The sequence below is a fragment of the Myodes glareolus genome, chromosome 5, assembly GCF_982192425.1.
Source record: "Myodes glareolus chromosome 5, mMyoGla1.1, whole genome shotgun sequence".
Lineage (NCBI taxonomy): Eukaryota > Metazoa > Chordata > Mammalia > Rodentia > Cricetidae > Myodes > Myodes glareolus.
This window is the reverse complement of record NC_142030.1, coordinates 88,184,240-88,324,871: the sequence shown is the minus strand read 5'-3', so window position 1 is coordinate 88,324,871 and position 140,632 is coordinate 88,184,240. Positions and strand designations below refer to the sequence as shown.

The 140,632-nt window shown below is 50.2% G+C and overlaps 4 protein-coding genes across 8 annotated transcripts; 3 read left to right on the top strand and 1 right to left on the bottom strand.

Moving 5' to 3' along the window:
* Window positions 1-1,045: 1,045 nt before the first annotated feature.
* Tnni1 (troponin I1, slow skeletal type) lies at window positions 1,046-7,648 on the top strand. The gene is made up of 6 exons (XM_048430885.3): window positions 1,046-1,331; window positions 2,087-2,218; window positions 4,142-4,231; window positions 5,298-5,474; window positions 6,251-6,360; window positions 7,258-7,648. Exons 1-5 carry the CDS (start codon window positions 1,152-1,154, stop codon window positions 6,356-6,358), a joined length of 687 nt encoding a protein of 228 aa, XP_048286842.1. The 5' UTR covers window positions 1,046-1,151; the 3' UTR covers window positions 6,359-6,360; window positions 7,258-7,648.
* A 7,541-nt stretch (window positions 7,649-15,189) lies between these two features.
* Window positions 15,190-30,028, top strand: Lad1 (ladinin 1). 2 transcript variants are annotated; one of them, XM_048430889.3, is made up of 10 exons: window positions 15,190-15,516; window positions 22,668-22,805; window positions 24,117-24,993; window positions 25,593-25,697; window positions 26,541-26,584; window positions 27,681-27,753; window positions 27,853-27,987; window positions 28,256-28,342; window positions 28,580-28,654; window positions 28,999-30,028. In XM_048430889.3, the coding sequence occupies exons 1-10, from the start codon at window positions 15,479-15,481 to the stop codon at window positions 29,002-29,004; spliced, it is 1,578 nt and encodes a 525-aa protein (XP_048286846.2). In that variant the 5' UTR covers window positions 15,190-15,478; the 3' UTR covers window positions 29,005-30,028. The 2 variants fall into 2 exon arrangements, with proteins under 2 accessions (XP_048286846.2, XP_087762607.1); XM_087906481.1 differs by lacking the exon at window positions 15,190-15,516 and adding an exon at window positions 22,045-22,186.
* A 3,211-nt stretch (window positions 30,029-33,239) lies between these two features.
* Window positions 33,240-50,015, top strand: Tnnt2 (troponin T2, cardiac type). Of its 4 annotated transcripts, XM_085688184.2 has the most exons (17): window positions 33,240-33,328; window positions 37,213-37,220; window positions 37,571-37,610; window positions 38,794-38,804; window positions 38,905-38,916; window positions 41,330-41,359; window positions 43,299-43,385; window positions 43,627-43,662; window positions 44,545-44,578; window positions 45,501-45,564; window positions 45,786-45,902; window positions 46,611-46,688; window positions 47,165-47,275; window positions 48,557-48,666; window positions 49,127-49,217; window positions 49,448-49,488; window positions 49,780-50,015. In XM_085688184.2, the coding sequence occupies exons 1-17, from the start codon at window positions 33,255-33,257 to the stop codon at window positions 49,823-49,825; spliced, it is 990 nt and encodes a 329-aa protein (XP_085544310.1). In that variant the 5' UTR covers window positions 33,240-33,254; the 3' UTR covers window positions 49,826-50,015. The 4 variants fall into 4 exon arrangements, with proteins under 4 accessions (XP_085544310.1, XP_085544311.1, XP_085544309.1 ...); XM_085688185.2 differs by lacking the exons at window positions 33,240-33,328; window positions 37,213-37,220; window positions 41,330-41,359 and having other exon boundaries at window positions 37,558-37,610; window positions 45,504-45,564; XM_085688183.2 differs by lacking the exons at window positions 33,240-33,328; window positions 37,213-37,220; window positions 37,571-37,610; ... (1 more) ...; window positions 38,905-38,916; window positions 41,330-41,359 and having other exon boundaries at window positions 43,299-43,394; window positions 45,504-45,564.
* A 33,557-nt stretch (window positions 50,016-83,572) lies between these two features.
* On the bottom strand, window positions 83,573-129,538 carry Pkp1 (plakophilin 1). The gene is made up of 14 exons (XM_048431114.3): window positions 129,104-129,538; window positions 119,312-119,418; window positions 100,380-100,774; window positions 97,818-97,962; window positions 95,787-95,994; window positions 94,883-95,060; window positions 93,429-93,543; window positions 91,670-91,825; window positions 90,944-91,120; window positions 89,679-89,832; window positions 89,191-89,377; window positions 88,629-88,713; window positions 87,135-87,241; window positions 83,573-86,091 (listed from the first exon to the last, which is right to left on the bottom strand). The coding sequence occupies exons 1-13, from the start codon at window positions 129,303-129,305 to the stop codon at window positions 87,167-87,169; spliced, it is 2,184 nt and encodes a 727-aa protein (XP_048287071.3). The 5' UTR covers window positions 129,306-129,538; the 3' UTR covers window positions 83,573-86,091; window positions 87,135-87,166.
* Window positions 129,539-140,632: the final 11,094 nt, after the last annotated feature.

Genomic DNA, 140,632 nt, shown 5'->3' with positions numbered 1-140,632 from the left:
GGGTGAACCAGGGGCCGTAATGGTTACAGCAACCGGCCACTTTTCTACTTATCTGGAGTGTAGGCTTTCGAAGAGGAAAAGGTAAGCCACTGTGAGCAGATCAGAAGTTCTGTGTTCAATGTGCTAAAGCTCATCCATGGCCTCCCCCAGTCACTCCCACAAAGCCTCATCACTTCTGCCTGACATACGGCAGGGACAAACCTGTGCTCTCTCAGGGTGGATCACACCTGAATAGGCATGCGCTCGCTCCATGGGAGCGGCAAGGAGAAACCCAGGAGTGACACAAGGACTCCCGAGCCTCATGGTCCTGTTAGTTAGCACTGAGGGTCTCTGTCACCTTCACCAAATGGGGGACACTGCCACCGGGCTGAGACTTTAAAAATTCTTTTAGATAGGTTCTTCTGTGTAGCTCCTGTCCTTCCACGACAGCCCACAATACGTGAGCCTCCCAAGAGTGCCGAGATTACACATATGACCCACCATGTCAGGCCTTGGCGGGCACTTCCAAAACGTTCTTAAAACATATCTACCTAGTCATCAAGAATTTGCCCGTGCCTTTTATCCCAGCACCTGTAGGTGGATCTCTGAATCTGAGGCCAGCCTGGTCTACAGATCAAGTTCCAGGACAGCCAGGGCTACACAGAGAAACCCTGTCTTGAAAAAAAAAAACACCAAAAACAAAAAAGCAAAGCAAAACAAAAAGAATCCAAACAAATCCCAAAACAAACAAGAATTTGCTTGCTCATTTTGATTAGAAGACACAGCAGTGTTTTTATATCTTGGAGAACTCTGTGGGTGACGGTGACTTGTAAGCTAGTTTGATGTCCACAAAGACATACTTCCCTTATTTGGGAAACCTGTAGCATATGTCTCTGGCAGGAAAGAACATCAGAGCAGAGCCGCATTATCGCCTGGAGTGCTAAAACATACGCCCGTTTTAGGCTTTCCGCAAGAGTTGCTTATCTGTGCCCTCATTTTATCTTGGCGGCCCTGTGGACTAAGTACAGCTGTCAGCATGCTCCCCTGCAGATGAGGAGGTACCCGCAGGAGGCATAGCTGCAGAATCCTGCCAGCAGCGGGAGGACTGGAAGGCAGGGCTTCAACGTAGTTGACTATATCACTCTCTGAACTTGACTGGTTCAGTCCCAAAGATGAGCTTGAAAAGCCCTAAAGCAAGCAGAGGATTCTGGGTAATGATGAAGAACTGCAGCTGGTGCTGTGTTTGCCTGTACCAGAATTCCAGTTATATCGCCTTTACCTTATCACTGGTCTCTCCTTCTCCTCCTCAGAGGAAATCCAAGATCACTGCCTCCCGAAAACTCATGCTGAAGGTGAGGCTGGTTCCATGGGAGATGGAGGGGCAGCCATACAGAGTCAAAGGGGTGCAAGGGGGGGGGGTGAAGGAAGGGGAAGGAGGGTGACCAAGTAAGGGTAAGGGAAGAAGCCTGTCCATGGGCTGGTGAGATGGCTCAGTGGTTAAGAGCACTGACTGTTCTTCCAGAGGACCCAGGTTCAATTCCCAGCATCCACAAGGCAGCTAAACAGCTGTCTGTAACTCCAATTCCAGAGAATCTGGCATCGTTATACTAATACGCATGAAATAAAGTTAAATAAAAATTTAAAAAAGAAGAAGAAGCCTGTGTATTGCCAGAGCTGACTTGCATCTATGGCCTCTCCTGGGTGCCTAAGAGGCAGCAGAAAAGAGCCTGGGGAGGGGTTCCTTTTTTAAAATTTAAAAAAGAAGAAGCTTGTGTATTGCCAGAGCTGACTGGTGACCAGTGACTTGCATCTATGGCCTCTCCTGGGTGCCTAAGAGGCAGCAGAAAAGAGCCTGGGGAGAGGTTCCTTGGAGGGAGAGGAAGGGACATGGTTCATTTGGTCTGTTTCTCCCTTTGGAGCACTGTGGGACAGAAGGGATAACAAAGACGGAAGAGGGAGACTGGGTATGCCACGTAGCCACTCTGTGCGACTTACACAAGGCCTACTGCACACACTGCCAAGTCTGGAGGCTCTTTCCCCTCACTCGGTGGTGCTGGGTAGGGAATATGAGGAACCAGCCTTGGATCAGTAACTTTGTCCTTTGCAGAGCCTGATGCTGGCCAAGGCCAAGGAGTGCTGGGAGCAGGAACATGAGGAGCGAGAGGCTGAGAAGGTGCGGTACCTTGCGGAGCGCATCCCCACACTGCAGACCAGAGGCCTGTCCCTCAGTGCCCTGCAGGTAAGCCTGGAAGGCTGGAAAGGGACCCTCTGTGGGTCTTGAACTAACACAGCTCTATAACTTACAAGTGCCCTCCAGACTCCAGCGCCCAGTCCCACAACACTTGTTGAGAGGGGAGTCCCAGAGGGGAGAATGGACTTAGTCGGGCAGAACCAGGGACTGGCTTCCCATCAGCTAGTGCAGTGGCATGGCCTGCGAGATGGGCAGGATTTAGAAAGGCCCATTCCTTCAGAGATCTGCCCTCCTTTTAGAGACGAGGCTTTATTGTTTTGGATCAGCAATCGCTTTAATGCCAATGACTGAAGAGAAGAGACTAGATGCCAATATTTCTACATGTCTCTTATGGAAGTGGCTATTTTAATTCTATTATTTTTGTTTAACATACAGTTTTCTACTATTAACTTAGTTTAACATATAGTTTAATACATATGTTTAACATATGGTTTTTCTACTATTAATTTTCTACTATTAACTTATGTTCCTTTTATGATAACACTATTTCTTTTTTAAAAATATTTATTTATTTATTATGTATACAGTATTCTGTCTGTGTGTATGCCTGCAGGCCAGAAGAGGGAACCAGACCCCATTACAGATGGTTGTGAGCCACCATTTTGTTGCCGGGAATTGAACTCAGAACCTTTGGAAGAGCAGGCAATGCTCTTAACCACTTAGCCATCTCTCCAGCCCCCCATAACACTATTTCTTAAGAAAACAACTATGAGTTTTGTATAGAGGCATGTGTTTGTAGTCTCAGTGCTCAGGAGATAGAGGCTGGAGGATTGTGAACTAAAAACTTTTTTTATTAAAACTTTTCTTTTCTTTTTCGAGACAGGGTTTCTCTGTAGCTTTGGAACCTGTCCTGGAACTACCTCTGTAGACCAGGCTGGCCTTGAACTCACAGAGATCCACCTGCCTCTGCCTCCTGAGTGCTGGGATTAAAGGCATGTGCCACCACCACCCGGCTTAAAGTTTTTTTTAAACTTTTCTATGCAATACATTGTGATCATATTTCCCCCAGCTCTTCCAAGATTCTTACCTCCTGGGCCACTCAACTTTATGTTATTTTTCTCTAAAAAAAATAAAACAACAAAAACCAAAAAATGAAAGTCAAAACAAAGAGGAAAGAAGGAAGGAAGGGAGGAATGAGGGAAGGAAGGGAGAGAGAGATAGAGTCAGGAGAGTGGTGGTGCTCATTTTTAATCCCAGCACTCAAAGGCAGGTAGATCTCTGTGAGTTCAAGGTCTACAGAGTGGGCCAGGACAGAGCTGCATAGTGAGATCCTGTCAGAGAGAGAGAGAGAGAGAGAGAGAGAGAGAGAGAGAGAGAGAGAGAGAGAGAGAACATGGAGTCCGTGTTATGCTGGCCACCTTCCCTGGGCCTGGGACTTCATGCACCAGGGACACTCCACTGCAGAAAGCAGATTCCCCTCATCCTCACAGTAGCCATCCATCACAGACAGCTTCTTGGTCAGGGGCAGGGCTCTGTGTCTACTTTCCCTTCTCAGTGCTGGGGTTGAGCATGTGTGGGTCTTGTGTGTCCTCCCACAGTGTCTGTGAATCCATGTATGTGGGGATTGTGAATCCGTGCCTAGGTACCCTCAATGACAATGCTTTCAGGCCAGCTGGACTACGTACTGACATAACCTAAAAAAAAAAAAAAAAAAAAAAAAAGTAAAAAATAAGTTAACATTTACAAAAAGCTGGAAAAAGAAAGCCCACAGCGAGCAGAGGGAGAGCAAAGGCTTCCCCTCTGAGGCGTTGCCATGATGGAGCCTCCAGCAGCCCCTGTTGGGATCACAGTTCTGACAAAGCAATTGGCCACAGGGCCGAGCATGTTCAATGTGGAGACAGAAAAGGGATGCTGGAGCTGGTGCCCCTTTCCCCTCTCCTTCACTCTCATGACTTCGTTCTGTTCCCTCAGGACTTGTGCCGAGAGCTACATGCCAAGGTGGAGGTGGTGGATGAGGAGCGATACGATATCGAGGCCAAATGCCTCCACAACACGAGGGAGGTAAGCCCCAGGGAGGGTGGTAGGAGGCTGGGCCAGTGCTGGGCGGGCTGGACATTGTGTGGCCCAGCCTGTCAGCATGAAGATTGAGCTTTTCACCCTAGCCCCGTAGGCCGGATATGGGCAATGGGCGGGAAGGATGGTCACACGTGAGCAAACTTCCTCCCCCACCTGCCACGTGAGTTCTTCAGAAGTTGCTGCCTTCGTTCTCCCACACAAGTAATCAGATGTCTGTTAATGACATCTTACCTTCCTGAAGGGCTTTCATGTGTGGTGCATCCTTTGATCCTCCCTATATGCCTGTGGGTGACACGGGGACTATTACCTAAGCCTGACTAATGAGGACTCCGAGACTCACAAAGGCTAAGAACTTGCCTGGATCAAGTCACTGAACAAGGGTCCTAGTATGCACGCTGCTCTCTGGTTCTCCCCACTTCCGTACTCAGTGCTCCGTCAGCGTGGGGCGGGGCGTGAGAGCATTAGGGTCAGCCAGCAGAAAAGAATGGGGAAAGGCGGGACTTCCGGTGCAGGTGGGCTGCTTCGGAGCCTTCTCCTAAGGAGAGCAGGCACTTCCCTACCCACTTCCTCTTGCCGGGAGGGTGATGTGTGACGTCATTAAACTCCAGAGAACTCCCTCATAGACCACACCCTGGGATTCCCAGGGTGTAGGATTTAGGACTTTTCTACCTGCTGGGTCAGTCTAGGCTCAGCTGCTCTGCAGGCCCCCTGGGCAGGGATTGAGCAGCCAGGCTAAAGATGGAGGGACAGAGGAAAGCAGTCCACACTCCACACAAGGCTTCCGAATGTGAATGATGGCTTAGTGACTTTTTGTTTATTTGAGGCTTGGTGACAGGGAAGGGGTGAGGTTAACTACTCGGCTTAAATCTGTGCAAGTTCACGGTGACTGTTTGGAAAAGAGTAGGTGGTTCTGAGCACCTCGGAGAGTCTAGCATGGAGCCTGGGAAACTTGGGGCATGGGTCTAGCTGGAAACTTAGCAGTTGGATCCCTGGGAAGAGAGGTCCGGGTCTAGTGTCCCCTCCATAGAGCCTGACTCTTTTCCTCCGACAGATTAAGGACCTGAAGCTGAAGGTCCTGGACCTCCGTGGGAAGTTCAAACGTCCACCCCTGCGCCGGGTCCGTGTCTCAGCCGACGCCATGCTCCGAGCCTTACTGGGCTCGAAACACAAGGTATCCATGGACCTGCGGGCCAACCTCAAGTCTGTGAAGAAAGACGACACAGAGAAGGTACGGCCACTCTCCTCAGACTCTTCCTCCTGCCGCCGACTAGCCTTTACCTGTCGCTTCTCACAGAGGTGCTCTAGTCAGTCTGTGATCTAGAATATTCTAGAACCCCCTATGAGGTCCCGTCAGAAGAGGGGAGACGGGCCGCTTCCTATCTGAGGGGAAGACTGGGCTGACTGAGGAATTCTGTGTCAATTCAGGGACGACTAATGCCCCGTCGCCACGACTTCTCTTTGTGGCTGTGGCAATATGAGTGTGGAGAAATTGGAGAACTGGGTTCGATTACTTGCTTAGCAAACAGCAGCATCAAGTTTGCTGGCCTCACAGTGTATGCCCAGAGCTGACAGGCACTGTGAGAAGTAAGTGTGAGAGAGTGATCTCCCGCCCAGGAAGCCTAATGGATAAACAGGCTAGGCCGCATGCTGACAAAACAGAAACAAGTCAAATGGAGGAGGTGACCCTGAGTTGTGGTGTGTCCCACGGGAGGCTGTTACAGGGCTTGGAGGTGAGGCTGGCCTGTGGTACACTGGAAACCAGCTCTGTGGCCCCATCACAGTCCCCTAGTACCCCCCATCCACACAGCCTCATATTTTCTGTGGAGCCTCAGCATAACCTGTGCCCCTGTCTGGCCCAGGCATCTTTCATCACACGCTGGGCAGGAGCATCGGGGTTTCTTTGAGGAGGTGGATTCTCTTCCATCTAATGTCTGTTGAGCTCAGGGGGCCTTTGTAGCCCCTGCAGCCTGGTGAGTTTCTAACATGGTCGTGGGTTACCCACAGGAGCGGCCAGTGGAGGTAGGAGACTGGAGGAAGAATGTGGAGGCCATGTCTGGCATGGAAGGCCGCAAGAAGATGTTTGATGCTGCCAAGTCCCCGACTTCACAGTAGAGGTGCTTAGGGTGGGGCTCATCCTGGGGTCCCTCAGAGTCTCCAGGGCACTCGGGATACATAAGGGATGGGAGGCTAATGCGGCGTGCAGGAGAACTCTTTGGAGTCAGCTCTCTCGGGCGCAGGCGCCCACTCTAGTGCCGTCAGACTCTGGGCATGGCACGCCTCTGTCAGGGCCTCTCATCTGCAAACTGGGGCTTGTACCAGATTGGTGGTCCTGGGCCTGGCAGCTTCCATGTGTTCCTAGCTGCAAATGGTTGGATTGGGAACTGGCTGGGGGACCCTAGGAGATCCTGAGGCAGTGTCTGAGAGTCTAAGGTTAGATGTTCCCCAAGGTCCTTCCAGCTTTAATTCTTCAAGAGTCTCCCATCTTCCACTGTCCTTGGTGATATATTTTACTTGTATATCCTCAAAAGAAGCACCCTAGTCAGTGCTCCAGGGGGACACCAGTTCAGAGACACTAGTGCCCCCCAAGGTCGGGAGGGATTGACAAAGAGGTGGAATTGGGCATTTAAGCCCTGCTGTGGGAGCATGGAAAGAAGGCGCAGCGGGCAGGTTTACAGCAGCACAGAGCAGACAAGGCTCTCTCCCTAGAACACATCTCAGCTAGGGATAGGGGAGGGTTCACAAAGGAAGGGGAAGGGCTGAGGGTGCAAAGGTCAGCAGCAGTGGGAGGAACCCAGTCATGGAAGATGAGAGGACAGGCTCCAGCCAAGGAGCTCTGGAAGTGTGGAGAGAGAGGGAGCTCAGGTTCTGGGCAGAGCAGCTGAGGAGTCCCAAGGGTGTCGCAAGGGAGAAGCCCCAGGGATGGTGGGGACCATACGCGCTATGTGTCAGTCAGTGCCTAAATGGCACTCATCAATAGGATCTGTTTCAGCATCTCCTCTCTGTCCTTGCAGGTTGGCTTGCTGAATGACTCCGGGGTCATGCTTTGGGCGCCTTCCTCCAGCCCCACTCACCTATCTTTCTGCCAATGCCTGGGGCATCCCTGCTATGTCCTTCCTCCCTCCAGCCTACGTGGTCACCTTTGGAGCTAGGATGAAGTGGCACCCAAAGGAGAAGAGAGACGCAAGTGTCTGAGACCTCAAGTCATCAGCATGGGCTTCCAGTAACCCATGAGGCACACTGGGGTTATCCAACCACGCCGAGGGGCCATAGGCTGGAGAGGGAGGCAGAGAGCACGCCTTCCTTACAGTCCCATCTTGCTACCCCCCATCTCTGTTGCTACCTGCCATGTCTACAGACATCACAACTCCTCATTAAAAATCCAGGTTCCTGCTGGTTTCCATAGCTCTGTGGTTAGTGCTCAGAAGAAAGTGAACACAGGGAGTCTGTGAAAAGGGATTTGAAAAACTTCAGCCTTGAGTCAGGAGCTCAGGATCAGAATAGAAGGCTAAGGATTTGGTGGCCTGGCAATGCGCCCCAAGGAATCTTTGTTCCAAGGCACAGTGACATCACACACTCTAAGCATCCAGAAACCTCAGCTCTCTCAAGCCGGGATCTCTGACAGCAGATGTGTCCTCAGAGCGGCATCCCATTTGGTAGCATACCCCTGCTGATTTCCCTAGCCTCAACAAACATAGACTATCCGGTGCCTTCCATGCACCTAACCGTTGTGGGCCAACAGGTCAAGGTGCTTCCAGCCTCTCTTCTGGTTTGCAGAACCAGAGGCTGAGTTTCCTGCACACTAGCCTCTCAGGAGGGACATACTGCAGTTCCATGTCTGGTCACCAGGAGGCTCCATCCCTCATCTCTGGGTCTGGCTGCTCAGGTCCTTGCTCTCTGCTCCAGATTACTTCCTCTCTACTGGGGGTGCAGACGGCTGGAGGAGGAGCTCTTCTGGAGTCCTCTGCGTGGACCCTCTGTCCCCTCCCAGAGGGCAAGAATGTGTCAGGGACCTCAGTTTCTCCTCACACTCCCAGTCAAACACCCCCAAGACTCTTGATCCAAGGTGGTCCTGCCAGTGGTTTGACTTTTGGCCCAGTTCCTTTTTCTATCTCACTAATGTTTGGGCCCCAAACCTGAGAGGGGCTTAACCCAGGGGAGAGGAGTAGGTGTAATGAGGAACTGTGGACATTCCTGTGCCCTTGAGTTGTTACCCCACCCCCACTCCCCTTAAAGGAGCAAAGAGCAGCATTCTGGGCCAGAGTGGAACTTGGCTTTTAGGGAGGTGTCAATGGCAGTTTCTGATCTAAGCCTACAGGAAAGTAATTGGTCCCCACAAAGGCTGAGCTGTCCCGACAGTCCCTTTCACCTGACCCCAGAGATACCAGGCTCTACCCTCTGATCTGCATGTATTATCTGGTATGAATGCCAATGGCTGGTGCAAAGTACGGTGTTGTTACCTCCTGGGGCACAGTCTGGGGCAGGCATACTCAGCCTGCCTGTGGCAGCGGGGACCAGCAACTTGGGGTGCATTAGGAAAGGCAGCATCTAGCACAGGGTTTTTGCTACAAGCACATCAGTAGGCAGAGAGTCAGGGGTGTGCAAAGAGCACGCTTACTGTGTGCACATACCTGTAGTCATAGTTACACAGTTACACATACACAAACAGAGAGAGAGAGAGTGAGAGAGAGCACATTGGGGAACCTGACAGGGCTGGTTCATGCCACAGAGCACAGGGTGAGGCTTCGTGCCTGGGCAGCCAAGAAACCCACCCTTCCTTGCCTCACGGGCTCCTCCCAGTTGGCCTGGCTCCAAAGCATGTCTCAATGTTTTGTCTCTTCCCAAACCTTTGATAGAACCTGGCCTTAAGTTCCTGAGGCAAATCTCAGTCTGACAGTAGACTATTAACCTAGGGCTTTGACAGACTGGGGTCTCCACCCTGCCCTAGAGAGGTGGGAGACCAGCCCCAATTCTGACTCAAAGCAAACATGGGACACAGAGGGCTGCTAGGAGGTGGGGGTGGGGCTCCCAACACACCTAAGCCTGTGGCCCTCTGGCAAAGGGCAGAGGACCCATGCAGACAACTCCAGAAGGTCAGCAGCCCCGTTCTGCTTCCGGTGCCCTGAGACATTTCCATGAGGATGGACTAGAGCTCAGACTGATACCCACACTTATCTGGGGAGAACTGAGCCTCTGCTTGGCAAGGAGAAGATGGGCTTTAGCAATGGGGGAACTCTGTAAAGGGTCCTTTGTTGAGACCTGATTCTTTATGGATGCCCACAGTCCACATGACCGGATATGGCTATAAGCTTGAGTAAGCCCCGGGGCCTCTCCTTGATTGGCAGCTCCCACACAAGACATGTGACCATGTGCCAGGCACTAACTACTTTAGATACTGTAGTCATTTAACCTTCACATCGGCCCTGCGAGACTGCACTGTCTCCATCCCCATGCCCCAGGGAGGCACGGCGCAGGACGTCTAAGGACTCGCTATAGTCACAAAGCAAGGAGGGAGACGGAACTAAACCGAAGGAGTCTGCCAGCATCCAGACTCTCATTTCCAGGGCACTGTTTGCAGTGATAACAAGGACAAATTTACCATGCCAAATGCTGTATCAGGATTTGTTAGACCTTCTCAGAAAAGCTTGGAGGTAGAGCTCTAGAAACGGAGCCCTGGAGGGCTTAGGACGCTAGGACATAAGGGGCCAGAGTTTGACAGCTGTGACTTCACAGGAGACCCCGTTCCACTTGCCTTGGGGCTTTCTCTTTTCTAGGATCAGTCTTGCTTCAACAGAGTGCAACTAGTTACTGCCCAGGAAGGACTCCACACTAGAATCCGACCTGTATACCATGGTGTTCTCATTCCTACCAGAAGGGAAGCTATTATGTGGGAGGCAGGACAGACGTACATGGGCAAAGGGGAGGTCTTCTTCAAATAGTTTGACCCAGGCTGAGGGTAGAGGCCCAGGACCTTCTCAGGGAATGTCTGGTGTGAACAAACCCACAGCAGCTGTGTGGGCATGCCTCTCTCTGCAGCTGGAGATGGCAGGATGTTCCTCCCTCCTGGTTAGGAACGACCAGGGCAGGACGCCACCTGCTACCACCCTGCCTGTCTTAGAGTTCTCAGGAGGCCAGTTGTGCCTTGTCCCCACTGGTCCCAGGGCCCCAAGCCCGGCGGTGTGTCTGATTCTCACACACAGGGCAGATCTGTACTCAGAACTTCTGGGGCTAAAGTGTCATTCTGAAGGAGGGGCCAGGTTAAACGTTAGCCACAATGGCCCCCCGCGAAGTGAGTCACACCCCCCACAGGGCTCTGGGCTGGGCAGCCATGGGGGCAGTTTTGTTCCAGGTGGGTGACCAAGCTGCTGAAGTCTTGGGACAGGTCTCTGAAACCCGTGCAGATGACAGCTTCCTCTCCTGACTCCCTCAGGGTTCTCTTTCCTCAAAATGTTTGCCAGTCTGTGGGGCCTGCACACAGAGAGGGGCAGGGATTCCTTATTCCCAGGATGTATGCCCAAGCAGACCCCGAGACCGAGGCAGACAGGATGGACTCTGGTGACCCCGTGCCATTGGCACAGAGTGTTACAGTCAATGTGCAGAAGCATTCAGAAGGAAAGCGACTTCTCAAGGTTGCATGGGACTAGCACAGAGCTCCCCTGACTCCCGTCTGCTTGGAAAACTGGGTGAAAGTGTTGGTTTTTCCAACCAGAGGATGAGATTGGGGAGTCTGTCCATCTCAGGACCCCGCTTGACTCCAGTGCCGGCAAGTGGCCTCCCTCACTGCTGGGGCCAGTACAGGATTGGCCAGCCTGGTTCTTTGCTTTGGGTTCAGAAGTATGCCTCCCCTGGGTGACAGGCAGGTGTTTCAGCTTTGAGCCCCTGGGGGTAAGGTTGTGTGAATGTCACGGCTGCTTAGAGAGAAGGTCAACCAGGTTATGTGGTACACCGTGGGGAGCCGGCTGCCACTGGTTAGTGGGGTACACACACACTGTGTGGTCTGGTGCCAATGGTCTCCTGAGGATGTCCTCCCAAATGGATATTTGTGATCCTAGCTCATCGGCTGTGTTCTGCTGAGGAGCCACTACCATAGATGCTTGGGGATCCCAGAGCTAATGCAGAAAAGGGGAAAGGGCTGTGGGTCTTCCAAAGTATGCATATCTCCAAGTTGTTATTTTAGTATTAAGATAGCCCCTGGGTGCTAATTGTTTTCTAATGTCTTCTAAGACAAGGTCTCCTTGTAGACTGGGCTGACCTTGAACTCAGATCCTCCCAAGGCACTCACGGACCACTCTGTCTTCTAATGTTCTTTCTTCTTCTTCTTCTTCTTCTTCTTCTTCTTCTTCTTCTTCTTCTTCTTCTTCTTCTTCTTCTTCTTCTTCTTCTTCTTCTTCTTCTTCTTCTTCTCCTCCTCCTCCTCCTCCTCCTCCTCCTCCTCCTCCTCCTCCTCCTCCTCCTAATGTTCTTAAGTCACAAATTAAGACACTGGCAACACCACTTCAATAACCAAAAGTCAGGGACCACTGGTCTGGGGTCCTTGGGATGTGGTTGTTGTTCATTTTTATCCCGCTTCTCCAACAGTGCCAAAGGCACAGAGGCTGCTCAGTGGAGATGGAAAATGGGGCCAGAACTGAAATGTCACGGTGTAGAGATCAGCTGATCGGGGCTGGGGATCCCCCAGATTTCCATTCTAGCATTCCTGGAAAAGATGCCCTATAAGTCTTGTGTTTGGGGGATTCCAGAGCCTGGATGTCTGTTGTGAAGTATCTCAGAACCTCAAGGAAGTGAAAAAGAGGGGTGACCTCTTGACTTATCTTTGGCTGTGAAATGACAGAAAACCCCTGTCCTCTGTCAGGGGCTTCCCACTCACAGCAGGCTTTGCCTTGATGGGTTTTCCTTGTAGGAAGTGATCATCACATGCTGACATTTTAAACATTGTGTAAATAAAGAATTACAAAGTGAGCACCCCTCTATGCACTACTTACTCATTTTTTATGGTGCTGTGGCTTGAACTCTTGGGCATGCAGGCAAGATCTCAGTCCCTGAACTATGCCCTCATCTCCCAACCATTCAGTTTCAGGTCTAGGATATTGTGAAATACCTTTGAAACCCTTGAGCCCTTCCCTCACCATAACGCCTTCCTCTCCATAAAGGTAAATAAGCATGAAATTGAATTTTGTGTTTACAGGGGTCTTCCTTCTCCAGGATCTTGCTTTCCATAATTTCAGTTATCTGTGGTAACTTTGACCCAAAAATACTGAATGGGAAAAAAATTCCAGAAACAAGTAATTCATCCATTTAAAATCGCACATTATTCTGAGTAGTGTAATGAACTCTTATGCCGTCCTGTCTAGAACCTGAATTCTCTTGTCCTGTGTGTCCTGGTATAGCTTCTGATTGCTAGCCGTGTGGCCACCTCTGTTCCCAGATAAGCTGTGTGATATCATAGGTCTTGCCTTTAAGTCTTCCCTATTTTCTTAATGGCTCCGAAGCACAAAGGTCTTATATCTGGCAATTTTATCACAGTGTGTGATTACAATTGTCCCTACATCCCTCCCCCCGCCACACCCCTGTTTTCTGTATTTCAGAGTAGCCTGGAACTCACTATGTAGCTTAGGCTGGACTCTAGCCTCTACCTCTGCCTCACAAGTGCTGGAATTATAGGATGAACACTCCCTGCCCCCACTTGCTCTATTTCATTAGAGTTTTGTTTTGTTTTGTTTTGCTGTTGTTGTTGTTGGTGGTGGTGGTTTTTGTTTGTTTTTTGTTTGATTGCTTTTTTTTTTTTGCTTGCTTGCTTTTTTTCTGTGCAAGTGATGAATCCAGGGCTTTATAATTGCTAAACATATGTTTTCCCATCGAGCACCACTGCCAGCCCTTTATTCTTAGCCATTCTTTGTAATCTCCTACTGTGTCTATGTTATAGATCAAGCTTTCTCTTAAGCATGTATAGGAAAAAGATCACATACAGGGTTGGCACTCTCTGTGATTTCAGCCATTCCTTAAGTCTTAGATCCTCTGAGGATAGGGGACTGCTATACAATCCTCTGACTGTCTTTGTACATGTGTCTATGAACCCCTAATCTGTACACTGCTGAGGCTCGCGTCTTCCTGTAAGCTTTGGATGAATGCATTCATTTTGCCTTTTCTCTTTCAACACCGGGTCAAAAATTCATCCCTCAGCAGTGTGTTCATTTTCGCTGCCAAGAAAAGATGAGATGATGGAGATACCATCCTTCCTTCATTCCTTTCCATGCTTCTGTGTCCCAGTAGCACGGCTCTGAACAGTCACGGGCCTCTCCTCTGGTGTTCATGTCCAAGAGTCTTTTCTATCTAGGAATGCAGTCGTTGGAGAACAAGAACATAATCACCTTTGCCAGCTGTGCCACTTACACTCCCTTTGCAAGCCTGAGAGCTACAGAGGCACCATACCCTGGCTTTACCTGATCCCAGAGGTTAGGGGTCTAGATGCCTGGAATCCCCTCGATCTCAGCTTCCTCACGACCAAGACTACAAATGTCACCTTCAATGGTAGAGATTTTCTTAAATAAAGTTAATGTACTTCTCCAAACTGCTCTTAAGCACCCAGTGTGCTCAGCAAAGTTAAGGGGACACTGAGGGGAGATTTGTTTTCAAGATGTTTGGGAAGTCAGGAAGACATGGGCATAGATACCAACTCTGTGTTCTTTTCTCTTTACCACTCACTCCCTGTACTTGGGTTATGGGGGACACAATGCCACGCCATCTCCTAAGCTCCTACACCAACATCCAAAGATCTCCTGGGCCGCTCTTCCTAAGACTTTAAATTCAAATGGGTATTGGGGGCAGCAGACCATCTGACAATGCCGAGAGAGCTCCCCAAACCGAGAATTAATTATCAGGTTAAAATATCAAGAAACCCTCTGTGGTCTATAGCCAACTTCCTCCCTAAGCCCTCTGGAATTCCTGGTCCTCTGAATCCCTGGCTCGACTCATCAGCTCTGGCAATCACTTCTGACAGCTTTCCCTGCTAACCCCCACCTCCTGCACAATGTTAACTTTGACTAAATCCCCCTTCGTTTCTTTTGTAGATTACAAAAAATAGCCCCCTGGCTCATGCCTTTAATCCCAGCGCTTCCAGGCTTTAGGAGGCAAAGACAGGTGGATCTCTGGAGGCAATTACGCCATCTCTGACTTCTCATTCTGTGGGTTGGGTAGAACCCATCCTTCTTCCAGCAGGGCCTGCAGTAGCTGTTGGTTCCGTTTCTGATCTCTCAGGGAAAGTAAAATTCCCATCCAGGTACCTGATCCTGGCTTGACCTGATCAGTCAGGAGGTAGATTCCCGCGTGGAAAGCAGCTAGTGCTGCACCCACCCAAATGGGTGCCCACAGGTGGTGTCCGAGTTGCCTTAAGTTGGTGCAATATTAGTTTCAGTTATCTATGGCCCTCATTCTTCCTGGAGGAGCAAAACTGCTTCTATGGTCCAGTTAAGCCCTGCCCCTTAGCCTACGGTGGGGTATCAGAGAGCAGGGTCCGTGCCTTTGGTGCATATATTTTTAAAGCTGTGTGCACTCCCTCCCTGTTGGCGGGTTTGAGCCTCATCCCCTGTTGGGAGAGGCTAGCTTTCTAGGGGATGTTTCTCATGAGTGTCTGCTCATCTCACCAGAGTCAGAGAAAGTTTCTGACTCCTGGGGTGTTCTCTAGGAGTCCCCACTTCCTCACAGCTGCCGGCACTCTACACCCGAGATTACGGTACCTGCTCTAACTTTTCTGTTCAGCTTTCAGCTATTGGGTTTCTGCGGACTAAGTCGATTTCCAGGCAGCGAGCTCAGCCTGACCCCGATCTTTGGGTCCCGCCCCCTGCCCCACTCCCTGGCACTCCGGACCGCGACTCGGAGAGAAGACGCGGTCCGGCGCCAAGCTGGTCCAACTGGTTCTGAACAGGAAGTCTCCCGCCCTCGCCCCCAGCAGCAGTGCAACCCCGCGCTAGCCCCGGCTTCGGTGCAACCCGCAGTTCGGTGGACAGTCCCGCAGAGCGGCCGCGCTGGAGACCCGCCCCGGCGGAGCTCAGCGAGGCTTTGTCTAGGGCGCCCACACCCCTGAGGCAGCTTCTGGGGCCGGCGAATGGGAGCGCGGCGGCGCGGGGCAGAGCCGGGCTGAGATAAGCGGCCATGTGACCCTACCTGGCGCGGGGGAGGGGCCGCAGGTGAGCGGCGAAGCGCGGAGCTCGGCACGCGGCGGCCGCGGGGCTCGGCAGCATGTCGATCAGCAGAAAGAACTGGTCCGCGCTGTCCAGGTGAGAGTGGTCCACCGAGGCTGGGTGGACCGGGGCTGGGGTGTAGTCTCGTTTCTTCGGATCTCCTCTCCGGGACATAGGCCTGCTACCTTGGCGGAGCGGGACCCTGGTCATGTTGCTTTTCGTGGGGATAGACTTGCGACCAAACTCCCGACTCCTTAGGTGACAGGGAGGGTGGTCTCCCTGCTCCGCAGCTTCCTGTCCCCTTAGGTCGTAAAGAATAGGCTAGAAGAAGGCTGGTCCGCAGCCTGGACAGCCCGGGGTGCCACTGTCTGTGAGGGCAAAGGAACATTTTACGGGGCTGGGAAGGTCCAAGAGTTACCCTAAGCCTTATTCTTGAGTGGACCCCCAGTCTCTGCTCCTCTCTAAAGAGTTTTATAGTAGGCCTAGGGAGTGTCCTTTAGCCCCATCTAATGGAGTCAACAGAGCCGGAATCTGTGACTAGGGTCACCGAAAGCAGCCCCCCCCCCCATCCTAAGAGAGGCTCAGATTCTCAGCTCGCATTTGGGGTGACGTCTACGCTGGGAGCAAGATAGTTGCTATCCCTCTCCGTGCTGCACCTAAGTTTGTGATCTGGTCCCAATGGGTCAGAAACTGTATATGCTATGCCTGCCTGCTGGACAGCCTATCAGGGTCAGAGCAGCTTGGGAGGGGTGGGAACCTAAGAGGCAGCCCCTCTCTTTGTGCCTCCTCTTGGAGCTGCCCCCTCCCTCTCCAGAACCGTTGAAATGAGCATCTTTCCTCCCACGTCCTTCCACTGAGTCCCTAACTTGGAATGCATCCTTTGTCCTAAGGGAGCAGAGGCCCACACTGGAGCCCTGCTCTTCCTATTTCTTAGGCTCCAGTCAGGGTAAAGTTGGCCTCTTGTCTTCTCTCAAGTGGACTTTAGGTCTTCAGGCCTACTATGGGGTCAGAGCTATCTTGTAGGTGCAGCCTAGCAACACTCTAGCAGCAAGGGTACCATAACCTTGCTTATCAAGGCATCTCTCACACATTTCCACCACCTAAAGACTGCTGCCCCTTGGGGTCTCCCTAAGGGCTTCAGAGGGTTTCGCTTTTTTCTTTCTTTCTTTCTTTCTTTCTTTCTTTCTTTCTTTCTTTCTTCCTTCCTTCCTTCCTTCCTTCCTTCCTTCCTTTCTTTCCTTTTTTTCCTTTTCTGTCTCAGTCTCTCACAGAATCTCATCCATGTGACCTCCTCAGACCCTTCGGACCCTGCTCTGAGGTATGGGTGCCCTCAGTGTTAGTACAGAGAGGCCCATGGTATATAGAGAAGGGGAAAGGTAAGCCCGAAGGAGGGTGAGATCCACTGCTCTGGAGAGGGAACCCAGGCTACCTCAGAGGTCAGACACACCCCAGGGAAGGTATGTGCCGAGGGTGGAGCTGGTGCGGGGGCAAGGCCATGGACTCTGCCTGTGGGTCAGTGTGCGCGGGGTTGGTGCAGGAGTGTCTTTGTTTCTGGGTGTGGGCTCGTTAGTGCCTATGAATGCATGTTCAGATACAAGAAGTGCAGCTTCTGTGTGGGTGAGCATGTTTATGGCCTGTGTAGAGATGAGATGCCTATGTGGGCAGCTGAGTTTGCTCCCAGTAAGTTCCATCTAAATGGTTGCTGCAGATGTTAGAACTGCATATTAGGTTATAAATACAAAACAGGGCTCACTTCCTAAAAGTGTCCAGACTGCTGAGGGTGTTTGTGATTTTATTCTATTTACTTAATTTTTTTTTGTTTAAAAGCCTCTCTCTCTCTCTCTCTCTCTCTCTCTCTCTCTCTCTCTCTCTCTCTCTGTGTGTGTGTGTGTGTGTGTGTGTGTGTGTGTGTGTGTGTGTATTTGGCTGGGGGACTAGGAGTTTTAATGGAAATGAGGTCTGGCCGTAGCTTGTCCGCTGCTCAATTGGACATAGACTTTTGTGGCTGCAGGGGTGGGGCTGAGTTCCCGTGGGATGTCCAGGCTAAGTGATAGTGAAGCCTTGGGGAACCAGTCCTGCCACCGGAAGACCTAGTCTGGCCTCCCTGCCCAGTCCCAGCCTTCATGGAACCCCGTGGGCAGAGGCCGCTGCTGCCAGCAGGCTCCCTGATGAGACACCTGGAACGGAGGACCGCTCCTGTTCTCTCTGAATGAGCAACAAGCCCCAGCGGGCTGCAGGAAAGGGCTGTGAGTCACCAGCAACCGAGCCTCCCAGGCTGGGGAGGCCTGTGCTGAGGGTGTGACAAGGGTGGCCTTAACTAGAACCAAGGCGAAGATGTGAGCCTGTATTCGCTGTTCTTAGCCATGAGGCTCAGGAGCTGCAGACCTGGGGTAGGGCAGTGGAGAGCTGCTTGCCCTGGTCAGTCTTGTCCTTTCCTCCAGTGCTGACCTGGTGACCAGTGAGGATCTGCCAGCCTGTCTGTGGGGGGTGAGGGGTGGATCCGAGAGCACGGGGACTAAGTGGCCAGTGGTTAATCATTTCCTTGCCTGGCCCTTAAACAGCCCTCTCACCTCCCGTGCTTCTCTGGATTCTCCTGATACCTTTCTTTAGACTGTCTGGGGGCAGAAGGGACCTCAGACCATCCGCAAGAGCTCGTCAGCATGTGGAGGGGGAGCCTGAGGCCCGCCTGGTCAGGAGCTGAAGGTTGGCCCAAAGTCACAGCCATCCTGAGGGCCCGTCCATTGTTCTCCCCTCCCCAGGCCCAGCTCTTTGAGCCTCAGGGTTCACTAAGTGCTTCTGGGGCATCTTCACAAACCCTCTAGCTACTTAAATCAGAGCAGCTGAGCCTTCATCTGCCCTGTAATTGGCTTCTCTGTGACCCCTAGGGAAAGTGGGTTCTCTACTCGAAGTGTAACAGGGCAGTGATGTCTTTAGCCATCCATGAAAAAGGGTGGAGTTGATGAATTGGGAGTAAGGATGGATAGCAGCCTCACCTGGAGGTGCAGAGAGGGACGTATGTTCCCCCCAGGGAAGGCCAGGAGGTGGAGGGGAGTGAACAGCGAGCTGCTTGGCTGGGCTGCAGGGTCAGCTGCCAAGTCTCTGGGCTGTACGGCCAGCAGGTTCCACAGAGGGTCTGGCTCTAGGGCTCCATAGTTGCTGACTTTCCCCAAACTGCAGTTCTTGCAACTGCACCCTGAGCTTGGCTACCCCTGCTCCTGCTCAGGCCTCCTTTTCCTTCTGAATGCTCAGTTGTTAGGCTCCGATTTGGACCAGCACTTGCAGGGCATCTTTTCTGGTCCATGAGGGCATGAAGCTTTGAGACGGCGACTTAACTGGAAGGTCTCGGTTCCTTCTTTTTAGTAACCAAGCCCCGTTCAGAAAGTTATGAACTCTCCAAGCCTCAGGCTTCTCTGAGTCGAGTTGGGTAGCACCACCTTGCTCATAGCCATGTATGGATTAGCATCAGTGGTATTTGTAAAGTGCTAAGACCACCCTCCTTCATTCTTTCACTTATTGATTTGTTTTTCACCATATTTGAATTTCAAGCCCTGTTTTAAGCTCCCAAAATAATTGATTTATTTCTGGGGTTCCAGTAATTGTACCTGCTAAGGAAGCTGACCTTTGGCCTTCCTTCTCTTCCATTTAAGTCTATTTTTTTCCTTTACAGGCCAATAATCTTTGCTTATAGGAGATAACATTCTTCTCCTGGGGTGGGGTGAGGTAATGAAAGGACTCATGTTTTGCTGGGTGTCAGGAGGTTTCTGAGTAGCAGGTGTTGGTGACTACATCACCCTTCTTGCATGTTGGGGGTCTGGGCATAAAGCTTGAACACACTAAAGGACACCTGGCCCCGACTTCTGCAGATAGCTCTGTCCCAAGCTCGTCATGAGTCATGTTTGAGGAGACCTGGTTCAGGCTGATGACACAACCACACAGGGCCCCAGAGGGGGGCAAACAAACCCCCTGCTTCCCTAAGGACAGTGAGCAGTCTATGGGAACGGTGTTGCTCATGGTCAAGGAATCCTGGAGGCTCCAACCCAGCCCTGCTGAGTGTGGGTTGGGGAGTGTTAACTTTCTTCTGGATATGGACCTTCTCTGGAGTGTAGAAGTTGTCCCCAAGCTAGGAATGGGGTAGGTGCATGCAGAGTGAGAGAAGGGACAGTGTCCCTATTTGCAGGGCCAGCCAAATTGGTGGAGGAGAGGTGGAACACCATAAGAGACTCAGAAGAGACCGTAGGTTTGTGTGCAGTGTGGGGGTGAATGAAGAATAAGTCTGTAAACATTCAGCGATGTGAAGGCCCAGGTCACACACCTGCTTAAGACCCATGGTCAAGGCCATAAAGAAAACCCCAGCCTTTTTCCGTTTGCACTGAGGCAGGATACAACTGTGACTCAGATGAGCAGAGGAACTGAGGTTGCCCTCACAATGGTGGCATTTTGATATTCCAGAAGGTTCTCTTCTAAGGTAGCTCCTTTCCTTGAGGCAATGAGCAGACACCCCCTTCCCTATTCAGAGAGATGGGGCAGATTGCCTTCAGGGGTCCCCGACTGCCTCCCTCTGTGCATTCTTCTGCATCAAGGCGGAAGTCGGAGACTTCTCAGGAAGAGAAGAGTCCTGGATTCTGCCAGGGACAGTTGCATTTGTTCCTCTGCACTTGTGGGCACTGGCAGTGTGCTGGTCTGCATGTCAGATGCCCTCTACACTCATGGGCACTGGCAGTGTGCTGGTCTGCATGTCAGATGCCCTCTATACTCATGGGCACTGGCAGTGTGCTAGTCTCCATGTCAGATGCCCTCTGCACTCGTGGGCACTGGCTGTGTGCTGCTCTCCATGTCAGATGCCAGAGGTCTTCCAATCTGCTGTTCCGTCCTTGCTCCTGCCCAGCTCCTCTGCTGGCTGCCCCTAGCCTATCCTCTTCCTCTGAGCCCCAGTTCTCACACTGAGGCTTTGTACTCACAACCCCCCTCTGGGACCCTGTGCCACCAGACATGACCCTGCTGGCTCCTTCTCTTGAACCAGGTCTGTACACCCAAGCATTTCTCTCATTCCAGGCGAGTCTAATTGTTTTGTCCTGGGTTTGCTTCCTTGCTTGTTGTTTGACTCGTCTAACCTCCATGAAGGGAGATGTGTTATTTTCTTGCCTGTTGGACTTTAGCTCCTAGAATCATGCCTAACCTGTCGGCCCTCAAAAAGCACTGGGTTAGTGATTGTTGGCTGTATAGATAGGATGCTCAGCCCGGGAGAGCAATCCTTTTCTAAAGTGAAAAGGGGAAGGTAGTGACTTGCCCAAGAGCACCAGAACTAGACCAGGTCCTGAGGCCGACACATACCAGAGACCCACACATACGTTTCGGATGCGGTGCAGTGTGTACAGAGTGTAAGTTTTGTAGCAGGGCTAGTGAGGAAGTAGACATAATGAGAGGGACAGGGCCCCCCTCCCTGTCTAAGGTTTTGATTTTTGTCTCTTGCTGACACCCAGGAGTTTTGTCTTTTGAGTTTTTTGTTGTTGCTGTTGTTTTTTAACATTACTAACAAACCAGTTTAAAAAGACTTGTACACCCCGTTCTGGGAAATTCATAGGTGAAATAGGTAAACATGGCTAGCATATTATACCTTAAAAGCAACCTCATTGTAACATATGTAGAAGTAAGAATGTTTTTTATCTCTGTTCTTTTCTTCAGCTGCAAGCCAACACACCTGCCTTTCAAAAGCTCTGTCCAAAGGACAGAAGGAAGAGGACTATGCCAAGGCATACTTTCCTTAATACCCAAACTTAGTTACAGAGTAAGGGTGCCATTCATTAGAGCCATTAAGTGTTTCTTTGTCGTTTGTCTGGTGGATGGAGAGAAAGTGGGCAGGGGGTGGACAATAGGTGGGTTTCTGGTAGAGTAGATGGATAAAGATGGTGAGAGGGACAAGTACACGGGTTGGTTGGATTGCCAGATGCCTGGCTGGCTGCATGAATGAATTAGTGGGAGGCTGTTCGGCTGCCTGAAAGTGTCTAGTTAGCCCCACAAATGCGAGGTCACAGGAGTGGGAACCAGACATAGAGTATGTGGTGTTCCCTTGCTGCTCCCGGCAGGTAGAACATGGCTTTAAAAGTTGAGGGAGGGCCCTGAGAAATGGAAGGATGTAGTGGTTTTCTCTTGGTCTCATTTGTGAGTTACCCTTACCCCTACCACCAGAGGCCAAGGGCTTTTGTGCAGAGTGAACAACTTTGAGGCAATTCCTCAGTTATTGTCTGTCAAGAACTCAGAAGAGTAAGGACCTTGACGAGGTCACCTTTTTCCTTCCGACAACCATGCCACCTTCCCTGTTCCCATCATCCACAGACCTTCTACTCCCACAGGAAAATCCAACACGGGAGCATTGGTGTCCCAAGGGGCTATTTGGTAATGCTGGAGGATGTCTTTGGTTGTCCTAAATGGACACTGCTGCTATTGACATCTAGTGGTGTTGCTTGGTACCCTTGCAAGGCAGCTCCTTACAAAGAATTATCTGGCCGAAATGTCAGTAATGCCAACCAGGAGACACTCTGGTCTAACTAGATCCATGCAAGTTGTTTTTTTTTTAAAAAAATATTTATTTATTTACTTATTATGTATACAATATTCTGTCTGCAGACTAGAAGAGGGCACCAGACCTCATTACAGATGGTTGTGAGCCACCATGTGGTTGCCGGGAATTGAGCTCAGGACCTTTGGAAGAGCAGGCAATGCTCTTAACTGCTGAGCCATCTCTCCAGCCCCCCCCCCCCACATTCTTGTAAGTTGTAAAGAAAGGAACTGCTTTGAAAGATTAAATTTTCTAGTAGTCACCTTAAAGAAGTAAAAGGGAAAAAAATTAAATAATGTATCTTATTTGCTTTAATACATCCCATAGTGATCATTTCAATATGGAGTCAACATATACTTTTTATCTTTCTTTCTTCTTTTGATACAGACTCTCACTGTGTAGCTCAGAGTAGCTCAAGCCTTCTAGCTAGCTGGAACTGCAGGCCGTCACAGAGAGTTACACTGTTGCAGTGAGAAATTTTTCCACTTTGTTCTTCATCCTGGGTCTTTGAAATCTGGTGTGCATTTGTACTTACAACATCTCTGCCCCTGCCATCTGCACTGCAGTGCCCCAGGGCCGCTGGCCACAGGGTTGCCTGGAGGCAATTGTCTTCTCCAAGCCTGTGGGAGTCTGGGTAGGGAAGGTGTTTCCTGGTCTCTGGGCTGTGCTGATGCCTGCCTTCTTCCCCTAGCCTAGCCAGGCAACGGACTTTGGAGGATGAAGAGGAACAGGAGCGAGAACGCAGGCGGAGGCACCGCAACCTGAGTTCAACCACAGACGATGAATCTCCAAAAGTCACCCAGAATGGAGCTCAGAGATCTGTGGAGAGGTACGTGGTTGGGTTAGGATCTGAACATCATTTCTCCGTTCTGAGTGGAAGCAGGGGGCCTACCTGCCCCAGAAGACTATGTGAAATCTGTTTGGCCTGCTAGAGATTTTGTCCAGGAATAAGGTTGATGGCAGGAAGATGAAATTTAAGTTCCTTGCCATCCTCAACCCACGCATGGTCCCTACCCTCGTCATCACACTCATGGAGCTGTTTGGTGAGCCTGTTCATGAGCCCTACTCTGTTGGACATTTTATTTGTGTATGTGGTTCCCTCCATCCTCATGATGTCTGAGAGGTCACTGTTCATAACTTGTTTCATAAGAGGAGAGACTCAGGAAACATGCTTAGATAACTTGTCAAGGGCCTGTACCTAGTTGAGTGTGGCCATAGTATTATCCAGCTTTGTCAAATGTCCCTTAAACAGTCTACCTCCCCAGACTCTGACCGTCTCTATTCCAAGGGGGAACAAAAGGGAACCAATCTTGACATCTAGGTTGGGGATTATGAGGGAAAGGAAGAGAAGGACCCAGAACTTCCTGAATGTTGCCTGTGTGCTAGGACTTTGCTCTCATGGGATGGCTCTCGTTTCACCGCCTAACAAGCTCAGTTTACAGGTTTGGAAAGCTCAGACAGTAAGTTAACTTGCCTGAAATCACACGGAAAGCAGGGTGACAGGAGGCGTAGACTCCTTTGGCGAGAGACTAGGACCTCTGAGTTTCGCACAATTATTTTATGTTGCTCTTGTTCCTTTACATCTCCGAGTGGAGGAAGACCAGGCTGTGTTCCGTGAACTGATCCAAACCCAGGGCTGACACCACGTTTCACACATACCCTATGGAGGACAGGATAATAGAATGGGGCCTCAGAAGCCCTGGCTTTCCTTCTAGTTCCCTACCAGTTACTTCCCATGGCCTCCTCTAGGTTCTGATGGACAGGGCCTGAACTCACTCCTTTGAGCCCTCCTGGCCAATACTGCTCCAGGCCTAGAACCTATAATGCAGTTGCTTGATCACTGTTCGTGGTTGTGGATGAACAGGGAACCATTCTCTGTACACTGCACAGGCATCTGTGATTTTCACTAGAGCCCTGGGGTGCTTTGCCAAATGACCCTTTGGAAGGCAGTACACAGAATGCAGAAGAATGGTTATTTTTGAAATAGTGGTGGTGGGACAAGGAGAGCAGGGTCTGACTTATTTGCTTCCTCCTTGGTGGCCCTGGAGGCATCTCACTGAGTCAGCTACACCCAGGGTCACCCTCACTCTGGACGTCATCTGATTCTGTCCACCTTGTCTCCCTGTGTCTGTTGATTCAGGCTGCCCAGTGTGGAGGAAGCAGAGGTCCCCAGGCCATCAACCCCAGCCTCCAGAGACGAAGAGGAAGACATCCAGGCCATCCTGAGGACTCGGAAGGAACGGCGACAAAGGCGGCAGGTGATAGAGGCTGTCCAGGCTCCAGTGCAGGAGAGGCTAGAGGAGGAAAAGGTCAGCCCAGGCCCCGAGCAGACCTCGACACAGCCCCTTGTGCCTAAGAAGAAAGTGGAGCCTCTGCCCCGCCGGAGACTGAGCCGGGAGCAGCGAGGCCCTTGGGCTCAGGAAGAAGAGCCCCTAAAGGGAAGAGAGCTTGGGGGAGGGGCAAAGGAGCTTCCAGAGGAGGCAGAGGTCCAGCAGAAGACCTTGGTCTCTGAGAAAGCGCCTGGCCCAGAGAAGACTCCAGTGCCTGCCAAGAGACTGGCTTCAGAGAAAGCCTGCCCCTCAGAGAAGGGGGCAGCCGCAGAGAAAGCATCCCCGACTGAGAAGAAGCACAGCCCAGAGAAGTTGGTTCCAGAAAGAACAAATGTGTCAGACAAGTCGCCCGTCCCCGAGAAGACACTCCCGTCTCTGAAGACAGCAGCACCAGAGAAAAGGTCTGCTCCAGTTCTAGACAAAGCCGTGGTCTCTGAGAAGATGCAAGAGAGGAGGCTGGTGTCAGAGAAAGCATCCATCTTCGAGAAGTCACTAGTCTCAGAGACAAAGCTGACTCCAAAGAAGGCAACGGCCTCAGAGCAGCCCCCAGCCCCTGGAGGAAGCCAGGGCACCACAAGGGAGGCCAGAGGGAGGGCTGTCCCTGGGAAGAGCCCACCTTCCTCTGCAGAGCAGGGTACAACAGACCCTCCGACTAAAGCTTCTCGCTTCCCACCCATCACACTCCAGGTTGGCATTGCCCCTTTCTCCTTTGCCCTCCTTGGCAGTCCTGAGGCCTGTATCTCCCTTGTTTCCCCCTCTCCTCCCCTGTCGGGCTGGCCTTGGCAGTTTTTTCTCTCCTAGCAAGTCAGAATTCTTAACTACTGTCTGAATAGGGCATTGAGTCAGAGGCAGGTTGTTGGAACCAAAAGGGGCCGTGTGCAGAGTACCGGGGGTCTCCAACCACATTCTCATCCAGGTCCTAGACTTCAGCCCCCAAAGCCATTTATGTCTGTTCAGAGCCAGGGTAACTTTGTTCCCTGTCCACTACAGAGCCCGCCAAGGAAACAGGCACCCATCAAGCACGGGAATCTCGGGCTAGATAGCAAGCTCTTAGACAACCTCGGATCTTTCCAAAACTAAAGTTCTGTCTGGTGGTCGGGCTACATGAGACCGTGCCATCACTGTATAGCAGGGGCGGGGGAGTGAGACATCTCTAGCTTCCGGGATGAGCCAAATCACCTGAGGGCCCCCTGGAAGTTTTGGCTTGGGGGCTTCTTGGGCTTAGGAGCACCTTACCCTTTTACGGAGGAAGGTGAGTTCTCGTCTGACGCCTTTGCTCCACTCAGGTGAAAATTCCCAGCAAGGATGAAGAGGCAGACATACTCTCACCGACTCTGCTCACCTACAGCAGCTCCCTCAAACGCTCCAGCCCCAGGACCATCTCCTTTCGGGTAAGGGCAAGGTGGGTGGAGCCTAGTCATCAGTCCCCTGCAGAGCAGGCGAAGGAAACCAGGACCCATTAAGTTAGGTTACACAGCAGGAAGTCTCTTTAGACAGACAGGAGCTTTGACTTTCCACGGTGCCCAACGCAGAGACACGAGTCATTTTAAATAAAGGAGAGCAGGCTGGAGACCTAGAAAACGTGTGTGTGTGTGTGTGTGTGTGTGTGTGTGTGTGTGTGTGTGTGTGTGTGTGAGAGAGAGAGAGAGAGAGAGAGAGAGATACACACACGAGCAGTTCCACCTAGTGGATAAGATCAGGACTGCAGGAAGATGAACTTGCCAGAGCCAATTGGCCCGTCTTGGCTCTCTTGTTTCTTCCTTAGGAGGAGGAAAGGACAGAGAGCAGCAGGTTTCTCTGCCCCTTCCTTGCTTCCATGTGATGAGATTGGAAAGTCTCATCTGTTTCAGGGCTTAGTCTTGGTCCTTTTGTTTACTGGGTCATCTGCTCATCCATTGGTTGAATGTGCCTTGTGTCTTGATGCATGCCAGGCCCTGGGGAAGAGGCCATATGCCTGAGGTTGACCAGTACCCTCAAGGCTCTTAATTAGTGGAGAGGCAGATAGGAACACAGGTCGTAGCAGGTACCTTGACTGGGGTGGGATGGTAGTGGAAGGGCTTTGAACCCACACAGAAGGGTGAAGTCAGGTACTTCCAGACTAAGACTTTTAATGAAGGCTTGGCACTTTGAGGGGGGGCTTATTCTCAGGAAGAAGATGCATCCTGGGAGCTAGACTCCTCCCTGGGGAGGGGACATGGACTTGCCTAAGACCCTCACTTACCTTCTCATTTCAGATGAGCCCCAGGAAAGACAACTCAGAAACAACCTTAACCCGCAGGTGAGCTGCCTGGAGGCCTGACTCTTGTTTCTGGTTATGTGTTTACCTCTTCTCACCTGCCATCAGTGTACCAGGCTATGCCACAGCATACATTAGGGAAGGTGCAGATTTTGCCTGGGACTCTAGATCTGATGGGGCGACAGGATTGATAGGAGGTCCTGGGGTCGGTTGAGATGACTCTGGGAGGCAGTACTGTGACAGCTCGTGTGCTGTCGGGGAGAACTTGTCCTGTGGTCCCCGGGAGAGTTGCCTGGAGGAGACGCAGCTTTGATGGGTCTCTGAAGAGGAAGGAGGCTTTGGTCTATCTCTTTGGGGTGAGAAAGGGTAAGAGAGCTTTCCAGAAGGGAGACTATAGTTAGGACAAAGAAGGAAAAGACTTGGCTGTGGCAGGCCCAGAGCAGTGGCCGGGAGCCTGCATGCTTAGTAACTATCCTTGTATCACCGAGCCAAGAAGATGGAGGATGGAACATTGCATGGGGGAGGGGGACGGGGACAAAAATAAGATCTAAACGTTAGTGCTGGTGTTAAAAGTTTCTCCCACCTGTGCCGTACTTACCTATCTGTTAAACCTTTAATAAGGGCTTATGTCCCTAGGTCCAGGGCTGGGAGAGGGGACGGAGCAAGAGGAGAACAAAGACAAAACAGTGGCTAACCTCAAGTGACTCACTTGAGACCATTAAACCTATAGCCACCCAGGCAGGCAGATACAGGGTGAGCCGGGTATGGCGGGGAAGCACAGGGACTCTCGTGACCTCCCAGCCTGTGAGAATTGAGGTGAGTGGAAGGGACGGGGTGTGAGAGGAGGAGGCAGGAAGGGAACAGTGGGAAGCTCATCTGATCCTCAAATGCCCCTTGGAGTAGACAGGCTGTTCCTCAGGGGTGTGGAAGTTCCTCGAGTCTGTAAACTTCATCCTGACCAAGTCATTGCAATTCTCTCTGCAACAGAGGTGTCTTCATCAGTCCCTGTCCTCCCTCTTGGCCCGCAGGATGGGATATTAGGGGTTGTTCTTCAAACCCTGGGGAGGCAGGCTTGGCTTCCCTGGGGTGGGGCAGAGTCTAGGCTGGTTCATCTCAAATCTGTCTTTCCATCCTACAGCGCCAGTGTGAGGCTGCCAGCTAGCACGGTGAAGCTGGGAGAGAAACTGGAGAGATACCACACAGCCATACAGGTAGGAGCAGAGGATTCCTCTGGAGCCCGTGCCAGGGTGGAGGGCGCTATTTGTGAACATTACAGCTATGGCTCAGCCTCTCTCATCTCTGATTTACAGAGATCCGAATCTGTCAGGGCTCCAGGCTCCTCCCGTACTGAGGTTCTTGTGACTCCTGCCGGTGTAGCCAGCAAGCGCCACCTCTTTGAGAAGGAGCTGGCAGGCCAGAACCGCACAGAACCAACCATCAGAAAGGTGAGGGCCAGGTCCCAACTGCTGGGGCTCTAGGCTGACATCCTTGGAGCCTGGGCCTCAGCCTCGGCAGTGTTAGAAACTGTATTGTTCTGATTGAGTCTTCTTAACTGGGTGCAGACCTCCCCAGGGTGGGACCTGTCCCAGCTACACATAGCTTGTGCTAAGTGGACGTTGTGGTAGAGAGATTCTCGTCCCCATTCTGGGGCCTCTGAAAGAGCCTTAGTGTTGTTCGGGACTCCAAACCTTAAGGTGGGAGTTTTCTTTCTAGGAGAATCTGCGACTGTCAGGGGTTGTGACATCAAGACTTAATCTGTGGATCAGCAAGACCCAGGATTCTGGAGACCAGGGCGCTCAGGTACCCTTCCCCACATATCAGGTCGGAGGAGGGATAGGTCCGACAGCAATGGGTCATTTCAGAAGTGGAGCTGGTGGCAAGGGGTATAGGGTAGAAACCCAACCTGTGGGTGAGAGCTGAGGAGAGGGGTGGGTCTGAGTCCTTGTCCCTTCAGGAAGAACAAAGACATTAAGAAGGGGCAGGTGGGGGTCCCAAGTCCCTCTTTACCTCTGAGTTCTCGGTCTCTACTCTGATCAGGAGGTACAGAAAGAGGCATCCGTCACCAGGAGGGCTCAATGGGGAAACAAATCGGCCATGTCCTTGGATGCCGAGGTGAGTGGGGCAGAAGGCACCCAGCCCTGAGATATGGAAGCCCCCCCAACCTATCCAAATGCACAACTCTAACTGGGTTGCCATTGAGTGGTCTGGGTACCCAGGTTCTACCCCCCTGTGTGTGCTTTAAATGACTTTCCCATGAGAGTAATAGGAGCCCTGTTCTGGCTTGGCTGAGCCGTAGCTTAGCAAAGCCTGCCCCATCTAACTGTAAGGTTTGGGGTACTTACCCAGTGTGGATGGGTGGAGGCTTGGTTGGCCAAAGGTTATCTTGTTCAGAGGTGCCCTCCCACTATAGTCCCATGAACCCCTTTTCCTTGTTCTAATTGGCCTTTGTCCCACAGGTGTGAAAGTCCTGCCAGGACAGACCTGCAGACGTGTACCCCAAGGACCTTTCTTCATGCCAGGCCCTGGCCTGCGGCACTCCTGACCCTTGCCATCCGCATTCCCTTTCTGTCTCTCAGCCAGGGTGGTCAGGGTCCCTGGGGGCCAGGAACATGAATGTCACCCTCCGGCCCCTCCCCAGCCCTGCCTGGTCGGGGGCAGATGTGCACTGACACTTTCTCCAGATGCAGGCACTCTCTACCCTGAGCCCAGAGGGACCCAGAACACAGCCTGGCACACCAGCCACCGAGTCTCCATGTCCTGTCGAGAGACGGCCCCTTTCTCCTGCTCACTGCCAGTATCAGGCTGGGGTGTTTTGCCAACTCCAAAGTTATCTGTCTTACCTGCTCCCAGCGGGTACTCTGTGTGCCTGTGACCTTCCCGCACCAAGTCCTAGGCTTTGTCACTGCTCTCTGAGGCTTTTTCAAGCCAGACTGGAAAGGAGTCACCAGGCATTGACCACGTACTGCATTTCCCGCTTTGCAGTGTCCCCCGCCTCCCCCTCGCCCTGATCCGGAGCCCGGTGCCTTTTTGTATTACCACTAGTCTTAATGTTCAGAAAAATCTTTTCTCAGGAAGGATCTGATAAACTCATTCATTCTCAGGCATAAGTGACTGGTAATGCTGATGGGTCTGTCCTGAAAGGTTTTGTGTTCCTTCTGGGTCAGCTGTAGGGAGAGGGGGTCACTGGCTTTGGTGAAAAGAACTCTGTTCCTATCTTCTGTCATATTAAGGTGGTAGGCTTGTCATCAGTGGTCCTAACTTGGTGATTTAATAGTTCGGACCTGGGCGCTGGAGAGTTAGCTCTGAGTTAAGAGCCCTGGCTACTCTTCCAGAGAAATCTAGGTTCAAGTCTCCGGCACCTATGTATTGACTTACAAATGTCCGGAACTCCAGTTCCAGGGGATCTGTGGGCCTTGCATGCACACGGTGCATGGTTCTACATGCAAGCAAAGCGCACACAAAATAAAAACGTTTGAGAGTACAGAATGGCCGCATATCTTCACCCCATCTCTACCACCAGGCTTCCTCTTCCCAGGTCAGTACAATGGCCTCTTATGTGTGTGTGTAGAATGCTGAGCCACCCCCAAACACACAGCAAACCAAGAAAGGCAGCCCAGTGCCCTGCAGCTCCGTTGTGGCTGGAGTCTGTAGGTGGTCTGGAGTCGTTACAGCGCTTACTCCCAGTGGATTGCTTTGGTTTCACCTAGAACCAACTTGAGGGAGAGCAGGTGCAAAGGCAGCCTGGGGCAATCGCCCAGCTTCAGAACATGGCTAATAAGTCTCTGCGCCCCTAGTTCATGGGGCAGAGGCAACCAGTCCCACTTGTCTTTGTGTCTTGGGTGAATGCCCCTACCTTGGGTCCTACGGTCCAGAGGACAGAGCCCCTCAGATCCTGTATGTGCTCATTTAGGAGTACCCAGAGCTGGCTTACCTCTGGGAGTCGCCTGCAGCTGCTCTCACACTTTTGCTGGGCTAGGTGGGGGGAGGAGGGGAATGACACTGAAGACACCCTGAAGACCTGCCTGGAACACCTTGTACATCCTGCCAAGGACTTGATCTCTAATTGAGGGTGAGGGTTGTTGGGAATCTGGGCAAGGAGAGGTGGTGACTGTGTGCCACCTAGACAATGGAAGCAACTGCTGTAACTGCTCTGGTTCTGCTGGGCACCCTGACTCTGACCTCATGCTCCTCCCTTCTCTGAATCCCAAGAGTTCAAGCAGGTGATCTCACATGACTTTGGGATGTTCATGTTGCAGATTTGGGGTGGTGCCTTGGCAGGTGAACTTTCGTAGCTGGAAGAGCTGTCCTACAGACCCTTAGGAGAGGCTCATGGGTGCTCCCCTCAGACAGAGGAAGGGATGTTCATCAGATGCAGGCTCAAAGTGGTATGATCTCTGCCTGAATCCCCTCTTTGGGGGTGCCCATTGTGAGCAGGCCGCTGGGGAGCGTGTGGCAGCAGCTCCACTTCTCAGCTCCTTCTGCCGCCGGCTTTGCTCTGGAAGGAGCTGATGAACAAGGGTGTGAAGGTGGCTAGGGTTAGAGGGTTGTGTGTGTGTGTGTGTGTCTGTGGTGACATCTGTGTGTGTGAGGTGACGTCTGAGTGGTGTGTATGTGTGCATGTATGGTATATGTGTGTGTGCGTATGTGTGTGCGTGTGAGGTGACATCTGAATGGTGTGCATGTGTGCGCACGTGCGTGTGTGAGAGGTGACATCTGTGTGTGTGCGCGAGCGCGTGTGCGTGTGTGTGTGTGTGGGTGTGTGAGTGTGTCTGAGGTGACATCTGAGTGCCCCCTACCTCTCTGCTCTGCTGCTGCAATGGCCTGGGCACTGTCCTAGGACTTGTACCCCAGCATGCCTCAGCCCACATGCTTCATATCACCACATTTCTGATTTTCTGCCGAGTTGCCTGTTTTCTGTGATCTGGTCACTACAATTGTAATAACCATCCTCTAAGTTGCTTCTGGAGCCGCCCCGTTATACAGCAGTGTGGTTGCCAAGCAGTGACTGTTGGGATGACGTTCCACACCTAGGAACCCCAGATATGAAGAACCCACTGGTTTTCCAGGAGGAGGGTGCTCTGTGTGGGCTGATGCCCAGGTCCCTCTCTCAGGCATCCATGAAGACTGGCTATGGCCTGTCTGAAAGGTTATCTCTTGGCTTTCTTGGAAAGTAGTTTAAGTTCAGGGAGGGCTTAGGAAAAGCAACTCCTAAATTCCAGGAGATTCTAGACTGAGATACAATGCAACATGGGGCTTGGTGGGCTTAAATGGGAGGGGAGAGCTGGCTTCCATGCTCTTTATGAGGTCATCCTGGCTCCGTCTCATTATTCCTCTTAATATTCCCCCTCCCTCTGCCTTTCCCAAGCTCCCCGCCCCCAGCTTTTCTGAGCCCTCCCTTTCCTGGGCTGCTGCCCCTAGGGCTGTGGCTCTAGTTGGTCCTGTTGCTGATCCACTGGCAACACGGGGATGCACATGGCTCGGGATAAGCCTGGAGCTAGGGATCAAAGTCACTGGGCTCAGAGACTGCTAGGGACCACAGGAAGGGAACTGTGTCAGCTGAATAATGGGCAAGTTGGCTAGTAGGGTGGACATTTGTATGCAGAGGGTCCTCACGGAGACTTTCACACAGAGGCAGCCCTGTCCCTCTTAAGTGATGGAACTAAAGGAGAGGCTGGGAACATGGTCAGGAGAGAGGAGAAGGGCAGAGGCTGGGCGAGTCCGGTGTGGAAAGCAAGAGAATGAGTCACTAACCATGTCTGGAGGGGTCAGGGATCTCAGGAGTTGGGGCACCTGGGAAGCTGGGCCTGGTCCATGGAAGTATTTATTCTTCGACTGTAGGGCCTGCTGAGAAGACTGGAGGTGTGGAAGGAGGCAGACTGTGGGGAGACTCAGTTGCCTCCCAACTTAGTTTCTTTCAGTTCTATCACACCCCGAGACCCCTCCTCCATACCTGTCACCCCTGTGGGCTGGTGGCCTTCAACATTCAGGCCACAACAAAAACTGGGTCCTGATCTTATGAACCTTCTGATCTAGTGGGCAAGCCGGACAAAGTTGCTCACCATGACCCCAGTCTCTAACCCCAAGGGGAGATCCAGTGATCCTCTGTACCCCACTCTACTCCTGTTGCCAGACTGTGGAGATTTGTTTCTGCTGCTCAGCCTTCTCTGGTAGCTGGAGACCACTCCCGTGAGGAGGACACGGTGTGTGGCTCGGGGCTCATGGAGACGACTTTCTGTGTGCTCTTCCCAAGGCCTGAGAGCCTGCCATCTACCTGAAACCACTTGGTTCAGCAGCAGCAGCAGCAGCTAGCAGGTGCCTTTCCCCCAGCTCTTGTCTTCTGCTCCCCAGGACCCGCCTAAGAGGCTCTTGAAGTGTCTCTGAGGTTGACATCTACCCCAACCCTGCTCCCAGCCCTCCCCCCTCTGGGCCTGGGCTTTGGCATCTGCTTTATCAGAATTCTCAAGAGGGACAGCTGGTTTATGTTCCCAGCATATCTGCTCTGGTTTTAAATAGCTTATGTGAGCAGCTGGAGGCCCACATGAGCTTATATGGCGTGGGGTACTTGTTCCCTTAGCCCTGTGCCTGGCACCTGCCAAAATAGCAGCCAACACCCCCCATTGTGTCATCCCCCCCATCTCCTGCTGCACATTCCTCCCACCGCAGGGCTTGGCTCTCAAGGCCACAGCCCACATGCCTGCTTAAAGCCCTCTTCATGCCCTGCCTTCGGCCAGTCCCTGCCGAGGCTAAGCAGACACCCCAGGACCCGTGTGCAGTCCCTGTTCAGAGGTAAGACCAGAGGGAGGCCCTGGGAGAGGGCAGAGGCAGGTGGATTCGGCTCTGGCTCTTTTCCCCTGGTCTGTGCTTGCATCCATTCTGAGTGGTCCCAGGGTTGATGGGAATCCACGGCGCTGTTTCCAGGATAGACTCCAACCAGAGTGCTGTGGAGTGGGAGAGCCTGCATCCTTGATGGGAAGAGAATGGGAGGTCCTGATCGGCCACGAAAGATAGCGTGTGGTTTTGAAGTCTTGAGTAGATTGCTTTCCCTCCCCAGATCTTATTTTTTTCCATAAGTAGAACGGTCTAGATCATTGTTGGGCCACTAAATACAACAGAACCCTAACCATCAGGGATTCCCAGATTGCTCAGTATGTCTCCTTCACTCTAGGTTAAGGGCCACCTGACTCTTTTTTTCTAGAGGCCCAGAGAGTAGGGTAAGACCTTGGCTATATTTGCCAATGAATCCTGGTAACTCAGCTCTCATGTCCAAGAACAAAGATGCTGCCCTGGAAGCAATGAGAAAGGTCAAACGTCCAGGGGCATGTGGGCCTAATGGGGTTTCTCCAAGCGGATGCTCTATATCCACTGGGCATCAGGGACTGGGTGTGTGTCCACTCCTGGAGGAAGTCAAGGGTGGCTAGCATGGGGTGTGTGTGTGATGAGTCCTGATCCCTTTCCCAGAAGAGGGGAACTAAGCTTGTCAACATCGGAAGGGCATTCCTGGGACCCACTGGGTCCCTTCCAGTGTGACCCTTGCCCCATCCCAACTTGCCCTTAGGGTTGCTCTTGTTCTGTGCCTTTGTGTTATAGGCAGGTTTTCTGACTTCTGGGTGCAGTGAAGGATTGTTTGGGAGGTAATTGCTTGGAGGCTAAGAAACGTCCAGCACATTCCACAGGGAGTTCAGCTGGGAAGCCACCTGGCCTCCAGGATTCCTCCTCTGACCCTCTTCTCACAGGACAGGTCCTCCTCTGAGCAGGAAAATCTGAGGGGATTGAGTTGCCTACGCCCCGCCCTTTCACCCTCTGCTGCTTCTTCAGCTAGTGTTCTGGGCTAACAGCTGTGGCTTTAGGAAGATCCCCAGTTCAATGCTTTGGACAAGGGCCAAAGGACAGAGCCTACACTCCTCAGAAACTGCAAGGCTAGAATCTGAAGCTGATCTATTTCTTAGGAAGATTAAGCAAATGTTCAGAAACATTTAGGGACTTGCCTAAGAATGCACAGTAAAAGCTGGGTTTAGAACTCAGATTTTTTGATCCCCGAAGAGAGTCCTCTTTTGGCTTCTGTTGTTTTGCTTTATTACCCATGAAAGGTGACCCCTGACAGATGGTAAGAAGCTGGAGGAGGGTAAGGTTCTTGGGACATGCTCATATTCTTTCCTCCAGCTCCCCCATCTCCTCTCATTCTGTAGCCCTCAGGTTCAGTCTCCCCACTTTTTCTCCCTAGTCTACCTGGCTTAGGTGTGCCCCTCGGCTGAAAACACTCCCCAGACTCTGCAGTCTGTGGTCTACGTTCTATTTTGGGAGCTAGATGGTGTTCCTGGGGGCAAGGTGGGGAGTCCAAGTTGCTGCTACCTTCTCTGATCTCTGCAAGATGCCCAGTGGCTCTAAGCTGGTGGGAGGGCAGGAGAGAAGTTGGCAATGATAAGCCTTTGGGGAAGCCACACACCTCCCCCCAAGAACTTTCCCCATCACCCCGACACCCCCAGGCTCCTCACAAGTTCTGACTACTCCCTCAAAGTTTGAACTAGGTGGGTCTGTTATCAGACTTCTGGGCTCAGGAGTGGCCATACTCATCCTGAGATCCAGGTGGAGGTTGTCCGGTGTTCAAGTCTCCTCTCAGTAGAATACCGCCCACTTGTTGAGACACCTTACATATTTGACGTCCCTTTTCCACTTTCTTATGGCAAGGTCGGGTGACATGCTGCACAGGGCTGCTGTCCAGAGTTCCACTTGAGCAGGGCCCCACCCCACAACTGTCTGTCCTACTCCAGCAGAGGGAGCAGAGCGGGGGCGGGGGGGGGGACGGGGGACTTGTGCACTTGTCCCCAACCAAGCAGGCCTGGACCAATCCCAAGTTGCAGAGAGTTCTGAGTCTGAAATTGACTATGCTCAGAGCATCCGGCCAGTGCTGGCTTTCCGAAAACCACCCAGTCTCGAGGGTGGCTTTGACTCAATTCAGCAGCACCTTGCCTTTCATGGTTGCCCATAGATGTGAGCTTGGGGTGGGTCTCAGCCCACTTCCCTGCATTGGATATACAGGGAAGGCTGGGGAAGGCAGGGGCGAGACTATCCATGTCCCACCCTTTACCCTGGCAACATGGATCAGACTGCAAGGGGTGGCTTCATGGTGGGCAGGAAGCACCATGTGGGGTGGTCCTGCCAATCAATATGTTCCTGTCGCTCCTGAGGCCACCACATTGTGTGGTCCTTCTTCCTTCTAACTCCAGTGTCAGGAAGGTTATGTTGCAAACAACAGGGAGCATTGCCCACATTTCAGGCAACGTGATGTTGTCTCTGGGTTAGGCACTGATATGCCTCCAGGAGGTGGGTTATAATAATGCAGGTTGAGTTTGCTCTCGGCCCAGGCACTTCACAGACTCTAATATGTTCATTCTATCACATACACCGCAGGGGAGGAGAAATTTCCCAAAAGGAATTATGGTGTAGGAAAATGAAATGACCTTTTGAAGGTCACACTCAAGGTCACCAGATGACTCTCATACTGAACCCTTGCTCTTCCACCTTTCCCTGTGGCATCTTATAATTATGAGTGCACATAATCACACCCGGTCATGCCTGGGCATCTACTCATTAATAGCTGTGGGGTCCTCATAGGGTCCCTTAGCTGGGATGTCTGTACTCCTTCCATCATTCAGAGAGAACCGAGGTTCAACTGTGCTACAAACACACCAACATCTCAGCAAACTAACAGAAGAGAGCCTGAACCCAGGGCTGTCCCTGCAACCGTTACAGGAATGGCTCAGCCAGTTTCCCAGGGACGCTGTAAAGCTGGGATCTTTATTGAGATTGGGTGGATTAATACGCACATCTAAGAAATACTGCCAAAGGGCTGGAGAGATGGCCCAGCAGTTAAGAGTGCATGTTTGAGGGTCCAGGTGGGTTCCGGCATCCATGCCAGGTGGCTCACCATCACCTGCAACTCAAGCTTCAGGGATCTGAATACCACACATAGGCACCTGCGCTCATATGCGAACACACACACAGACACATTAAATAAGAAATAAAATAAGTCAAAAAAAAAAAAAAAGAAAACAGAAAAGTTTCCTGTGTCCCTTTGCCCACATTCCCCGAGAGCACATTTACAAAACTATAGAATGTAGTCTCATGACTCACGTGTAAACACAGATCCGGTCCATCCAGACTCACACTCAGGCCGCCCCAGCTTCACTGTGCTTTTGTTTGGGGTGCGTTCTACACAGTCCTAACCTGGGTGCGTTCATGCATTCATCCCTATAGTCAAGCCCCACAAGGGACCTGTGAGATGGCTCGGTGGTAAAAGCACTTGCCATGAAGCCTGACGACCTGAGTTTGATCCCTGGGACCCGGATGGGGAAGAAGAAGAACAGCTGTTCTCTGACCTCCACACATGCTCTATGACACTGTGTGCACACGCACCAATAAAGGTGACATTTTTTAAAAGAGTCCCTTGTGCATATTTTTAGTACCATTTCCACTGCTCTCCTGCCCTCCACAGGAGCCCTGGTGACTTATTCTCCGCATTACTCTCTGCTCACGTCAAGAAAGTTGTAAGTGGAGCCGTAGAGCATGTGGCCATCACAGCGGCCTTTCTCAAATAGTAATGAGAAAAAGTGCTATTTGTGCTGCACAAGCCTAGAGATGGTGTCACCAGTGTCCCAGGGGAGCTGTGCCAGGATGGAATGTATAGTGAGAACAGAAAGAGAGTGCTGGTCACTAGGACTGGGCTCGCCTGAGAAGGGGAGAAACACAGCTAGCATTTCTTTGAGACGTACAGAAAGGAACATAAGAAATCCAGGGTGGCGTGCTCAGGGGCAGGGAATGGGTGAACACCAGTTAGCTGACCTGCTGTGATTCCCGTGTCATGGTTGCCTCCTTGCAGAGGGAGAAATTGACTTTGCCCTGTGGGTCACACAGTGGATTCACCCCAGGCTTCTTTGAGTCCTCCCTAGCTAGGTGCCGAGGGCTCCTGAAGAAGGCAGCAGCATTTCTCTTGCTACTTGCAATGATGTTTTTCTCTTTCTGGAGGGAGAGCCATGTCTGACACGGAGGAGGTGGTGGAGGAGTATGAGGAGTAAGTATCGGGAGCATTCTGCCTCGCATGGGGTCTCCTCACGCCCATATCGGGAGCATTCTGCCTCGCATGGGGTCCCCTCACACCCATATTGGGAACATTCTGCCTCGCATGGGGTCTCCTCACGCCCATATTTGGAGCATTCTGCCTCGCATGGGGTCCCCTCACACCCATAATGGGAACATTCTGCCTCGCATGGGGTCTCCTCACGCCCATATTTGGAGCATTCTGCCTCGCATGGGGTCCCCTCACACCCTCCCTCGCATCCTTGTGGGAGTGGCTGCGCCTGTTTCCAGGACTTGGAGTTGGGATTTCTTCCCTTCATTCCCATTTCTGTAGCTCTGGTTAGCAGATCCCAGGCAACCTCAGACTGGGGACTTTAGGAAAACAGGATTCAGTTCCAGGACCAGGAGGGAAGCTGAGAAGCTGGGGCTGTTGACACTGTTAACAGTTAAACAGCTCTCCTGAGGCCACAGAAATGGTGGCCTCCCCTATCCTGTCCCAGACCCAGCATTATCACTCCTTTTTGGATCCCTAGTCCCTCACAGTGCCTTGTCTACAGGCCTGTCCTGGGGAAGCCAAAGGTGAGGTACAGTTAGGCAATCCGATAAGTATTCTGAGTAGAGATGTCACCAGGGAGATCACATGGACTCGCACAGACTTGCCTTTCCCTTTGGGCTGCTGAGATACAAACCTCGCAAGGACTTGATAAAAGGATGTACGGTGCAGAGATAGCCACGGTTGCACAGGAGCTCGGGGGAGAGGGAGAGTGGGCACAGGGTGGGCAGAGGCAGCTGTGTGGAGAAGGGAGGCTTCCCCTGGCCGCATTTGTAGAGAGACTTGGGAGAAAGGGGCCTTCTGAAAAGGGCACTGCCTGGGAGAATCTCAGAGGTGAGGTGAGAGGCGGAAGGAGGAAGAATGCTGAAGACACTTGTTGACTTAGATGTTTGCTGGGGATAGTGGTAGATAGTGCAGGCTAAGAAGGGTGGGTCAGGCTGCTGGGGGCCTTTGCAGGGCGAGCCGGAAGATGAAATGTCATTTACAGAAGAAAGAAGTGGGAAAGGGTTGGCTTTATGGAAAGGTCATTGTGTGTGCATGCGTGCGTGTGTGCGTGTGTGTGTGTGTGTGTGTGTGTGTGTGTAGCGTGTACACCAGTTTTGATAGCGTCTTCTTTTATCCTCAGGGAACAGGAAGGTAAGTGATCATGGGGACACCCACACTGATGGAGGACAGACCGGCTGGAAGCTGACCCATCTCTTTTCTCTTCTCTTTTGCCCTGGTCTCTTCTGAACAGAAGCTGTAGAAGGTATGTAGCTCAGGCACATGGGAAGTAGAGAGGGGTTTTGGGAGGCCCGTGTTTCTGGGGAAACAGTTTGTCTTTCTTTGCCCTGAACTCCTAGCCGAGCAGACATGGCCCGATTAATCACTTTTGCATATATACATGTATATGTATTTATGTGTGTGGTGTGTATACAGCGTATTCTTTTTTTTTTTTACCATGAAAACTTTGACATCTATATAGACAACAAGAAAAGAATAATGAGCCCCACGGTCTCATCACCTAGCCTCTGCAAACAAAAATGGGTGACCAATAGTCATCTCTACTCCAGCTGATCCTGGCCTGTCTGAAGAGGCACCCCCAAACCATTCCCAGATCCATGCCTTACTAATTCCGCACATATCTTAAGATGTGGGCTGGAGAGATGACTGGCTGCTTTCCCAGAGGACCCAAATTTAATACCTGCTACCCTCAGGGTGGTCCACAACCATATGTAGCTCCAGTTTCAGGGTGTCTGACGCCCTCTTCTGACCTCTGTGGGCACCATACATACAAGTAGTTCACAGACGGACATACAGGCGAAACGTCCATATACATGAGAAGTTAAACTAAAAGTTAGACAAAATAAACACCACTAAACAACAGACACAGCCATAATGCCATGTACAAGCCAAAACCCATCCCAGTCATTGGTTTTGTTCTTTTGTTTTTTGTTTTTTCACGTGAATCTGAATTTGCTTCTTTACCTGGGACATTCTCTGTGGGCGTGAAGCTTTTTTTACAACCTGGCAAAGATCCATCTTGCTGTCCCCTCCTTTTGGATATGGTGACATGTCACCCTCCTTGGCTTGGACTCTGCTATCTCTGGAAGCGTTCCCTCCGTCCTTCCTCCTGGAAGACCCAGAATGACCCTGTGGCTCCTGATTCCCACCCCACAGGCAGGCTGAAGCCTGGATCGCAGTGGTTTGGCTAACACATGCCATGTGTGGGAAAGGGTCTCTGATGATCTCGGGAGCCTCCCCTCTCCTGCTTCTCAGGCTTCCTGGGAAAAGTGAGGAGCCTCTTGCTCCTTTAAGTCTGTTCTGGGTCATGTAGCCAAATAGGAGCCAGGAGCAGGAAATACCATTTCCGATTTTTAGGGACCATTAGAAAAATCTCTCACCCTAGTCCACCTAGCATTCCACCGCTGAGCCAAATCTCCAAACCAAGGCTTTTTGTTTGTTTTTGTTTCTGGAGTTCAGACTGGTCTCAAGCTGTGGCGAGCCTCCTGCCTCAGCTTCAGTACTGGGATTACAGGCATGAGCCGGGAGTCACCATGTTCAACTTCAAAAACCATATTTTGAATCAAGAGCCCAGCTGCTTCCAACTTCCTCCATAGGAGGGATGCAGTCTGCTGGGGGATTCCTTCGCCTTGGAGGAATCTGCTGTTGACAGCAGGTTCTGGCTAGTAGGCTTTGGGAAATAGACTTCAGCCAGATCTGGGACCTTCAGCCTGGCTGCTACACACAGCAGGCTCTGTCTGGGAGTCAAAGTTCTTGGTGGAACGAGCTCTTGCAGTATGTGCATCTACCTCCCTTGTTCTGAATGGTCCAAGGCGTTGACTCTGGCTCAGAAAGCAAAGGTCTGGACGAGTGTCTGAAACCTACAGGCCAGACAGTGCTAAGGGCCTTTGTTCTAGGGGAAAGCATCTCCGCACTGCTGTTAAGAACTTTCTCCCTACCCCCCTTTTATCTTTTTTTGGATTTTTGAGATAGTGTTTCTCTGTGTAGCTTTGACTGTTCTAGAACTAGCTCTGTGGACCAGGCTGGCCTTCAACTTCACAGAGATCCACCTGCTGGGATTAAAAGTGTGTGCCACCACTGCTGGCTTCCTAAACTCTTCCTTAAGTAGAGATTTGCATTGAAAACAGTGGGGAAACAGGTAGTCTCCTCAGATTGCCAGCCCATGCCTTCCAACAGGCCAGGCCAGTTCCCTCGGTCCGGCTCCCAGGATGGCAGTCCGAGATGTGATTCTGGGAGTCTGTAGGCGTTTTGCGGGGTAGTCCCAAAACTCACTCAAGTCAGGCATATAAGAGAAGTAGGAGGAGAAGTGAATTTTTTTCCTGATACTGGGGTCCACTGTCTTCTGAGAGAGAAGCCGGGGCCGGTAGCCTAGAAGCAGGCTGGGGCTGAATGCTTTCAGGTGCCGGATTCCCCTCGGCGTTAGGCATTCTGCTCTCGGTAGTGGTTGGGAACTGACTGTCATGATGTCCATTCACTTGAGGCTTGGGGATGTCACTGAGGAATGAGCCTGCCATGTTGTTTGAATGTTGGCTTGAGGATCAGAGTTCAGTCCTAACTCTGAGCCGGCTGCCGCCTGCGCTGCCACCAGGCTTTCTGCTACTGCACACTAACCTGTTCCGCTTGCTCCCTTCGCTGCTGCCACCTCCTGCGCCCAGAAGAGGAAGACTGGAGTGAAGACGAAGACGGTAGTACAGCCTTCTCTGTCCTGTGCCTGTCCCTGCTCTCCTCTTCTTCCTGGGTTCTGGGCTTGGGCTGGGAAGTCCATGACTTCAGAGGGGCCAGGACCCTAAGACTTCTTGTCCATTCCTTCTTTTCTTTCTTGATTTTTCTCTGGGGTGGGCAGTGGGAAGGATCTGGCCCGTGTTTTCTCCCCCACTGGCTGCATGTGTGGTCACAGAGGGATTCTTACGGCAAGAATGGACCCCAACTGCTCCAGTATGCATGGTGGTGTTACATGTGGGGACCTTCCCAGTTTTGCCTAAGGCACAATGGCCAAAGGGTTAGGGCTCTGAGGACAAAGTCATTGCAGAGTAGCGGAGAAGACTACCAATAAATAGCCAGAGCAGAGAAGACATGACGTAAGCCTTCAGCTGTGTGCTGCTGAGCGGTGGGGTGAGGCTGGACCTGCTCCCAGGGATCACAGGAGGGCAAAGGAGACAGAAAAGACTTTAATTTTAGGACCAGCTTTCCCACGGTGACGTCCAGGGAGACTCCAAGTGTGCCCTGTTCATTGAGCTTCTGTGTGACCAATCACTGGGCAGCGGGCACATGACACAGAGAGATGAAGCCTAGGGTATATGGATGAGGTGCTAGCGTAGTGGCTTCAAGGTGGACCCCATAACTGGCCACCCTCCTCTATTCTCATGCCATTGGCAAACCTCCTGCAGGGTTGAAAGGAGCACCCCAGACGTCAGTGTGGACCCAGTCCTTAGAAAGGAGGCCAGAGAAGATGGGCAGAGGGGGAGGAGGTGCCCGCTTTCCTCTGATGGTTCTGTCTGTCATGAGGTGTTTTCTTCTCCCTCTGCCAAGGGCCACCACTTGTCAGTCTATCCATCACCGAATGTTACAAACACTTCCGCCAAGCCGAGTCATGGTCTGTACGGCATCCTGCCTCCCTAATCTGTCTGTCCCTTCTGAATGTTGGGAGAGGCGGGGTCCACATCCTGCCAAGCAAATGACGAAAATAGAAATTCCTGGCAACCCTCTGGGTAGCACAACTCTTTAAATATTGGGTGTTTCGTCCACCCGGACAACCTCATGGCTTCGGTTTCTGTTAGACGTGGAGGAAGGGTCAATGGACTTGAGGAGTCACTGGGCTCACAACAGACTTTCCCCGGTACCCCAGTTTGGTCATGACCTGTCCTTCAGTGCCAGGCACAGAGTGGAGTCTCCAGGGTGAAAAGTTAGGGAAGATGAGGGAATCATATCACCAGGGTGGTCATAGGGGAAGCAGGTTCTAAATTGGGCAGAAAGAGGCTGGACAGGCCCTCAGCTCAGCTGGTCCCCAGTAGTGAGTCCTTCTATCTTCTATCACCGGTGTTTCCCATAGCACCCACCCCCCTACACGTTCCCACAGCAAATAGCTGGCTTGTCCAGCAGCCTCCTGGTGGCAAATAGGTGTCCACACCGGAGAAGACCCCATTCTGATTTCCAAACTCCCAGGGTGGCAAATTTGGGACACTTACCAGCCAAATGGTACCCCTCTGTTGGGTTTCACTTTTCCTGCAAAGGAGCAGACGGTGTACACTTCGGCTGGCAGCCCCGCAGCCCCTGCTGCCCTTCCTCACTTGTGGGCTTGAGGCATGGATGAGCGAGTAGATGAGTGAGCGAGGTTATGTGCCTATGAACCCTTGCTTACAGAAGAAGTGAGTGAGGTTATGTGCTATGAACCCTTGCTTACTGTAGTTGTCCTGGGCTGGCTGTAGCTGTGAGCTCTAGTTTGCTGACTTCTGGTTTAACCAGGAACGAAGCTGTGTTCCTTCTGTCATCTGAGGCCATAGCTCCCGAATCATGTGAAGCTGGATATTACTGGCCCTCTTTCACCCCTCCCAGGCTCTGTTTTGGGGGTGCTGTCTGGTTGCTGAGAGAAGGGCCTGGTTGTTCATGGTGTCTGGTTCACCTCTCTAGAACAAGAGGAGGCAGTGGAGGAGGAGGATGGCGGGGCCGAGGCTGAGCCTGAGGGTGAGGCGGAGACAGAGGAGACCAAAGCAGAAGGTACGCCAGGTGAGGGGACAAGGGGCTTGGGGTGGTGTTTTAAGACACATCCAGGTGCTAGAAAGCACTTCCGCTGGGCTGGGGAGGCAGCAGTCCATTGATGATTGGTGATCATCAATCCAGTGCCTTTTATGGTTGACCCTACACTAAATGAGGAGGCTCACCTGCTTGGCCATGGGCAATGCTCTCGGGGACATGAGCTCAGAACAGGACCTCTATTGATTGCTCGTGTTTTGTTTAGAGGTTGGCCTCGATGAAGAAGCCAAAGATGCTGAAGGTGAGAATTGCTGGATGCCAGCACAGGAGCTGGGTATGATGAGGGAACTTGCCATGGTAACCTTGTGGATGACTGTGCCTGGGAATTCCACCAGAAGTTACAAAGAAAAGGGTTGGAAGGCAGAACTGGGTGGCACCTGCAGGGCCTGGGAGGCTCTGAACCTTTGTCCTCTTTACCTTGGAGATGTAGCCTTAGTGACCAATAGGAGAGGAAATCAACATCTAGCCCCCTGGTCCATGCAGGGTAGTGGACTCAGAAGTCACCTTCACACCCTGGGCTCCTGGTACCCAGGCAATGCCAGTGAGGTCTGGTGTTTGTAGGACATAGATGGTTCATGCCGTGGTAACGTTATCATCAATGTCCTTGACGTGGTGACATCATCATCAGTGTCCTGGACAGGCTGCAGCCTCTGTCAGTTGACCGTAGTCACTCATATACTGGGGTGGAGGGTTGGGGGGACAGCCAGCCCAGTCTTGGAATCATTCCCACTGGCTCCCTCGCCCTGTGGCCACCAGGAAGTCTAGGGCCCAAAACATTAAGGCAGACCTGGGACGTGATCTAGGATTGGAGCCCCTGGAAACCTTCCCATAGGCCCTTGCATGACTGTGGAATCTGAGAAACAATCTTCCCAGCCCAGAGCAGAGGAGAGAGAGCGCCATGGCTCCAGGTCTAGTGTGCCTGTAGACACAGTCACCGTCCTCTGTGGCCTCCCCTCCAGGCTCCCTTCATGCCCGTTGGTGATTATGGAAGTCCAGATTTGCCAGGGCTGGGAGAGAGGCCCTGTGCAGGTGGGGAAACAGAGACCCAAAGGTGTGCAGCTCAGGGTGGAGCTGGGCATAGAGTCAGGCTTGCTGAGTCCACACCTCCTTCTCTCTCCTTCAGATGGTCCAGCTGAGGAGTCCAAACCCAAGCCCAGGTGAGTGGGATGCACCTATCTGTGGTAGAGCCTAGGGGGCAGAGGCCATTTAGGGAGACTGACGAAGAGACAGGAGTGCGTGTGGTACAGCGAGACTGAGCAGGAGCTGTAGTAGACACAGACTACCACAGAGGGGTGATCATGTGTTATACTGCCTGCAGGGAAGAAAGTGAGATGAACTACGCACTACACCTCACTGCCAGTTATAGGCACACCAACATGGTTGGAGTTTCATTCATCTACAGACTAGGGAAGGGCTAGCCTTGGCCTTGGACAGACACACTGCCTGTCCCACAAGATGACCCTCTCGGCTGTGGTGGGTTCTAGGGGAAAAGGGATGTAAACTTTGGGGAATCAAGCAGTGAAACCATGACAACCTAGGCATGACAGTTTTGGGGAGCTGCGAAAGGGCAGAATGGGGTAGCTCCATCCCATCTGGTGGTTGTCAGTATGTGGCCTTTGGGACACGGAGCGGTTCCTTCTCGGCAATCCTTATCCTGCCAGCAGATGGCGCTGCAGCACACGCATGCCTCCAGTGGCCTATGTGGGTCTTAGCTCTGTTCACTCTCTGTGCTGGCTGTTTTGAGCATTCCAGAGCAGCTCCTTTTAGCTCCCGAAGGCCCAAGAGCATATGAGGAAATCAAGGATCAGAGATCCACCCAGGGACACCATCTAAGCTCAGCTCTTCTGCTTCTCAACTGTGTAGCTTTAAGCCTCCATCTTCCTAATAGAGGTCAGTGCTGCCCCCTTCTGGGATCTAGTGAGGGGACAGAATGAAATGAACCTCTGAAAATTCAAGCAAGTGAGGTAGGCGTTGGTGCTGACATCATCATGGAGGCTCCAGGATCACATAGTCCCCCCCCCCCCCCGACCCACCCATTTGTTTTGGTGATCCCTGGTGACTCTCCATTCCTCTCTGCAGCAGGCTCTTCATGCCGAACTTGGTGCCACCCAAGATCCCCGATGGAGAGAGAGTGGACTTTGATGTGAGTGGTGATTGCTGGTCGAGCAGTTAGTTCAGCCTGGGGTGTGACAAGGGCTCGAATGGGAGTCACAGAGCTCCTGATCTTGGGGGCTGGGGCTGGGGCAACCCATTGGCCGGGTGGCGCAGGGATGGCTGAGGTTCAGGCCCCAAGCCCTGACAGTACCTTGGGCATTGAGCCCACCGTTTCACGGTGCGGCAGGCTTAGGTAGGCTCTCCCCACAGGACATCCACAGGAAACGCATGGAGAAGGACCTGAATGAGCTGCAGACGCTGATCGAGGCTCACTTCGAGAACAGAAAGAAGGAGGAGGAGGAGCTAATCTCTCTCAAAGACAGGATCGTACGTGTCTGATTTCCACAGTCCTCCCTACCCTCCTTCCCCGGCTGCCGCAGCCTGCCTCAAGCAGCCAACCTGTGGGCTGCTGCTCCCACTGGGTCCCTGCCACCTGCGTCAGTGTGGCTACTCCTCGTCAACAGGAGCCTGAGAAGTTCTGGCTCTAGCTGGGCCTAACCGGACACCGCTAACCGTGGGATGACAGTCGAAGGCCTGTGTTCTCCCTCTTCCTCTTTCCTACCCACGGGGCATAGCTGCCTCCTGAACACAGGACACGCGGGATCAGCCTGTGGAATCCTGGGTGACTCCCAGAATTCCACTCTGAGAGAGGAGACTGTTTGATTCCTTGTTTTTCTCTACCCAACCTGCGTTCCTCAGCTGTGTACAGCAACCCTTATCTTTGAGCACAGAGAAGCTGCCAGGCCTGGCTCTGGAGCCAGAATGTGGATTTTGTCCTTGAGGGAGACGAGAGAAGCCGCTCGGCATCTCCCACAGAGTTGAGACGGCTTCCGGGCTTCCGAGAGGCTTTCTTACCTAGGCAGGACGCTCTCCTGGAGCCTCCACCTGTGATGGGCCACTTCCATCGCATCCCTGGAGTGGCTGAGAACAGAGACACGTGGAAGAGCCTCCTGATTCCTGTAAGGGGATAACACCCCTCATGGACACACACAGGCATTCCTCTCTCTCTCTCTCTCTCTCTCTCTCTCTCTCTAGGAAAAGCGACGGGCAGAACGGGCCGAACAGCAGCGCATTCGTAATGAGCGGGAGAAGGAACGGCAGAACCGCCTGGCTGTGAGTGACCCTAGCCCAGCCCTTGAGCCCCTGACGTCCAAGTGTCCTCTCTAGTCACAGACATCAGTTCTAGAGGTAGCCTTTGTCACAGAAGCTCAGGTCCTTGGCTCAGTATTGTCAACACACAATGAACAGGACAGACGTGCTGGGGTCTTGTGCTCATGATTTTAAGACCCTCCAGCCCCTGCCCTTTCCCTAGCACAGGACAGATGGGGACAGAGGGCCTCTCAGCCTGGGAGGGATGGCAGGATTTTACAGATGTGAGTCAGTGCTTCGTGAACTCATTCACACAACAATTCATCCACCCGTTCAGGAAACTCCAATATGCCCGTCTTGTGCCACAGGGCACCTCAGAAAGTTCCTTGTCCAGTGGGAAGCAAGCTGGTCTCATTTGTAAAAAAAAACGCCAGCTTTATTCCAGAGTCTGGTTTCCCACCCTCGCCATTAATGTATTCATTTGCTCTCCCTGAAACCAGGAAGAGCGGGCCCGGCGTGAGGAAGAGGAGAACAGGAGGAAGGCCGAGGATGAGGCCCGGAAGAAGAAAGCTCTGTCTAACATGATGCATTTTGGAGGGTACATCCAGAAGGTAGGTGGAAAGCAGCACTGGGCACCAGGAGATCTCAGTGTATCCTCAAGACTGCCTTTAATGGGATCCATGAAGAAATTCCCAGCTGCTGTGGCTGAAGTCTAAGGTCTCCCCATGCTTAGCCCCTGAGCTAGCTGTCAGCCTGACCATGATGTCACTAGGATGGGTCTCCTGTGGTGAAGGTTAGAATGCTAATATGCTTCCTCATGCTGGCTCCCCAGGGTGCCTGGGTGCCACCCAGAGAATCTTGGGTCCTGGAGTCAGACCTCTGGTTAAAGACCCGATTCTGACACATACAGCAGCATGGCCCACGCTAACATCTGGTCCTGTTTGCTCACATGGCCTAGTATTGCCTGCCCTGCAGCTTCAGAGAGGTGACGAGCTGACGTGGAACGTGTGTGCTGCACAGATGTGGGGTGATTTGCTGACAGACACTCACTCATGATGTCCCCTCTCTCAGGACTGGGGCTTCATTTGCCTTCTTTCTTTCTTCATCTTTTGTTTTGTTTTGCTTTTTGGACAGTGTTTCACTGTGTAGTCTTGGCTGTCCTAAAACTCACTATGTAGACCAGTCTCGCCTCGAACTCACAGAGATCTACTTGCCTCTGCCTCCCGAGTGCTGGGATTAAAGGCAAGGGCCACCATGCCCAACCAGGCCTGGCTTTCTTTATGCAGGGAGGCATCAGCATCAGAATATTTTGTTTTAGATATCCTAAGTCCTCAGCTCTGCCGCCCTGACTCTATCCTCACAGTGGCCACACCAGGCAAATGTTATCAACATTTTACTTCCCATAGCCCCAGACCTGTGCTTGGCACAGCAGGCAGCCCCTGCTGAGCAGCCAAATCACTTTGTCCTTCCTGTCTTCCTGTCTCCCACCCTGCTTCTCTCCATGTCTCTGTGGCGGTCTTGGTCTCTCTCTCTCTGGGTCTTTCTCTCATGGTTTCCCGGTTTAGCAAGCTCAGGTGGGTACAAAACCTTGAGTCCTCTTCCTCCACCCTTTAGCTGTAGAGTGCTCCCTGGGAGGGGAGCACACCTTGTTGGAGGAGGAGTTGTGGGAGGAGGGAGTCTGGAAGAGCCTGGTAAGGCACTTAGGCCCCTCCTTGCCCCCACCTCAGTTTCTCCGGGGGAATTTAGAAGGGGACAGTGTGTCATGTTGCTAGAGCAAGAGAATGGGAACCTGGTGTTCTGAAGACCTGGTCCTCCTTCCCAGGGTGTTGGGAGGGTTAGGGGACAGGGAGGAGCCATCTTTAGACAAGTGTCCCTGCTCACCACCGCTGCAGACAGAGCGCAAGAGTGGGAAGAGGCAGACCGAGCGAGAGAAGAAGAAGAAGATCCTGGCTGAGAGGAGGAAGGTGTTAGCCATTGACCACCTGAATGAAGACCAGCTGAGGTGGGCCAGTTGGCTGGGTGAACCCTGGCACTCTTCTGTAGGGCGGGGTGGAAGGTACTTCTCGATGTGAACCGCCAGGGGGAGTTACTCCCTCACGCATTTCCCAAGGCTCATTACTAGGGGAGGCCTCCTTGTGTGAGCTCTCCTGGCAGGGAAAGAGACTTGAGGAAGCTCGTGGGAAGGATGATTGAGCTAGATGCTCTACAGCACCAGGCGTGCTTCTTCACAACCCCAACGACTCTCAGAACTCGTGGTCTCTGTCCTTGGACACCGGGCACAGTGGCTGGGACGCAGTTTCAGAACGGCCAGGCCCACGGCATAGGCTGGAGGCGCCCTCTGCCGACCTAAATGTGCAAGGACAGGCTGAGGGACCGTGTACGCTGAATCGCGGCCAGGGTGAAAGCCAAAGACAGGGTAGGGTTTATGGCTCCTCACTCCTCTCTCCCTGTGGCTCCTGCAGAGAGAAGGCCAAAGAGCTATGGCAGAGCATTCACAACCTGGAGGCGGAAAAGTTCGACCTGCAGGAGAAGTTCAAGCAGCAGAAATATGAAGTGAGCTGCTCACTGTGCCCGTTCTTCTGCCATGGTCTGGTGTGACCTGGTCCCCACCACTGCTGACCCGCAAGGCCCTTTTCCTGTCCCCCATCAGTCCACTCAACTCACTCACCGTTTTTTCCTCCTCCCCCTTTGCACCTTTGCTTCTACACTGAACCCCTCCCTTCTCCCAGACCTCACTGAATGAGTCCCAACTTTATCCTTTATCTTCCCCGCTTTTCTTCCAGATCAATGTTCTGCGAAACAGGATCAACGACAACCAGAAAGTGTAAGTGTCGCCTGCCTCCCTCTTTCTCATCCTGCTGTGAGGGTTCGAACTCCGGCCCTTCCTCTTCTCCCTCAGTTCACAGCTTTCTTCTTTGCCCGGCCTTCACCACTGCTTGTCTGTGCAGGGTGGGATGCGGTAGGGGGCAGGGTGGGAGAACAAGGCCGTTGTTATATTCTATCCTTGCTCCAGGATGTTCGTCTCAACCCTTAGCTTCCCTTAGCCCATCCTCTGCCCCATTGGAAACTGCCTCCCCCCACTCCCACCATCTGATGGATTCTGCTTTTCCCGCAGCTCCAAAACCCGTGGGAAGGCCAAAGTCACTGGGCGCTGGAAGTAGAGACAGCGCTGCTCTTGCCAAATCTCTGACCTTTGCCTGAGTCCCTGCCCTGGGCATCCCAGCTCGGGTCCTCCTGGGCACCCAATGCAGACTCCTGTCTGGAAAGTGAGCGCTGGGCTAGCTAGAAGCCAGTCCTCGTCCTGACCCCTATGCCCATACCACTCCAGGAATAAAAGGCCAGCACACTGCACATGCAGAATGGTATTTCTGTCATTTCGCTCAAGTGTTACGGGGAATCAAGAATCCCCTTATTTGCCCAGCTCGGAGGAACTTATGCCCGTCTGGTCTTCTTTGACCCACCTACAGCTTCTACCCACCTCCGGGGGAGAAACTGATGCCTGAGTAACCCACATACATTCTCAGAGCCCAGGAAGGAGGCGCGAACAGTGGACAGGGTTTGTGATTTTAGCCTCTGTGAGTCACCAGGGACAGCATACTGGGGAAGAGGGCTGTCACAAGGGGAGGGAGCATTCCCCATGTGAGTCATTTGCTGGAGAACAATGGAGCCTCTTTGGATGGTTCCTGTTTTCTTTCTCCTCCTGGCCTGGGCACTAAGAGCCCACTGTCTGAGGGGCAGGGAGCCCTTGAGGAAGGAAGGAAGGATGGTTTCATTGGGCAGCAGTTCAGGCCAGGGCTGCCAAGAGGCTTAGGCTAGTCTGAGTGCCTCGGTTTCCCCTTTCCCATGATCTGCATATCTTCTAGGGCTTAAAAATCCCAGAGCTAAGAGGACAGCATGGTAGCACAGTTTCTGAGCAGATGGACAGGAAATCCACAAGAGACAGTAGAACACCTATTCAACAGCTCTCTCGGGCAACACCCCAAGGGGGCAGGTTCCCCTGTACCACCAGGCCCCCTTCAGGCCTCCTTCTGCTGGAATCTTTCCTCCTGTTTTCCCTTTGCCATCAGTAACACCTCGTGAGTCCTGCCTCAGAACTTGCTCCGTGATCTCCCAGGCATAGTGGATTTACCTCTCATTGCGCTGAGCATCTGGACTCAACTTTTGTCTTCTAGCGTACACCATTAGATCATTCTGTCCCTATAGACATCACTTGTCCTGTTTTCTGGATACCATCCTCCCTATTTATCCTGAGCTATGTGCCTGCCACAGACATTAGTGGTGCAGACATGAAAAGAACATGGTCCTAGGGGTTTAACCTGTGGGTCGTGGCTTCACTTACTCATCCATTTCTATTAGTTACTATTCTTGTTGCTGTGATAAAAGTACCAGACAGAAGCAACGTAAGAAAGGAAGAGTTCCTTTTGATTCACAGTTTAAATAATGAAGCACACAGTCCATCATGGTGGGAAAACCGCAGGAAGGAGCATAAAGCAGCTTGTTCATATCTTTATGGATCAGGAAGCACAGACAGCATAGACAGAAGGTGGAGCTGGCCTATAGTCCTCAAGTCCCACCTCCAGGGCCTCATGCCTGCCAGTTAGGCCCCACATACAAAAGGTTCTACAGCCTCCCAAGCAGTGTTGCCATTGGAGAATGAAGTGTTCAAATACACGAGCCAGTATACACGTGGGACAGGGCAGTGTGTGTGTGTGTGTGTGTGTGTGTGTGTGTGTGTGTGTGTGTGTGTGTGCTGTATTTTACATTCAAACCATTTCATACCCATCCCTCGGTAACTATGTCCTGAGTTGTGACCTGATGCTGGACACTGTGCCGGTCACAGAGTGACTGTGAAGGGCATAAAAGGTGCAGATCGTAGCAAGCAGGCGGCTTCTGGAGAGAAGTGTATCTGCTGAGTCCTAGTGGGAAGGAGGGGACGTTAGGAGAGAGGTGTGCCTGGGAGAGTCTATAATTCTTAGACGCAGGAGGCAGCCTGTTCTCCTGCTCTGAACTCCCCCCAACCATATCTTCTCTCCTAAAGTCATCAGGAGTCTTGGGAAGATTTTTTTCTTTTTAAACTCAAATGTTCACCATTTCTTTGTAGTGAGGCTATTTGTTGTGAGCTTTTGGCTCTCGTAGTTCCTGATGTCCTGACCCCAGTCCACAGTTACCTTCAGTTACCCTCAGTCCTCAAGAAGTATGAACACAAGTAGCTGAAAAAGGTATCAAGACAGGTAGGGGCAGGGCAAAAGAGAAGGGGGAACATTCAAATAACTTTTCTTAATTATCGCATATTACTACTATGGGTCTATTTTATTGTGGCTTACTTTGTTAGCCTTTTGCTGTGCCTAGATTATAAATGAAACCTAAGTGTGTGTAGGAAACCATCACATATGCAGGCAGGGCTTGGTACTGCCTTGTTTTAGGTGTCTAGTAGGTAAGGTCTTTTTCTCAGAAAACACGCAACACACAGTACATTATTATTAACTGGTGGAACCCAATAACATACCTGCCATCCCCTGCCTTGCCTTTTTACTCTCTCTTCCTATTAGCTCCATCCTTCTAGATTCTATAGCCAAGTAAGATCTTAACAACATCTTTCCGTGAGCCTGGCTGAAGTCCCTAGTCTTCTTAAGTCACGCAGCATTCAAAAAGTGGAGCCCAAGGAGGTGGCCCTGTCCTCTCTCACTCATGGAGGAGAGAACAAGAGAATGCCGGAGTACAGGGTCATACCTAAGGGATGAGCCAGGGCAGGGAGCTCTCCTAAGTTCTACAGACAAGGGATGTGCTGAGGCCAGGTGGTCCTCCACATTATCCCTGGTATTTCTAGGGAACACAGAGGCCATGGACATGCGCACAGAAACACCCAGAAAGATTCCTGAGCCCGAGTCTCCAGCCTTGTTTGTTTTATTCATCCCACACATTGTTCTTGTGTTGACCATGAAACTGGGTCTAACACCGGAGGTTCAAGGATGGTCAAGATGGGCTGGGCCCCTGACTACCTAAGAGCTGGTGAGGGTGTCAGGGAGGCGGGGGTAGGACCAATGCACACTTGACACCCTGACTCCTGCATGCCCATCTTTCTTGTACACCCCCAAGAACAACCTCTCTACCCACCTCGGCTTTAATCTTGCACTGCTCTGGGTCCCTGACCCCTCGCCTTAGGGAGCTCTCAGTGCCCTATGTCCACTCACATGCTTCACATGGCCCTGGATTGAAGAAGTAGACATCTTTGCTCTATCTTGCCAACAGATTTGCTCTCATGCCCCTACGTTTGCTGTCAACTTTGTGTCCTGGGCAATTGTCTTCCAAGTACATGGTCAAGACTGTCCCGTGCTGAGCTTGCTTTCAGGCAGGCCTCTGCCTCTGACTGTGCAGCACGGTTTCTGGAAAACTTGAGACAAAAACTTAACTTTCTTGGGTTCATTCTGGTAGGGGACAGGGCTCAGGTTGGGGCCCAGAGTCAAGTCCTCTGAATGGCCTCCCTTGGAGTTGGGAACTCCAGAAACTGGAGTCCAGGTATCCACAGGACGATCGCTGGCACTTGCCTATCTGAGCGTGACCTCTCTCTCTCTCTCCGAAAGTTCAGCCTGTCTAGCAATCCTACCAGGAAGGAGATGGGGTATGAGAGGGGACCCTGTTATTCACCCCTTCTTTACACTTGGGCCTTGCAGATTGTTACAGAGTCGGAGTCTCCTGTGAACTCTGTGGGTAAACCTGGGGTCAGGGCACAAAGTTCGAGTCCAGGGACTCAGCTCCCATTGCCTCCTCTTGGTGGGTGGCTGGGATGGAGCCCACAGCCATTCCTATGCCCTGGATGGGTGAAGGGTTTGGGGATCATGGAAGTCACTGCCTAGGGCTGTTGTAGCTTCCATCTGATAGCAAGAAGGGGGACAGCATTCTTTCAAAAAACTTAAAAAAAATTACAGTGTGTGTGCACGTGTGTGCGTGTACACATGTGTGTGTGTGTGTGTGTGGTGTGTGCATATGTATATGTGTGAATATCAGAGAACAGTTTACAGGAGTCAGTTCTTTTCTTCTACCATGTGGGGCCAGGGATTCACCTCGGGTCTTCAGACTTGGAGCAGGCACACTGAGTCAACTCACAGCTCCCTCCACCCCCATTTTCATCTGCTCCTGCCTCTGCGATTTCCCACCTAGCCTTGCTGCTGCCCCCTCCCAAGTTCACTCGGCCCCATTTCTGTGGGCTGTGGCCAGTCCCTGTTTCTCGGGCCATGTCCTGAGTGCTTCTTGTTTCCCCTGGAAAGGCCTCGGATGAATTGCACGGAGGATTTACCCCCCCCACCCAAGGTGATTCCCTGAAGTCAGCTCTGGGTGCCCCACTCAACCCTCCCTCCCTAGCTCCACCCACCACACCCCAGGTTCTCAGCCTCCACCCCAACAGCTACAGGAATTTAAATTGCTCTCAATTGAAGACTCAGGAGAAAAATGTTTCCACACTTGTGCAAAGCACCCAGGCCCTGGGGAGTGGGTGTGCGTTGCCGTCTCCCCATCCCACCCCGCCCTGACCCTACTCCACCCTGTGGCTCCGCACTCAGCGCTGGCCAGGGCCACAGGAGCCCCACCTTAAGCCCATGCCAATCTCAGAGTAGCTTCCTCTGGAAAGTCAGGCCTGGGCAATGGAGAGCCTGGGCCAGGCTGGGGTGCTCTTGAGGAAAAGCAGTGGGCAGGCATGGGGTGGGGCGGTTCCCAGGCTGAGACCTGCTGAGTTGGTGCTGGGCTAGCAGAATAGAGTGACAGTTCTGGAGGCCTGTTGAGGATGAGCTGTCTGGCTTCATCTTCTTCCCATGCCCTGCCAGCTCCCAGAAGAGGCCAGCAATTGGGGTGAAGGTTTAAGGGAATGAACAATGTTTTCCTTGACCCAGGGGACCCGTTAGCTTGGTGTCTCTCACTGACTTAGGTCCTCACAGGGAATAAGGGAGTGAGTGATCTATTCATTCTGCTGAGACCCAAGGTATAGTTTCTGAGCTATGGCTATTACTAATAAACAATGTTTGTCGCCAAGGACTCAGTGGCTGTAGTGTGCTGGGTGCTGTGCTGTGTAAACTCTAATTACAATAGCACCCAAAGTTAGGTCCTGCATAAGTCAATCCATTTTATACACAAGGAAATTGAGGCCCAGAGAAGTTAGGTGACTCATCCTAGGTCACATAGGGCAGGGATTACTTCTGTTATGATTGCACATAGGATCATTTTTATTATGATTTTAGATTATTTGCACAACACGCCTTCTATTGAATGAAGTCACCTATCTGATGGAGACGAAAGAGGTATGTTTTCAAGAAATTCGTACTCCAGCCAACAAATATTCAAATGATTTCTGATTCTGCAAAGCAACATCTGTGGGCACCAGTCCTTGTCGTATGAAAACTTGTGTGAAATAATGTGCAGATCTACGAGTTGCAAAATTTTGGTCGCTCTCTGGCTAGTCGGGTGTTGCCAATGCTTGTCAATCAGGCCACGGCTTGTGAATTAAAGCTCTTTCATCTCTCAGTTGTGGCCATTGGATTCCTCTTCTTCCTCCTCATGTAAACTGGGCCTTTCTTGATGCCTAGCACCCTAGCTCATGCATTCATAGATCCCAGCGACCTACCAAACAGATTGAGTAAGTCATTCCCACAGTAGGTGACCTGTATAGTACTTGATTTGTGGACATCAGATATCAACACTATTGGAATACATGGCAGAACAGACATTATTTTTTGGCAGTTGCTGAGTCCTGTAATAAATCAAAGTGATAGCTTTTTATAACAAGCACGTCCGCATTGCAGTTCATAGACTGCATGGGTCCCAGGAAAGTGATAACTGTTACCCACCCCATTTGTAAACAACAACAGCATTTCCCTGTGTCCAGAGGCATTCCTGCTGTAGAAGAACAAGTCTTCTCTTCAGAGGTCATGTGGCCAGGCATGGTGGCACACCTCTTTAGTGTTAGCATTCAGAAGGCAGAGGCAGACAGATCTCTGAGACTGAGGCCATCTTAGTCTACATAGTAAATTTCCAGGACAGCTAGGGCTACATAGAAAGATCCTGTCTCAAAACAACAACAACAACAACAACAACAACAACAAAGCAGCCTGGTGATGGTGTTGGGGGTGGCAGGGCTGGAGAGGTGGCTCAGTGGTTAAGAGCACTGGCTGCTCTTCCAGAGGACTTGGGTTAGGTTCCCAGCACCCACACAGTGGCCCACAATCAATCATAGCTCCAGTTACAAGGGCTCTGGTTCCTTCTTCTGACTTCCCTGGGCACTAGGCATGCACCTGATCCACATACATACATGCAGGCAAAACATACACAGAAAATAAAAAATAAATAAATCTTTAAAAATAGATATGTGTGGCTACGCCATCCCAGCTTTCGGCCTGAACCCCTCCCGTCCTCTCTCCCTTTTTTCGGGGCTTAAATTCCTCCATCTCAGCCAGGGTGGGCACCGCGGCCCGGGGCAGGCGGTGAGTGCAAAGAGACAGGAGTCCCTTTGTTCGGATAGCCGGCCTGCAGCAAGCTAAGACGGCAGGCAGAAAGTCTTCTGATCAACTAGGGGCTCTGATCCTGTGGAGGGATCCTTCATTTGGCGATGGATGGTGATACAGACGGAGTCCCACATTGGAGCACTGGACTGAGACCCCAAGGTCCAAATGAGGAGCAGAAGAGGAAGAAAATGACGAAGGACTGCAAGGGATGCTATCACCCACTGATACAAGGGGTCGGATCTAATGAGAGTTCACCAAGGGCAGTTGGACTGCGACTGAACGAGCACGTGATCCAACCAGATTCTCTGAATGTGGCCGGATTCTCTGAATGTGGCTGGCCCGGAGTCTTTCTGAGAAGCCATGACAATGACACTAGGACTAGTTTCCTCTGCATATACTGGATTTTTGGGATCCAGTCTGTTTGGATACTCACCTTCCTGGACCTGGAGGGAGGGGGGACGAACTTGAACTTCTCACAGGGCTTGAAACCCTGACTGCCCTTAGGGACAAAGAGGGAGGAGGAGAGGGAGGGGGGGGGAGTGGGAGGGCGTTGGGAAGAGGGGCGTAAATGGAATCTTTTATAATTTAATAAAATTACTTTAAAAATAGATATGTGTACATAATATACATATTAGTGTAAGCATCGAGTCTGTTTAGGTGTAGGTGTTTCTTTAGGAGAGGTTATTGATCCATTGGTTCAGCAATCTATAACTTTAACACATATTTAATGAGCACATGCCAGCTACTATCTGGTTATGAGGTTACCGTGGTGACAGACCAAGACTGAGCTTCACAGGTCAGGGGGAGAGAGATACTAAGCAGTCACTACACTAGTGAGAGGTAGAGAGAGAGATATGATGTAAGTAATTCATATATATGGTTAAACCCGTGTTCGCCTGCTTCAAATTATGAAGAAAAGCTGAGAGAAAGGGGAAGTGCTCAGTGTGGGACAAGATTTAGCTAAAGGTTTGATATGGGACATGGTTTAGTTAAAGATCTGAAGAATGAGCTTCCTTGCAGAAATCTTCCCTGGGTTCAGTTCTCTGGGTTGACAGCACCTAGCCATAGGAAGGGAGTGGAGAGGGTGTTGGTAGCAGAGAGGATGGCAGAGGTTGTGATGTGGTCAGGGTACTGAGAGGGGGTGGAAAGGATGGGAGTAGAGGTGAGGGAAGAGACCAGGGACGGCCAGGATCAAGTCAGTCCTTGCAGGTCATGGGAAAAGACATCATGGGAAGTTATTGAGAGTTTTTAGCAAGAGCGACACACACTGGTTTACATGTCTGTCTTCCTACCTCGATCTCCATCTAATCTATCTATCTATCTATCTATCTATCTATCTATCTATCTATCTATCTATCTATCTATCTATCTATCCATCCATCTATCCATCTATCTATCCATCCATCTGTCCGTCAGTCCGTCCGTCCGTCCGTCTGCCCGCCTTCCTACCTGTCTCTCTCTCCATTTATCTTATCTTATCTACCTACCTACCTACCTACCTACCTACTTACCTACATACATACCTACCTGCCTACCTATCATCTGTTATTTATAAGAAAAGGCCTACGGCTCAAGCTATAACTCTCTATGTACCCAAGGATAGACAGTCTTGAACTTGAGATACTCTTTTCTTCATCACCCAAGTACTGAGATTATAATATAGATCTGTGCCACTATCTAGCTCAAACATTACCACACACACACGGGGGGGGGGGCAGAGAATGAAAGAGAGAGGGAGAGATAGATAGATAGATAAGATTAAGTTAGTTTCACTATACATGCATATATATGTATAGTTTCACTATACATAGTCCATGGTGGCCTCCAACTCCCTGCAATCCTCCTGCTCCAGCCTCTTAAGTACTGGGATTTCAGATGTGTACAACTAGTTTGGCTTGATTTATGCTTTAAAAAATCTCTTTGGCTGGAAGAGGGTCAGCAGGGACACAGGAAGACTGGACAAGATGCTATTGCTGATGGGTCAAGTTGGTGATGTGGGCAGGCAGGGGAGTGAGAGGAGAATGCAGCAGGAGAGAGCGAAGGCAAAGCCACAGAATCAGGGAAGAGGAGACGTGTTGCCTTTGAGGACCACCTCCCCTCCCTCCTCGTTCCTCTCCTCCTCTCCCCTTCCCTCCCTCCCCCATGCCATTCCCTACAGCACCGCCTTTATTCTGGGCAGCTGGGACCGTCTTTGAGCTCTGTGTTTTTATTTTTATTTCACCTTATCTTATGAGTGTGGGGATGTATGTGTACATGTATGCATATCCATGAGGTGGGTATAAGAACACAGCTCAGGAACTGTTCCCCTGGTGATGTCTACCTTGCTTTCTGAATCACAGTCTCTCACTGACCTGGAACTCACCAAGTAGGTAGTTGGCCAGTGAGCCTCAAGTCTCTGCTTCAGAGAAAGAATGTGAAAACTTACAACCAAGTTTTCTTTTCTTTTTTTCCCTTCCTTCCTTCTTTCTTTCCTCCCTTCCTTCCTCCTTTCCTTCCTTCCTTCCTTCCTTCCTCCCTCCCTCCCTCCCTCCCTCCCTTCCTCCCTTCTTTCCTTCCTTTCGGTCATCCTTTCTTTCATGACAAAAATCATCTGGCTAGGCAAATCTTAGGGATTTAGCCATTCTGCATTTGACACCAGCTTTTTGTGTATGGTGGATAGAAACAGAGACTTCTCCTCTAATAATGATGTCCTAGGTCACTATTAGCTCCAATTTCCTGCCAAATAGTTCTGGAGTGTGACTTTTGCTCAGGGTCTGGACAAGCAAATTACAACCTCAGTGCGTGGCTTGAGTCTGGGACTGGGATAGACTCTGGGTCCCTGTGGAGTTAGACTGATGTCTGCTAGTAAGGATTCGGATGGTCCCGCCTCTCATGGTCCAGCAGTCAAAACTCTCCTGACATCCTCTAGAGGCCATGGTGGGATCAGGGCCCTGGGACACCTGGCTGAGTCTCTTCTACCCCTAGAGGCGCCAAGCGACTACCCTTGTCCCCGGGGCAGGAGGAGGCAGTTTGGAAGGGTTGACCTTGGAGAGCTGTGAGAGGCTGGGCAGTATGACACGGTACCTTTCCTGAAGACCATGGGCCGACCACAGCATTGGCCCAGGCCTGGGGTCTGGAGAGTTGGTGGGAGACTTTCTAGTCCATGGAGCTGCTATATGAGACCGACACTTACTATTGGCCTCTGACAAGTCTTGTGTGCCCCCTCCACCTACCTACCCCTGACTCCCTCTGACTATAGCACAAAATCAGAGGAACCTGGAGCCTCTACCCCAGGGTAGCAATAAGACAACCAGGAGACCGAGGATTCAGCCCTCCCTTTTCACAGCAGCAGACAGGGCAGTGCCAGCCTCTCTTTTCTCACCCCACAGTCTAGCCTGTTTTAGTCAGAGGAGGAAGAGGACACCAAACTGGGGATCAAGCTTCTGCTGGATCAGGGAGTCTTAACAGCTCAAGTGTAGGAAGTAAGAGTGACTGTTAAGGTTTGGAAGCTGTAACAGACCACACAGCCCAGCAGGGCAAACCCTCAGGGGACATCACAGCCCAGCAGGGCAAGCCTCAGAGAACCCCACAGCCCAGCAGGTCAAGCCCTCAGAGTACCCCACAGTCCAGCAGGGCAAGCCCCCGAGGGACCCCACAGCCCAGCAGGGCAAGCCTCAGAGGACCCCACAGCCCAGCAGGGCAAGCCCTCAGAGAACCCCACAGTCCAGCAGGGCAAGCCCCCGAGGGACCCCACAGCCCAGCAGGGCAAGCCTCAGAGGACCCCACAGCCCAGCAGGGCAAGCCCTCAGGGGACCCCACAGCCCAGCAGGGCAAGCCTCAGAGGACCCCACAGCACAGCAGGGCAAGCCCTCAGGGGACCCCACAGTCCAGCAGGGCAAGCCCTCCGAGGGGTGAGCACCACTGAGAAGACAGATGAAACTTTGCGTGGCCAACTTCACCTTCTTCAGGTCTTCCCAGGCTCACAGGGAGGCCACTTCTGGCTGCCAAAGCTGGCTCTGCAGGTGCTCTTCTGTCCGTCTGTCTGTCCCCTTCTCTTTCATGCTCCATTCAGAGTTTTCTTTTGGCCTTCTGCATGACGTACTTTGCCCCGGCTCATCTTGTCTTCACGGCGTCTTTCCGCTTGACTGCAAGCACATCAGAGCAGCGATTGGTCTTTCGTTCAGCTATGCACACGATGGTACCTGGTGACGCTCGGGGACTACTTGCTGGGTGTGAAGAATGATGAATGACTTTCTCCCAGAGTCCAGGCCTCCTGTTGAACAGGTTGTACACACACACGGTGTTCTAGAAAAGAGTCTTGCAGCCGTGTAAGCTGGGGGTCCCTAGGTAGGAGCAGCCGAATATCTGAATATCTGAAGAGGTCTGTCTAGGACAAAGCCAGGGCTACTTTAGCCAGAAGGGAAGTTAGCAAAGAGGCTTTCATGGAGGAGAGATTGCCTGAAGAGGGTTCCTGAGGGCTGGCTGTCATCCCTGAAGTCGGGGTGTTCTGGGCCTGGTCACCAGCAGCCTGTTCTGGATTCTGTTCACTTGGTCAGGGGGCAGGGAGAGGAGAAGTCACGTGATGCCCAGAACCAGCTTCTTCTAGGAAGTCACTAAAGGCACAAGCTGTGGCACTGGGCTTCCTGGGTTCAATGCCACCCCCGCCCCTGTATTTGTGGAGTGGCTTTGGCAGCGTTACTGTGTCTGGGTTTCTTCCTCTACACAATGGGAATGATATTAGCAATGACCTCACCAGGTTCTTGTGGGGATTAGAGGAGCTTGCGTAAATATCAGTGCTCAAAACAGCACGTGGTGGAAACATGTGAATATCACTGTGATCTTTGGGGTGCTGTGGGATGGAGGCTATCCCCTGGCCTCCTCTGTCCTTCTACCCTCCTACCCACTTCCTGTAGCTTTCCACAGTCTAGGTCACCATTTCCTCCCATCCTGATGAGCCATAGGTCTGTAGCTAGGCCCCTCCTCCCACCCGCTCCCTCCTCTTGCCAAACCTGGGACTTACAGGTCATGGGAAGATGGTCCTGGTGGGATGAGTCAGCCTGTTCTGCCTTGCCTCCGTGCTGCGGATAGCCAACCAGCTACAGGAGGTAAAAGTTAGGTGTTGGTGATATGCCATCTCCCATGAGGAAGGCACAGATTTCTCCTGAAGAGAGGAACCCAGAGCCTGATCATACCGTCACCCGGAGGCTCAGCCCTGACCCTGGCTGTAGTCTCCAGCTCCTGTTCCATCACTGTCTGTCACAATGAGGGCCTGGGAAAGTCAGTTCCTGGATGCTGTTGTCCACCTCCCAGCCACCGCTTGTACCTCCTATTCTAGTCCTAACTGTGAAGTCCAGGTCTCCATAGGGCCTTGGCTTTCTTGATGCTGCTGAGATCTGAACCTGTCCTTGTGTTCTCCTCACTCTGTGGCCCCAACTCTGCTTCCATCTGCCTTTCCCATCCACGTCACTCCACGCTAACCAGCCTGCCCCTCAGAGATTGTCTAGGAGCTTGCTGTCCAGCCGGTGATCCTCCGACTGACGGTTTGGTGAACATTTCAATCCCTGAAAATGCAGAGTCTGGGACCGTGTGGTCACTGGTACCGACTGACTGGTGATAGAGGAAAGAGTGTGTCCAATTCCATAAGCCACGCGTGTGGCTGGCAGAGGGCTAGACATGCCTAGGGTCCTCATACAAGGTCTCATTCCAGGCACAGGCTTAGCAGAGACAGACCTCCCCTTGTGTACTGATTTGCCATGACTTGACTTAGGAATATGAAACCCCTCTCTGCGTGTGAGCTTAAACAACCCGAGGCCGCAGCCCAGATGGCTCCTTGGCGGCGTTCTGTTAAAAGGTGTTCCCCAGAGGCTCATGGGAAGGTTTGTGTTGTCTCTCTTCCCACTCTCTCTGCCCCGAAACACCTCAGCACAGCAAAGCCTCTGAAAATCACGAGCAAAGAAAACTGCTTAACTCATGTGTTCGGAGCCTCCAGAACTTAGGCCTTTGTCACTGTGAGCCTGTGCAAATGACGTCAGGATGATTTTAATACCTTTGCTCCCACACCCACACACCAAAAGCTAAGTAAGGTTCTTGTCAGAGGTGCTTTGGTCCCTGATGGACCCTTGCCCTCATTTCCCAGGGGGGTCGGCGGTATTGGCAGGGACTGGGCTGGAGTGGGAGGGTGATGTCGTCACACCGAGTTCCACCTCTTGCTCTGGATGGCTCTACTTTTGTTTTGAATCCCAACTGTTCTGTGTTCCAGCAAGTGTTCCCGCCCGGAGTTAGAGCTGGAGACCCTGCTGCAGGAGACAAGACTGTTCCTATGGACTGACGGCCATTGGGAGGGAGGGTGTGGCCCATCCAGAGGGAGGACAACTCACTCGGGAAATTCCATTTGCCTTGCCCACCTGTAGAGTACTAGTGACAGCGATTTCTAGTCAGCCCCTGATGGGCTTTTGCTGACTTAGTGGTTGGATGGGAGGGGAACTGGCAGGGTTGGTTCTGACAGCCTGACTCATGGCTTCTGCGCCCGCCACCTCCCGCCACTAACAGCTTGGTTGAGGAGCCTGGGCCAGAGAGGTTGTGGGAAACTGCAGGAATGCAATGCTGAGGGCTTCTCTCCCTTGCCAGTGAGCTGGGGTCAAGGTCTGGGTTTTACAGAGATTCTGGGGATCCTGGGATCTGTGGGGATAGGAGACCCAGCACTGACATTGAGATCATAGGGCAATGACTTAATGCGTCAGCATCGAGGGACCCAGGATTTCACACACACACACACACACACACACACACACACACACACACACACACACACACTTATTTTTGTAGAAAGGAAACTATTGAGGAGGTAGGTATCAACCTACTAGGTTGGGTATCACTGTGGCTATCTCCTGATGGTGACATTGAGATACCATTTGTGTGGCATCTGGGCCTCTTTCCTGTTGTATTCAGAATTACCCGAGAATAAACGTATCCAAAAAAGCAGAATCCATGAACTCTTGGGAGTCCCATTTTGAAATAGCAGCACACTCCACATCTATCATTTTTTCCTCTTCATTAGCGTCCTGAGGAGGCTGCCAGTGCAGACTGAAGACGCTTGATTGTGGGGAGCCCATGCAGTCAGAGGGAGTCAGGGGCTGGAGATGTCGTTCAGTGGTAGAGTGTGTGCCCAGCATGCAGGAGCCCTGGGTTCTTTCCTTAGTTCCACAGGAAGGGTGAGAGGGAGGGAAGAAGGAAAGGAGGGGAGGGAGGAAAGGAGGAAAGGAGAAAGAGAGAGAGAGAGAGAGAGAGAGGGAGGGAGGAAAGGAGAGAGAGAGAGAGAGAGAGAGAGAGGGAGGGAGAGAGGGAAGGAGGAAAGGAGAGAGAGAGAGAGAGAGAGAGAGAGAGAGAGAGAGAGAGAGGGAGGGAGGGAGAGAGGGAGGGAGAAAAGGAGAGAGAGAGGGAGGGAGGTAAGGGGAGAGAGAGAGAGAGAGAGAAGGAGAGAGGGAGAGGGGAGGAGAGAGGGAGGGAGGGAGGGAGAGAGAGAGAGAGAGAGAGATCTTCACATGAATTTCTAAGGAATGGAGTCCTGGAAGCCAACCTCCATTTGGTGGTTTCTGCACTGTATGGCAGGCAGAACACACTAGAAATGGATGCCTGTACCTGTACCTGATACCCTAGGATCACATCTTCTGCTCCCTCCTCTATTCAGTGCTCCAGTGTTAAGAGAAACGAGGACAACTTGAAATGTGTCCAGAGAAGGTGACCATGCAGTGAGAGGGACAGTAAACCACCCCTTTAAGGGAGGACTGAAGAAGCTGAGTAGGTTGGATATGAGAAAACTCAAAGACAAAGAAAACTGCCCTAGGGAAAGAAGTGAGATCCACTCTCCATGTGGATAGAGACAAGGCAGGCCAGTGGATGCCACAGGAGCCAGATGTGACTGGGAATCACTCTGAGCATCTGCATTGAGGGACCCAGGATTCCCCCCCCCCCACACACAGTTATTTTTGTAGAAAGGAAACTATTGAAGAGGTAGGTATCAACCTGCTAGGTTGGGTTTCACTGTGGCTATCTCCTGATGGTGACATTGAGATACCATTTGTGTGGCATCTGGGCCTCTTTCCTGTTGTATTCAGAATTACCCGAGAATAAACATATCCCAAAAGCAGAATCCATGCTCAGAGCTGGCACCTGGCTAAGACAGACAGCAGAAATGGATCGGATCTTTATGGTCAAAATGTAGGGAGTTAGGAAGGCCTTTAAGATCAACTCACTGGGAAAGGCTGGACCTACACTCACAGCCATCTACGGCTCACAGAATGCTGAGCACACACTCTGGGATACACTCTGGGCTTTGGGCTAATATGACTAGGTCATCACTCCACAGGCACAAGTCACGGCCCAATGAGGGCCTTGAAGTAGCATAAATGTGAAGACCTCATGGAGGGAACAGCTTGTGAGTCGGCTCTTAGGGATGAACAGAAGTTTTGTGGACAGAGAACACACCAAGTGAGGCCACATGAGTCCACAGAAGCAACACAGGGACAGTGGGCTGGAATCCTTGCAACTCTTGGGGAGATGCCGTCAGGGGAAGCCCGGGGAAAGCATGAAGACAAACAGGGACAAGGCAGGGGACATAGGTTGGCCGGAGAGAACCAGGAACAGAAAGCTCAGAGTTGGCAGATGTTTCCCCAAAGGCAGAAGGTGTGGTCAGGGTGACTTACACATCAGTCTCTGTGAAGGCATACTCCAGTGGCTGAGGGTGGCACCGGACTGGCATGAACCAAAGCCAGCCAGAAGGTGGCAGCATAGAGCAAGGAAAAGTCCAGCCTCCAGAGGCTAATTCCGTCGTCAGGACTTGCTGAGTGGGAAAGGATGTAATAAGGATGAGGGCAGAATCTCTCATGTGGGAGGATGGGTGGGTAGCGGTTCCGGCTAGCCTTTATTTCTTAAAAGCGGACAGACTAAAGCCACCTGTAGTTCAGGCCGGTGTTGAACTTTACGGAGTTCCGAGCCAACACACGTGCGTGTCATGTGAGAACCCTCCTCTAGGGACCCCTGTTTCCTATGAATAGGGAGCAGCAACAGACGTGGTCCCATCCATATGATAAGATCCAGGCAGTCTCCCCAGCCTCTCACACCTCCATATCCACCCACCCCACCCCTGCCATTTCAATCTGCGTTTGTAGAAACCAGTCCCAAGCCGGTGGGAGCTGCCAGGGTGGTGTGGTTATAGTGTCCCTGACACCAGCTTCCAGAGAGCCCCTCTGCCCCATCTGCCATGCTGAGGGGTAGGCTGGTCACCAGAAGAGCTGGTGGTCCCCAGGGTTTAGACTTAGATGACTCTAGAGGTGGACTATGTAAAGACTTCTCACTCTAATCTCAGTGACCGGTTCTCGGGCTGTCAGAGTGTTGGAAGGAAGGAAGCTCACCTCGTCCCCGGTGGCTGAATGGGATCTGCCTGGAAGTGGCTGTAGATTGGACTCGGAGTGGAGGTGTGCTGCAGTTCTGGAACCTTTATTGCCATAGCTAACAAGCCTCTCCCGTCACACACTACACCATGACTGTCCCGTCTGCTGCAGTCACTGGTGAACATCTCTGAAGAGTTCAGATCTGCCATTGCTTTCTCAATATTTGTCCTGTTCCAAGGACTAATGATTCTCTTATTTATAATGTGTGATCCTTCTATAGTCCCAGCTTCTTCGCCTTTGATCGCCTCTCTCCGAGGGCTTGGTCGGTCCTTTCTTATTAGAGCTGTTCACAGCCTTGCTGTGACCTTCGACAACTTCTCTGTATTTTCAACTTAAAGCAGTGCATCATTTGACTGTCACTTTATAGCTTCTACCTCAAATACCCTAGCCTTGTGTGGTGGTTTGAATGTAATTGGCTCCCAAAATCTCGTAGCAAGTGTCACTATTAGGAGGCGTGGCTTTGTTGGAGTGGGTATTGCTCGGTCCTTGCTCTCTGCCTTCACCTGGGTGGTATCAAAATGGCTAGAGAGAAAAAAAAAATGCATACTTATGTGAGCTTAAGTTCTTGACCATGTCAGTAGCTTGTTGTGGAATATTAGCTTAAGATGTGTTACATTCGTTTATGCTGTGGAATATTTGTTTAATGATGCAAGGATCATTAGATTTTAGATTGCATTTGTTTAACTCTGTGAAGCTGTTACTTTCCTGTCTAAAACACCCAATTGGTCTAATAAAGATATGAACAGCCAATAGGTAGGCAAGAGAGAGAAATAGGCAGGGCTGGGGTGGGCAGAGAGAACAAATAGGAGGAGAACTCTACGGACAAGAGTGAGGAGCCAGGAGGGAGAAGTGAGAAAAGGAGGAACAGTGGACACCAGGAGCCAGCCACCCAGCTACCAAACCCAGCCACACGGCCAGCCATGGAGAAGGAAGGAAGGAAAGATATATAGAATAAAGAAGGGTTAAAAAAAACCTACAGACAAAATATATTTAAAGAGAAATGGTATAATTTAAGTAAGAAAAGCTCATCCACACAAAGACCTGTCGCTTCATTGGTTCTTTCCTCTTGGACCAACAACCGCTCCTTGCCACCAGAACATCACACAGAAAGGCTGTCTTGATGCCACAACCACGTCCCCATAGCACCTCTTTCTTGTTACTTAAAACTTTGAAAAATTATTTTATTACGTGTGTGTGGATGTTTTGCTTGCATGTATAGTGTATCTGTACCCCAGGTACATGCCTTCGGATGACAGGAGAAGATATCTGGGTCCCCTGCAACTGGAGTTGCAGCCAGTTGTGACTGGAACTGTTACCAGCCCCCTATTTTCTTTCTTTGCCTTTACTAAGAACTTTCCCGGAAACTGAGGGCCTTGCTTCACTTCTACTTTGCCCCACCACTCAACCATAAGTGGACCTACCAAACACAGGGGTCTTCCAAGCCATTCAAATGGTGGCCAGAGAGTTTCATTTCCAGACATGGTGCAGTAGCCCTTACCGAACACTTTTGCTGTTCGGTAAAACAGCAACCACCAGACATAACAAAACAGCCACACCCTCCAGACATAAGCAAAAAGTAACAAGCACCCGAAGAGATCAGAGACTGACCAAAGGCAGGCAGGGGAGAAGAAATTGCACTCAGTGAGTTTTCTGTGTTCATCCAAGCACGGGCTGCAGTTGGCTCCATACAGACTAAGAGTCAAAATGAAATTTGTCATCTAGCTGGCCTTAAGAACCAGCAGACTGTTTGAGGCAGCCAGGAAGTTAAAAAAAAACGTTTAAAAAATTGGACTGGAGAGATGCCTCAGTGGTTAAGAGCACTGGCTGTTCTTCCAGAGGTCCTGAGTTTGATTCCCAGCAACCACATGGTGGCTCACATCCATGAGAGATCTGGTGCCCTCTTCTGGCCTGCAGACAGAACACTTTATATATAATAAATAAATAAATAAATACATAAATAAGTAAGTAAGTAAATAAATAAATCTTTTTAAAAATGGAGGTATAGCAAATGTGATACAGTCTCACAGCAAACGCTTCCGATTTTAAATATTAGCCATAAGTAAGGGCTGGCAGGATGGCTCAGCTGGTAAAGGTGCTGCCACCAAGCCTGAAGATCCGAGTTTCAGCCCCAGAACCCACTTAGTGGAAGGGGAGAACTGACTCCTGCAAGTGGTTTTCTTATCTCTACATGTGTGTTGTGGCATGTGTTGTATGTGGGCAACACACAGATATGTATACTAAGCGCACTAAAATAAAGATGTGATAAACATTTTAAAAAGATAAATAAACCCAAATCCCTGATTGCCTCTTCGGCTATGCACTAGTGGAAGAGCACCTGGGTAGCTCAAACAGACCTCCAAGACCTGACCAGTGGGTAATTACCTGACAAAATGTCAGCATCCTTCAGAGGGTGAGGAGGAAAAACCAGAAAAGACACAAACAGCATTCATTGCATTCAGGGTATAAATCAGAAATTAGAAAATATAGTTGGACATGGTGGCCTTTAATTCAGTACTTGGGAGGCAGAGGCAGGCAGATTTCTGTGAGCTCAAAGCCACCTTCATCTACACAGCAAGTTCCAGAACAGCCAGGTCTACGTAGAGAGACCCTGTATCAAAGAACAAAACAAAACAGATAGGCAAAAACCAAAAACCAAACAAATATAAATAGATAAATAAATGCAAGAATGTGATCCATAATTGAAATAAAAGGAAACAAATGGGATTGATATGCACTATTTAAATACCGGAATTGGGTAATTTAAAAACAAATTGCAATTTTGCTAGAAGATGTGAGGGAAAATGTAATGAGTGAGTAACTTAGAAACATTTGCAGAAAAGTAAAAATTGTTAAATAGGAGGCTCCCCCAAACCCAAACCCATCCAGCAGCCCCTCCAAAAACTACCCCACCCATCCCCAAATCAGCCTATCCTCCTGCAACCTCGGTGGAACTCTGAGACACAGCATGCTCCAATACTGAGGGGATTTAAGAGGTGAGTGAACACCCACTCTCTTGATCCTCCACAGTGGGACAAAACCCCGGGGCCCCTCCCCCAACTCCCTTGGCTTTTCTAGTCAGCCAACAGGGAATTTCCTGTGGGTTGGCTCCCCCAAAATCCAACCCCATCCAGCAGCCCCTCCAAACAACTACCCTCACCTCGTCCTCAAACCTGCCTATCCTCCTGCAACCTCAGTGGAACTCTGAAACACAGATTGCTTCAATACTGAGGGAACTTAAGAGCTACTAGCCACACCCTGCCTAAAAGCTTAGAGCTTGCTCCAACACTGAGGGGACCAAGAGAGAACACCAAGAGAGCAAACCAGGAGAGAAGGCCAAGAGATCAGGCATATAGAGACTTCAGAGTCTTTCTGATACAGACATTGACAGTACAGAGCAGACCAAGATAAACTCCTAAACACTCAGACAGCCACTGTAAGGATTGGACCAAGTTGCAAAGACACTGCCAGCCTCATTTGAAGAAAGAGATGGGTAGGCGTCAATGCAAGAATTCCTCCAACAACCTAAAAAGCAACATGAAAACACCAGAACTCAGCAGTCACACAACAGGAAGACTTGATCATACTAACCCAGAAGAAGCAGAAGAAAACGACTTTAAATATAACTTTACGAAAATGATAAAGACCTTTAAGGAGGAAATGAAAAACTTCCTTAAAGAAATGGAGGAAAAGATAAACAAAAAATTGGAAGAAATTAATAAATCCCTCAAAGAAACCCAAGAAACCCAAGAAAAACAATCAAACAGGTGAAGCAAACAGTTCAAGGCTTGAAGACTAAAATAGAGGTAATAAACAAAACACAAACTGAGGGAATTCTGGATATGGAAAATCTGGGTAAACAAACAGAAACTACAGAGACAAGTATAACCAACACAATGCAAGAGATAGAAGAAAGAATCTCAGGTGATAAAGATACTATCGAGGAAATAGACTCGTTGGTCAAAGAAAACATTAAATCCAACAAATTCTTAACACAAAACATCCAGGAAATCTGGGACACCATAAAAGGCCCAAACCTAAGAATAATAAGGGTAGAAGAAGGAGAAGAACTCCAGCTCAAAGGCACAGAAAATATATTTAACAAAATAATAGAAGAAAATGTTCAGAACCTAAAGAAGGATATTGCTATGAAGGTACAAGAAGCTTACAGAACACCAAATAGACTGGATAAAAAAAGCCCCCTCACCATATAATAATCAAAACACAAAACATACAGAATAAAGAAAGAATATGAAGAGCTGCAAAGAAAAAAGGTCAAGTAACCTATAAAGGTAAACCTATCAGAATTACACCCGACTTCTCAATGGAAACCATGAAAGCCAGAAGGTCCTGGATAGATGAGCTGCAGACACTAAGAGACCATGGATGCAAGCCCAAACTACTATATCCAGCAAAGCTTTCAATCACCATTGATGGAGAAAACAAGATATTTCATGACAAAAGCAGATTTAAACAATATGTATCCACAAACTCTGCCCTACCAAAGGTACTAGAAGGAAAACCTCAACCTAAAGAAGCTAACTACACCCACAAAAACACAGGCAACTGATGACCCCCCCCCCACCAGCATAACCCAAAGAAGGGAAACACACAAACACTACTACCAAAAAATAACCAGAATTAACAACCACTGGTCATTAATATTGCTTAATATCAGTGGACTCAATTCACCTATAAAAAGACACAGGCTAAGAGGATGGGTATGAAAACAGGATCCAACCTTCTGCTATATACAAAAACACACCTCAACCTCAAAGACAGACACTACCTCAGAGTAAGGGGTTGGGAAAAGATTTTCTAATCAAATGGACCAAAGAAACAAGTGGGTGTAGCTATCCTAATATCTAACAAAATAGATTTCAAACTAAAATCAATCAGAAGAGATGGAAAAGGACACTTTATACTCATAGCAGAAACAATCCATCAAGATGTAGTCTCAATCCAGAACATCTATGCCCCTAATATGTAATGTGGGTGTAATAAGAGCACCCACATATGTAAAAGATACATTATTAAAACTTAAATCACACGTCAAACTCCACACACTAATAGTAGGAAACTTCAACACTCCACTCTCGCCAATGAACAGGTCAACCAGACAGAAACTTAACAGAAAAATAGGAGAACTAACAGATGTCATGAATCAAATGGACTCAACAGTTAACTAAATGTTAATTATCTATAGAACATTCCACTCAAACATAAAAGAATATACCTTCTTCTCAGCACCTCATGGAACCGTCTCTAAAATTAATCGCATACGTGGTAACAATACAAACCTCTATAGACACACACAAAAAAATGGAGTAACCCCCTGTGTCTTATCAGATCACCATGGATTAAAGTTAGAATTTAACAACAATACTACTCTCAAAAAGCCTACAAACTCATGGAAATTGAACAGTCAACTACTGAACCACTCCTGGGTCAAGCAAGAAATAAAGAGAGAAATTAAAGACTTCCTTGAATTCAATGAAAATGAAGGCACAACATATTCAAACCTATGGAACACTATGAAAGCAGTGCTAAGAGGAAAGTTCATAGCACTAAGCACCCACATAAAGAAAACGGAGAAAGCTCACATTAGAGACTTAACAGCACACCTGAAAACTCTAGAACAAAAAGAAGCAGTCTCACCCAGGAGGAGTAAAAGACAGAAAATAATTAAATTGAGGGCTGAAATCAACAAAATAGAAACAAAGTAAACAATACAAAGAATCAATGAAACAAAGAGCTGGTTCTTTGAGAAAATCAACATGATAGACAAACCATTATCCAAACTAATCAAAAGGCAGAGAGAGAACATCCAAATTAACATAATCAGAAATGAAAATGGAGACATAACAACAGACACTGAAGAACTACAGAAAATCATTAAATCATACTACAGAAAACTGTACTCCACAAAATTGGAAAATGTAAAAGAAATGGACAATTTTTTAGATAGATATCATATACCGAAACTAAATCAAGACCAGGTGAGCAATTTAAATAGACCTATAAACTGCAAGGAAATAGAAGCTGTCATTAAAAACCTCCCAACAAAAAAAAAAAGAAAAAAAAAAGAAAAAAAAAAGCCCAGGACTGAATGGTTTTGGTGAAGAATTCTGCCAGAACTTCCAAGAAGAGCCTATACTTCTTAAAGTGTTCCACACAATAGAAACAGACGGGATACTGCCAAACTCTTTTTATAAGGCCACAGATACCCTGATACCAAAACTACACAAAGACCCAACCAAGAAAGAGAACTACAGATCAATCTCACTCATGAACATGGATGTAAAAATACTCAGTAAAATACTGGCAAATCGAATCCAAGAATACATCAAAAAAATCATCCACCGTGATCGAGTTGGCTTCATCCCAGAGATGCAGGGCTGGCTCAACATATGAAAATCTATGAATGCAATCCATCATATAAATAAACTGAAAGAAAAAAACCGTATGATCATTTCATTAGATGCTGAAAAAGCTTTGGACAAAATCTAACACCCTTTCATGATAAAGGTCTTGGAGAGATCAGGGATACAAGGAACATTTCTAAATATAATAAAAACAGTATACAGCAAGCTGACAACCAACATCAAATTAAACGGAGAGAAACTCAAAGTGATTCCACTAAAATCAGGAATAAGACAAGGTTGTCCACTCTCTCCATATCTCTTCAACATAGTTCTTGAAGTTCTGGTTATAGCAATAAGACAACAAAAGGAGATCAAGGGGATTCAAATTGGAAAGAAAGAAGTCAAACTTTCATTATTTGTAGATGATATGGTAGTATATATAAATAGCCCCAAAGACTCTACCAGAGAAATCCTACAGGTAATAAATACCTTCAGTTATGTGGCAGGATACAATATCAACTCAAAAAATAAATAAATAAAACGGTAGCCCTCCTATACACTAATGATAAAGAAGCTGTGAAGGAAATCAGAAAAACATCACCTTTCACAATAGCCTCAAATAACATAAAATATCTTGGGGTAACACTAACCAAAGAAGTGAAAGATCTATTTGACAAGAATTTTAAGTCTCTGAAGAAAGAAATTGAAGAAGATACTAGAAAATGGAAAGATCTCCGATGTTCTTGGATAGGTAGGATCAACATAGTAAAAAGGACAATCTTACCAAAGGCAATCTATAGATTCAATGCAATCCCCATCAAAATTCCAACACAATTCTTCACAGACCTTGAAAGAACACTAATCAACTTTATATGGAAAAGTAAAAAATGCAGGATAGCCAAAACAATCCTGTACAATAAAGAAACTTCTGGAGGCATCACCATCCCTGACATGAAACTCCATTACAGAGCTACAGTAATGAAAACAGCTTGGTATTGGCATAAAAACAGAGACCAATGGAATCGAATCGAAGAACTGGATATTAATCCACACACCTATGAACACATGATTTTTAACAAAGAAGCTAAAATTATACAATGGAAAAAAGGAAGTGTCTTCAACAAATAGTGCTGGCATAACTGGATGTCAATATGTAGAAGAATGAAAATAAATCCATATCTATCACCATGCATAAAACTCAAGTCCAAATGGATTAAAGACCTCAATATATATAAATTCGACCACTCTGAACCTGATAGAAGAGAAAGTGGGAAGTAGTCTTCAATTCATGGGAACAGGAGACCATAATATAACCCCAGTAGCACAGACACTGAGAGCAACAATAAACAAACAGGACCTCCTGAAACTAAGAAGCTTCTGTAAAGCAAAGAACACAGTCAATAATACAAAAAGGCAGCCTACTGAATGGGCAAAGATCTTCATCAACCCCACATCAGACAAAGGACTTATCTCCAAAATATATAAAGAACTCAAGAAATTAGACATTAAAATTCTAAATAAACCAATTAAAAAATTGAGTACAGAACTAAACAAAGAATTCTTAGCTGAAGAATCTCAAATGGCCGAAAGATACTTAAGGAAATGTTCAACATCCTTAGCCATCAGGGAAATAAAAATTAAAACAACTCTCAGGTACCATCTTACACTTATCAAAATGGCTAAAATCAAAAACACCAATGATAGCCTATGCTGGAGAGGATGTGGAGTAAGGGGAACACTCATCCATTGCTGGTGGGAATGTAAACTTGTGCAGCCACTTTGGAAATCAGTATGGTGGTTTCTCAGAAAATTGGGAATCAATCTACCTCAGGACCCAGAAATACAACTCTTGGGCATATACCCCAAAGATGCTCGATCATACTAAAAAGGCATTTGTTCAACTATGTTCATAGCAGCATTATTTTTAATAGCCAGAACCTGGAAACAACTTAGATACCCCTCAACCAAGGAATGGATAAAGAAAATGTGATCATTTACATATTAGAGTACTACTCAGTGGTAAAAAAAAAAACAATGACATCTTGAATTTTGAATGCAAATAGATGGAATTAGAAAAACACTATCCTGAGTGAGGTAACCCAGACCCAAAATATGAATATGATATGTACTCACTCATACGTGGATACTAGCTATAAACAAAGAACTTTGAGCCTATAGTTCATGATGCTAGAGAAACTAAGTAATAAGATGAACCCAAAGAAAAACATATATATATATATATATATATATATATATTCACCTGGAAATTGGAAACAGACAAGATCGCCTGACAAAATTGGAAGCATGGGGGGTGGGGGGAGAAGGGAGGGTAGAAGGGAAACAGGAGGGGAGAAGGGGAGGGGTGAGGAGAACCTGAGGGAACGAGATAGTTGAGATGGAGGAAGGACAGAGAAGAGAGCAAGGAAAGAGCTATCTTGATTGAGGGAGCCATTATAGGACTAGCAGAAACCTGGCTCTAGAGAAATCCTCAGGTTTCCACAAGGATGACCCCAGCTAAGACCCTAAGCAATAGAGGAAAGGGGTCCCAATCTTGACTTGTCCTGTAGTCAGGCTGATGAATATGTTAAATATCACCATAGAACCTTCATCCAGCAACTGATGGAAACAGAGACAGAGACCCGCACTGGAGCACTGGACTGAGCTCCCAAACTCCAGCTGAAGAGTAGGAGGAGTGAGAATATGAGCAAAGAGTTCGAGACTGTGATGGGTCCACCCACTGAAACAGTCTACCTGAGCTAATGGGAGTTCGCCAACTCCAGCCGGACTAGGAACGAACAAGCATAGGATCAAACTCATCCCTCTGAATGTGGTTAACAGTTGTATGGCTGGGGCAGACTGAGGGGCCACTGGCAGTTGCACCAGGACTTATCCCAACTGCATGTACATGAATTGGGAACCTTTTCTCTTTGGATGAATACCTTGCTCAGCTTAGATATAGTGGGGAGGGCCTCAGACCTTCCCCAAAGCAATGTGCCTTACCCTCTCTGAGAATTGGATGGGGGTAGGATGGGGGTGTGTGTGGAGGGTTTGGGAGGAGGGGAGGAAGTGGGAACTTGGATTGGTATTTTTAAAAAATCTAATAAAAAAGGAAAAAATTGTTAAATAGAACCAAATAGAAACTCTAAAGCTAAAAAATGTCTGTAAAATGAACTGAAAAGTTTAAGCTCACATTTGAAACGATATGAGTCGTGAACCTGAGCACAGACAAACAGGGTTGAACTCATCTGTATGTGGTGTGTCTTTACATGTGTGTCTGTATGTGGTGTGTGTGTGTGTGTGTGTGTGTACATGGTGTGTCTGCATGTAGTGTATGTGTGTCTGTATGTGGTGTGTCTATATGTGGTGTGTCTGTATGTGGTGGTCTGTTTGTTGTGTGTCTGTATGTGCTTTGTCTGTGCCTATGTGTTTGTACGTGGTGTGTCTTACGTGGTGTGTATGTATGTGGTGTGTTTGTACATGGTGTGTCTGTACATTGTGTGTGTGTGTCTGTATGTGGTGTGTTTGTACATGGTGTGTGTGTGTATGTATGTGGTGTGTCTGTATGTGGTTTGTCTGTATGTGTGTATGTGTGTGTTTATGTGATATGTCTGTATGTGGTGTATCTGTATGGGTGTGTCTGTATGTGATGTGTCTATACGTGGTGTGTCTGTATGTGTGTGTCTGTATGTGATGTGTCTATACGTGGTGTGTCTGTATGTGTGTGTCTCTATTTGGTGTGTCTATATGTGGTGTGTGTCTTTATGTGGTGTGTTTGCACATAGTGTGTGTTTCTGTATGCCGTATGTCTGTATGCGGAGTGTGTATGTGTGCCTGTATGTGTGTATGCATGCGTGTGTGTGTGCATGTGTGTGGCAAGTGCATATGTGTGTGTATAGTACACTCGCCTCTGTGTATGAGCAGAGGCCAGAAGAGTCAGTTAGGAATCCTGCTCTATCACTCTTCACCTTTTAAAAAATGTAACCTAATTTCTTTATTGATTCTTCAGGAATTCCACATCATGCTCTGCTCACCTCCCAGTCCTCCCATATTCTCCCCTCATCTCTGAAGCATCCCACCAAAACAAAACAAAACAAGCAAACAAACATATAAAGAACAACAACAAAACCCCCCCCCCAAAAAAAAACCCTCTTCACGTCTCCATTGTTCCCACCTCTCCAACACCTCTTCATCTGTCCTGGTTGCATTGGGAGTCAAGGTGTGCCACACACTTTACCTTTGTTTCAATCAGCTTTATTAGCAAATGTTCATTGCAGTGAGTCACTGGTCTGGTTCAAGGCCTTGGGTTTCTGGTACACCATTCCTTCACCAGAACTCCTCTGGGATGTCCCACAGACACCTCGAATCATGAAGATCCTGCAGGTGATCCACAGGACCCAGTTCCTTCATGAGCTCCAGCAGGTCCTAGATGGGGTAAGATGCTAGGGTGGGCCAATCCAAGGGTGGTAGCTGTGCTGGTAAGTCCAAGACACTGGGACCACTGGCCTCAGGTGAGGGGATAGAGCCAGCTCCCATGTGCCCATGCCATCAGAGTCAGTTCTTCCTCACCCATGGTGAGGAGTGGGGCCATCTCTCCCGAGTTCAGAGTCCAGCTCTCCTGTGAGGGTTTGGGCCAACTCTCTTGTTACAGTGTCCAGCAAGAGGCAGGGCCAACTTGCCCAGACCCAGCGAAGTGTGGGGCCAGCTCAGCATGACCCTCTGATTTTATCACGGATGGCTCCTATGCCCCCCCTGAGGTGACACAGGCCACAGTCAACAACAAAGACCCCAGTTACACAAACAAGGCCCTTGCCAGTAGCTTTGTCCTGGATGACATCCTGGCTCCATGTGGGAGCACTGGCCACTCAGATGTGGATAGATCTGGCAGTGGCATGGCCCCTGGGCACTATCAAAGCTTCAGGTTTGTTCCTATGTTCCTATGGCCCCAACTCTAGACTTCCATGTGACCCTTGGTGACAACATGGAGCTCAGACTTCAACACAGACTCCAGCCTTAGAAGGACCATAAAGCCAGACATGGTCCTTGGCAGCAGGTGGGTCTGGGTGTCACCACTGCCCCAGGTGGCAGTGCAGGCCACTCAAATTGGCATGGTCCCAGTGGCAGCGTGGTCCTTAGACACCAACATGGCCCCAGATCTTGGGCATCCGCGTGACCTTCGATGGTCAGAGGAGCCTTGAACATCAACATAGACCCCAGTCTTGGTACGACCATGGACCCAGACATGGTCCTCTGCTGTAGCTCTGGCCTGGATGCTGCCATGGCATTGGGTAGCAGCACAGGCCACTCAGATCTGTACGGCCTCGGCTGCAGTATGACCCCCAGACTCCAACATGAACTCAGGCGGCTGATCTGACCCTGGGCATCCTTGGTGGCAACAGGAGTCATAGATGTCAATCCAGACCCTGGCCTCTATAGGGACCCAGACATGGCCCTCGGCAGTATCCCAGGCCCAGATGACACTATGGCCCCAGGTGACAGCGCAGGTCATCCAGTTCTGGATGGCCCCAGCTGCAGTACGGCCCTTGGACACCAACGAGGCCACAAGTTGCTGCCCAGACCCCAGACCTCTCTCTGTATGGGCCCTAGTGGCAACATGGCCCATGGACTTCCGCACAGGCCCTGGCTGCAGTGGGACCATTGATCTAGACACAGGTTTTGGCAGCAGCTCGGGTCTGGATGTCATCATGGCCCCAGGTGGCAGTGAAGACCACCCAGATCGGCATGGCCCCAGCGTCTGCATAGTCCTTGGACACCAACACAGCCCCAGGTGGTGGCCCAGACCCCTGGAATCAGCAAGGCCCCCGCCTTCATTTTTTAGGACAGGGTGGCGGTTAGCAAGCTCCAGGAGACCCCCTGTCTCTGCTCCCTGGGACTCAGCACTGGGGTTACAGGAGTCCCTGGTAAGGTCTGGCTTGATACGTGGGTGCCGCTAACACCTTTAGCCAGTGAGCCATCTTGCCAGCGCTACAATGGCAGCTTGTTCATAATAAAATTGTATAATTTGCAGGAACACGATAAAACTTTAGCCATTGTGTTAAAGGAAATAAGCCAGATCAGAATGACAATTAGTGACATATGTTTTCTCACATGTAAAATCTAGAATACACACGTGTACACACACACACACACACAGGAGATTGGGAAGAGGATGGGAACTAGTGGGAGGGGACAAGAGAGAGAAATGGAGTAATGGGGGTAAGAATGAGTGAAGTACACAATATGTACATATAAAGAGGTCATAACTAAACCAAATATCCAAGCCAAAGAAAACCATCAGAAACAAGGACGACAGCCACTGGGAAATCACAGCAAGCAGATGTATGTGCACACTCAATGAATATACAGCAGATGTGTTACAACTTCACACAATTCACTCACTGAGAAAAGATGTCAGGACATTGAATAAAGCGATTGTTTCAATATTCTTAGGTGCATTAAAATTATACGGAATAGGGAATATGTTCTTGTTTATAATGAATAGATATGTATGTAGAATTTTTTTCAAATGTTTAAAATCAAGTAACATTCTTCTCAATAACCCACAAGTAAGAAAGAAACAAAAACCCACAAAAGAAGTAACCAGTGTATCAAAGTTTTAAAGTGCAGCTAAAATGATGCTTGTAATGCCCAAAATGAATTACCAAAGTCTCTACTTTAAAAATCTAGAGTAGTCTGGGTGGTGGTGGCTCGTGTCTTTAATCCCAGCACTCAGGAAAGCAGAGGCAGGCGGATCTCTGTGAGTTCAGGGCCAGCCTGGTCTACAGAGTGAGAGAGACTCTGTCTTAAGACAAACAAACAAACAAAAAACCAAAAACACATACACACAAAAAACCTCAACCAAAACAAAAATCTAGAGAGGAAAAAGGCAAAATAAATTTAAAGTACATAGAAGAAAACACTAAGGAGCAGACATAAAATGAGAGCAGCCAGAAACTGGTAAATAAGACAGCTAGATAAACATCTAGCCAGGTTGTTCAAGGAGGTGGGGGAAGGAGGGAGCGGGAAAGGATGGAGGAAGGGAGGGAGGGAACATGAGGACTATGGGACAGTGCTACTTCTGGGTGGGGGAACTGATGGGGCATGGGCAAAGGCATTTTCTGAGGTGGTGACGTGAGACTTTGGGTTGCACAGTTGTGTGAGTCTGAAAGCTGCGTGGGATGGTATGTTTAACGCTTGTGCGTTTCACTGTATCTGTATTTTACCTAAGAGGGAGGAGGGGGTAAAAATTAAGGAACCTTAAGCCCAGGGGCCAGCTTCCATTGCCCTCCATGCTCCTCTGCTCACTTTACACTGATAGGGGGTGGCCCTCCATCTCTGGGCGCCTTCGGCTGCCCTGTGCCTCACTTTCCCGCTTTACCCCGGGGTCCAGTCGCAGTGTTCCCTCTCACCGGCACCGGCCAGGTGTCCAGTGTGGGCCGCTCTTCCACTCCACAGGCTCCCTTGCTCCTCCCATCAGCTCTGCTTTAAAAGCCCTTGGGCTTTTGCTTAGAAATGTCTGGCCCAGATATCCTGAAGCCTCTTTAGAACATGGGGCACTTGGGACCAGTTTGTTCCTGGACACACATGTTAGGGTTACAAGAAGAGTCCTGTTTGTCATATTAGTTCATACTAAGCCTGGACTTCAGTGCCTGGGTTTGTGTCCCAAGCATGTACTTTTTGTCTTTCTTTCTTCGATTCAAGCAATGTCCAGGGGAAAAGGTTCATGTCCTCCAAACATCTTTTCTAGGCAAAAATAGAAGAATAATTCTCCACAGCCCCTTTTAAAATTGAGAAAACCCTTCCCAGGTAGCCTGCTTCCAGTCCACTTCTGAGTCTAGTTCTCACTGCTTCACACACACACACACACACACACACACACACACACACACACACACACACAGAGAGAGAGAGAGAGAGAGAGAGAGAGAGAGAGAGAGAACTGGTCTTGCTTGGTTCACTCTGCTTGGCTCTGATTGTCCCTGGGACTGAGCCAACCCCAACAAAGAAGATATCTGGACAGCCTTGGCAGGATGTTGTGGGTGGGGCTGTTATCACAGCTGCTAGTTGAGGAGGTGGCATGCTAGGCTCACCGTCCGCTTCCAGGTCTTTCCTTTGGAACGGATCCATATCCAGGTCACAGACAGAATTGGAAGAGTCTTCAGGGCTCGCCTGGCAGGTGACAGTCATGTGTTCCCAGGACACAAGACAAGAGAACAGCCAGCATGAAAAAAATCTTCTCTCCCCTCTCCCTCCCTCTTTCCCTCCCCATTCTCTCTCCCTCTTTCTCTTCCCAAACGATATTACAAGATACTACATACACAGATAGCCATATGGATCATAGGAATTCCCATGAACTCAGCCTCTCTGAACCACAAATGGGTGACATGGGCACAGGTGGGCCAGCTTCATAGTGTCTGTGTTGTAAATCAGTACGTGAGGGAAAAACACCATGCGACACAGCTCAGGTGGAGGGGTTTTTTATTGGGGGAAAGTAAATGGGAAAAGGGGTTGGGGAGAGGGGAGACTGGTGACAATCTGGGAAAGGAGTGGAAGGAGAGAAGAGAGACACAGACAGAGACAGAGAGAAAGAGGGAGCGATGGAAGGTGGGCAGGACCCTTTTAAAGGGGACAGAGTGAATGTACACAGGAAGTGCTCTTAGTGGCGACAGGTGAGGACGTATACCCCAGCGTCAGGCCAGCACAGCTGCCTGAATACTAGCAGTCCGTCCATGTCAATGTTCACCCTGCTGATCGTCACAGGCGGGGTGGTCAAGTCTCTATCTGTCACCTGTAGTTTAAGTGTCCTCCAGGAAAACATGGTTTTCAGAGTTTCAGAGGATTCGCAGCTACATACATGGGCTTATTGTAGGTGAGGCTAGCCTCCAACTCACTCCATAGTCAAGGATAACCTTTATTTAACTCCTGACCCTTCAGTCTCAGTCTCCCAAGTAGTGGGAATGCGAGGATTACAGCTGTGTGCTGCCATGCCCAGCAGAAGCAAATCTTAAAATTTGTTTGCTAATTCATCAGCTTTTTTTTTTTTTTGAGACAGAGTTTTGCTTTGTAGTCCTGTAGACCAGGCTGCTTTTGAACTCACAATCCTCCTGCCTCAGTTTCTCCAGTGCAGGGATTGCAGGTATATCACACTCAGTTTTATGCAGTGCTGTGGATTGAACCCAGAGTTTGTGCATGCTAGGCAAGCATTCTACCGACTAAGCTTCATGCCCCAATGCCCCACCACTGTGAAATTTCTTACTGGTTGAGTAAAGGAGATGCTAGCATATTAGAAGCTTAAAGTATGGAGTTCTCTACTGATCCCCCGTTGCAGGCTTCTCAGCTTTCACAAGCTTCCTCAAGATGGCCAACCTATGTCTCGGTCTCGGTGACATACACACATGCTGACCCAGCTGATGTCTGCAGGATGACTAGCGAGGTTGGGGAATATGTTCTGGGGTCATGGAGACATTTCTTGCCTTGAAGCCCTTGGCCTCATTAGCTCCATGTTCTAACCAACCAAACCTGCCAGCTCTAGACTGGATGATGCACACGGCAGTTCCTGGCATCTGACAGACAGTCTGTGAATCAGAACTCTTATTCTCCTGCATGTCTGCACAGCAACCACCCCTCATAGGATGTGCAATCCTACGCTGTCTCAGGGCTCTGTGAACCCTGATTCACTGGGGATCTGACAGTGCGCAGTCTGACTGCCTCCTCCGCAGTCTTCCCTATCATTTTCTGATACTCAGGACTCAGGAGGCCTGGGTCCAGGTCAGGCTTGGGATTTCTGTAAATTCCCTGTGTGACTCTGAGCTGGTTACCTTCTCTTGGTCTCCCCTCCTCTATTGATTGGAATTTGATGCCCTGTACTCTGCCTGGGTTACTAAAGAGAAGTACAGATCCAACAAGAAAACAATGCCTCAGGGTTCTAAAAGTGAAAGGGTCATTGTGTGGCTCTTCAAAGAAGGCGGTTGCTCAACATCTGTTCTTCCCTTCTCCAGCTGCGCTGGCAGCAGAATGCTCTGTTTTTGTTGTTGTTGTTGTTGTTGTTGTTGTTGTTGTTTGTTTTGTTTTGTTTTGTTTTTTTTGGTTTTTGTTTTTAAGACTGATGTTTTAGTTCCCTGATTCCTGGGGGTGCCCAGCCTAGTGGAACAATAGGAACAATAGGAAATGACTTCGAGGTCAGGCATGAGGACTCGTGTGGACATGGGCTCTGAGACTCAGCCTCCGGGTCTCTTCCTTCTCACCTTCTAAATATTCCATGTGCTTAGTGTCCCTTTGTTCTTGTCCATCCTAGTGTCCCTTTGTTCTTGTCCATCCGATCCTAGATCCAAGGCCCTCAAGGACAGATGAATCAGGACTTCACAGCTGTAGTCATTTGGACTCCTGTGCCCACATCAGGTACGATACTGAATTTCTACACTGTTACGATTTCCCAATCATCATATGAATAGTAGTTCTGGGAAAGTGGGACAATGGATCTATAAACTGCACAGACATAAAGACAGTAATGCCACGTGGCATTTTGCGTTGCAGCATAGCTGCAGTGGGACAGTAGCAACCAGGCACACAACAGGAACGGATGAATCTCGCCCACATGTTGCTGAGCTAAAGCCAGAACAACAACAACAAAAATCAGGATTTCGCATTGGCAGCCTTTCTATGAAGCTCAAAATGACAAAATTAAAATATAGTGTTAGAAGTCAGGGTAGTGCCAGGTTCTCCTCGGGGGTGGACAGAAACAGGAGGGGCACGAGGAAGGCTTAAGGGCTGGTCCTTTACCATTTCTTGGTCTGGGTGCTGTGCAGTTTGAAGAGGGTCAGAGCTGTGTATGTTTTAAATAGTGGGATTTTGATTCTCCAAGTTGTGTTTTAATGAAAGCATAAAGACAACTCTTACTGATTTTGTATTAGGGTTTCTCTGAAGATTTTGTAATTTGACCCGCTTTTTGCAGTCAGTACGAGTTTGTAGGTCCCAAAGTGTTCCCCAAAGCCTTAGTCTAGCACATCTCATGTGGGTCACGGGAAGCCACAGTCCATCCTGAGTGGTGCTCAGCACCTTTCCCCTGGCTGTTACCAAACACCATGATATCCCAGGATGCTGTAATGGAGGCCTTGTTAGCCATCATTCCTCTGGGATGGGAAGAGCTCCCCTCCATGGATTTCCTTAGCATCTCCCCTTCTCAACCCAGGCATCCCTGGTTCTCACAGATGATGATGACCCTCAGCCCATACCATGCCTGGAGTCCTCCATATCCTTTGTGTTTACGACTCTCCAGCAACTGACATGGAACCCATGCAGTGTAGGCATTTGGGAAACATGAACCCCTAAGTCTCCCCCTTGAAGTTTTCTTCCCTACAGACCTCTGCCTGGATGGACAGGGTTGTGCTCAGAATGACTTTCCCACTTGTAACCGGGGTAGCGCCAGTCAGAGTTTTTTCCCTCCTAAACCCCACCTATCAGTAAATTAGGACGGCAGTCTCAACATCCTGGTGCTCACACGGGTTACAAGGAAGCAGGTATCTATGAACGCCCTTGGGTGACATTTTCACAGCTTGCTTGATGTGGAGGAGGCCTTGGAGATAAGACCCTTCATCCCTCAATAGTCACCCACATAATACAAAGCTTGAAACATGTTCAAAGAAACACTATCCATTTATTGATTTCCTATATTTCAACAAAGCAAATACATGGTGTATCATACAAGGAAACTGGGCCTGGCAAACACAAGATTCTCATATAAGACAGAGCAAGGAGAGTAAGGCTGGAGGGAGACTCCCAGACCCTGCAAGCCCAGAGTCCCAGTCAGGGCTGAATGAACACACACAGGCCATCCTTGGCCTCTTGGGTCCTTGGAAGAGGCGTGGGATCTGGGTGACTGGTCCATCTCCCACCAGGCAGGCTGCTGGTGGCCAACAGTTGAATCTCTCACAGGAGATCCAAAAGTCAAGGAAGACCTTTCTCTTTGGTCAACTGTAATTTGTTTTAGGCATGGGAATAGGAGGCCAAGTTGACATAAAACACTAAGATAGGTCTGGGATACATAAAGTTCAGCCAGTCCCTTATTCCATGCTTCTTCTAGGAATATATCCATGAGCCCCCTTAATTTTACCCTTCCTGAGTGACAGGTATGAGTTGGGCTCAGTTCACCTGACCAGCTTTAGATCATGGAGGAAGTTGCCATTATCAGGCCTGGCCCCTGGGTGTCTGGGCACCGGCTTCATCCCCAAAGCAAAGGGTGGGTCTCCCAAGCCTTCCTCCTAGGGAAAGGAAAAGTAAGGCCCTGGGCTGCAGGAAGTGAGGATGTTACTCAGGGTCTGTAACAGTTGCTCCTGCTGACTTGGATGTCCTGCATGCTTCTCTCCAACTTACTTAGAAAGGGGATGGTCTCTAAAGCCCAGGACCTGGGCATCCTTTCTTCCTGGGACTGGGGCCTGGAAGGTTTCATATACCATTGCACTCTAGGTGCATCCATAGAACACTTCCTGGCATGGAGCAGTGTGCCAACGGCATGCTCTAAGAAATGAATTGTTTGGGATCCCAATGACTGGCAAGGGAGATTCAAGGGCAGTGTCGTGGGGCAGCATCCCACATTGGTATTGGAGGAAAGATGAGGCAGGAGGCAGATTCTATCACAAGCCAAACTGGGAAGGGTACGGCAGACTCAGGGTGTCAGAGCATACTGGGTAAGATGGTTTAAGACTCCTCTCAGGGACAATGTTCTCGCGTATCTGACCTCCATCTTTAATGGACAGATCTTTTACTAGGTTATCCTGAGTCACAAGGGATTTCTACAGTCTTACTGCTGGGGTAAGAAAAGGCGTGGGCCAAGGCACACTCTATGTCCTCTCTGAGAGAAGTGTGACCCTGATCACGCTTGTCTACCCAGCGCTAACCACACCAGCTGAGAGGTGCTAACCTAGACACGAGAGGCCCTGGCGCTCAGCGCTGCCCCATCCCGCCATCTGTCCTAGGGACCCTGACATAGACAGGTCTACTTATGGGGTTCTCAGGTGCTCTTTTGCTACTGAAGTGCGGAGTCTGGGGTCCTGGGGATGACTGCCTTCACCCTGATAGGCCTGTTTGTTTCACAGGGCCAGTGTGCAGACAGGACGACTAAGGTTTAGGGAGAAAGAGGGACAACTGATGGCTGGGATGTGAGCTGACTGATGTAAAATAGGACACTGCCTTTTCCTGGTCCATCCAAGCAAATCCCCTCCCTTCAGCCTCTGGGACCCCCAAGCACTCTCTCATCTGACCCTCAGCAGACTGGGTCTGAGGCACATGGCAGATAACTTCCTCTTCTCCTCCCTTGCTCTGTGAGAAGCCTGAGCGGGCAGGTACCTGCTCCCCATCTGCTCCCGCCCAGATGGGAACAAGCGGCCACTCCAGAGCTCTTTGACTTCGGGCACTTTTCTTGCTTTCTTTCTCCCAAAATAGCTGTTTGTAGTTTTTCTGAAATTGGGGGCTCTGCTGGCTAAAGCTTCCATGTGGGTGCAGAACCCCCCCAAAATGGTGAGCCTGTCTCTCTGCTCCTAGTCACTAGCTAAGCACGTGACACCATCCTGCATCTTCTGGAGCTCCCATCAGCCTTGGCTACTGTCCCTTCTCCTGCCATCTAGGCAGTGGCAGAGAAAGGCTGCTGAACTCTCTGTGGCTTGACTGGCAAGGGCCCCTGTCTGGACACACTGTAATTCCAGCTAGCCAAAACCACACATGGCTTCTGTCTATGGGGGAGACATGGAGAGTCCTCTGTGCTGTCTGTGAGCTGCAAAGAATCAGCGTGCCTAGCCTGTTGCAGTTGTTGGTTATGTTGTTAGGCATTTACACACACACAAACACACATACACACACACAAACACATGCACGCACATACTTACATTATACACATTATATATATACTGTTTCTCAGAGAAGAAAGTATTGACATCAGATATAAGCCCCTTTAACTCAAGAAAGTCCCCCCACCCAACCTCCCAAACCCTCTTGCCTCCCAGTTCCCCTAAGGAAAAAAAAAAAGAATCAGAAATTATTTCCATCATCCACAGTTTTCAGGTTGCTCTTGGCTGCATCTGAACGTCTCCAAATACTGCACCGGATGAAGCAGGTAACCCATCCTTCAGGCCTGAGGTCTTCCGAGCTGGGTTGTGTCTTCCTAGAAAGAGAAACTGTCAAGTTAGGGTATACTGAAAGGTGGGCCTTGGTAGTGTACGCCTGCAGCACCAAGTTTTTGGTTAAGGCAGCAGGATCATGTGTTTAAGGTCAGCTTCGGCTACAGAGCAAGTCCAAGGCTAGCCTGGGAGAATTAGGAAGACTCTATCTCAAGATAAAATATATAAAATATAAAACATAAGGGTTGAGGTTAGAAGCCAGTGGTAGAGTATTTGCCTAGAATATGTGAGGCCCGAGATTAAATTCCCCAAAACAACAACGTGCAGGGTTACATGTAGTGAGACACTGCGGCACCAGAAAGTCGGCCCCATGTTATACACAGCTTCTCACCCACATCTTCCCAAAGGTGTCTGCTTCAACGCTTAGCCGTGGTTCTTGACTTATCTGTATGGGAATCTCTATGGATATCCATCAAAAATTACATTTTCTGCACCCCACTTAAGGGCTACTTACAGGCTATCAAGTCAGAACTGACAAGATGGAAGGCCAGAATGTGAGTAGCAAGCATTCCAGTTGATTCCAGAGAATGTTCAGCTTGCAAAGCTTTGACAGAGTATTGGATTTGAGTTTCTGGTCTCCAGAACCATCAACTGGAAACAAAGCTTGTTCACACCAAGCGTGTGCAGGATGAGAACGGGCTTTAAGAAGGATGGAGGGGCTTGAGGGATGGCACAGTGCTCTTCCACAAGCCTAGGGTTTGATTCCCAGCACCCCTGTGGTTCACAACTGTTCATAACTCTAGTTCCAGAGGATGTATGCCTTGGATACCTGGCACACATATGGTGCACAGACATACATGTAGGCAAGATACACATTAAAAAATAGAAATTTTTTTTTAAAAGGATGGAAAGTAAGTTATAGCTGACCTAACCCAAAATGACACGGTGTGACTCCATTATTACATGACCCACCTGTGAGTGGGCGACCTACACTGTTATACTCAGTAGTCCCACACAGACCTCTGGCCCTCCCAGTGTTAATAAAACATTGCATGACCCTAATGTGGTTGGGCAGTCCGAGTCTCACCTGCAAGGTGAACCTGCTTGGACAGTCTCTTCTTAGAACCGGGAGGTGAAGTTTCTGAGGCTGTTGGCCCCAGCTATGGTTCCCAACATGTTCCTATCGAAACCTTGCTGCAAAGAGAGAAACAAACACATGATCCATCATGGGACAGCAGTGTGGGACTTGATGCCTGGTCAGGAGCCACTTTTCTGGGTTTATCTAGACTCTGAACACACCAGTGTGCTCTGACCACGATGTTCACAGGCCTGGGCTACAAGGGGCCTGATTGTGATGTTTGTAACGCCATGAACATCAGTGTGTTAGTGAATTGCATTTGGAATTCCTCTTGCCCATTTGAGGTTTCTACTTGAGTTTGCAGAAATCAAGCAAGGAATGAGAGTTCTTTATCTGAGAAAGGGTCTGATGTAGTGCTTTCTACACAGCCAAGCATCCTGGCTAGTTGTACGTCAACTTGATACAAGCTGGAGTTATCTGAAGGGAGGGAACATTAATTGAGAAAAATGCCTCCATAAGATCCAGCTGTAAGGCATTTTTTGAATTAGTGATCAATGGGGGAGGGCCCAGCCCATTATGGGTGTGGCCATTCCTGGGCTGGTGGTTCTGGGTTTTAAAAGAAAACAGGCTGATCAAGTCATGGGAAACAAGCCAGTAAGCAGCATCCCTCCATGGCCTCTGCATCAGCTCCTGCCTCCAGGTTCCTGCCCTGTGCGAGATTCCCCTCCAACTTGTTTTTCGGACATGGTATTTCATCACAGCAGTAGAAACCCTAAGACACCAATGATGGCTTTGAATTCCTGAATCCCTTATTACCTCCCAAGAGCGAGGATTATAGCTGTGTGCCACCGCAGCTGGCATTGCTAGGTCTCAGACAGTGAGGACAGGCCTAGTGGCTCTCCAGTGCCAAAGGCACAAGTGCAAACTCTTGAGCTGAAACTAAAGGGGTCCTGTTGCTGAACCCTGAACCCCTCTAGGACACACTATGTTCCCAAATGGCTGGTGTGCCCTTTGTCCAACCTTCTTGCCACCTTGATCTAAGCCAGCAGTTCTCAACTTTCCTAATGCTGCAGCCCTTTGAGACATTTCCTCATGGCGTGGTGACCCCCAACCATAAATTTATTTTCATTGCTACTTCATAACTATAATTTTGCTGCTGCTATGAATCATAATGTAAATATCTGCTATGCAGGATGACCTTAGGTGACCCCTGTGAAAGGGTCGTTTGACCCCCCAAAGGGGTCACATCCCACACTTTGAGAACCACTGCTCTAAGCGTTCTTACGCTGGGCTTCTCTCCCATTTCCTCCACCCCGCAGCTGCATGGCAGATCTTCTGGTCAGAGCATCCGCTCACACTCAGGGCTACCCACATCTGCTCTGACTCACCCCCTGAGTCAGTCTCACCTTGCTTTGGGGAGCGCACGAATCTTTCCCTCCCTCCCCAGTACAGGGCAGATGTGGGGAGGGCCTAGGCAGGAGGGCCGCTGGTAGATGCTCTTACCTGCCTGAGGACACTTTGCAGCTCCTTGCTGGCCCACATGTCAGACAGGAGTAGCCGGGCAGCCTCTGCAGCCTTGGGTGAGGCACTGTGCAGGTGGGAAGTGGGTTTATGAGGTGAGAATACCTATGACATAGGAACACCCCTTCCCTTGCCAGCTCCCTCTTTAGGGTCCAGAGATGTGGGGGTACCCCGAGTGCATGAAAGAAGAACCCTAATGGGGGTAGAGAGCCTGAGCTCATGCCCCAGCCCATTTGGAGGCACCCTAGAGGTTAGTTCCTTAACCCTGAATGAAGAGGGAGCCCTACGAAGCAGAAAAAAGTTCTCATAAAATGGGGTCCTACTATTCTATGTCTCCTGCTGAACCCTGGACAGCCCAGCGTCCCACACATCCCTCAGCTAAGAAGTGTGCTGCTCCATCCCTGCTATGCATTCCTAGCGCCTGGAGTCTGAGCGACAGCCCTTCAGCACTCAGCTTCTAGAACATTTTTCTCATCCTGTCCCCTGCATGCCCCCCCCAGTGCTACAGCATGGGGGAGGGGAAGTGCTCCCCTTCTCTGCCCACCTGTTGCGACACAGGTTGAAGACATTGTTGATCATGCTGCTGGAGAAGTACTGCTTGGCCATCTGCGGCTGCGAGGTCATCAGGTTCCTCACAGTGTAGCAAGCTGAGGACAAGATGTCTTCAGAGTTGCTGGTGTTGCCAGTGTGGCTGGTGAGGAGTCTGGTTACCTCCGGAAACACCTGGTTTCCTAGAGATAAGGGAGTTGAGGAATGGGGTCAGGGTTGCCATGGAAGGGCGGAGAGATTCTGTTGGGGGCCTCAGTAGCCATCGTCCTCTTCCAGGCGGCAAGCAAGGTGGCTCTTCAAGGACCCGTAGGACCCACGGATTTCTGGAGATCAAGTGACAATTCCCTCCTACTCCTACACCTCTCTTGGGCCAAACTCTCCTCAGAATACACATACTATGGAACAGTTTGAGAATGACCTTCTAGAAGGCTCTAGCAAACACAGGCCTGTGTGTTCTATGAGGATGAGGGGACAGCATCTTACCCATCATTCTGTGCAGCACCGGGTGGCGGGACATGTTGCTCAGCAGAGAGGCCCCGGACCGCACCACATCTGAATTGCCAGATTGCAGGAGGCGGGCGATTTGTGGCAAGCCCTTTTCCTTTAGCCCAATCAACTGGCTCATACCACTGGACATCTACGAGAGAAGACCAGGGAGGAGCTGGCCTGTGGCCTCTGGGCACCATGGTTAGGAGAGAGGCAGATAACCCCAAGCAAAGAAAACCTGAGCATTTTCTCTTTCATCTTAAAGTTGGGAAGAGACAGAATTGCTCCTACGAGTGACTACGGAACAGCCAGGATTCACTGCTGGTCCCCGTGCCCAGTAAACCTGAAGCTCTGGTGGGTAGGCAGGGAAGTGTCATTTCTCTCACTCGTGGTGACCAGGATTGGTGTCTAGACTAGCAGTGTCCCATCCTTACTCACTGTCTCACTTCTCTGTCTCAGATGTCTCGTTCTTTCGTGTATCTGTGTGCACAGGACCATACTGCCAAGGGCATGTGACAATTACGGAAAGCCCGCTTCCTTTCAAACTTCCTAGCCTCTACAGAATCCAATCCACACTAACTGAGGACTTGCTCGAGACCAAGATGGCTCAGAAGGGGTCCGGGTCACCATGAAGATAGAACTGGGATCTCTTGCAAGTAAGCCAGCTTATCTGGGTTGCAAACCAATATCCTGGTGTGACCCTAATCCAGGCCAGTTTGGTGTCCTTGAGAACCCCAGCTTCCTCCTCTAAGAACCAGAGAAGTTATCTCGACCCTCAGGGTGCCCATGTCTACTAATCCCCAAGTCTCTTTTGTCTCAAGTGTATCTGGAGAACAAAAGCTGGCCATCCACCAATATCCTATGGCTTTACCCTATGCCATCTTGACCTTAAACCCCAAAGCTGATTCTGTCACAGCTTTCTCTGAATCTGCCCATGTCTCAAACTCTATCTGCCAGTTCATCAGACAATGATTTCTCTTGCTAAACACACTCCTCATCCCTGTCCCGCACTGTATACGGAGCCCAAGTAGTCAGCGCCATAGGACAAGAGATTATAGTGTGGGTATTACCCAGGAGTTCTCAGAGGACAGAGGTGTGTCTGCCCCATCACTGCTCTGGTAACCCGAGGCCCTACATGCTCACATCTGCAGCTCGAAGCACACATGGAGCCAGATGTGTTTGAGAGACTCAGGCAGGGAAAGGACAGACTGGTGGAAAGAACAGGGACTAGGCTGGAGCAATAGGAGAGTGAGCCTCCTCACCAGCCCCTTGCTGGCTGTCAGGTTCTGCAGGGCCCCAGCACAGGCCTCCAGGGTCGCATCCTTCTTGCTCTTGCCCATGAGGTTCAGGTAGGTGCGGATGGCATCTGAGTGGTACAGCCAGCTGCTGCCCTTGGGGTTGCTCTCCTCCTCGGGAAGGGGGCAGTCGTAGTTATTGTTCTGAAGACAAACAACAGGTTAGTGAGGGATCTGGTGAGGTAACGCACCCAAGCAATGTGCTTCTCCCCCAGTTTCAGGTTGGGGGTTCTGTGGGGAAGGATAGGAGAAGACTGCTCCCTGCACCCTTTCTTCTGAGCATTTCAGAACCCCCCAAAATGAGGGGTTCTCTAGATGGTCTCCGGACAGCACCACAGGAAGGTGCTTCAGGGTAGCTTCATCTCTAAGCCTCCAAGTGTGTAAGTCAACACTAGGTTTGGCAGCAAGGTGCTTAGAATTTTCGTTACTTTGGGATCTCCAGGCTGGTCTGGAGTCCGTCTTCTATGTCCTGACTGTCGACTACAGCATCTTTCTTAAGAGATTTAGGAGGTGGTAGGAACCCTTGCCCAAGATGGAAAGCGTTCTATTGTTTCTTAAGTGCTCAGCAGTCAGGAGAAGACAAGGATGATTTTCCCATTATATGATAAGAGGAATGGAGGCCTGCAGAACGGGGGAGATAGACCTGGTAGGTGCTGGGGGATAGGCCCCGGCTCTGCAGTGGCCATGGCTCACCATCATCTTGTCTCCCCTGTTGCTGAAGCAGCCGGTGGAGGACTTCTCAGTGTAGGTGTTGCGGGCATTGTACTCCAGTTGGCGGTAGCGGGTGGGCACCTCGGCGTCCAGGCGGTAGGAAAGGTTATGCAGGATACACATGCAGTTCTCCACGGACTACGGGCAAGCAGAGAGCACCTGAGTCCTGTCCAGTCCTGACAGACTACCCTGAGGATTCATAGTGACCTGCTCCACTGTCAGTCTGGAAGGATCTCTCAGGCACACCCTGGGAACTAGTCGCAATTCCTCCTCTGTCACTTCCTGGCTGTTTAAACATGTATGATAACTCATCTTTGTGGGTTTCAGCTTCTTCAGATGTAAAATGGACTGTTCTCACCTCACTCGTCCAGTGGAGGAGATTATGTACTAGGCTCCCAGTTCTACACCCACAATACGAGCCAACCACAAATTGAAACTATTTTAAACAATGTAAGGGATTCCTAAGTATAGATTTCTTTCTTGGCATTTTAATAACTATTCATTTGACAAACATATTGTATTAGGGTTCATAAATAACATATGGATGATTTAAAGTGTACAAAGGAGTGCGTACAGGTTATATTTAGATACTGGTCATTTTATAGGAGGGCTTAAGACTGTGGCTCTGGGTGTGAATGGGGATTTGGACCAATGTCTGTGGTTACTGGGGATGATGGCACAGGAAGAACACCAGCCTCGCACACAGTGCACACAGCAGGCAGGGTGACCATTTCCGCGGCTACAGACCATGTGTGTGCCAGAAGACAAAAAGCATCTCCGTCCTAAAGCAACTTCCTTCAGAAGTAGTCCCAGCCCCTTCTGGTTTTAAAAGCATCTAATCACTACTGTCTTTCCTGTCCCCTCTTCCCATGGTCACCCCTCAGTCCTCAGCACCAAAGATGCTACATTCGTAGCAACAGTGAGACCGGGGACTCAGAACTTCACAGAGGCATTGTCTTTTGGTGAGCCTCCAGGCTAAGGGCTTGGGGTGGCAGATTTACCCTCTAGACAGGGCTTGATCCCTGTTAGGGTCAGGGTGAGTCTGACTTCTGTTAGTTAGGGTTGTCCAGGTATAGGAGATATACACAGAACAGGAGAAAGGGTGATAAAGGCACTTTGCCCTGCAGATTAATGACAAGGTTGTTCTCAGAGGCCTTGTTATCCCTTCCAGTGAAGGAAGCAAGAGATAGCACTTTCCCTTCACTGACCTTCCTGGTGACCTGGGTAGCGGACTAGACCTTACTAGACCTCAGTGTCCTGAGTCACCATCTCGCTATTGTGGAGGTACCTTAGCCTCCAGTTTATCGTTTCTCCACTATGTGTCCTTTCAATTTGTGCATGCTGCTGCATCCAGAAGTCTAGAGAAGGCAGGAGGGGGGCTTTTCTGGAGCTACTGGAAAGAGTTACATCTTGGAAAGGACACGGGGTCCCTGGGAACACGTTCATGGGCTCAGCACCACATTGACAGTGTGGCCCCCGAGCTCAGGGAGCACCTGTAAGCCCTAGAGGTCCCCCTCCACTGTTCCTGCCTCTGTTCCTGTCACTGAGACAGATTACAGAAGCATCCGGAAAGTGTAACCCTGACTTAACCCAGTGTTAACCCAGTGTAACCCTGGGTTCTCGGAGAGAGTAATGTCAGGACCAGGAGAGTTCCTGGCAAGTGTGTGTTCCTGGGCTTTGCAGTTATGGGCAGAGACGTCGGGATTGGAGACAGAGATGTCACCAGGGGCCTCACCCTCACCTTGTCATCGCAGCGGCTGGCAGCCACACAGTTCTGGACATAGGCCATGAGGGAGTCAATGAGCCCAGAGTAGTTCCGCATGGTCTGGCGGCCAGCATCGGCAGAGCTCAGGTTCCTGCAGGAGAGGGCCAGGGAGGAGGAGGATGAAGTGGGGTGATGAGGAGGCAGGGCAGGAGGGGCAAAGTGCAGTGGGGACACACGGGGAGGAACAGCAGAAAGCACAGGGCAGAATTTGGAAGTTGTGGCAGGAAGGAGAGGAAGGGAGAGAGAGAATGAGGGAAAAGGAGAGAAGGAAAAGAAATTATTTAGCCATATCTGCCTGGTCCTGGCTGACGGGGGTCTCCTTTGAACTTAGTTTTTATTGTTTCTGTCATTTAGTCCCCTGATACAAGACTCTCCTTGGCTCCACTACATGTGACAGCCCCGCTCCTACTCTCTAGTGGTCACTTGAGAGTCAGGCATTGGAAACTTCAGCATGCTGTGTTTGCCGGAGGAAAGCCAAGCTGAGGGGGCGCTGGACCAGAACTAGCAGGAGGGCAGGTGGGAGGCTAACCTGGGGTTCAGAAGTAACTACCTCTTCTAAAGGTCATTCCCAAGCCCTGTGGGTCCTCCTGCCCTAGGCAGTGGGTATGGTGCATGTATAGGATGTGTGAGTGTATACTGTCACACCCAGGAGCCATGTGGCCCCATAAAGTCCTTAATTGCACTGGCTTTTCATCTACCCAGCCTCTTTGCCCTCTGGAAGCTGTGGCTGGAGCTGGCTGGCTGGGAGAAGAGCAAGCTGAGACACAGAAGCATATACCAACTTCACCCCTATAGTGGCAGCTCTTTGTGAGGTCCTGGGGGACAAACTCCATGAGAGCAAAATGAGATCCCAGAAGGGAACTCACTCCATGGTTCCCTACTCCATGCCAGCACCCACCGGCAGCATATCCAGATCCCACCAGGGCTTTGCCGCACCCTGCCGTGGAACTCAAACAACTTTGGGCAAGGCAGTACCATCTTCATGCCAATGAACATGGCAAATGGTTTCAGCACTTGGGCGGGAGGTGACTCATAAAGCAGCCAGTCAGCAGACTTTTGTATAAAAGAATGCTCTTCAAGATAGTACAAGAAATACACCCCCACCCCACCCCACCCCCATTGAGGGTGAAGGGAATGATATAGTTGAATGAGTTTGGATATTCAAATGCAGGGTTTTTTTGTTTTGTTTTGTTTTTTTGTTTTTTTACTCTTAGATTTCCAATGATGTCCTCTAGATCTTCCCAGGAGGTTGCATGGCATAGCCAGACTCAGTGACATTGGAAATACCTGGTCCTTTGTCCTGGAGCCAGCCCACAAAAAGCAGGGCCAAGATGAGCGCTATGTTCTCTACTCTGGCTGAATGTTGGCTGAAGAGGAGGCTGACTGTGGAAGGGCCTGAGCAGAAAGACCTATGTGCTGTCTTCCCATACCTCAAGCAGCCCGTGGCGTTGAAGAAGACCTCGGGGTCCACCACGTCCCGGGACATGTTGCTGTTGCCGTCACACCAGCCGGAGAACGGAATGATGACTCGGTCAGTCAGAACAGGGAGGGCATCGGCCACCAGCTCCTCCTTCAGCTCGTCAGTGGAGGACAGGTTCCAGAGTAGCCCTGGACACAGGCATGAGAAGCACAACATGGCAGGCTCTGAAAACCTAGAGACTAAAGGTGCTGCCCCTAGCCTGGGCTCTAGCCAATGGCTCCCTTCCAGGTAGGCTTGACCCATCAGACCATTGTCTAACTCTCTCTGATCCTATTCTCAGTATCCCAGTAAACTGCAGGCTCTTTGGGGTCTGAGACTATCTCGGAGCATGAAAGATTCCTAAAATACAGCTGGTTGATCAGTGGTTTTAACCATATATTTTGGAACTTAGAACCGGTTTACAGTCTTTGTTTTCCATCTGAAACAATATATGGGAAGTATCAGGCATGGAGGCTGGTCTAGAAGCTCTTATCAGTTGTTGATCTGAACATTCTTGTCTTTCAGTCCAACTCAAGGTCTTCACGGTGACTTCGTTGTCCTGGACCCCACCTTGAATGTTCCATGTATGCTGTGAATTCAGGGTAAAGGCGTCCTTCCAGATCCACTAACCCTTGCCCTAGGCTGTGCTCCCTTCCCATCACACAAATTCTTGTGCCTACTACATACGGTTCCTTCCCCTGCACCCCAGTCTTGAAGACACCCTCTGAAGAGTGTACACCATCTGGATGCCATTGGTCCAGCTGGAGCCAGTGCCATTGAGCTCCTGAACTGTAGCTCAGTGAAACCTACACAGCTGTGCCTCACCCTGCCAACCTGCCCAGTCCCCTCCCTGGCTTCCTACTGCAACAGCCTACCGGTCAGCTGTTTCTGGATCTCCGTGCTACCGCTTCTCCTCAGGAGGCTGACAGCCTCACGGATCCCATTCTGCCTCCTGGTCTCCAGCTTGTTGGTGGCACTCCTGAACACCAGGTTGCGCAGGGCCCCAGCAGCAGCCTGCTGGACGTTCTGATTGGGGCTGCGGAGGAGGTCCACCAACTTGCAGATGCCCCCCAGCTGAAAGACCTGCCAAGAAAGTTGCCCACGTTGCTTGTTCAAAGGAAAGGAGGCTAAGACAATGATCCTCTACTCAAAGTAACTGTTTCTCAGGACAAAAAAAAAAATCAGTTCAGAAGCACACAAGTCCACCACAACAAATAAGCAATAATGAGTTCACACGGCAACTGACCCAGACAAGAAAGTCAAAGACCTGAATTCAGAACTAGCTCTTCAAATCCTACTCAGGGCCCTTAGCAAGTCTCTCCTCTGTCTGGAGCCTTGTGTTCATCTTCTGGAGCATGCTAAAGACCAGCTGGTAGATGCACCACCATACTTCAGAATCCCAAGGCAAAGCAGACACGCTGAAGGTGCCACAGAAAGTCTCCTGTGGTCGAAATGTTGATGCAAACTACCCCGGGATTCTAGGAAGCCATTTGTGGCACATGGAGCTGTATACTGGGTCGTGTAGGTGTTTTCCTAACCGGCCAACAGCCAAGCGTGGGAGGCGTTAATGAACCCTGTTTTCACTGAGGGAAAGAGCTGGGAGGGAGAGAGTCTTATACTTGAGTGGAATCTGAGGAAGGGGATTTCTCTGAAACTCATGGCTGTCACTGAGCCGTGGGCCTCTTCCATGGCTGTTGTAGAATACAAGTGTCCAAGTGTAACAGCCATTGTTCTCTTTATCACAGCAGCTCAGTGGGTTTGGAAGTGAGTGCCACAAATCCTGATGATCTGAGCTCAGTCTCCAACCAAGACTCACCCGGGAGGAGAGAACTGAATCCTGAGTTGTCCTCTGATCACTGCAAAGACACACACACGTGCACGCGTGCATGCACGCGTGCACGCACGTGCGTGCGCATGTGCACACACACACACACACACAGGCATGCACGTGTGCACGTACGCACACACACATACACACATACTGAGTGAAAAGGAGAGAACTGAATCCTGAGTTGTCCTCTGATCACTGCATAGAGACACACACATGTACACGCGTGCATGCACGTGCGTGCGCATGTGCACACACACAGGCATGTACATGTGCACATACGCGTGCACACACACATACACACACACACACACACACACACACACTGAGTAAAAAGGAGAGAACTGAGTCCTTAGAGTTGTTCTCTGATCACTGCATAGACACACATGCATGGGCATGCACACACACATGCGCATGTACACACACACACACAATACTGAGTAAAAAGATTGGGCCTGTTACTAGAAGGAGAGGATGGAGAGAATCATTACATCTTCACCAGAGAGTCAAGCCACTCCCCCCACGTTTCCCTCCCAGAGATATGTAATCCTACCCAAGCTGTATAAGGTACTGTGGTCTCAGGTCTTGAAGGTGATAGAGAATGTAGACTATGAAAGAATAGATGAAGAGTCGGGGGGGCACTCCATCTATACATCTGTGCTGGGATGAGACTTGCTTTGCGGTCACTTATGTGCTTGTAAGTGCTTTCTAAATAAACCCGTGCTTTCTAAATAAACCCAATAAATTCCTTGACATGCCAGGTTGTATCTTGGTGGGATCACTACTCTGGTCTGTTGTTGGTACATTGTCTTGGGTAAATAACTGTTTATCTATATCTCCCTAGGAAAGGTTCGCATAGCAATGACCTGTGGGGGAAAGGCAACTGTCTAAGGTCCACTCAGGAAAGCATTACTCTGCAGATTAGAATGCAGCTCTGATCTTTCAGGGAATACTCCTCCTCCTGGTATCTGGGTACCTTGGAAAGGAACCAACTACAAATGCTTCCCCTCATCTCCAAATCTGGGGCCAGGCTGACACACTCAGGACCTGGCACCGAGAAAGGTGTATGGCCTGTTACCTGTTGCTTGGCAGATTCATCCTGGAAGCAGGTATGCTGGATGTAATAGGCCCCAATGGCCTGGTACTTCTCATCCTGGGAGCACAGGTACTGCACAGCCTTGGGGATGGTCAGCCCACTGCACTCAATGTCCTCACTGCAGATTCTGGAAGAATGGGGTGCAGTGCATTACAGGGTGAGCTTGGAGCCCTGGCGAGCAGGCTCTATATTCTTTCTTGTACACCCAAACGCCACAGACTCTTCCACCTCCAGGGAAACAGAACAAGGCAGCCAGGCTCTCTTGGAGAACATCTTATGAATAGCTCCCTATGAGGAAGGAAACAGGCTGTGCTCTGGGTTTTTCTCTCCTGGGATGAGGCCCCTGTTGTGGGTTAAGGCTGAAGCAGGATAGTTACCCTTACACTGTGCACAAACTTAGCCCTGTTTCCTGAGATGAAGCTCCCTGTCTATCCTGCCAACAATTTTGTACCTCATCCTGGGAAAGTGAATAGCTTGTCTATTCTCTCTCTCCTTCTGCCCCCATCCTCCCAAGTCCAGTTAGCTTCTTACACACACACACACACACACACACACACACACACACACACACACAAATTCTCACCGTCATCATACTCGCCTGGGTTGGGGTCACTTTCCTGGGACTAGTGTCTAGAGAGAAGCTCTACCCAGCACACTACAGCCTTTAGCTGGGTCCAGAAATCCTGTCCACTAGATCATTTTCCAGCTCAGAAGCCACCCGCAGCTTCTCCATAGAGCAGGTTCAGTTTCAAACTGCTTAGACACTGAAGGGCATGCCTTAGGTTGAACCACAGCAAATGGCTATTAGTTCACTGTTTCAACTGAATGTTTGGCTCCACTGCAACCTCTGGCACGTTCCCTCGCCTCTGGCAAGAGTCCATTGGTTGTAGCAAGACATCTTTGGTTCCAGGCACGAAGGCCTAGCCTAGACCTGCTGGAGTCTCCCTTCCAAGAAGCCTTTCCAAGGAAGGGAATCCTCGTCTGGAAACTCCTACAGCTCCCATGGTATGCAGCCATAGGCAGCCTTCCCATCCAAGTGTGTCTTGCTTCTGAACAGAGAAATAAGGTCCCAGAGGGCAGAGACAGACCTGCTGTGGTACCCAGCTCCACAGATGTCTTCAGCATCTTCAGTGGGAGCCCTTTCTTCATTTGTATAGCATTGATACTTTTCACCATAGTTGGTGCTCAATAAATAGCCACAGTTATAGCTAAGGCAATCCAACTTCATTTCTGAAATCCATCATCCAAAAGGCAGAGTTCTCTGGCTCTGGGCTAGTTACACACCTGCCCTCTATTGAGGAGGCCTCACCTCACCTTTATCAGTCAACTGTCCCTTCTACATGGCTTGTCACTCAACCCTAGACCTCCAGTTGGTTGGGGTCAGATGAGAAGAATTTCTGAGTCCTTTCACAAGTTATCCTAAATACCCCTTACATATTTCAAACAGGAGAGGTTCACTTGAAACGGACCCCCATTTCTTTCAGAACAGTGTGGGACAGGTAGGAAAGAGTACAGCACATAGAACCAGCACTGTGTCCTTGGACAAGCACTGCCACCTGCCAGCTTTGTTTAGTCTTCACTACGGTCTGCCTGGAAAGGGGCTAAGGAGGATGAAGGCAAAGCTCCTCGGTCACTAAGACTGTGTCACCATAGCTGTGCCTCCTGAGATCACCACAGAGCCTGCATGGAGTCGATGCTCCCTCATGAGATGATAAGGGACAGTGGGAAGGTTCACGAAGGTTCATGGTGTTCTGAGCCTTAAAGGCAGGTTCAGTGTTATTGTAGCCCCAAAGTGCCCTCTGCTTATGCCTCTATAGGACAGTTCATCAGGTCTCCTTCAGTGTGTGTGTGTGTGTGTGTGTGTGTGTGTGTGTGTGTGAGAGAGAGAGAGAGAGAGAGGCTATTACCTAGAAGGCTTGTTGAAACACATATTGCAAGGATCTCCAGGTGTCTGTAGGATTGTGTGGGGGCTGTGTGGGGCCCAGGAATGAATATCTATTTTTTAGATGTTATTTTATATGTAAATGGGTATTCTGCCTGCATGAATGCCTAACTGGAGGGTCGAAAAGGGTGTTGGCTCTTCTGGAACTGGAGTCACAGATGGTTGTGAGCCACATGTGGGTGCTGGGAATCAAACTTGGGTCCTCTGGAAGAGCAGCCAGTGCTCTTAACTGCTAAGTCATCTCTCTCACCCTAAGAACAAGTATTTCTAACACACTCCCGGGTGCTGCTAATGTTGCTGATCATAGAGACATGGTGTGGCAGTCATCAGCCGGTTAATCTCTCCTTTGCCCTTCCTCTGTTCACAGCTGGGGATCCTTAAGACCTGAGTATGCAATGGCTGGGTTCTGGGCCTTTTCACTCTGAGGACTCCCTAGTCAGTGGCCCATGGGACCAGAGATTTCTCAAGGTGGCAACGTTGAAGTCAGAACACAGGCGGAGCCTAGGCAGAGCGTCTCCCTCCTTCCCTGGGAGCCCCTGGCAGAGTGGGCCAGGCTAGCAGACTGCCTCCTACCCGCCCCACCACAGCCCCGCAGCACTCACTTGGAACTGGCCCTCGAGTGGCCAAAGGACAGGTCCTTGTTGCAGGAGATAGGCGGCACATACACCGGGTCCTGCTTGGAGGTGCAGGAGGGCGGTCGCACGGGACACTTCTTGACGGCCTTCTGACCGCTGCAGGTACTGTAAAAGCTGTAGCGGTTCTGGGTGGTCTTGTGGCCCTTGCTGCCCAGCGTGCCCTTGCGCAGCGTGCCCCTCGGGTCACAGTAGAGGTCGGGCTCACTGCGGCTCGCCTTGATTTTTTGCATGAAGCAGATGTCGCTGCCGGCGCCTGTGGTGGCACAGCTGCCGCGGGGATAGTTCCGGCTCCAGTTCTCCATCTGGCTGTAGGAGCTGAAGCGCCTGTTGTCAGACTCCCGCTTGAGGGTCCCGTTGTAGATCTAGACAGGAAAGGCGTGAGCGGTTTAGTCCAGCGCTTAACTGGGATCCTGGATCTAGCTGTCCACAAAGGCAGCCTTTCCTGCCCTATTTACAGTATTCAGAGGCTCTGGAAATACTTGCAGAGAAAGGAACCGTGAGCGTTGTCTGCTTGCTACATTATTTTTCCAAGGGCAGGTTGTGATCCACTGTGGAATATGAGATCATATTAGCAGATATGTCCACCCTTATTAAAAGTAGCGAATAAAGGAATGGATTGGAAAACACACACACAATACAGAGTGTAACACCGTAGAGACATAACCTGTTTTGCGCTACAGTGAGTAGATTCTGAATCGCAATGCAATTAAAAATGTACTACTTTTTTTTTTTTTTTGAGACAGGGTTTCTTTGTAGTTTTGGTGCCTGTCCTGGAACTAGCTCTTGTAGACCAGGCTGGCCTAGAACTCACAGAGATCCACCTGCTTCTGCCTCCCGACTGCTGGGATTAAAGGCATGTGCCACCACTGTCCGGCCATGTACTACTTTTTTAAAATTAAAAAGATAGTTTATTTTGAGTGCATGGGTATTCTGTCCGCGTGTATGCCTAGACATCATGTGTATGTCTAGTGCCCAAGAAGGCACCAGAAGAGGGTGTCAGATTCCTTGGAACTCTGGCTACAGATGGTTGAGAGCCACCATGTGGTTGCTGAGGATTGAACCGAGGTCCTCTAGAAGAGAAACCAGTGCTTTAACTGTTGAGCCTTCCCTCCAGTGCCCAAATTTACTTCTTATTGTGGAAACGTGTGAAAGGAAGACATTCTATACCACTGATCTGGCCACATGCACAAAGTCTAGGATGGGGTCTGCAACCCAGGGAGGAGGGGTGGATCTTTCAGTTGTCACTAGGGAAGGAGCCTCTGTCTCAAGTCCTTGCCTTGTCCCTTCGGATCATCCCCAACAGCAGTGGCTTCTGGCACAGCCAGCCCTGCCACAGCATTTGCGCACGTTTGGAAATGTCTAGCCTTCTCTGGCCCAAAAGCTGCTAGCTAGGAAGCCACTGTGCAACACAGAGACAGCGCGGGGCCACAGGCTGGGGCACAGGAAGACCTCTGGGCTGTGCTGTCAGGCGGGCTGGGAAAGAAGCAGGGCAGAAGCTCATCCAAAGCGGAACATGCACCACCAACAAGGCGTTCCTAAGGGTCTTGTAAGCCAACTGGGAATTTACTTCTCTGGGAGGAGCCTGCCAAGCCAGGGACTTGGTGAGAACCAGCTGTGGTACTGAACTCTCCACAGAAGACTTTCCCAGACCCAAAAGCTGGCAGGTTTGGCCTGCTGGAACTTGTTCTCAGACTACAGGATCAACACTGAGCCTGATAAAAACTCTCTATACAGGTGCTGACTTGGGACTCACCTTTGCTGGGATGAGCGAGGGCCAAGTCCAGCCCAGAGACTGCCCACCCAACCCTAAGCAAGGGCTGAGGTATAGAAAGTGAGAAAAGAGAAAATGGTTGCAAACTATGTGTCTGCAGGGGAGGCTGTTTGGGGACCAGCAATTCCCCCTCTACACTGGATCTGGCCACACAGACTAAGAAGGGACCTGTTGTTCCAGTTCCCTGAAAGAATTGGTGTAAAGCTACCAGTTGAAAGTGGTATCCAAAACCCCGAAGCCACAGGCTGTTAACCTTGGTGGTGGCAGGTGCTCTCCCTTCGCCATGCCAAGCAGGCACAATTTTCTGCCCCCAACTGGGTCAAACCACCCTGCCACACAGTGAGCTGCTCTGTGGGAGTCGGGAGAGACACAAACAATGGCAAGGCAGAGGCGAGAGGAATTGGCAGTTTTCTCGCCATTTGGAGGTGAACCAGACAATTATATATAAAATGTACAGAGGCCTCCACTGCCTCAGGCAGTGGCCACATTCTGCCTTCTCCCTGGGAAGGAGGGCAGCAGATGGCGCTTTGGAGGGAAAGCTGAAACACTCCCCAGGGCAGGCTGGGCTTAAGAGGGGAAGGCAACAAGGAGCTCCCTTGTTCTCAGTAAGTGACACACCTGGACGTCATCTCAGACACCTGATGAGGAGTGCAGATGCTCTCCTGGCCCAAGCCCAGCAAAGACGCCATCCTGCTGATTAAGCCTGAGAGAGGTTCTGGTCTCAGCAACCTGTGCTGGGAAAGGGAGCAGCAGGCGGCCCTGGCAAGTCTCGGCGAGGTGGGCTGCCCCCAGGGAATGGGCGAGGATGCCCCTGTGAGATTGCAGTACCAGCTCCCACCCCCCACATCAGCCACACCCAGTCATGTCATCCATTCCTGGGAGCCCCACCCCAGCTTTTTAAAGTCACAGTGCTGGATTGTAAGAGAATGACAGATAGAGGTGGCTCTCCGTCCCCAGTGTCTTTTGTGGTCACGTGGACAAGCCGGAGATAAACTCTCCATGGCTCAGATAACGCATTCTGCCTCTAGGCCTCCTGCACAGGTAACCCATGCCTCAGCTGCAGCTGCAGCCTGCAAGGCTGCATTGGCAGTGGTGTCTTGGGAATCCAAAGACTTTCCTCAAGCGTGTGCAGGTTAGGACTCATGCCTGAGAAGGAGATGTGGCAGTCAGGAGTGCAGGCTGGAGTCAGACGGTCTTGGCTGTGTCAGCTGCCTCCTTGGGTTAACCTGAGGCAAGGGACTTAACCCCAGTGTGTCTGAGTTTCTCCAGCTGTATGTCCGAGATCCTAATTGTTCATGACATAGAGGGTCATTAGAATCATTAGGCTAATGTTTGTAAATTAGAACTGGACATGACACGAGTACTTGGACTGTCTGGGTCCATCTGACTCTCACGCTGGCTGCCTTGAGGAGCTGGCTGAGGGCACACACATGCACATGTACTCCCATGATGCTCCTGTCTCTCCCTCCCTATTGCTGAGATTACAAGCACATGCCATCAGGCCAATCTTTCTACATGGGTCCTGGGGATCCAAACGTAGGTCCCCATACTGGCATGACAATAAATCTACCAGCTGAGCTAACTCCCCAGTCCCCTCTGCTTCCCTCCCCATCTGAATGTTTTAAGACAAAGCCTCTTACTGAAGCCAGACCTCATGGATTCGGTTAGTCTAGCAGGCCAATGAACTTCAATGGTCCGTTCCCCAGGCACCGGGGTTGCAGATGTGAACTGCCATGCCTGACTTTGAAGTGGGTGCTAGTTTCCAAACTCAGGTTCTCATGCTTGTGTAGCAGCCCCTTTACCAGTTGAACCATCCTTGGCCCCTGACTGAGGGTTTTCAATAACTCACACCATTTCTAAAGAAGTTTCTAGATAACCCATAAGGGGGTGACACCCAGGATTCAAGCCCCACACTGAGCTCATTCCATAGCACAGAACAGGTCTAAGTATGTTTGGGGAAAATAGAGGTACCTATTCTGCCCAGATGGTACATGTTGAATGAAGCAGACTTTCTGCCAAGATGGTGCAGTCCTTACATGGGTGCTCCCGGCATCTGTGGCAGGACACTTCTCCATTGTCTGGATGCCCAGGCATCAGAGAATGTTTGTGGTAGCCCTGCCCCCAGGCTCCAAATGATAGCAGTCCCACTCCCACCCCCATTTCCAAACACCGGCTTCCAAGTCTTAGGCAAACAGCTGCAGCCAGAAGAGAATTCATGGGCACCTGTGCCCACAGCAGGTGGGAGAGCTTTGCTGCCAATGCCTCTCCAGCCACACCCCCACACTCAGATAGGAATCTGCTGGCAGCCTCCTCTTCTTTGAATACAAAGGGGGTACACACACACACACACACACACACACACACACACACACACACGATGTCAGAGGACTATCCCATACTTTCTTGAGAAACTCAAACTTCAGGTGGGACAGACTGAGACCACGTATTCAACAGGCTGGGTGAGGCCTGAGTTAGGCTGCGTTGAAGCCCAGAGTGTGGACACAGAGACACGCTTCTCCAGCTGGGACACTAGCGGAGCTCTTGGGAGTCAATTGTTGGGACCGCATTCCAACGCTAGCCAGACAAGACTGCGTTGGCCAGAAGCCTCCCTAGCCAGCCTGTGTACTGCCCTCTCTTCTCCTAACTTAAGTCTAGTTACTCACCTGTTGAAAAAGAGGGAAGCCAAGCGGTGTGCCTGGAGGCATTTGTTTCCTAACAAGGTTGTTCCTGCATCTGAGGAAGGCTGTCTTCATTATGCTAATGAAGCACCCTGTTGTTTAGTGGCCCTGCCTTTAAGGCCATCAGGCCCCTAAATGCCTTTACTTCTCCTCCCCTTGTCCTGAAGAAGTGTGGTATTTCAACCCACACTCATGGTCCCTGGATCCCTGTTCTTCTTTAAGTTAAGTAGGAAGCTCTCAGGAGCCCACTCCTCACTGTGTAGGCAAGGAACATGGATTCTAGAGTGGGCCGGATGGAAGTAAACCAATGCTTTTCTTAGGCTCCAAAGGCCCAAGAAACCCCTATGTGCCAAAGTCATTGAGGAGGACAGATGTTCACCTGAGCATGCTGTCTGCCTCCTTCTTTGGCATTGCCACCTCTTAGACCGTGGTCCTGTATGTCCTTGGTATATTCCTGGGCACCCCCTAACTTATGAATTGTAATATAAGTATCTGATGTACAGGATATCTGACACGTGACCCCCAAAGGGGGTCGTGACACACGGGTTGAGAACCACCACTCTGACCCTTGCCTTTTCACCCCGTCACTTCCTCTTTTCTCAGACAAAGCTTCCCCTAGCCCCGGCCTTGCTGGAGAACTCACTGTGTCTCTGCTGTTTACCAGACAAGCACATGAACTTGCCTCTGGCCCACCTACCCAGCCATCTCTTCCTTCCCTAGCATGCCCTCTCACATGGTCCCACATCAACAGATACACACCAGCCCCTGCTTCGCCTGCTTTCTGCCCACCTACTTTCGAACCCCATATTTTCCCCAAGCTTCTGCTCCAACCCGTCATCTCCTTGAAGGCTGTGTTGTCCCTTCTTGGCCCTGGATGCTCACAGTTGGAATCCTTCAACTGCAAACCTAGTCTCCCCTGGCCTAGTCTGTTCTCTTGTTACTGCAGTAGGGTTGTTATTCCAGGCTTTACAAACCAAAAAGCTCTGCCTAGCAGGGGGCAGGGATCCCAGCAAGCGCTCTGGAAAAGAGAGCTACTTCTGCTCTGGAGAATTTCTTCTGGGAAAGGACGCTCTGGTTGCTGATGAGCACTGGGTTCCCCGTGGCCTCCTTGGCTGGGGTCTACCACAGACAAAGTGAGCTTCTGGAAGGCAGAAGGGTTCTGAGCAGGGCAAGACAGCCTATCTGGGCAGCACAGCCTGAGCTCACCGCCTGGGGTCCAGGACTTCCTTTACCCTGCTCTGGGACATAGCTGATACCTGGCTGAGCCCAGAAAGTTCTGCCTCAGAGCTGGATAAGCAGACTGAAACCGCCTGCCTCCTTGGAAGCAGTGCATGCGCTAGGCAGGCCAAGATGAAAAGAGTGTCCACGTCCCCAGCTATTAGCCCATTTTGAAACCACGCTTCTGCCAACAAGGTGGGGCTGGCCAAACTGGCTCTGCCACAGGTCACACCCTTCTCTGCCTGGAGAGTCACACACCCAGTGGAGTGTCCAACAGGGCCATGTTCAACAAGGCAATCTCCCCACGCCCTTCTCATGAAAGCCATCACACATACAACTTCACAGAGTCCTCATCCCTTTTGGGTCTGGAAAGAGCTTTCTAGAGAAAGGACCTTGGCAGAGCTCCCCCACTCCCCACAAGAACAGCCTCCATAGTAGTTTATCTAGCAAGTACTACTGCCTACCTGCCTGTGCCCACTGAGGGCCCTCACACAATAATGACAACGGCCCTCTTGCATCTTTTTAGGGTTGCGTTCACTCTTGAGTAGTAAAGTACATCTGGTTTACAGACAACTTGCCCTTCTTTCCTAGTGCTGGCGGACTAGGGTCCTCTACCAAGAAGGCACCCAAGAGGGGCACATTGGACCCGAGGCATGGAGAGTTCTCCTAAAGGCACTGGGTGCTGCTTACTTAGCCATGTGAGTCAGTGAAGAAGCCACTGAGGCCTGAGTCACCAAAGATGCGACTTCATCAGGGAGAGTGCCGGTCCCTGACTCCTCTGGGCACACCTTCCTCTAGAGAAGCACAAGTCCCACCCTGGGCTGGGTTTCTTACTTCCTGGCACACAGCTGTGAGAACACCCCACTGGTCAGAATTCCTGATGTCCGTCCAGGCAGAGAGTGGTGCCACAGGGCCTTGAAGGAGGCTGGGGTGGGAGCGCCTCATTGTGGAGTCCTCAAAGGCAGGGAGGAGACACACCCACAATTCCATTACCAACACCCTGAAACCCACAGTGTCTTCCCAGGGACACCCCAGAAGCATGAGAGATGCCTGTGAACTAAAGGATAGTGTCTGGTTGACAACCAGTTCTTATTTATTGAGAAGAGGGACAAGAGCAAACTCCGACACAGTCCCATTCTGGGACTCGGATAAGTTTTATTAACTGTTGTGTGTGTGTGTGTGTGTGTGTGTGTGTGTGTGTGTGTGTGTGTGTGTGTTTGAAATAGTCTTATACATAGCCCAGTCAAAATTACCCTGCCTCAGCCTCCTGAGTGTTAGGATTATAAGGATGAGCACCACACATGTGTTGTCACCTAAAAAACTTGAAAAAGTAGAAAACAAAACAAAACAAAACAAAACAAAAACAAAAAAACTCCGAAGTTTTGGTGCCCATCTCGAAAACGTATGTAGACTTTATGAGAAAGTTGGTCAGGAAGAGTGCCTCTCATGACCTTTGAAGAATAGAAGCTGTGAGCCCTTACCAGTCAGTCAGTATGAAGAAACATTTGCAACCAGGTGGTGGTGGCGCATGTATGCCTTTGATTCCACTTGGGAGGCAGTAACAGGCGGATCTCTGTGAGTCTGAGGCCAGCCTGGTCTACAGAGCTAGTTCCAGGACAAGCTCCAAAACTACATAGAGAAACCCTGTCTCAAAAAAACCAAATAATAATAATAATAATAGCAATAACAACAACAACTTTCAGATGACTGACAGCAGATCTCCTAGAGCGTCAAGATGGCTGAAGCCCATGTGTGAGGGTGCTACAGAATCCCACCCAGTAGTCCAGGAGGTTTTCAGAAGGTGACCATCTTTCTGGGGACACCCAATGCCCAATGCCCCTGTTACCTGGCCTCTTTGGCTGCAGGCTCCAAGTCTTCCTTATGGGTGAAAAGCCTGCAGGGGTTTCTCATATCCAGTGGGGGCGTCAAGGTGAGCTGGCACTCTATGCCACCTGCTCTCAGAACTGCCCACTGAGACTTCAGTAACAGTGCCAGCTGTCCCTGCGCCCGACTTTATCAGTCGCCCAGCTCCTCTCCTGCCTCCTCCAGCACACTCACTACAGATGTAGGGCTGTTTTAGTTCCTGCCCCCGCCAGAACGAACAGGGGCACAAGGACATAGGTTTCATATACATACTTCTTTCTAAAGATGAAAAGAGAATTATTATTAACTGTGTATAGGAGCGTGTGTCTGCGTGTGGGTAGGTGCAGGTTAGTGCGGGTGCCTGCTGAGGGCAGAGGTGCCCGGTCCCCTGGAACTAGAGTTACAGAGAGTTATGAGCTGTGTGACATGAAGACTGGAAATCAAACTTCAGGGTTCTGGAAGAGGAGCCAGTGCTCTGAACTGCAAAGTCATCTCTCCAGTCCCTATGTTTCCTTCCAGAAGGGAAATCCAAGCAGGGGCTCCACATGTGGCCCTCTCCTATGCAAGTGGCAGTAGAGCCCTCACCCTGACTCTCTCTCTCCCACAAACTCAGAGAAGTTGGAGCCTCAGTTATTCTGTATAGAATGTCATGTACAGAATGCAATGTCATGGATTCTAAATTTTGAACTCAGCTGTCCCAGTGATGGGTCAGTTCGGGAAGGGAGGAAGGAGGATGGGGGGGGGGGGGCGCGGAAGTGTGAACTAGTTTCCCAGCAGGATACTTTTAAGTCAAGAAGATCTCTGATAGCCAGTGTCCCCAGCCTGTCCTGGAATGACAGAGGGGAGACCGAGTAGCCCCAGAACCATTGGGAGCCCTGAGCCCTGAGTGTTATTTCTTAGTGTTAGAAGAGATTCAAAGACGTTGTGGAAGATACGGATCACAGGGAACTTGCTTCCCTGGTCCTAAAGAGCTCCCAAAAGACCCGAATCCATTCCTGCTGATTAGATGATCATGAACTTCATATGAAGACATGTGACCACCCCTTATCCACCCCCTACCCCAACGTTTGGGTAGAAAAATCACCTCTTTCGAAGACAAACATGTATATGTACATAATGTACATGCAAGCATGCACATGCGTATGCACATATATTTACTTGCATCCACATGTGCACAAGCACACACCCATCTTGTACACATCTCACCTGTTCACTTGAGAAGCACACATTTTTCCAGAGGTAGTCTTATGTAAGGAAAATCTTTGAAAGTTTCTTGATCTCATCTGAGGCCATTTGGTTAGACACAGCAGACGGTGAATCAGACCTTTGGTCTCCTCTCAGTGTTTGTACCCAAGTGACCAGCCATCAGCTACTAGAGACTGGTTATGGGAACAAAATCTGAGGGACAAAGAGTACTGGGTATGGTGGTATATGCCTGTAATCCTAGCACTCCAGATGTTGACCAGGAGAACCATGAATTCCATGACCAGGAGAACCATGAATTCCAGACCACTCTAGGCTTCATAGTTAGAACCTGTCTCAATAAAACAAAACAACAACAACAAAAGCGAAGTGTTTCTATCCTAGGTGACTCTGGTGTCTACCCATGTGCTAGCCTGATTCTTAGAGTCCAGACCTAGGAGCTACTTGGCTCTTCTCTTTTTATGGGTTATGAGAGATTCTTGACTATATTTAGGAAGATAATAAAGCTTGGGGAAGGGCAAATTCAGATGCAGAAGGATTGCCTACCATGTTCAAGGCCTTAGGTTTGACCTTCATCACTGTGGGGAGGGGGAAGGAAGAGAAAGAAATAAAGAACTTAGCTGCTCATTGGTATCACACAAGTGTACTGTCCAAAGCCGGGGCTGAAAAGACCCTCTGGCCCAAGGACACCAGGACAGTGGAGACTTTGTGGCTGCCCTGGATGCTGTGTTCCATGTGGGAGCATGAGTGCAGTGATGAGGAGGAGGAACTGGCTCCCTTGGGCCACACCTCCTCGAGGAGCAATGCTGGGCCAAGTTGTGTGGTGGACACAGGGGTCGGTGCTAAGGTTGGTAGTGGAGCTGGACCCTGGAGTCCTTTGAAGTTAGCCAACTGTTGCTGGACTTCTTTGGATTTGGGTGGCTTGGGCCACCAGGGTGGCTAAGAGGGAAGTATGGGTCATTGGCAGCTCCCTGAGTGTTCCCACTCTGTCCCCAGCAGTGTGGGACCTCCAGAGAGGTGGTTAGGATTTTAGGAGAAGATGAAAGAAGTTGGGGGGGGGGTTGTCCCTGAGCTCCAAGGTGGGGGGGTTTCATTCCACAGAGCCTGGCCCTTCTCTGACACTGGAGTTAAGAGACTTCCTTTGCACATACTCCACTAGCAAAAAGTATTCAGCTAGGCCTGGGGCTGGTGGCCTCAAGGAGCTGGGGCTTCTCAAGGTGCTTTTCTCCGTGGCCGGCAGAGCTCTACATGACCTGGGTGGGAGTCAGTGTTGGAAACCCATCCCACATGGTTATCTTATGACTCTGAATCCTTCCTTGCATATTTTAGCCATACGCCATTAGTGACCCCAAGGACACAGGCAGTAACCGTCCCAGAAGCACATAGACACTCTTGCATTTCCAGCCTGATGCCCACAAGCCTAAGTACGGGTCCCTATGCTTCTTCGTGACTCACAGCGTCTCTTTCGGTGCAAAAGAGCTCAAAGTTTTCAGGGGAGCAGAAGCACCTCCCAAGCGTTAAAGGGCATTCTGTTTTGCATTGCTGCTACGGGCTATCAAGGTCATGGCTAGCCCGCCTTGAATAGCAAAGTATACTGTTTGTGTCCTCTTTGCTTAGTGATGCGTGGCTTCTTTTCAAAGGAAAATTGAAATTTTATTGAAATTGAAATCGAAAAAGTATTCCTTGACCCATAAGTATTAGTTGGTATGATGGTTTTGTAAAACTGTGATACTCAAGTGCTCACGACCTGGGTTTCGGGAATGCCATAGTAGCCAAGCGAAGCTTAAGGCAGCCAGGGGCCAAGAACTCTGAGCACCAGATAGGGAGACCTGGACTCAGTCCCCTTTCCCTGCTGCCTAGGTGTACAGGTCTGTGCAATCAGCCTCCTTTCCCCAGCCTCAGTTTCTCCGATCACAAACGGCTCCAGAAGGCATTTTGGTTTTCAGCCGACCATTTCAGCCCTTGCTGAAGTCATAGCCTCCTGGCCAACCTGGCTCAGCCCTGTCTTCCTCCCCTTCAAGGCCACTCCCCGGTACATAGGGTGGGGGTGGAGGGGCGGGCCCCCAAGCTGCTTCTTTCCCCACCTTTGTCTCTTCTCATCCCCTCCCCGCCCTGCCCCTCCACAACCAGATTTGATTTAGTTTTTCAGCTGAGTTTGCGCTCTTGGGGCAGGTAGGCAGGCAGGCCTCGCAGAGACTTGCCAGGGCCCTGGGGGAGAAAGCTGAGCCTCACCCTAGCAAAGGGTGGGGATAGCTCTTCCACCCACCTGGGAAGTCTCTCTGGGCTCAGTGACAAAAGGAAAATTCTCACCAATAGAGGCACCAGAAGATCCCTCAACTACTTCACTCCCGTGGCCCTTCCAGTCCCCACTTTCTGGCTTAGAGCTGGCTGGCAGGGGAGAGACACCACCCATCCTCTCCTGCCCCTCCTAGCTCCTGTCTCTCCTCACCCTTCACACCCCTTCATGGCCACTGGGCTCCAGACTCAATTCTGCCAATGCAGTAAAGAGTGAGCCCCTGCCCTTTTCCGCCACTTGGTTGCCCGGCAAATCAAATCAGAGCAAAGGTACTTGGCTGCCCACTCATCTCACAGACACCCAAGGAATCGAGTCAGGGAGTGAAAACGGTCTGCGGAAATTCAAAACACAGCCCTAATCTCAGGGATTATCACATTATCTGAGTTGATGGAGGATGTGGAGGGGTGAGCTGGCCTTACATGTTCCTGCTTGTTAGAATCCAGAACCTCAGGACCACATCCCCAAACCCTATGACTCCAACAGAGAAGGCTTGGCAGTCACCTGCCTTCTGCCCCCCAGCTTCCCTTTACAGACCAGGAAACTGAGGCCTAGGAAGGTTGAAGTCAACATGCGCTGTGGAATTTAGCTTTTAATTATGTCCCTTCTTAGGCAGCTGTTTCATCTGGTCTTTGTTTTTAACCACAGTGTGAGGACTTTAAAGACTTGTTGGTTAAGGAAATTGCTTTTTGTCAGCCTCCCTCCCACCTCCCCAAAGGGCCCCAAACCAAATTCACTTCATCGCTTCTGGGGAAAACTAAAGATATTTGCAATTATTCTCGATTCTTCACATCTGCCCTCAAAGTTTTGGGGGCTGTACTTAGAAGATGTGAGGGTGGGCTGAGGATGAGGGGCTATCTCTTCTGGTAGCTTCCTTCTTAAAAAAAAAAGGAGCTTTATCATGCGCCCCCTAATCCCTATCAGGAAGGAAGGAATTGAGCCCTAGTGAATCAGTCTAAGCCTTGGTTCTTTCGGTTTGGTCACCAACTCTGAGCTCTGCATTAACTGAATAGAAGCCATAGCTGACCCATCAAGTTGAAACTGGCTTTGCTGTCCCAGGAGACAGTAACATTCTTTTCTGGGGGTTTGCTGCTGGCTATGCCCTGGGCTAGCTCTACATTGGGTCTTCCCTCTCCACCTATCCCTGAGTCTCTCGTGGGGACCAGAGGATCGGGGAGGGGTCAGGTGGATATGCTCAATCCATTTTGAGGGGCAGTGTGAGTTTTGGCCCTCAATGATTGGCTGCAGGAAGTTAGGTTGCTTGTAAGACCTCTCTGGAACTGGCAGCTTAGTGTGGCGTCCGTTCTTTTGGGATAGCCAGAGCAGGGCTCTCACTCCCTAATCTAGCCTCAGGGCCTTGCTGTGTTTTCTGCCCTCTCCTCTCTGTTCACACAATTCAGCATTTAGCATCTCCCACAGGCCTCTCTGGTCCCCCATCTGAAGCTCATACTCACGGATGCCACTCACATTTACATACCACAATCATGTCCTCCTACCTCTGCAATATCACGGGGCCTGCATAGCGAGCACCCTCCACTTCTCTTCCCCTTGAGAGGTTCTCAGCTGGCAAGTATACCCTCAAGCTACTCAGGAGAGATAAGTCAGTTATGGAGGGAGACTCATAAAAAGGAAGCTGCCCAACCTAGAAACTTCTCAGGTATAAGCAAAACCACGCTGACGGACTCTGGTTTGTCAAGGAGTGCCCATGCAGGACTCCTTAGATGCGGACATTTGTCACAGGTGAAGTTTCACAGTGGAAGTGCCAGGAGCATCCCCAAAGCAGTGAGTAGTTAGCAGAGACATGCCACATCTATCGGGAAGGGTCCCCTCCTGAGCCACCCGTCAACTCTCTCATTTACCTCCTCTTTCTCTCTGTGGCACATTCTGTCCTTTGGCAAGTAGGATCATTGTCTCTTCTTGTTGGGTGATGGCCTGGGGCCTTGGTGGGACCCTCCTATCTCCCAAGGCTGGGTGGGAGTGAGTCACGGGCTGGCAGCAGGGACACTGAGTTGGCAAATACATCAATCGCTCCTTCCTAGAGCAGGAGCCATGACTGCTTGGGAGCCAGAGCCAGAGTCTACTCTGTCTTCGCTCACCCGGGCTTTGCAAGAAGAGACAGAGGCCAGCAGGCGCTGCCAGAGGATCCCAGCTCGCACACCTGGAAAGTGACCCCCAGGACTGGGAAGAGGAGGAGGGGAGATGAAGGGTCAGAGCTTTATGTCAGTGCAGTTATTCATGTCTCCTAGCTGTGGCAAGAGTTAAGTAACTTCCGTTTTCCTGGTGGGAAGAGAAGCTCACATGAGAGCAGGAAGGAAGTACAAAGCCTTCCTTCGCCTGGAGGGTTGAAGCACAGTCTCTGGGCTAGAGGATCTGCCAGGAGTCCAACCAGAGGGCCACCCACCCCAGTGTGGCTTCAGCCCGGCGGTTCAGAGTCACCAGTGAGCTCTGAAGCTCCATGGAGCCCCATGTTTGCCTTTGGCAAAGAGCTAATCAAAGATTTTCATTCTGAGTTGAAAAACAAATGCCACTTCAGGCCCCTCACCTTGTGGCTGTCCCACTGAAAATAAAACCCAGGCCTCGAACCGCTGTATTGGAAGTGTTGTATGCGTAGTACTTCAACTGCACTGGGAAAGAGATTTCCCCAATTCCAGAGATGGAGGCTCAGGCAGATTAAGAACATGTTTGGAGTCACACAAATAACCAAGTGGAGAGCCAGAATGTGGGCTGAAGTTCCTGAGCCAAGCCTGCAGCTTGTTCCCCGCCATCACGCTGTCTTGGGGCACAGCCTCCATTAACTGTGGATTAGTAAGGGAAGCCTCTTTTTACTGCTCTCGGGACAAAGGGCCCTGCCATGCTTCCCTGGCAACCTCTCTGCACTATGGTGTCCACAACCCAGTCCTTTGCATAATCCACAGTGTAACTCTGACAGAAGAGGAACCACCGACCCAGAGAGCACTGTGCTCGGATTTGCTACTTCCGGCAAAAGTCTAATAAAAAAAAAAAGTCTAAAAGTCTAACAGCTACGTTCTCCCATCTGTACCAGGGGCTCCCACAGGTTGCTTTGGCCCCAGAATGAACAGACTTGGTTCTCTTGCAGGGGAAACTCTCGTAGTCCACAAGACTCTGTCATGAAGGGAACAACAAACACGAAGCGGCGAGGAGAAAGATCCGGCTCAGAGACAGGGTTCTCTCTCCTTATGTTCCTAGAGAGTCTCACCTCAGGACTGCCAAGCTGGATTTAACTGAGCATGTCTGTGATTGAATATGGCAGCCAGCATGGTTCACGCTGCGTTCAGAACCTCTGACTGGTGTTGTCGCCATGACTTCTCACCCCATAGATCAGATCCTGGGGAGGATGGGCAAGATCATTGCAGATCCACGGGACATTTTACCCGATAAACTCTCAGAATAGCTCAATGCTCATGATGTGTTTCTTGCTTTAAACATAGAAATGAAAAGTTTCTGTACCCCGATAAGCCTCTCTGCTGACGCAGTAATCAGACCAAATCAAAATGAATTAGGAAAACCCCGGGTTTAACAGATACAATGCTCCTGGATGACTTTCCAGCCCCTCAGAGAGGAGATGGGAAAGGAAGCCCAGAAAACTAGGAGGCAGTTTAAGTACCTGTGGGAGTGAGCATCCCTGCGGGAAGGGGTCATCATTTGGCAGGCTTTCTGAGATGCTTCAGGGTTTGGAAAGAGATGGAGGAGGGGACTTGGGATGGAGATTCCATTTAACTTTCCTGATTCTTTGAGTCTATGGATGCCAGGGACTGGCGTGAAGCTTCCACCAGAACAAGAAAAACTCTAGTTGCCTCCAGTCCAGACCCATAGGACAGTGACAGTGACTGTGCACAGCTTTAGAACAGAGGGCTCTCCAAAGAGCCTCGGTTCTCTATTCTCTTCACCCTGGTCCACCTGACCCACAGGAGGGTATTCAAGTCACCCACTACACAGACAACTAAGAGGGGCCAAAGGCTTCCATTTCCCAACTCGAAACAGCTCCAGCCTCAGATCACTCTGCTTGGGATCAGAGCCCAGTAGGGAGCTCTTATGACGACTTATTTCAATGCAGGAACAACCTAGGGTACCAGACCTGAGGACACAGGACACATAGCTGTGTTGGAATCTCAGGTTTAAAAGTTTTTCATTACAATTATGTCCCAAACCATTTGTTTGCTGTGTTTTACCCTACAAGCTTACTATTAACCCCCACCCCTTAATAAGTATTGCCAAGTCAATGGAGTTTGAGTCCAGGTAGAGAAAATATGCCTGCTGCCTTCCTTCTCCTGTTGCCATTAGACTCCCTCAGGGAGAGACGGCTTGGCTAGAAGACAGGGGAAGAGGCACTGAAGGATTCAGATTTGGGGATCTCTTGTGAGTCCCTTAAATGCAGAGGCTTGTGGAGACTGATACAGGGATTGCCACAAAGAGTATAAGCACCTAGAGCGAGGGAAGCAAAGCTCCCAGGCTAGCAGGTCGTAGGTCAGGGATCTAGGCCGCCATACTAGTAAACATCTGGGTCACCTTCCATGAGTAATTCATCCACTCTGGGCTTGAGGTTCCTCACCTGTAAAACGCAAAGCCCACTGCTCTGACTCAGAGACCTGGGACAGCAACAGACCACCTGAGGTGTCAGGGGTGGGGGCGCTGCCTCATCACACAGACCCCTCCCTCTTCTGGAGGCCTGGAGGACTCTGGGGCTCCAATACTGTCTTCTGGAAAATTCTTGTCTCAGAAGAGGGAGGTTAGAGTGACCCACAGTCAGAAGAGGAATGCTGAGGTAAAAAGTTTCCTTTGGACCAGTTTTTTTTTTTTTTTTAAAGCCCCTGGATGTTTCTTTAAATGTCAAAATCATTTCATTTTAACCTTAATTTTAGGACTCTTTCTATTCAGTTTTCTAGAATGTGTAATACACTTGGTCATAGATGAAATACAAAAGATTTTTTTTAAATTAGAAGGGTGCTGGTGATACAGAGTATAAAGTAACACCACCAATTTTAAAATATCATTAAAAACTTTCTTTTAGAATTGTCTGTGGAATCCCTCTATACTTTAAGAAAATGTTTACTCATTAGTGGGAAAGTCTTGGAATTTGAGAATGGTGTGATATTTGGGACTGGAACCAACTCTGAGAAATGAAGTGCTGGAAGTGGGCATTGCTGCTTCTAACATAACACCAGCCATCTTCAGAAAGAAGCCACATGGCTTCTAAAACACACTCAAAGTCGCTCCTTTTAAAAACGTTTACAGGTTCCCGAAACATTTGAGCAGGGGGTTGGTGCTGTTCTCCAGGACAGAAACAGAAATCCCGAGATTATCTGCATTCTATTTCTGTTGATCTTTGCTTCTCCCAGCTTGACTAGAAGTTCAGCGAGGGCGAAGGGAATCTTTGCCGTTCATCCACAGTGTGCTTCACGTGATGCCATGCCCAGCATTTGCTCATGCCAGCTGGCTGACTGAGTGAATGAAGAGAACGTATCTGTAGGAAATGGTCCTTAACCAGCTCTTAGAAACTCCTGGGAAAACGCTGACGGTGCTCATGCGGATGAACCACACCCTCCTCCTGGAGTCCCTGCCTTGGGCTGCCATATTGGTTTCACCAGAGGGTGGGAAACACAACATTCCACGCTAGTTGTACCAACCATGGGAAAATCCCACAGGGATAAGGTTACCTCACACCACAGATTGTTACTACCGTTTCTCCCACTCTCCTTCTCTCTCAGTCTGGACCCCATTTCGTTCTCCTCAGCGCTCAGCTGATTATATGTCTGACTCCAATATCAATTATTCTACTTCCTTTCCGCTCTGCCCTCCCTCCCTCGGCCAAATCCTCGTGTGTGCGCAGCTCTTCCCTGTTCCCATAGCCTCTCCTGAACTGAGAGGAGACGGGACAAGCCTCAGCAGCTACCCTGTCATGAGTCATGTCTGCAGCATTGCCAAGCAAAGGAGTGAAGAGGGATGGGCCTTAGGGCGCGGGGTAGGAAAGGGATTTTCAGTGGTTGTCAGAAAGCAGGCACAAGGAGGTGTGGGGCTGTTTGTGGGCATTAAAAGGCAAGAGAGGTAACTAAGGATTAATTATCTAGAAGAAGATGTTAGAAAGGCATAAGCCAGATGAGGTATTTTAGAAACACTTCCTCCCTCATTTCCATGGTTACACTCTCCGTTTGATAACATAGTTAATGTAGCATGATATCAACATGTGAGTGAAGTAGAAAAACTGGTACCATCAGTCTCATTTTAGGGAGGAGAAAACTATTGCCCAAAATGGTTACAAGTTTTATCCAGAGTCACAGAAGAGAGTAGAAACAGCTCAGAAACCTCTAAGCTCTGGCCTGGGAACACGGAACAGGTATATTGTTAGCGTGATCACAAACATGTATAAGGTTAGCATCATCCACTTGGATCAGTAGGTCCAGTTGTTAGTCTTTTGGGGGTTTTAGCCAATCCCTTTACTCTGCATTACAAAGGCGTTTTCTGAATCTATGTGGACGTCATCTTTTGTGTTAAAGCCATTTCACATCTATGAGTGCTCTGTAGCTTATCTGGTTTGATCAACTAAATTTATGCTGTACTGAGAGCAACAACGGATACCCCCACCCCCCAAGAAGGATGAGAATTTGTAGCAGACTGAGTTCGTTCTTTAGTCTCTAGCTTACAACATTCATGGAAGGTACACCCTCCACAGTCAGCCGCAGCAAAACCGACGAAAGGAAATCAAGCCACAGTAAAAGAACATTACATTCCCAACCGCCCCCCTTCTTTGCACAGGACCCCAGGATCTTCAGCAACTTGGAGTGACACCTGTGATCATCTGTTAAAACAAGATGCTGCTGATCCTGGAACCCCCAGAGGACGAAACCACGGCTTTGCGTGGAGGCATATGGTTTATCCCTGAGCTGCACACAAGAATTTCCAAGAGCAATGCAGGTTAGAGGTGAAACTAGCAAAAGTAAAAAAACAGAGCTCATGGCATTTGAGGACCCTGGGACACCTTGGCTACTAGTGTCCCCGGTTTAGGAAAAGGACAAGGCGAGTATTGCTCTATTTGATTTACCCCGAGCACCTGCGTAGTGCTGTGTACAGAGCCGGGCCCCGCAGGTCTCTGCTCAGCAAATGGGCAGGTGGGTGGAGGGTGTTGAGGAAGCCGGCCAGAACTGGATTAAAGGATCTAAAACTATCTCCACCCACATTAATTTTTTTAAACCTTACAAATTGTAATCTGCTTTTTATGTATATTAGTTCATTTAATCTTGACAATAACCCAAGAAGACTTTGTTATATCCACTTTGTTTGTGATGAACTTGGGACCCGGAAGTGGAAACCCAAAGATGCATGCTCAGTGCGTGGCAGGGCTTGAGTTTCAACCCAAACATCTCTGAGTAGTAAAATCAAGCAAAGCTCTATTGCAAGCCAAGGCAGCGCTGTCAGAAGTCGCTGCAATAGACATGATCTCCTGGTCTCAGGGGACCTTCTGGATCCTTCTTTGACCATCAGTACATACGAAGAGGGAAAATACTCCATGGTTTCCCTAAAAGAAAACCTCTGTGTACAAAGAACCTCCAGGATTCAGACTTTTCACATCCCCTTGATCAAAATCAGAAAAATTGGTAAACAGACTTGTAAAATGCTTTTCCTCAAATGTTCTCACTTGAGATACCCAGAAATCCCCAGTCAGCATCCAAGGAGACTGCACAGAGTTCGCTGTGAGGCAATGGCCAACCTAGCAGCCGTGGTCAGACCTGCAGCCCTCATCTACTGACGGAAGTCTGCATTTCTCTCTCTGAGCAGCCGGTGAGAGCCTTCTGCACCAGGAACCCCAGACCGTGCTCACAGATACTCTAGATCTTTCTGAATGGAAGCAGTTCCTTACCGGATATCCCCACGAGCCGTTCCCTGCCTGGAACTTGGAGAAGTAGCTGCTTCTGCTTGTGGTCCCGTAGTTGTTGTAGTTGTCAGCCAGCCCATCATACATGGAACCTGGAGAGCAGAGTGGGGAGGTTAGGGCAAGGATGGCCATCATCTTCACCCCTCCTTGCTCCCGCCCTATCACCCACATCCAGGGTCACCACCGCCATGGACAGAAGCAGCGGGAGCTCCCAGGGAAGGGTGGAGGAGAATGGCTAGTCCTCTACTGGCCAAGCCCTTCTCTCTCCACACCCTCCGTAGCCAGGGCCCAGCAACAAGCCACCAAACTGCCACAAAGACGGCTCTTAGATCCCTTGGAAGATATCGAGACCTACAGTTCAGGAATGGGCCTGGAGAGCCTTGCAGAACGGCAGTTCCAGCACAGGGAAACACCAGTCCCAGTCCGTGTTCCACAAAGACGAGCTTCCCATTCGGGGGAGGAAGGCAGGGTCTCGACATCCCAGGTCCAGAGCCTCACAGTCAGAGCCACACAGTAGTGCACACTGTTTAAGTCCTGCTCCTGTCAGGACTGTGAGTTCCACCCTGAGCTCAGTCCCCACAGGTGATCAGCTAACCTGCCCCTTCCTTCTCTGAGGTCCTCCCGCTGGTAAAGGGGGAGCAAATATCAACCTCAAAGGCCCAGTGTGGATTAATTAATGTTTTCACAGTGCTTGGAGATCCACAAATGACAGGCTCTGAGGGAGGACAGAGTGTCATTAGGGTTATTAGCGGCAAAGTGGCTTTGAATTACAAAAAGCAGGCTGGATTTGAGGTTCGTGGCAGGGGCCGATCTTCTTTCTTTCACAGAATGGCAGGGAGTGGGTAGGCCTATAACGCAACTCCAGCTTCAAGCAAGTATGCCTGTTTGAGAACCGAATGTCATGAAACACGGCTCGCTGTGACATGTCATTCTCTATGCTGAATCTGTCTTCTCTTCTGGGCTATAGCCATCACATTCAACCCATCTTTCAACACCAGGCTCAAGACCTCATCTCCTTCAGGAACCCCTTACTGACCAGCCCTGATCAAGACAATCTCTCTAGTCTCTGCTATATATATCCTGCCCTTGTACTTCAAGTCATGTGCTACCTAGTGTTCGTATTTCCTTGGCTTACATTGAGAATTCTATGAAAGATCAGCCATGGTTCTCTGGCCTGTACATCCATAGCAAGGCTTGCTTACTCTCATCTAATGTGTCTCTTGGGTGAGCAGGCAGAACCTTCTGACAGGGATGTGCAGGATGTGCACCCCTTTTCCTAAAGGGAAACTTGGAATCCCCTATCTGTCTAAAGGGGAGGGGCCGGGACCTCGGTGTCCCTTGAATCTATTAGCTCTTAGACTTTGGCCACACCCACACAGCTCTAGGTCACTTCCTGGGAACCAAATGTCTGCCCTGGGAACAAGAACAAGACAGGCACTTCAGAATCAGGCCAGCATCCAGCTTAGGACCATCTGCTCTGTCCGGTGCCAGGCCCACAGCAAAGGACACTTTCCTTGATTCCCCTTCCTCCTCTCGGAGGGTAAATGGGACTTAGGGATACTGACTGTGACAATCACAGTTTGCTCCAGAAGCCTAACTGTTGAGATTGGTCCTGGCTTAGCCCTCAGGTTTTCCCTGGTTCTCAGCTTCTTTCCTGTAAGAAGCAGTTTCTCTGTGTCCTAAATGGTCCATACACTCCCAGAGCTCTGTGGTTATAGCGGCATCCCGAAAACCTTCTCTAAGTTAAAGTTCAGCTTCCAAGGAAGATGAGCAAACAAGTAAGACTCACTCGCCTCCTCTGCCTCCTGCCTCAGGGTTGTTTCAGGGGCTTTTCCATCCATAGACCCCAAGAATTCTACCCAGGTCCAGACCTTCCCTTAAAAACGAAGTCCTAGAATGTTGCCTGATCCACAGAGCCTCTAACTGACTCCCAGCCCTCTGAAGCTACAGCAAGTTGTCTCCCGACCCTGTCCAAAGTGCAGCTGCTCTTCTGGATAGACTGTGTTTTCATAAGGAACAAGGAGAATCCTGTGGACTCGGTCACCAGAGAAGGGGCCACAGCCAGGCATAAACACCATCAGGACTCCAAGGAGCTGACATCCAGGTCTCGCCTGCCTTGATCCAGCCCATGTCCATCATCTCTTCTAAAGTTTGGCAGGCCAGTGTCTGCTTGGCTCTCGTTCCTTGAGCAGGCATTTCTCCCCAAAGGGCAGGTATGGGTCAGCCAGCTACTTCCAGATGGAAACTCTGGGGTGGTGACAGATACTTCAACAAAGCCCCAGGGAGGCCTCCTACTTTAAGAACCATCTCCTGGAGGCTCCCACCCAGGCCTCCACCCCCGTGTGAGGGAATCTACCAGCGTGACCTGACGCCCACAGGTCATATAAGCATCTCCCCTTCTCATGCCCTTCACCAGCCTGGCCGCCCTCTTATACATTCTCCAGGCAAACTAGGAACTGTGCCATGGAGGCAGACGTGGACACGTGGACACGTGGACAGAAGGAAGCAGAGGATGCGATGCTCTATAATTCCCAGAGCTAGTCCCCTTGTCTCACGGTGACTCAGGTGAAAACATCTCTGAGCTGTAATTCCCACTCGGTTGGTTCCTTCCAGGCAACTTCTGAAGGTATCCTCCAAACTCTATCTGCAATTAGGGAGCTGCTTGGCTCCCCGTGAGAGTGGGGCAGCCATGATGCCAGCCAGCACAGCTTTTCTGGCAGAAGGTATACGCTCTGCTGCAGGGATTGTGAAGGTGGAGAGGAACTGATGTGACACATCTGGAATCACACCTAGCAGCAGACAGGGAGTAGAGGTGAGCTTTCTCTGTGACAGTGCTGCTCGCACACAGAAACCACTTCCTCTCTCCTGACCCTAGAGGCCAGGGCCTCTAAAACTCAAGTTCAAAAGCAAGAACATGGAACTCCCCCACAGTGTAACCATGATAGCTCGCTCTCCACCTGGTCTCTCTACTTCTCCCAGACTCACTCCTAGGAAGCCTTTCTGGGCTAGCCATACTTGCATCTGCTTTATTTCTACTTGGCGCCTCTACTCTCTCTGCTACTGGGCACTCCGGACAGTAAAAAGGAGAAAGCTCCTCTTTCCCAGGGATTCTGTCCTAGGCACTGCTCTAGTTGTGGCTTGGCCTAGTTGGCCTGAGCAGGACATTTTGGTACCACTGTTCTTTCTTGTCTAGTCCCATGGGAAAGGTGCTCTGCTCTCTAGGGACTCAACACCTCCATTTAATGCCAAATGGAATTAGAGTCTTAGAATTCGATCAGTCAGGGCCTCCTCTATCCCAAAGGTTCTCAGAGGGTAGTGCTAATTGGAATAAGGCTGGGGGAGGTTGCATGAAATTACAGATGTTCAAGCCCACCTCCTTGAGAAGGATTCTCTGCCCTGGGAGTGAAGGGAAAGGCTGAACATCGGTTCACCCCTCAGAATCATATTTTTCTTCCTGACAGGCATCCGCCTTCCCACAGTTCTCTACAAAGATGCATTCGTCATGAGCGAAAATGGTGGTGACTTTTCTCAGTGAAGCTGGCAGCCCTCTCAACACGGGCATCATCGGGACACATCTGCTGTGTGAGTTGCTTGTCTCAGTCCATGTTACCGTAGAATTTTAGGTGAAGCCACGTCAGTCTGCTGTACTGAGGACAGTTGTCCCGTGGTCATCTTCCCTTCTGTGCCCTGCGTCATGTGGGCCACCCTTGAAAGGCAGGTTCACATAGGAGGGGTAGCTCCTTCTTCTCCACTTGCAAGCTTTCAAACAGGTCACACACCCTGCACTTGAAGTGCTCTTTCTCTTCTTGAGCTGCTCCCCTCTCTGCATTCAATATTCTGTAGGAAACTCAGCTACAGATCTCACCCACCTCTTCATCCCAATCCCATTAACTCTGCGTCCAATGGCCGTGCTTGTTCTGTCTATTCTGGCCGGTATGTTTCCTGGAGTGTGGGGCCTATACAACTCTGTGTGTGTGTGTGTGTGTGTATGTGTATGTGTGTGTGTGTGTGTGTGTGCATCCATGCACTTCTGTATACCCTTTTCCCAGAAAACTGGGAGCTCCCTAAGCAAGGGACTTTGTACTTGAACTAGATTCATGTCACCCCCAACCCCAGGTCTAGCTTCTACATCAAAAAAGACCTCGGGACACAGTCCGCCTGAACAACAGGCACCCCTCAGGGGTAGTGGACACCTGAAACTCCTCTACTTCCCTTCTCTTGAATCGCTCTACTTTGAAAAGCTGGACTTGTCAGAGGGAAGCCTCTCTGGAGGTCTGTGTCTCTAGGCTGATGTGTCTTCTTGTATCTTCTATACCTTAATCAAGCTCACCTATTCCTCAATAGAAAGATCTTGAAAAAGAAGCCTACAGTCTTTCAGCTTCACCCCCCCCCCCGCCCCGCCCCGAGCTCTCTTCATCTATGGTACCCACAGTTAGGGCCACAGACAGAGAGATTTAAATGAGACAATGATGTGTCTGCAAGCACGGGACACTACCCTCTCACCAGACACTCAAGAGTCAGGGAGGAATGGACTATGAGAATGGATGGTCAAGTGTCCCAGCAGGACTTGGGCTAGCCTGCTTCCTAAGCATCTGCCTGGTCATAGGAAACACTGCCAACTGTTTCTTTTCCTTCTTTGGAGCTCCCAGGATCCCAAAAGGGACAAACAATTCAATAAAACCCCATCAAGCACTCTGCTGTGGTTCTTGGCCTTTTCCTGGGCTATGCACACAACAGAAAGATCAAAAGACATTATGCTGCCTTCACTAGGCACCCTCTCCTCAGCCTCATAGGGTCCCTGCAGGCTCTGCCTAGTAATGGTTAAGGCCATCTCTGACAGAGTCTGCTCTTTCCGATGGTATCTGTGTGGCCACAAGCGAACCCACACATGGGTGGAGCATGGGAGCTTTCTGTGGAAATAGACCCGGCATAGGCAGGATGGTGGGTTAGAGTAGGCAAGGACCAGAGGGGACCTCATCTGTGGTCAGGAGTAGAGTTCATCACTAGCAGCCACTCCATTAGGGGAGCGTGTCTGGTACTACAATCCTCGGTGCTGGTTTGACAGGAGTGAAGGGTGGGGACTGGGATCACAGTTCCGAACTTTGCTACACAGTAGAATCAGCGGAGGGTTTAGAGTATCACTTCCTGTGTCACCCTCCATACTGACTCAGTCAGAATCTCAGCAGGACCTAGGTACTTGTTTTTGTAAAAATTCCCAGGTCATTCCAACCAGCAGCCAAGTTTGAGATTAGCGAATGAGAACTTTACGTTTGTATGCTAGCTGGGATATTTGCTAGGGAGACAGGACAAGGAGGAGGCCTTGAGAGCAGGAAAGCTGCAGAAAGTTTGGGCAAAGCCTTTACAGAGGGAGGGAATCGTAAATCTGGCTCCAAAGGGCACAAAGCACTTTTGATATGATCTTACCCAATTCCTAACAGCTGCAGAGACCCAGAGAAAGGCAGTGACTTGCCCAAGACAGCACAGTAGAGAACAGTAATAGCCAAGCTGGATTCCTGCCACAGTGCAAGCTGCAAGGTGTGGTGAGTGTACATGCCTAGGCTATGTGCTCTGTGTGTATCAGTGCATGTGCATGCACAGGTTGTATTGTGTGTGTCTCTGTGGATAGATGTATATGGTAAATGTGTGTATTCATGTGTGGAGATTATATTGGTAATGTAAAATATCTGCACGTATACATACATGCATGTACTAAATGTATGCAAGCAAGTGTATATTCATGAGTGTGGTGTTTATATGCACATGCACATGTATATGTGTATTGTGTATGAGCATGTGTCACATGTACATTTAAGTGTGCATATGTGTGTATATTCATGTATATTGGAGCATGTATATATATGCAATTGTGCATGTCTATATGTATAGAGTAACTGTACATCTACAACATGTATATCCATGTGAAGAATGTATGTACATGTATACAACACAAACCTACAAAGAATATCAAATAAGGTTATCTGACATTCTTCCACGTTATTATGGTCAAGCATCATACACCTTCTAGAAGTCATATTCCTTCACAAAAGCACTTCTCAGTTTTTAAAACCTAGATTAAATGACACATTAGTATTTACAATTGGGGAGGGCAGCCCACCAAGCCCTCCTGCAGTGTGGTCACTGCTCCCTCATTCTACCCTTCAAGATAATTTTACAAACCCTGCCAATGATGGGAGAGGATGGGATCCAGGGAAACAAGCCGTGTTTGCTACAAAACACCCTGAGATAGGCCACATTTTTGCATGTGTTGTAACAGGTCAACAGAAATACTGGCTAAAACTCCGACTTCAAGCCAAGAATGGTAAAGAAACAGAATTAGTTCATTTGAAGTTTAATTAGTATGTTTTGCCTCTGGAACAAGCTTAAACACAAATGCCCTTTACACATCTCTCAGCTCCACTTAGCACCCGAGAAAACAACCCCACCATGATGTCGGCCCGCGGTCCACGGCCAGGGAAGGATAACTTTCGAGAGAGGAATGAGCAGAGTTTTCCTCGGGCAGAGGATCGTGCTGAGATACAGACAAATACAAACATGCAAGTCACCAAAGGCAGGGCCGCCCAAGGCTGCCCTTTCATAACTCCGAGGAGCTGGCGGGAAGCTTGTAAGCAGAACAGGCACCTCCACGAGCCAGTTAAACTCCAATTTCTGAGCACAGGGGAATAAAGGCTCTGTGTTTCAGTGGGAAATAACACTTCCAAGAAGGGAGAACTTCTGGCCCAAGTTGGGAATTTAGAATCACAGACAGCTAAGTAGGCAACATCATGCAGTTAAATGCTGGCCGTGCTGGATTCTTTGGGAGAAGCAGTAGAGGGGAGCCTCTTTGATGGAACTTTGTGTGTGCCCTGTATGTCTGGTGCTGTTCTTGAATCAAATGAGATGTGGGGTAAGCTGTACAAAGATATTCCAAATGAGTTGTAAAAGTCTGGAAGGCATAACTGGTTGACTGTCCTTCACCCTCATAGCAAAGATCACCGTCAACAACCAGAGGGCTTCCCCCACCCTTAGGGACGTCAATAACCCCTAGCAAAGACCTCTTGCTGAGCAGGTTTGACACCCCGACCCTCCCCCATCCCACCACAATTTGCTTATTTCCCACACAGTCAGGAAGAAAACACACTAAGAGATACCCTGAAAACACAGGAAAGCAATTTCAAGGCCAGTTCCAACTGGTAGATAGCTACCTCCCTCTGCATAGTATCCACCCCTCCTGGGGACTTCATGACCAAGCTGAAACCCTCATCTACCATGAATCAAGAGGGAACAGGTAGAGATGTGGCTTTAAATAGTGCAGATTCCTTCTCCAGCCTCTAACAGCTCAATCCCCCACCCTACAAAAAACAAAACAAAACAAAACAAAAAAAGCAAGCTGACAACAGTGGACCTGGTGGACAAGGGTCTGACCAGGGCTGTGGGTAAATGTCCCTGATTGTTCACCAGGGGCACAAGGAGCAAGGGGCTATTCTGCCAAGTAACCTTTTGGGCTGGGGCAGCCTTCTTTAGAGCTGGGTTCTAACCAGAGAGTCCCTGGATATGAGGCCAGGAGCTCAAGACCCATAGAAACCATGGCTTTGTTCCAGAAGAAGACTATCTGAGAAGTCAAGTGTCCAGGGGCAGAGGGCTTCCACAGCTGCCAACTGGTCTCTGCCAGGATGGAAAGCAGGCTCCTGGCATGGAAATCACCAGGAGAAAGAGAGAGCAGAGTGGCCCACGAAGCAAATACAGAATGCTTGGGCGTTTCGGCTGAAGAGGACGGAGAAATCTGATGAAAACAAAGCCAGACAAACCAGACACACCAGGTTCAAGTGCCCCAACCGCCTATTCCAGCTGGGAAAACTGGCCCCCTTTGGGAACCTCCCCAGAGGCTGAGGTTAGAGGAGACACACCTACAGGGCCAGTCTCAGGCGGGCTACCGGACAAGTATGCATTAGGAGACATCAGAGTCAGCCCTAAGCCTGCACTTGGCTGAATCCCCTTGGGGGACCTTTGGTAGAGACACCATCAGATGGTTACCCACAAAAACCAAGCTAGAAGCAGCATTCTGAGACGACAGATGTCAGGGTTCATCCTGATAGGGAGAAGGGACGATGGGTCACGCACCCAGTTTGAGATGTTCCTGGCTCTATGGGCCAGGAGTTGAGGCTGGTGGGGTAGGGTGAAAAGGGGCAAGGTTAAGCATGTGCCAGGGAAGAGTGGGTGGCCTTAAGCTGTGCCCTGGGCTGTGGCTGGATGAAGCCCTTTGTCACTCCAAACCTGCTTTCAAATGAAGCTAGTAAGCAATGACAAAGGCACTAAATAAAAGGGGAGAGAGGCCAGGGAGTGCGCATCTGTAGGGCAGGAGCCAGGAGCCCAGACAAGGGCAAAGGGCACCCAGAACAGCAAAGCCTTTTGGTGTGGGAGGTGGCAGAGTTAGCTGACAGCCATTTTCTCTCCCTTGGTGCTACAAAGAGTTCGCCAGGGAACAGAGGGGAAAGAACGCATGCCCGGGGCAGAGAGTTTGGGCCTGTGGGCACACTGGAGAACTGGCAAGTCCATTCCCTTTGTCGCTTGCCCCTGCCCCTCACTGTCTCCTAGGTCTCTACTAAGCATGCCCTACATGACCTGGACTGGTTCACAGTGTGCCCTCTTACTAGCATTTTACTCAATTTGACTAAATAAATAAAGAAACACATAGTTTTGCTAATTACGTTTGATAACCAAAGGTTGGCGTATTTCTCACTGAGAAGTCGTTGTATGAAAATTTTACTCTAAAAACGTCTACATTAACAGCTTGTCAGGTATACTCTCCACCTTCAGTCCTTCCCCTGGCCTCCCCGAATCTAAGGCCTTGTCACTCACAGACCCTGGGGTGAGGACAGGACTGGAAGCCCAAACTGGTGAAGTGGGCTCAGCTGAGACTATGAATGCTCCACTCCCCCCTACCCCAGCCCGAATTCACTTCCGGTTTCACACTGTTTTCTGCTTAAGCAGGGTCAGGAGAAGGGGGCTCTGTATTAGCTATTAGAGAATGAGGGCAGGTACCCGGACCCCCTTCCTTGCCATAGGAACACTGGTACTATGATAGACTTCTAATAGATTTGCATCTCTCCAGTTTGGTTCCAGAGTCCAGGTAAAGTGGCAGGGAACCCCAGGGACTAGTTGTGGGAGGAGGTGTCCCTGACTCTTCCCTCATCCCACAGTGCCTCGCCTAAATCCAAACTTGATCACAGTAACTCAGTCACTCTTTTTTTTCCCACTGCACACAACACGTCCACCAGGAATGTTGTCCCTCCGCACCTGGGTGGAAGCTGGAGGCTAAAGGTTCCAGTGATTGCAAAGCCTGGGAAAGGTAGCGTGAGCGCGCTAGGTCTGGGACTTCAGGACAAACATTTCAGGATACTAAGGGTTTGGTACCCCCAGAGCAGGATTGGGAAAAGAGAGCCCTCTGGATTCAAGTCTCTCTCGAAAAGTACTCCCAGCAATGTTCCCCTACGTGAGCTATCCATCTTGACCCGCAGTGCACGCTCTTGACCCACAGGGTGGACTCACTCCCAACCGTGTCCCCCAGTGAGCTACCCAACCTGACCCACGGCACGTTCGAACTCCAGCAGTAGGCTAGCAGGAGGAGGACGAGTCCACCCTGTGGCAATGACCTGAGAGCTGGGCTGTGGTCATTCCTTGCCTCAAAGACCCTGTCGGGGAAGGCTGACGCTCAGTCCCCACCGGCAGACAGGAGTGCATAGAGACAGACACACGTCCGTGGGCGCCACGCGCCTTTACCTCGGTTGGAGTGGCTCAGGGTGGACGACTGAGAAGACTTGGACTTCTGTCGTTTGACAGTCATCATCACCTGCTCCTGCACGCGCTGCCTGCCCGACGTGCCGGTCTTCATCCTTTGATCGGAGGGCAAAGCCAGCGTGGAGTTGTCCTGGTCCTGGAAGCATTCGTACGCCAGCGCGGTCTTGAGTGGCGAGTGGTTCATGGCGACGGTGGGCGCGGGCCGGGGATAGCCGAGAGGCGCGGGGTGCAGTGCAGCGGGGTGCGGGCGCGTGTTCTCTTCTCAGCGGCTCCCTATGGCCATAGAGCGCTGGTCCGCGTGAAGGCTCCCGGCTGCTGCTCCTGGCGCCTCCGCCCCGGCTCGTCCCTCCGCAGGCACTGGCGGGACCCGCCCTCCGTCAGACAGGATATACCACCCCTGCCCTGCGCCACCCACTCCGCCGGCCGCCGCTCAGACGCGAGCTGCAGGGCACTGCCTCTGCCGGGAGGGCGCTGGGGTGTGTATGGGGCGGGGGTGGGGTGGGGGGGGGAGTGCCCGGTGTGCAAAGTTCCCAACCTGGTCCTTCCTCTCCCTCCCCCAAGGTCCAGGGGAGACGCCCCTTGGTCCTGCTCATACCGGCTCCTGGAGAAAGTGTGTGCTCAGCTCAGGGCCTAAGGGACCTCTGTCGAGGAAAAGGGAGCTTTTCTTGCTCAGCTCCCCGTCTCGATGCCCCCTAAAGCGAGGTGCCCCTCAAGCATTGAGGCCATGGCAGAGACCAGCCCTGTGCCGTGGGGGCTCCCAAGTTGATGGTAGAAGTTTCTCTCCCAAGAGATGGCTCAGTTTTACAGGGGCAACCCATTCCACTCTTGAAGGAAGTGAAGTAGAGGCAGGGGCAAAGCAAGCCAACCCTGCAAAGCAGCACTTCTGACGCTTGTGGCTATACCCCCATAGAAGTCGTGTCAATAGTGGGTCTTCTCTGGAGTACCATATACTACCCCTACAACAACGCACACCCTATAGGCACACAAGGAAAGTTAAGATAAACTCTAATTCGAAACCCATTCAGACCCTGACTGAAAAACTGCAAGCTGTCTCATTTCTAAAACCCTGCACTATGTGTCTCTGTGTGTTCTCCTCTGTGTGTGAGCAACCTCAGAACGTTCATGGGGATGTTTCAAGCACGTGGCATCCTCCGGGGCTATGGAGGGAGCCCACAGCAGTGAGCTTGGTGTGGACCAGCAGCTGAGTCCTCCGAAAAGTTCTTTGGTGACAATCTTTCTAAAAGGTTTCACACCCAGCCTTGCCCACTGAAGCAAGCGATACTGGAAGTATTTTATGCTCTTCTTGATGACTCAGGTTTCTGGTTCTGGACATCCACCGCTGGAGTGTGTAGCAGTGCAATCCGGCCAGCTTAGGTTTAGGGTCGCAGGCATGTGAATGGCCAAGGAGACTGATGTGACCACATGAAGTGGGTCCAGAGAAGCGGGTGGCACGTATAGGCCACTCAGCAGTTCCCCAGAGGGCACGCATGGGAGCCACCTGCACAGCGGATTATTATAAAGCAGATAATAGCTTTCTCTGGAAACAGCTGTATACTGTATAGGGTTGTGTTCTTTAAAAAAAAAAAACACAAAGCAAAACTTAAGCGATGTGGCCCCAAATACACCATCATTAAATATTAAAATTAAACACCTCAATCCTTTGCCATTACTCATTTTGTTAGATTTTGTATCCAGCCACAGACTGCCATGTGCTCACCCTGCCCTGGCCCATACATCAGTGCTAGGAAGAGAGGCAGCCTGCACCTAGTGTCCCCGTGAGTAAGTGGCAAAGCGTCTCTTCTAACTAACCAGGCCTGGCGGCTCCTGGTCCATTGCTTCTTCCCTCACACTATCCAGCCTCTCACAGCAAAGGCCTATAAAGTGGGCATTAAGTGCTGCACACATTGGTTACATAAGAGCCCACGTGTGCTACCAAGTACACAGGACAGCTTATAAAAATGCAATTCCATTATAGCATACATTCGGACTACCTGAGACCTAATGTGTGAGTCATAATAAACCTAACTGAGACTTTAGATAATGATAATTTTGCTACCTTCTATAATACACACGACTCTGACATAGGTGATTGGAATATTCTTTTGAAAATCAAGTCCATAGAAGTCCAAACTGATTTTTCTTTAAAACTTTTCCCAGGTGTAAAGTTCAATTTGTCCAGCTACTGCAGTATGATTTGGATACTGACATCATTTTTATAGCACCAACAGCAACAGGTAGCATTTAATATGCCGTTACAAGCCCTACTTCCAGATCAAGCTCTGGGTCCTGCTTATGTGACCCATGCCCTCCTTAAAATGATCCCATGAACTTGGTGCCAGAACCATTGCTTCTCCTTTTCAGATGAGGCAACTGAGGCACTGTAAGTTTACCCGGTTAGTAATTGGCAGAAGCAAGGCCAAGCACCAAGGACCGGATCCAGTGCATGGCAGTGCCCAGCTGCTTCCTTACCATTTTTTTTTTTTTAATCAAGCAGCAGCTTCCAAATCCTCCCAATTTTAAAAATAATGATTTTCAGCACATGGAAGTCAGACAAGCTGGTATATAACCCTGACTTCCCCCGTGATGTTCCTTAGTGCCTCTGCACCGCAGCAGGCCTACATTGGTCTACACTGCATGTGGCCTTTATCTGACCCCATCCCCCAAACCGCCCCCGAGAGGTGTTATCCTTCACCAGAGAGTCACACTTTGAAGCTGGGGCAGTGGTGAAGCCTGAGAGCTATGAGAAGGGATCTGGAACAGTCTAGGCACCCGTAGAGGACCAGATGAAGGGGGATATTCGCCCATTTCCACCATCTCTCCCCTTCCTGTCCCACTCTGTGTGGGGTCCTATCTCAGAAATTAGCCAGAAAAGAAGGGAGTCGTGCGAAGTCACAGAAAGTGGAGGGAGTACCGCTGCCCAAGCCGAGTTCTGCGGCATGCTTTTGGGAGTCTTGAACACATATTTAAGCAGGGAGAGAATTTTGATGGGTAAGTATGAGTTTGAAAGCTAAAGGAACGATCTGTGGAAAACTTCCTAGAAGAAATTTATTTTGACCCAATTATGAAACAAGCAAAATTGCATCCTCAATGTTGTTGAAAGGAATGAGTAAGAATGGACTCTAGTTCTGCTTACCACTGCCTACAGCATTAAATTGACCCAGATTTTACTCAACACTCAAGGCTCCCTCCCTGTCTCCGTGAGAGGAGAACATCTTGTGGCCTTGGTGGAGTGTGGACTCATTTGTCCAACAATTGTTTACTGAGCAGCTACTTGCTGTATGACAGGGAAGCCCAGCCAGTGGAGGAAGGAGGAAGGCCCAGAGGAGGCACAGAGGTCCTTTGGACTCTTGCTACTTCTTGCTTGGATTCAGTCCTACTAGATGAGTAGACCATCTCCACCTGTACCCCAAACTGATACAGAATTCCCAGGGATATGAAAGATGGGAAACTCTTGTTTTCTGGGTTCCTGTGTTTGACAGAATGGTCCCTCTTATTTAGCCCACCTCTCTGAATATGTCTTGTGCTCTAGGACAGTGGCCATGGGGCTGACTCTCTTGTCAAGGCTTCTCAAGGGCTGCCCAACTCAGGACTCAACCTCCCTGAGACATCCACATCACCTCCTCTGCAACCTAAATCTGCGCCCTTCCTTTTTCATTTTTCTTCTACCCTCTGTTGCTCCCACCCCTGTGTTGATGCCTGCTCCCATGCCTTCACATGGATGCTGTTCCCTCTGCATGGAGGATGCTCAGTCAGCCACTTAAGTGCACTGAGTCCCAAGCAAGCTCGAGGCCACACCAGCCCCTGGAGCTTACCCAGTAAGAAACACCCAGCCTGTGTCCCACAGGGCTTACCTCCTACAGGGATGCACAAGGACGAACGATTACACGAGCTAGCAAAACTACTGAGACTAGTATTAGGTACCGTGTGGGAAACGAGTGGTGATAGGGGACACAGAGAGACAGCTATAGCCACTGGGACAGAGGATGCCAGCAGGCTGAGAGCTGGGGCACTGAGGCCACTGTCCATCTCTGGAAGAGCTCCACAGAGTCCGTCAAACCCTGGGACATCAGTGACGGGGAGGCAGTAGGCACGGGTGTGCAGGCAGGCAGCACTCTTCTGAACAACTTCCTGCAGAGAGGGAGATGTCGGTGATGGCTGCTTCCGTTAGTTGAAACCACATGGAATTTTAAACTCTGCCACCTTTCAAGCACCCGGCAGCCACACATTGCTGGCGGCCACCACGCTGGGCAGTACAGGACTCTGTAACTTCTACCTAGTTTAACTTTCTAAGAGTAACGAGAAGCCATTTACAGGCGTTAATAAAGGCGGTGACAAACGGACCCACTTCCTTCCTTATTGCCACATTCGTTCCTGTTATCCCTGAAGAGCAATCCCCAAGCCAGATTCAATCTCCCTCCTGGAGTCCATTGCACCTCCCTGTTCTTATCCCTTGCTCTCCTTCATGAGACCCATGAGTCTCTGTGGTCTTGAGCAGCGTGAGGGGAAGATGCTGTTGCTCATTACAGCGTCCTGTGTCCACGTGCTTGATGAATATTTGTTTGGAATGACTTTTCATCTTGTGCACAAACAAGCCTGAATGCAGACCCTTCCCAGACTCTTGCATCAGCCCGGCTCAGGGTACCACAAGCCTTCCACTCTCAAGTCTGTTTCCCCGAAGAGCTCCACCTGCTAGCAGGGATCTCAGCAATGTACGCTCACCTCCCAGCCTGTATCTCTGGGTGTCCATGTGAGCACAAGGAGCCTGTCTTTCTCAAGTCCCAGGGCAAATTTACTCCAGGAACCCAGAATTTATTTAACCCCACTTTGTCCACCATACCGAAAGATAACCCCACCTGGGGACTTATTTCATCAGGATTTCAAAATCCATGCCTCACAGAGACCCTGTGGTGATTCCTTTCAGAATTCTAAACCTTGGCTTCTCTCCAAGTACCAGATCAGAAGTGGTGCAGACTTGTGAACCTTGACTTGTGATGAGACCATACAGCACCTTGCAACAGGCTGAAGGACCTAGAAGTTACAGGAGCGCCCAGAAGTTCCCAGTCATGGTCCAGGAGATGAGGGACTGGAAGAAACCTAGGAACAGCAAAGGCTGTGCCCACAACCCGTTGGCAAGCACTCCAGTTGGCAGACTAGAGCATATGGCCAGGGCCTGTGTCCCTGTGGGCAAAGACATAGCCCAGCTCTGTCCTGGAAGGGCTCGGGGGGCAGGGCTGGCAGAGGGAGGAGACGGGCATCAAGGGGCCGGGTAGAAGGTCCTGGGTGAATCTAGGGCGTGCTGGGCTAACCAGCTAAGGGGTGAGGCCTGGGTGTGCACTGAGGGTTCCTGGGCCACCAGGACTGTCTCAGAGCTGCCCTTCTGGTCTCTCTGGGTGGGGTGGGTGGGGCAGTTGCCAGCATCGAGGGAAGGAGATGAATAGTGGTGGGGATTCGGTCCAGCGCTGGCTGACAGTTGCTGTCAGCACTAGACTTGCGCTGCGCCCTGCCCTGCTGTCAACCCAGATTTTGTCTGTCCTCCTGAGCCCGGCTTCCCGGAGCGCTGCCTTTTCTCTTGCCTCAGACCACCACTAGTAGTCTTGCCTGTGATTCCCTGGCGGACCTCGGGGTTCTGCCAGTCCCTGCCTCAGCCAGACACCAAAACTCACTTCAGAATAGACTCCGAGAAGGACCCTGGGAAGACAAGAACGGGACTCTAGAGTCAACAGAACAAGGTGTGCGCCACAATTTTGCCACTGCTAGCGGTGTGACCTTCAATGAGCCACTTGGCCTTTCTGTACCTCGGTTTCTTTATTGGCAGCATCAAGTTAGTAAAATCTTCCCCACAGGGTTCTTATGGCCATAAATAAACACACACACACACACACACACACACATACACACACACACACACACACACACACACACACTGCACAGTCCATAGAATATTGTAGGTACTTAATAAGAAAATATAGTAAGGGCTTGCATCTTCCTCCAGCAGCGTCCACCTCCTGTCTAGCTACCAGTCTTCCGTACTACCCAAGGCCATATGCCCAGCTCAGGCCCTTGCTTCTTAACGGCAGGTCTCTCAGATATTCCCTTCCTTCCCGGAGCAGGGTCATAGCCCTTCCAGGGTCCACTCAAACACCCACCTCTGTTTGTCCCTGCCCACCTCCCCTCTTTGAATTAATTCTTTTTATATCAAGAGTGGCCTGTCATTCCCCATGGACACTTGAGAGGTCGAGGCCCTCGGAGACCTAGTCAATCCCTTGCCTTTTTGGAGCTGGTAACTTAGTATATGGAGGCCTGGAGAGGTAGGCTCGTGATGGACATCCTTGGATGTCTGGCCTTGCCTCCTTCCACGTTAGGGGTACTGGTCTTCTCTCAGTTGGGTGAATGGTGAGGTAGGTATGGGCTGAGGAGCTTGATGCTTCAGAGGCAAAGAAGAGAGCCAAGTGCCTGGGACAGATCTGAGCTGGGAAGTGTTGCTCTCACCGTGCTCTTGTGATGCCTTCCGCTCTGAGAATTGCTAGCATTCAGGAGGTGGAGCCACAGACCAGGGAAAGGCTCCGGTGGGAGCTGCATCTGGTAGGAGCTTGGGGTGTGTGCCTGAGAGCCCAGCAGGGCCCCGTGTTCTTCCTTTCTGTCTCACAGTCACCTGCCCAGTCCCAACCCCAGGCCTGCACAGCTTGCTGGTGATGTGATGAGTCACCTGCCCTTGCCTGCAGACGGCAGCCACACCCAAGGCAGCTGGCACCCTGCATTGCTTCTGCTCTGAGCTGCTGGGCAGGCAGCCTGCCAGGTCATGGATGGGCATTGGTGGGAGCCAAGACACTCCAGGGCCTTAAGCCAGGCTAAGAATCTGCTGAGTGTCAAAGCCTCCCTCTGTATTGCCCCATCGGTCCAGCCAGTGCCTCCCATGGAAAGCGAGGCACTTTCTTGTTAAGATCACCAGTAGCAAGTCGTAGCATCTCCCCCACCTAGGCTTAATAAAAGACAGGCTGTGGGCTGCAACAAAGGGTCTAGAGTCTTCCACCCACTGGTCCTGAGCAGGAGCCATGCCTGGTTACTGTGGTTCTCTCTGCCAGTCATAGCTGTTACTGCACCAGAGCCCACCAAAATCAGCTCTGTCCATTGGAACCCATCTCAAGCTCCCCTAAGCATGCCTTCGCCTTTGAGTAATCCCCCTCCCTCCCTCCCTCCCTCCCTCAAGCCTTACAGCAAATGCCAACTCCTTTACCCAGTTGGGGGACATCATGTTGTCCTTCTGTGCACTCTAAGCAATTTGCATCCACAGCACACCTGCCACCGTGCTCTGAATATCGAAAGGCTTGATAAATACCTATCTAGCCAAGCTGCATTCCAGTCACATGTTTCGTTATGACATCCCTGTCACCAGATCGCATGTTGGAAAACACCCACATGGCCTTAACTTTAGAAACTGCTGGGGCACGGGCAGAGCTTGGACCTATTTTGACAAAGAACCCTTGAGGGTTTGAGGGAATCCACTGATACCTTATTCTTCTAATCATCCCCAGATTTAGAACTCGGCTGTCCTCACAGCTGCCAGGGGAATGGAGCAGAGGGGCAGATCATCTGAGGAAAGCCTTCTCACTCCTTCCCAAAGCAGCATCTGGGCGTGCTATCACATATCTATTCTGTCCTTGCTAGGCCAAGAAAGGCCAAGTAGCCTTTATCATGGAGGATTTTTATTTCCACACCTACTCTCTCTGAAGCTGGTCAATAAAAGGGAGTCGAGTCGGCAAGAGGCATGAGCCCAGGACTCAACTGTTGATTCCTGAAACTTAGCTTAGGCAGGTATCTCAGGTCCATGACAGAAGAGCTCAGTCTGAGGGCAGGGAGAATGCTGGGAATGGCTGGTGATGTGGGAACAGGATTTGGAGGGCTCGGGATCTACAGAATTCTGGAGACTACCAGAATAGGGAAGGTAGGTTTGAGGTTCAGGGCAAAGGGTTTTGTTTCTATCGTTACAAAGGGTGATCATTTGGATTCTCACAAAAAACGAATGTTTTCTGGGCTACTTGGTGGTTCAGGTAAATTTGCCCATCCATCTGTTTTGATAACATTCAAATCTATCAAGCGTTCCATGGTCTTGGCTTCCTGCCCCGTATCTCTTGGGCTCTGCTCCTCGGTTTCTTGAGAAGTATACTCACCTCCTTATCACACCCCGTCCCGCTGCGGGAATGAGAAACTGGGTCTTGGAGAAGAAATATGACTTGCCCAAAGCTCCCACTACTTAGCGGCAGGGATGAATCTTGAGATGCTTGCTATGATTCTGAGACAAATTTCCTTCAGGTCTCACCATACGACGTCTCTGGGACAAAAGAACTGCCCAAGGACATGGTCTTCGGGGGACATTTTTGTGGACTGAGTAGTGTCTCTGCAAATATCAATATTCTTACCACTGGGGTTTATGAGCATGATGTGTTTGGGAAAGATGGGAAAGAGGTCTTCGCTGGATGGACCATAGTTGAGATCAAGTATGTTCCTAAGGGAAGGGTGGGTGGAGGTGTGAGCCACTCGTGGAGACGGGAGCAGTGATAAGATCTCTGCTGCCACAGGTATGGGATTCAGAAGCCACTGAAAACTGTAAGAAATACGAAACAGAACCCCCAGAAAGAGCCAAAAAGGCCAACATCTTGATCCGGGGGTTATGGTATCCAGAACTGGGGGAAAATGATTTCCTGTTATTCTAAGGTACGAAAGAGGTCATGGGAGCCTGAGCACAGGAACGTAATATTGATATTGACCCTGAAACTCCCCAGTGGATAGCGTGAGCTTTAGCCTTTCTTAGCAACAAAGTCACCTGACAGGCATCTTGGTGGGGACGGGAACCCTTGACTAGGAATAGAAGATACCAGAATGACAATATCTCTCACGATGACACAATGTACGGCCAGCTCTTACCCAGCGCCAGGGAGCCAACCACTTACTCCCTGCCCTCCCCTCCTGCACCTGCGCTGACATTTGGTTCCACCCCAAGTTGAGAGAAGAACGATTCCCCCGTGGCTCTCAGCAAAGTGAAGCGGTCATGGAGACGTCACTTCTCTGCCAGGAGGAATTTATGAAGCCAGTTACGCCTCTCTGCCAGGAAGTCAGAGGAGCCCAGCCTCTAATAACTGCCAGTCTCTCAGCCTGGCGGCCCATCATTTTCATACTTTCCTACTTAATGGGATGTCTGCAGGCAGTCAAAGCAACGCAGCCACAATTAAACACAAGAAAACATAATAGGACTTTGTCTTTGTATGGGCCTTTCATGGGAGAGCTCAGACAGCACCCAGGCTCTGGGGAGGCCACTTGTTATTTTATAATAATGGGGAGACTGAGGTCTTGTCCAAGAACAGAGCCAGCATAGGGTTTGATCAAGTTACCCTTCGTGCACGTAGTTCTGAAGGCTTACCAGACTGTAGAGGGAAGTTTTTTATTTTCTGGATTGGTACCTTTTTAGAGATGACTAGAATGGAGTGCAAACAGCCTGCCCAACTCAACAAGGTATGATGGGATGGTTAGCATGGAGGTAGAAAGCATTGTTCTGCTGGCCCTTTGTTTGGCTTGGTACAAAACACTTGGACAAAGTGTTCTGCTTGGCTGCCAACTTGCTGCGTGACTTTGGACAAGTCATTGACCTTGCCTGAGTTTCAGTTTGCCTGTTTTGCCTCTAAAAGGAGCAGGTGGGAATAGATGCTCTCAGTCAGTAGTTCTTGGATCTGAAGGTGCAGATAATCTCTGAGGAATCTTGTTCAAACACAGACCGCGGCGCAGCAGGCATGGGGCGGGGCCTGAGGCTCTGCATTCTAACGCGCTCCCAGGAGAATGCTGTGCTGTAGGAAGTGCACTCAGAACGAGTTAACGAATCACGGTCTGTAAAGTGCCACCAGCTCACGGTCACCACCATCCCAGGGTACTGTTGAAAAACAAAAAACAAGTAGGCTAAGATGTGTAAGAGGACTTTATATGCTGTAAAGCCCTGTCCAAACACAAAAGACCGCCAATAATATGATTAAGACTTGATGCTCGAAACCAAAAGACTTGGCTCAAGATCAAGACCTAACACCTCTCGCCAGTCACGGACTCCTCAGGAAACACTTCGCTGTATGTGCCAGTGGAACGGGGGAGCATATACCTCACAGGCTTTGGGGGAGGATGAAATGAGATAGGACCACTGAACAGCTAGGCGCAGAAGATCCTGTATATGATGACAACCACCGGTCTCCCGCACCCGCCCTAGCCCCTGTCCACGCTGCAGGACGGAACAGTTGCAGGAGCCTGCAGCTTCCACCTGCACCTTCCCGTGCTCCTCCCAATTGGACTTTATCTATAACTCCTTGGCCCCTAAAGCCTCCCATGGGGTCCCAGGACTTTCTACTGTCCTGGAGACTAGATCTCCAATCCTTCCGTCCAGTCTCATTGATGGTACCGCACCTGGGGAGTCTGTGGCTTTAGCTACCAACACCTAGCTGGGGGAATGTCTGGCAGGGAGTCAAGGGGCTCTGCACATCTTCTTTTCCCCTGGGAAACCATTTGCTGTCTAAAGTGTTGGAGGCTTGGCACAGATGACGGACAGTTTCCATGGTGATGATGAGCTAGTGGGATTCCCCCCATGGTCTAGCCTCCCACCCTCTATTGGCTTGGGAGGCGCAGCTAAGGGGCCTCCTTCTCCAAGTGGTGGCTTCTCCCTTCTGAACCATCAGCCCTAGCTTGGACGGTTTGCAGGTGGCTGTTGGGATAGCCAAGAACAGCAGTGCACAGCCCCGTGGAAAGGACTTAGGCACTGCCTCTCTCCCAACCTGTAGCAGTGCAGTCTGGTTATGTCTAAACAGAACAATTACTCTAATTGCTGTTTGTGCTAATTATACTGTCATCATTGGTCAGACAGTAGATGGCATTACTCACCCACATGGCCATGGAGGAGCAGCCTGCTGTAGGACCCAAGCCTCTGGAGAGGTAGAGACAGAGTGCAGACCCCGGTGCACAGTCCGCCCGAGTCTCCAGGTCCCCTGTGCCCCACAGCAGGCTGTGAGCCTTTGGCAGTGATTAGCATGCCTTAGTTTCCAGATAGGGAGGTTTGGGTTTGCTGGTGTGCAGATTTTATGTAACATATTTACACGTGCAGAGAAGGGCAAATTACCGTATTGTTCACAGTTCTGGGGATGATGGCGCTGGGGGAAAAGCCAAACTTTCCTGTGTAAAGTAAGTAATGGATTATGTGTAAGAGTCTGGTTTGGAACATTCAAAGTCACTGTGTGAGGAGTCATTCCTGCCCCGCTAATGGGCTGTGCCCCTTGCCCAAACGAACATTCATGGGAGAGTGGTGTTCGAGGGTTCTGGCCTCTGCTCTATTTCCAGAGTGCTTGGCTGGGGGATGCTGTGGGACTGTGGTCATCTCTCCTCCTCTCTAGGGGAGATGTTTTGGTTTTCTAGGTATGTGCCCTGAGAGGTAAAGAGCAGGGGTCCTGTACTAAGGTCTCCTGCTGAATCTCTCTGCCCTGCATTAAA

Bases quoted from the DNA above. Each gene is read 5' to 3' on its own strand.
- Pkp1 (XM_048431114.3), bottom strand. From the start codon at position 129,305: ATGAACCACTCGCCACTCAAGACCGCGCTGGCGTACGAATGCTTCCAG. The intron at 91,121-91,669 runs GTGAGCCATGGC...GTTTGTCTTCAG, and splicing joins ACAGGGGAGACAAGATGATG to AACAATAACTACGACTGCCC. The intron at 87,242-88,628 runs GTAAGAGCATCT...CTCTCTTTGCAG, and splicing joins TGCAAAGTGTCCTCAGGCAG to CAAGGTTTCGATAGGAACAT.
- Tnnt2 (XM_085688184.2), top strand. From the start codon at position 33,255: ATGCCCTGCCTTCGGCCAGTCCCTGCCGAGGCTAAGCAGACACCCCAG. The intron at 46,689-47,164 runs GTGAGTGACCCT...CCCTGAAACCAG, and splicing joins AACGGCAGAACCGCCTGGCT to GAAGAGCGGGCCCGGCGTGA. The intron at 48,667-49,126 runs GTGGGCCAGTTG...TGGCTCCTGCAG, and splicing joins CTGAATGAAGACCAGCTGAG to AGAGAAGGCCAAAGAGCTAT.
- Lad1 (XM_087906481.1), top strand. From the start codon at position 22,137: ATGCTCTTAACTGCTGAGCCATCTCTCCAGCCCCCCCCCCCCACATTC. The intron at 26,585-27,680 runs GTGAGCTGCCTG...TCCATCCTACAG, and splicing joins GAAACAACCTTAACCCGCAG to CGCCAGTGTGAGGCTGCCAG. The intron at 27,754-27,852 runs GTAGGAGCAGAG...TCTGATTTACAG, and splicing joins GATACCACACAGCCATACAG to AGATCCGAATCTGTCAGGGC.
- Tnni1 (XM_048430885.3), top strand. From the start codon at position 1,152: ATGAGCTTGAAAAGCCCTAAAGCAAGCAGAGGATTCTGGGTAATGATG. The intron at 1,332-2,086 runs GTGAGGCTGGTT...TGTCCTTTGCAG, and splicing joins CCCGAAAACTCATGCTGAAG to AGCCTGATGCTGGCCAAGGC. The intron at 2,219-4,141 runs GTAAGCCTGGAA...CTGTTCCCTCAG, and splicing joins TGTCCCTCAGTGCCCTGCAG to GACTTGTGCCGAGAGCTACA.